This window comes from Paramormyrops kingsleyae, chromosome 4 (genome assembly GCF_048594095.1).
Source record: "Paramormyrops kingsleyae isolate MSU_618 chromosome 4, PKINGS_0.4, whole genome shotgun sequence".
Taxonomy (NCBI): Eukaryota; Metazoa; Chordata; class Actinopteri; order Osteoglossiformes; family Mormyridae; genus Paramormyrops; species Paramormyrops kingsleyae.
In genome coordinates this window covers 41,115,584-41,221,450 of record NC_132800.1, presented here as the reverse complement: position 1 = coordinate 41,221,450, position 105,867 = coordinate 41,115,584, and the positions used below count along the sequence as shown (strand labels likewise).

Below are 105,867 nucleotides of genomic sequence, written 5' to 3'. Positions count from 1 at the left end.
TCTGTATATAGATATTGATCATTTGAGTGAATGTGACCTTTGCTTGCTTATGCATATTTAATAATATTTTGATTTGTCATTCAATCTTGAGAGTTATTTACGCAGTTGTGTAGGTGAGAAGTAGGTGAACATCAGTCACCTTCGAGAAATATGAAAAGTATTAAATGGAAGATATATATGGGTTTTATTTATATTTCGGTTTAAAATACACATGCAAAATAAAACAATACCTAATACAGCATTACAGGAACAAAACGCCGTTTCTTGGATTGTAAATATTTAAAAACGTGCGTAACGGAGGTAAGTGTATAAATTATTACTGAACAACAAAACTAGCTACAACCACAAGAGGCTGTCTCGCTTCAGTTGTCGCTTTCTTCAAGAAATAGACTGGATTTTTCCACCAGCACATCAGCTGAGCCCCCATCACGTGGTGCAATGTCGGAGGTCATGCTACCTCGACAATGGAGTTGTATTAATTTCTCCTGAAAGTGTGACGGTTTTCTGTGGATCGGCAACATTTTGATGTGGAAACCTTGGGTTTTTATCTTGGTGGTGTTTGATGTTTTAGGCTGCTCGTTGAGATCCACCTATTTGGTTTTGGGTAAGCGCCTAGCGAACGGATGTTTTTGTACATATTCAGTCACCTCGTGCGAAGTCTGGGTAAGGAAAGAAAGCGGGCCACCGTATGAGACCTTACAAGGAGAGCCTAGCCGTTGAATGCTGTCAAAAGTAAAATAGTAGCAGCGTAGTACATACTGATCAGCAGCGAATCTGTTTGATACTACTGAATGCCAGTCAATCCTGTAATAGAAACTGTAGACCCTAGTTCTTTGTCAGTCGTGAAATAATAAGAAGTGTTCGGTTTTTTTTAAGGAGATGTAGTTCATTTCTTGGTTTGGGGGTGTAGTTATCCGTATTAAATTAACGCGATGTTGATGCGGTGGCGTGAATCTCAAATGCAGACCGTTCGTTTTCTTTGTTTTCATAGTCAGCCTGTTCCCGGGTTGGGTGACGACGTCACAGTCCTGTCGACAACGTGAAAGCAACACACAACTAAACTATGCTTTCATATTAATTATTGATCACACGTTGTGACCTATGGCATTGTAATTGTGTTAGTTTTATTGCTCTGTAGATTTTTTATTAAAGGATTTTGATTATCGTGAAATAAAAAACTGGGTAATTTGGGGTTTGGGATTCTCATTTGTTCAAAATGTATTTGTTTTATAAGAGCAACACACACCTACAAGCACACATTATGGTGAAAATATAAATAAAGTTATTTTTAAAAAGTAATTTAATAAAAAATATTTAGTATATACAGATGGACAGTATTTATGTGTACACATCATTCTCCTTATATTAGCTCTGTATAAATAATACTGTGTCCTCGTGCAGCCCGTTAAGTTGAAGAGATGTACAATGTGTTCAGTGTTGGGAGAAAAAAAAATCCCTGCTATTCTAAGACCTGACAGCTGAGTTTGAAATACATGGAAATGAACAGGATTTTCCAAGGACAAGCCAATAATCATTGACATTCTTTTTGTTGCTTGTTGTTCTATCCTGCAAAGATCTATAAAGTTAGAATTGACACTGCTGAGATGTTTGTTATTATTGTTGACAATGCTGTTCATTAGCATAAGAAATATTGGCATGATGATAAAGAGATTAAATAGGCATGACACTGTCTGTTGTAGCTGTAGTTTTCACACATCGTATGTCCTGGCCACAGTGTCCACTAGTTTCCAGTCTCCTCACGCAGCTAAGCTCTGCACTGAACTAAGCATCATCCCAATTAGACAGATAGGCCTTCTCACACAGTGCTAAGTGTGTTAGTGGTTTAAAAGCTTCTGAACATCTGAAGATGCTGTAGTTAGCCAGGTTTAAAACAGGGCATGTTATGTCTTTATATGTATGTGATATTAGGCTCCATCCAACTTTAATCGTATTATATATACATAATGAGTCTAAATAAATTCTTTAGAAATACATGAAATATATTATGTTGGTTGATTATAGTTGAATGTTAAAGACCTGGACACAAGACAATACAATGGAGGTATTTTGTCAATATGTTTGCCATGCATGAATTAACATGATGCCACATAATAATAATAAGGATTGACTGTAGCAAAGATTAATATAATAATAATTATTATTATTATAGCGCTGTGTTTTTAAATGACATTATTAGCAACTGACCCAACCGCAGCTGTTGCTTGCTTAAAGGTCATTGGAATCCTTTGATTCTTTTTATTTGATAATGACATAACTTCCATTTTGGTTTAACTCCTTTCTTGAAGGTGTAAAGCTTCATGCTGGGAGATGCTGAACAGGCATTTTTGTCAATGCTGATGACTTTTTCCTGTACTGTAAGTCCCAGTGTGTTTCGCTCATGGGTGTATCTTTCAGGATTGCCATTTTCTAGCCTCATTGTACGTGTGTCTCTTCTACAGAAAACAAAATGAACTCATGAAAAGCCTTTTGTAAGGGTGAGTTTTATGTGTAAGGATTGACTGTAGCAAAGATTAATAGTTAAAATCAATTAAATATTGTTGAAGTACCTTATTCACATATGGCGATAACAATAATGACATTGATAATTGTACATCATACAGTCATATTCTGAAAAATAAAATATTAAATATTTATTGTTTTGTACTTTTTACATTAAGTATAGTAATATCAATGTATGCCTGTTATGTCAGCTCAGTACAAACCTTAATGCTGCTGTTCATAATTCTGTGATTGACATTTTGCTTCAATAAAGTTTTTCCAAATCATTCTGTCTCATTAGTTTTAGTTCATATCAAGAAAGGAATAGAATTTCATGGATAATTAAATATGTTCTCTAGCAGAATAACTCCTGACAGAAAAAAATGAATAATACCCTTGATTTATGTGAAACCAGCTGGCTGTAGGGCTTATATGTAATGAAATAGAAACATTTATTTGCGTTGAATTTAGAAAAATATGTCATAAGATTAAACATGCATTAACAAATGTTAATCATGTAAAAATAGTTGATAAGTTCATTCCATTTCTATTAAATCATTGATTATCCACTAATGTTGTACCTTTGGGCCTAAGGTTTTGAATGTACTTTTAATAAAACTTGAATTATCATATGAATCCAAGTTGGTTTAAGACTTAAAAATTGAACGAAGTAATCATTTTGTTTGTCGTCATTTCACCTGCCGACCTAGCAGTATAACTCTTCTGTACTCTTGCTGAACAAGCGCATGTATAGGGAGGGCGGTATATGTATACGGAGCCGCACAGCGCTGTGTAACATCTACAGGTTACGTTCATTTCGTCAGAAGATACGGCCGTCGCCTCTAAATTTACAAAGACCCTTAAATAACTTGCCGTTACATGACCCTCAAAACATTTCGGACACTTACAAGCCACTTAAAAAAACAAGACGTTTCACCTACTTCCAACATAGTCTTATTTTGAGTTTGGAAAAACAGCTCCGCAAAATACACCATCACCGTTGAAGGAAATGTTTAATCAATAAAAATATGTGCTTCAATAATGCTTATAAATAAAATCCTGTAGGCCTATGTTACTGTGTACATTTAGAATACTTATAATATTGTGTGGTTATTTTCAATAACCATACTACTTTTTTCTTACATATTATATCTGAAAGATTTTATTTGAAAAAAAAAGCTTCCTACATTCGTCATTTTCCATTTTCTGTCAGTATTAAAACTCAGTAATCACTAAATCGCTAAATTACCGCGTCAGTTGAATTCCTCATCCATGTGAAGAATTTGCTATAATAATAATCCACTATTACATTTATCACATAGCATTGCATAACAATTCTTGTAGAATAACATAAAAATGACACGCCTGATCTTAAATTTGTCTTTTATAATAAACAAAAATACTCTTGAAGTTGCGTTTATATAAGAAAAATATGCGATTTTGACACCATTTTTATGATTTAAATGACATTCCATTTTCTCCATGGACCCATTGAAACTACATAATTTACAATGGATTAAAGTTTGTTACAGCGGCTTATCGCTTTTAATATTTAGCCAGTTATTGGACGAAGTAATTATTTTGTTTGTCATTCAACACGAAAATCAGTCATGTTTTATGGTCTAGTTGAGGCACATGATTTATTCGTAAGCATCCAAGAATACTTCCAGTTTGTATTGTGAACGTTTTCATTGCTGCTGTTCGATGGTGTGAAGGTCAAAATGTAGGCCCGATGGCGCAAGAAACTCGAATACCTTTGATCGTTCATTTCTTTGACATGTTACCCCATTTACAAATGACACGCGCACACTTCGGAATGTCAAAGGCTTTCGTGACCTGACTTCAAATAGAGAGCGCATTTCAATTCTTGGTATTTCAAAGATTAGCTTCTCTTGATATATAACTATACGGTTAAAATACCTATCAAAAAGTATCGCATATACTCTGTTCAGATCTGTTGGGTGGCAATCATCCACGAGTCTTTCAATTTTTCATTGCCATGTTGCAACATATTCGAAATTTGTCGAACTATCTGTTCATGTTGCCTTCTTAGGGCAGAAGCTGATAAGACCAAAAAGTGGTGATCATCCTCCTGATTTTGACCAAGAAAGACGAACATTTTTAAACAAACGTTTAATCATTTTGACCATACTTCAGCAATTTCGATTAGTCGTGTCAAAATGTACTGTAAAGCTTTTCCTGGAATTACACTTAACACAGATGTTCAAACATCTTCAACATATATTTTGATATTTATAACACACTCATCGACTATTTTAGTGTTCTTTAAGGATCTGAACTGGCAGAAGAAATCCAGCATATAGCCAATAAAATACCACACAAATGTAAAGTCAGAATCCCCGCAGAAAATATTTTGCCCGTGACCCCTTGCACTGGAGCTGAACCGACAAGAAGTATCACTGGGTCACTTCTTAATGAATTCATTTTCCGACTTCAGGTTAAAGTGGTAATATAACAATAAGGAATACAAAGTTTAACATCGGACCTGAAAGAGCAATAAACCGCACAGAAAACCCCAAAACACCCCATTCGATAATTTTTTATTGTCGATGTTTATATGAATGTTTGTTTTACCTGGAAGTTCTGCGACATATTATTTAATGTTTTACTTCAAAGAATCTACCACGCGTTTATATTCTAAGTCATGTATAATTTGGAGTATTACTACATGGACGGCAGCACGTATCGTTTTTAAAGTTTGTCGCGCTTAAGTAAAAGCAACGGTGGAGTTTGTCCCGACGTTTGCGCTTGACGTCACATATAACGTTACACCCGCATCTTCAATAAGGTCTAAGTTAACCAAATGTAATAAAAAGGTTTACTTCGCATATTGACGAACCTACTTCTAACAGAAAAAATGTCCTGAAACTGGAAAACTTGAATAAATAATGGTTTACCCGTTTTATTAGGAACAGACAACCTGACAACTGCAGTAATAGGCTACTTTTTTATTTCCCGGTTTTAACTTAAGCTTTAGACTTCCGATTTATTTATTTAGTTAATGGCAGTTTCATATCCCTGGGAGTACGTTGTATTTATTGGATTTGCCGTTAAAGTATTTGTTTCAGGCGTCGAGAAGGAGATGGCTACAAATACAAGAACGTCCAAATTCCGTGACCCGTGAGACTAAATGGGCTTATGTTTATCCGGAGGCACAGATTCCGGTATAAAAATGTAGTCGAATGTGGCGGCATAGTCAGAATATGCGCAACAGGGCAGTGCAAGCGTAGACTAATGCAAGGTCGTTCGTGTACCTGTACCTATATTAAAAATTCACCGCACCACCTTTCCTCAGACATCACCCGTTTGTAGGCTAACTAGATTAAACTTCTTAGGCATGCATCGCTTCGGTTAAATCAAGAAAAAATTTATACTTGCAATACTATGCACGTGTTTTATATACTTATTGAAAATACACAAACCCTGTGGGGAATGTTTGAGTATTCTACCACTCCTGATAGGATACTGCGCGAAGCTGTGCTGCATTGTTGCAATATGAAACTCAGTCTCTACAAAATAGGCTACCTATTGTGACAAAAGCATAAACAGAGTGTAGCTTATATATGACTGACATAAAATAAAGATTCCTTCAAAATACAGGGGAACGGATTTCTAGTTTCTGATTACACCGACACTAATTCCCAGGCCACCCTTAAGGAATGAGACCACGTGATGAAGCGGGGCGGTCGAACTACAAGCCATTTTGGGGGACGGTGTCAGTTTCCACAGAACCATCAGCATTGCATTTTTCAAACAGACTTCAGAACGGCGATCGCGCAGTCCGATCACTAAAACAGTGCCGGCAAGGATCGGAATCTTTACACAATACATGCTTTTTAGTCGCATAGGTTTCCGGCACCAAAGAAAAGTGGAATTTGCGTAACTAGAATGCGCTCAGTGTTGCTACGCTAAGGCTATTGCAATTGACAGCGTCTGCAGCTTTTCCAAGATGGCCGCTTGGCTCGCATTCATTTTCTGCTGATCGACTTCTAACTTTCATTGTCTATCCACCCTATTCTCACCGACTGCTACCAGAGTTTCTGGGTACGTATTATTCACTATTTCATCTTACCAATGAATTAATTATGAGCGGATTTGTTGAATGTTTATGGTATTTTATTCCTTTAATGGAAGACGATGTCTACTCGGTGCAAGGTTCTGACTGTGGTTCACAGTAGCTTTACACCACACGGGCTTTAGTTACGCACAGTACTTTTAAATTCAGTTACATTCTCGACCGATGGTTATTGGTTTTCTTCAAAGACACGACTGTCTCATAGAAGAATATTATCACTTGGGATTTTTCTTTTGTGTATTTGAAAAGTATTTATTTTAATTGTTTAGACCTGCATTGAAGACGGGGTTCACATGCAATTTAGAAGCGAAATGGATCAGGTCTTCTTGATTGCAAGCATTCAAACCGATCTCTCTAGCAGTTCATCTCAAGATATTAACATTATTTTATAGAACTATGTTCTATACCGATTGGAGAATCTAATAAAACGATTATATTCTTGATTTACCTCTTGTCCTGGATTTTATTAACTTAAATTCCCCTGCAACTAATGTCTTGGCGCAGTAGGATAGTCAGACTGATAGATGTCAGAAAATCAATCATAGCGAGGCTATACCCAATATTATTTTTTATTTCTGGAGCCTTACACTATATATGCTTGTGCATGTTTTATCATTCATTTATTTTTTACTTTATGATTATTTTGCTTAATTAACCCATTGCTATGTCTGAGTCGCAGTGAATTATCGCAAATTTCATGAATTGGTCGGACACCGGAAGCTGTTGATGAACGCTGTGAATGTTTTAGTTATCTTGGCTTTTAAGATGAATTTCTCTCTAAATATATAAATAAAATAGTTTGGTTTTCGTGTGCTGTATTGAGGGTCTACCAGTGCAGGCGACCTACTGGCCTTGTCGCAAAGAGCAAGGTGTTTGTTGGTTTACACTTCTCTAATGTACAAAATAGGGTACTTTTTTGAACTAGGGCTGAGTAATTTGTGTAGGCCATTGTAATGTCTTAAGAATACTGACAAAGCTTATGCAGCAACGTTTTAAAAGATTTTTTCAGAGCTATTGGGGCACATAATAGTCAGATAAAAGTAAGAAGAGAATATGCGTGTTAGCGCAGATCGTGTTGACGTGAGCTGCCTTTGTATCGATCCCCGTTAATTATTGTATGATCTGGCAGCATAGTATACAAAAAAATCTTAGAAATGACCAAATAGTTTGCCTAATTGCTGCATGTCTAACTTAAAGTGTTTAAAAATGGCATTAGCCCCTTAATTTGTATAATACGCAGTGTAGTCCAAGTATGTCCTTCATTTTCTTTTCATGTTGGATTATGAGCATTTTTATTTGATGGAAGCTATAATTTAAAATAATATGGTGATGCTATCGCCCTGACTTCTTTGGGACTTGTCATTGAATGGGGCCTTTCTGTTGTGCACTCTACAGCTGGATAGTAATGAAAAGGACATATATATTAATGTATTATCGCTTCAGTCGTCTATGGTACATGTAAGTACCCGAAAGTATGGAGTGCATTAGTACAGACTGATCAGCTGTTTTTTTTTGGATATTTGCTGGAGTTTAGTGGGGGCTTCATTTGTAAGCTGAACTGATTTGATACAAAAACTTTAGAAATGCAACGTAAGGTGGCAGCGGTGCTCCGGCGGGTCCCCGCATTTAGGAAGGTTTTTAGTGTACATGCTCCTTAGACACAGATCTACATCGGTCGTGGAATGCACGTGCACGACTTCAATTGGCATAATCCTAGACATTAAGAGCTAGAGAAGCCTTTGATAATGAGCACTGTTGGAGTATTGCATCAAATGTAATCACGTTGATAATGTCATATGACTATAACATTATTGTAAGACTCCCGTATACATACGGTAAATATTTCATTGGCGAAACTAATCGTATTTAGCTCTCCCTTAATAAAGAATGCTTTAGCTGGAACCTTGGCACGTTCTAATCAAGAATTGACCGAAAATATTAAGCCCAGGGTGCTCAAACAAGCCCGCATTGTGAAGTCTAGCGTTATGAACACCCGTCCACGCTGTATTGCGTTGCACTTTTTATGGAAGATGAATGCTGTAAGCTGTGCTGTGACAATTGAACTTTCCCCTCTTGCTAAAATGAACAGCGTATGTGTTATGTCGAAGGGAAAGCATATTGTAGTGGCTGTCGCTTTCACCTTTCACGCGGTGGTTTTTTAGGGAAATCCTTGTCTGCTCGTGAGAGAATGAGAGCGAAAAACAACCCTGTGCGAAGTATGGACTTGTCTTCACGGGATTCCTTTTATGATTTAAAACGGTAATTCGGATCGTTAGTCGGACTGTAGACTCTCCATTTGTCGCATTTTGTATTAGGTTGTCTTCTTGTACGGATCTTTGGACCATTTCCCGTTAAGGTAGGGTACCGTGAAAAGGTCTTGCTTTCTTTAGCTTCAGATGGGTTGTAGACGACGAAAAAATATTTTAAGATAATTTAAAGCTTAAACCTTTGTTGTTTTAAACAATACGAGAAACCGAAGTGAAATCTGCAATAAATGTTACTAATGTTAATGTAATCAGCATTGGTTTTTGACGGGGAACAGGCTGATGCCGAACCGCACTGAAAGCATTGCAGATGAATAGTGGCTCTCTTCTCCGAACAGATTGGGTTTATATGTAGGATTCTTCTGCGAAATGGCAGTCGCTAGCCTGGTAAAATCGGTAACGGCTTTAATCGCTGCTGGTTTGAGTGTGGCTTGTCTAGTTATGGATTTGTTTTTCCGTCACATCTGCACGAGCTGCAGTTCCCCCTTGTAGCAGGGCTCTATTTTCATTGGCAAAATGCCAAGTGTAACCTAAGTTGTTGCTATAGCAACAATAAGAGTTATCGTGTTTGGCACTAGATACCACTCCCCATCGTCAAACGTGGAAATAAGACAATTTAAAGGCTTAAGTTAGGTTATAATGTGCTTTGTAATGACAAAAGGCAGTTGCGTTGCAGCCAGACGTTGCCCAGTCAACACAACCAACCGGGAATGCGTTGAGAAACCTATGATTCGTCTGTTGGATCAATATCCTATCCCTCGGAAAATGATTTAACACTATTGTACTTTCAATCGGAAGAAAATACTAACTTAACATGTAAAATTCTTTAGTGGCACATGCTCACCTAAGACGACAACGTTGTTGACGCTGCTCTGGAATGATGCGTAATTATCAATTACCCCCTTCCCCACAAATGGGAAGTGCTTCGGCTTAGTGTAAATGTAAAAAGGGAAAGTTCAGTCGTGTTTAAAACGGCTTTGGACGACATTCGTGAAAATTGAATTAATTCATTTAAATTAAGAAATGATAACTAATTTAGAATTTGACATTAATATTTCCCATGTAGGTATTTGCCTTCCATGACGATGCACCGAACAACCAGAATTAAGATAACGGAGCTAAATCCACATTTGATGTGTGCGTTGTGCGGTGGATATTTCATCGACGCTACGACCATCGTGGAATGTTTGCACTCCTGTAAGTAGCGCCAGCGGTCGCTTCCATTGCATGTTTACAAACCGCCACAGTCTGCGCTATTTGCATGCAACACAAATGTTTTCTTGCTGCTTCATATGAGTTAAATAATTGTCTAAATTCTTCTTCTACAGTCTGTAAAATGTGCATCGTGCGTTATCTTGAGACCAGCAAATACTGCCCAATTTGCGATGTTCAGGTACACAAAACAAAGCCTCTTCTAAATATCAGGTAAGTCATATTTTAGACCCGAAAAACATAGTGATAGTTTTATAAGCTACCTATCTTAGGACAGGGCTTGACTTTTTCTGTGGAAATATTTGCCCTTAAGTATTAAATAGTTTTTAGGCATCCTTACTAACATCTTACAGGAATGTAACTTTAAAGTTAAAAAACTTTAATTGTTTTGCTAGAGGAATGAAAGAAGCAGAGGTTAAACTGTATTCAAAATGTACAAGTAATACTATATTTGAATTAGATTTCACAATTTGAATCGCTTAATTGTCATTTTGGTTGTAACTTTTAATGGGTATTGTAAAAATGTTAACTGTTATGCTGTTAACTGTAGGTCTGATAAGACTCTTCAAGACATCGTATATAAGTTGGTTCCCGGTTTGTTTAAAAGTAAGTAATTTACATGTACAAGACCTTGCTGATGGATTTTCCTAGATGAGAATTGTTAGGTTTAACACCTCCCTCCTTTTCCTCTACAGATGAAATGAAACGAAGACGGGATTTCTATGCTGAACACCCATCAGTTGATGGTTGGTTTGTTTAATTTTTCCCTTCCCTATGAAACCAGATGGCATACAGAGCAGTTCTCTCTATAGAAATACAATCCTCGATGTACTTCAGGTTGCATTATTAAGAATCGACTTGACTTCCACATTTGCAGAGAGAGGGTAACAAGTCCTTTCTGTCTCTTATCTTAAGCTGCCAATGGATCAAATGAAGACCGTGGAGAGGTGGCCGACGAGGACAAGAGAATAATTACAGATGATGAGATAATCAGCTTGTCCATAGAATTCTTTGACCCCAGCAGGTACAACTCATAATGAAAAATGTGAACTTATGGATCTGATGGTGACTTTGAGCATGAGTTGATGCCATAACATTTGTCTGTAGCAAACTAGTACATTTAAAAAATATTGAAGTTTTCATTTTATTAAAAAAGCTACATATTAAATCATCAGTACTCTCTTCGATTACTAACACATTCACTCCTTAATTGTATACTTTGTACACATATATACACTAATTTTATTTGAATGTGGGTTTTTTTAAATAATCTATTTAGAGACTTGGTAATTCCTGTGATTTCTTCAGTAATTAAAAATTTGAAGTATACTATGTAAATTTAGAGTGTATTCTTTGGTTTGACTTGGCATTTTGCTTTATTCTGGCTGAGTTAGCAACTACTTACTTATTGAACATTTGAAATTACTGAAATGTTTTGTGTAGTGTTTTCTACTTAAAAAGTCAGTAATGGGTAATGGCTTAGGCTTTGATTCAGTGTATTTTGTTCCTGATAAAATCTTCCTTGTTCATGCTCAGCCTTTCCTGGTATGGGTATATTAAACTCAGCATTGAGTCATACCGTGAATTTCAGCCAGTAACCTTTGTACTGTGTTTTCAGGGTTGAAACGCAAGGAAATGGGGAAAAGGAGAAGTCAAAGGAGGAGGTTGCTATCTATATTTACCTTTTTTTACTTTTTATTTATACTGTAGTTGTTTATAAAATGCTAGACAGAAAATGATTGAGTGACTTATTATTCTAAACATAATATGAACCCCCCCCCCCCCCAGCAGATAATTGACAAACGATATCTGCAGTGCCCAGCTGCTATGACTGTCATGCATCTGAGAAAATTTCTCAGAAGCAAAATGGATATTCCGTGTACCTTCCAGGTGAGTCAAGCTTATCCCTGATGATACTGTTTTGCCATTTATTCTGTATTTTTGTGGTTTTATGGTCTGATGCGTAGATGCATTCTTGTAGTTAATGGAAAATTTTGTGTGATTATATTTTGTATTTTTTTGTAGAATTTTATTATGTCTTGCAAAATGGTTATGACTGAGTTTGTTCATTGCTAATTTGTTAGCATAAAGTTTTGTTCCCTGGAAATAAAAAATAGCCACACCATTATTTCTTTGTATATTATGCAGATCGAAGTAATGTATGAAGATGAACCTTTGAAAGATTACTACACATTAATGGACATTGCTTACATCTATACCTGGAGAAGGGTAAGACTATCAATTTATGTGAATTTAATATACACAAAGGCACTCAAACTTAAAATATGTAGTTTCCTGTCACCTCACACAGTGTATTGTATTCATTTATATAGATTTGTGAATGTAGAGTTTTAATTGAAAATAACCCACAATAAATTTCTATTGTAATCTGTGGTGAATGCATCTTGGTATACAATTAGCCACTTAAAATAACTGATGTAAGCACAGTGTAGTAAATGGGAAACTTTTAGCTAATAGCTTCTCATTTACAGCTTGGTTGCCACTGATTATATTAATTTCCCCATAACTCTTAACTTGCTGTTAAATATATATTTGATTGTGAATTCAAAACCCCTTGTTTTGCTGATGCATAGCGAATTAACATGTTTGATCCTGGTCTGCTGTCTGTATCTAGCCATTCCTTCATGAGAGCTGGAAGTATAGAGCTGTTTCTTTTGCAGAATGGCCCCTTACCATTGAAGTACCGAGTTCGACCCAGCTGCAAGAAGATGAAGCTTATTCAGCCACCAGAGGGGTTAAACAGTGCCAACCGGTCTGAGATGGAGAGTGACTCTGGCAGCGATAAGGCCAACAGCCCCGCTGGTGTGCCATCCACTTCCTCATCGCTGCCCAGTCCTGGCACCCCTGTCCAGTCTCCACATCCTCACTTCCCACATATCTCCAGTGCCGTCAATGGCACCACCGCCAATCCGAGCCCAAACCGCCAGCCGCCATTCTGCAACAAGGCGCGGAAAGCCTCGCTTAATGGCTCGTCTGCATCTTCTGGATGACTGTTACGAGGGTGTGGTGCCAGAGTCTGATTACCTGGATCCTCCCATGCTGACTTAGTGCTGTTGTAGTTGCTTTCTTTAAAAAAAGAAAAAGGAAAAAAAACATTATTGCCATTTGTCTTTATATCTTTCATGTGAAATTTATAGTGGAAGTTGCATTTCAGTAGAAAATAGGGGATATCGGCTGATTTCAGTGTTTAAAGCCGGCGTTGGAGAAAGGAAATCAAGCACATAAAGTGTAATGCTGGCAAAGGCTGTTTTTACAGGGAACGCTTGGATAGGCATGGAAGTACCTCTCCAGAATTCGATGGGGTTTCATTTGTACAGTTCATTTTCCTTTCACTATTTGCCTTTTTTAATAAGTGAATGCGTGACATGAATCTCATCAGTGTCAAACCGAAGGCTTACAGTTTATATTCATTATAATAAGGGTTGTATATCTAAGCTTTCACGAAGCAGCTGTCATTTGGGGGGAGACTGCAACAAAGTGACAAATATTATGTACAGCTCTACTTATCTGCAACATGCAACTGCAAGATGTACCAGAGGTAGAGAAATGAAAATGAAGAAACTGAGCTGCATGGTGTGTGCGTGCGTGTGTGTGGGTGGATGGATGGATGGACAGGTGGGGCGTGTGTGAAGATAAGGGGGCCTACAATGCTGGAGTAGACTATGCTATCTGTATCCCAACTGGCAGCAGTATTATATTTTATAAAGTGTTGGGCTAGTAAGAATGGGAACAGCAGGGAAACATCCCAGTGTTGTTGGAAGTAAAGCTTGTATTGGTTTTCTAAAAATAAGCTCTTCTCTTTTTGCTGTCATTTCAGTCTTTTGATTGCTCTAAGTTCGGATTGACTGCCGTAAAGCAGCAAACCATGCTCTAGATAAAGAATCCTGTATATATGATCACTTAGCTGAACCATAGAGGTGTAATAAACTAACAGGTCCTACGTGTCTGCCAGACGCTTATTTCTCTTACCTATATAAGTCTTCGTTTCTTTGTTTCAAGTGTTTTGTGGTGTCTATTCCACAGTGTTCTAAATCCTGTATTTGGTCGACTGTATGTAAAACTATTGTATTGTTACTGTTGCACAGTATAAAACGTCTATCTAAATAAACATTTTACATTTTTATTACTTAATTACAACCTGTTTCTGCCTTTTTTTCTGTCAGCACGTATGTTTCTCTTCTGAACAACATTGCTCCGGCAAATATACCACAAATAGCGATGCATAAGTGAGTAATCGCTTCCACATCTGTACAAGTCAGTAGTTTGAAGAAAAAAAAAAACTTGTTACGCCTAGACGTTTGTATTTGAAAGTAAATATTTCCACTTTGATTTTTTTAAGTTAGTCTTAAAATATGTCTAAATGGTAAGACTGCATAATGTCACTTTAGAAAATAAAGATTTATTTCAGCAACAAGAAACTTCTTGCTCTATGCAGTAATATATTAACTTCAAGTGAAATTTTGTAGATCATTTTATCATTGTGAAGCATAATGTCCTTTAATGACTAATCTTAGAGTAACCACTTTTTATGGTGTCTTGGGATTAAACTCACCGGGCTATCACGTGTTACTGTTTCATTTTTCTATAAAAAGCACATACTATGTGTCAAATTCAGATATGTTACCGTCTCAAACACTGAAAGAAAAAAAGTCACACGCACCCCCTGCAGAAGGGTAACTAATGGGATCAGTATCAATCAATCAATCAGCAAACTAAACAATTATTCTTTCGTTCCGTTACTGTTACTTAAAAAAATGCAAACTTCATAATTTTATTTTCACAATTTTTTTTTTAAGATCATATACATTTGTTTATTGAAGATAAGATACGCTATTGAGGGTATGCATTTAAATATTTAGAGAAAAAATACTGATATTTAAATATATTGTTTAAAAAATAGATTATAATTGGTTTTGCCACATATTGCCATAGATATATAATATGACGTATGAATGCTCTAAACAACAAAACTGACAGTTTGAGTTTGGTGTTAAAAATTAATGGCATATATTATACAATAAATAAAAAATAAATTGCGTCGGTGTCCTCGCCAGCAATTTTCAACTAAAACACCGATACAAAAGATTGCATGCTTTAAATTATTCTATAATTGATTAATCTTTTTTAAAAGGAATGAAAATATAGGCGCCGCTTTGCTTATATTCGCATTTATAATAAATAATAAATTAACATAACAGGAAGGCTACATATTGTATAGTGGGTTGTCAATATACTCGCAGCTTGATTATTTTTCCCGATTTACTTGCAATGTATTTTAACATGATATTTTAGTAAAACACATCAATATCCTCATTTATTTGCTTAATTTATTAGGTGATGCTTGTTATCCAAAGCGACTTAGAACTTCATTGGGTACACTACTGATTGATATTCGCTAAGCTGTTTTAAAGTGGGTTTCAGTCAATCGGTTTGGTAAACTAATATGTTAGTCGTTCTTCAAAGCGCGTGAGTAACATACCACATACCATAGACTTTAAGTTAAACTTCTAAAATTCGTGGTAAGACAACAAACGCATTTAAAAACGGCACACATAACGGATTACTTTAAGATGTCACAATACAACGAATTTTATATCGTTATTAACGTTTATATACAACTCATATAAGATTTATGACAAGAGAAATAATGACTTGCTAATGATAATTAGTATTAAAGTAAACTGATGTATAGCCTACCTACGTACTGGTACTAATAGTTAAAAATAAAAGTTAAATTTTTCCATACACATAGTAGCTTCTTCAAAAAACTATTTGTAAATTAGATATAAACGTTGAAAGATAGGCTATATAAAACGTTGAACGTGAGGGGAAACATACATACTGTGCATATTTTAGTGTACTACATAAAAGTAACCTAATCTGTTCCTTCGACAATTAAAACATACAGTTTAACAGTTTTTTCATTATAAAACTGGAAATGAAGTTCTTGAGCTTAAATACTTTTTTCAGGTAAAGCTAATTAATTAGTGTACATTACTGAAAATCCAGTTCTTAAAAAAATTTGAGGCATGGGTTGGCATTTGTTATTAATCTCAAACTATGATGAAGTCGCTTCATTTCTGTAGCATCATATTTACAGTATTCCTTCGAAAGTGCTTACGGCGGATATTAAGGTACCCTTAATTGCTTCCGTCGATCAGCATACTCATCAGTGTAATAAACTTATATGCATTATTTTAGATATTCCCCTTGGGACGTCGTGCATAGAGATCGCTAGTAGTGATACTTCTGGCATTTTGATTTAACTATAGCTGGACTCACGTCAACGGTAACACCATCGTGTAACTCAATAAGCTACAGGGAAGACTCAGTCCAGAAGTGCGATGATTCGGGAACGTCGCCATACTACTCCTCGCTAACACTGCGGGCACATCACGAATAACAAGGTTAACCGCAGTGATTATCGATAAGGATTAAAGTTTTTCTCGTCTTCCATTACTTACACAGTCTATTAATTTTATAGCTTCAATGGGTAAAACGTGACGTGGGTTAGTTACGACACTATTTTCATTATGTCGCACTTAAATACTCTCATTATCAGTGTTATTTCAGGTTTCAGCCGCTCGTAAACACAGACAACCATTTCATGCGGAAGGACATGTTTATGTCTCGTAGCAGCACAGTGAACTGGAAATAACAGATTGACTATAAATACAGGTTACGCCGAAGCCACATGATTATCCAGAACATCACCTAGTAACCGGAACATCATCCCTGTACCATGATTTAGCGGGAGGGGGGGGGGGGGCTCTTACTTCAGCATCCATCAATAAAAGTAACGTTTATCGCCATGTCAAATATCATTTTAAAAACGTAATCATTATCTTCCATAAAACTGGCGGTATTATATTTCCAATATATCACACGTTAGTTTACCTTAAAATGTTTCCCTGACAGCAAATCTGACAGAATATTATACAAACTGTGGCAAATTGAGTCATAATAGAAGCTAAAATAAAATAGCACAACACCTGCGTACCCTAGATTTGCCTAAGGCTTAAATGATTTTAATCCCATTGAAATGTAACTTACTTTGAGGAAGAGCAAGTACATCTAAAAGTTTTCGAGAATTTGAACAGAAATTTTAGACAATCTTGCTCAAATTCGAAAATGTCTCGAGAGAGCTAGATACCTAAAAAAAGCAGTGTCGAGAATATAATATTAATATAAGTCGAACAAGAACGGGCTCCAATATTTTGGCAGAAGTAAGGTAAAGTTTAACTTAACAAATTTGAATTTAATCAATTAAATTGCTTAAAAGTAAATGACTTTCCTCTAACTTTATGCCATTACAGGTGAAACGAGAAGGCTGAACTATAAAATTCCTAAAAATATTCAACAAAATATATTATTTCTAAAGTCACGGCACAAACTTAAAAACTCGTATTACTTGTGTACCATTATGATACAGTTAAAGCCTTTATAAATTCGCACCATTGCGCCTCGGCAGGGGGACTGTCGTCGTTTTACGCAGCTGGCAACATTCCCGCCTGCAGTCATTGCACTCGCGCCCGCAGCCGCGAGACAAGAAAAATGCCTGCGCTTTTACTTCCGGTTTGTTTCCAGAACAACCGCCAGCTACACTGTTGCCGCGCGCAGTGTTGCTATGGGCGGCTCACGCCCGACTGCAAGTTGGTGGTCGCCGCTCTGCAGCACCGTGCTGCAGTATTTGCACGGTGCTGCGTGCATTTAATCTTTTTTTTTAGATTATATGATGTAATTGCAGCCCTTCAAAAGTTAACTTTTTCTTAATTCTTTCCTAATCTTCCTTTAATACAAAATGTAACATTTAATTAGTTCCATATTAATTAATACAGATTAAACCTTTATCTTGGGAATTTTTTTTTCTAGTCTAGCTAAAGTACCTAAAACCGCATATGACTTAAAAACAGAAGACGGCTTTGATGAGGCTCAAATATGGTTTTGCGTTGACGTCAGCAATGTTGTAGATGGACTATTTGTGCTGTGGATGCTAGTTAAATGTTCACTAAAGCATGAAGTATTGCAAGTGAGTTAACTCTAACGCTAACTGGTGTCTCTGTAACCTGTGTGCATGTATGTCCTGTGCTGGACTGGTATCCTGTTTAAGATGTACCCACAATCCTGTCTGGGAAATGTGACTGGAAAGTGAAAGAATTCAACAGGATCAAACCTTACCTTATACATTTACAGTTATATATCCAGCTGTCTCATAAATCTGTCATTAAATATCTTTAATACACATTAAAGTAACACAAGTAAATACACATGCTGTGAAATTTTAAAACACATCCATCTTGTCATGAATGTAAGAGGGCCTGTTCAAGCCTGCACAAGGCTGGGTTACACCCTGGAAAAGATAGCAGTCCATCGCAGGACACATGTACTATGGGCAATTGATTGAAGCCAATTTCCCTAACTACAGGAGGAAATAAAGTGGAAGATGCAAACTTCACACACATAGAACAGAGTTATAGGACTCAAGCCAGCCATCCATTGGGTCACCTTTCCATCCTAAATTTTTAAAATATGAGTAAAATATACATCAAAGATATACATATTTCTAGCAGCATTCACCCTTTTCACACATCAACTTACCTTAACTTTGAAATGATTAGTATATGATAGTGATTAAAAAACTGCCTTTCATTAATCTATTCTCTTTGTTTCACTAAATACTGTTTGTTTCATTAAGTCCTGGAGAGGATCCTGCTGCTGCTGAATTAAAAATATAGAGACTATTGCACCATATTTTTTCACCATGTATGAATGTGGGTGTGTATGTGTCTCAGATACCACGTTAAAATACCCAGCCTCAGTATAAAAGTTCTTTTCATATTCCAAACATATTTCAGGCAGCTTTTAGGGACTCTCACCTTTTTAATTCCTTTTGTTCTATGAGGCTTAATTTGGATGAGAATGCTTTATTTTTTGGTTTTCTATCCCAGCTGGTGACAGCGCTTCCAGGGAAAATAGGACCTAGTGGACCCCCTCTGACCCCCACCAACCCACAGAATAGGCAACTCATTATACAGCCTAATGAAGGGACATTCAGTCAGATGGCTGGAGATTGTCATTATTATTGCAAGGACCCTACCCTCAGAGGACCTTGGCCAGACACATAATGCTCTAAAATGATATTTCTACACCATGCACGTTAAGCAATCAACGGGATTGCATACAAATAATCAGTAAACGAATATGCACATGGACCAATAGAAAAGCACAGTTGCATACTGTGAGTTGAATGTACAGAAGTGGAGTCACAGGTATACGTGCATATGCAGACTTGCAGCGCCATAATCCCACACACAGATAGCCACAGAGAGTGTTATATGTAGAGAGAAGATGGTAATGGGACCCAGGCACTGACCTGTGTCCTCAACAGCTGACAGGTCCCATGTGCTGCGCACAGCTTCACCAAGCTCATTTGAAATGCAGATGTGGGGGGGGGGGAAGTCGTTTTCCTTACTCAGTCTTTTGGCCACTCTACCCCCTACATTTATACACTTTGCTTGCTTCCTTTTCCACCATTTTCACCCCTGCCCCCAGTTTCAACATGTGTGAGAGTGAAGGATGATTTTGCATAGGGGTCACACTATCCTACCCACCCCCCCTTCCCAGTGTCCCTTGTCAACCCTTCCCTTTGGATTTGATGGTGGATGCTGAGAGACCTACATCCAGACCCATGAGGTGACCTTTTGAGTGATGCTGTGCAGCCCACCCACACCCCCCCCACCCAACACCCAGTGACATCATCATCCCAAGTTGACCTTGGCTGAGCAGAATACTGATGGGACTGCTCACAGGGTGGATATGAGACACTAAACTGGTGATAGGAAGGGCAAAGAAGATTGTTGGGACTTCCCACTGTTGATGCCAAGAAACGCTAGGGAGACTTACAGCCCTGCCAAACTATAAGATAATGGAAACCAGAGAGACATGTAGCCTACTAATTAACATGCATTCTTAGATAAGAATAGTCAGTTTTGCAGCCAGGGGCGATCCAAGGTTACTCTTGGTCAGTGTTGGGTCTAGGTCTAGAAATCAAAAGGACAGCACCAGGACCCTTGACACTATAAGACAGGAGAGGCCCAGCACCTTGAAGCAAAGATCCTGCTCAGTTTGGGCTCAGTGGTCAGCAATCTTGCATAATAAACAACCTGGACAATTAAGAAGCAAAATAGGCCTTTCCTACATTCCTGGACAATTAAGAGAAAAAAAGGCATATCTTCATACCTGACCAGGAGGTACCTGCACACTATTCTCCACTATTTTATTATCAAGCAGTCTTCAATTCATCCACATTCCCATAGCAGGTACCCCCTACAGTGGATACCCAGTCAGGGGTCTAGGAGGAAGTCAGTTTCCTAGTCTCTTAGTCAGTAGAACATGAATAACTATAACAAAAGAAATCATAGGTAATCCTGAGAAACACTGAGGAAACAATCTGTACAAGATCCCATGGTATTCTGTCAGCCTCCATAGCTTCTCAAGCACACCTCGCTTTGATCTCGGTAAGCATATTGACATTGGTAGTGTGGATTAGACCCCAGTGTGTCTGCTTGCCTGTGTCTGCTACTGTACTTAAATAAATTTGCATGTCAATCGCAAGCATCAGTACCTCAGCAGTGCAGTCCTCTTCTGCAGTCCATTCTGGGGTAGCAGTTTTACAGAAAATGTGTCTTGAGGAACCAGACCGGGGTCTGAAGAAATTTGAGGAGAATCAGGGGTTAAATAGCATATGGATGAGCCAGTGCAATGTTGGAGTCCTGATAACCATACCATGAGATTTCATTCTTCCTTACTGCCACCACATTTCTGGTACTGTGTTCACCTGTAGGGAAAGCTGTTCTGTTATCTAAGCACGCTCCACGTGTTCTCACAGAGGAACCTCATCCCAGTAGCACTATGACTCCTGCCTACCTGTTGACTTGATAAATATCCCTTCCCAGTTGTCCTCCATGGTCCTGGGGGCTCTCACCGTAGGACACGTTTGGACACATTTTGAAGTTCTTGGGGACCCCCAGACACTTCATGTTTTTTGTTCCCTCTCAGCTCCCGCAAAAACATGCACTGTCTGGGGGTTCCCGCGGACCAGGTTGGAAAACACTGGCATACAACCTGCTGCTCCACCACGTACAGTGATATCTGCAATGAGGAGTCATCTGATTGGACTTGTTCCTCACATGACTTGAAGGAGTTGTTTGAGTGCCGCCTTGATAGCACTTAACTTGTAACTGCATATAACTCCCATCCCACAGCATATATTCTTAGACTCATCCTCATTCATCAACTTCACATTTTGAATGTTCTTAGTGTGTGTGATTTAGCACGCCACACAGATGTAGATCCATTTTATTAATGATACAGCCCTGCTTCCCAAAGGGGGAATTTGCCCAGTGGGAATAATTTGGCAAAAAATTGGCATCATAAATCCAGAATGTCACTTTAGGTCCTATCAGCTCTTAACGGGGATAGAGTTTGCACCTAACTTATTAACCAACTTGCAGGCATTACGGCATATGCAGAGAGTGTTTTGGTGTAGTTCTGTTTCAAAGCCAACCAACCCAAGATTGACAGCAATATTCTTGTGACATGTTGGTGGAAGCAGGAGCTTCAGATCCCAGTTCTTCCCAGGGAGCTGTACAATTGGGCATCCAGAGACTCAACACCAAAGGTATTCTACCATTCATCTAAGGTTTATTATTTATACATTATATGGGCTATTTAATGTGCTTGCTTAAGATAAACCTCCAATGCAATTGTTAAAAAGGAAATCCCAGAAAACCCTAAAAAATAATACATAATAGCAAACTCCTTTAAAACTCCAGGCGAACGCACTGCTGAAGGTCGCACAGAATGATGCGGGAAGTGGCAGCCCCGACGCCCAGTGTGCCGCACATGGGATATCCGCATGTCGATGGGACCCTGGTAGCCCTTCCCTGCCCTTGTGGGAGGGGCCTCTGGGCACGATGCCATCCCAGCAGCTGCTCCTAACCGCCGGGGGACCACTCAACATCCCACTGGCGAAAATCTAAAGCCCCTGTTAAGAAACATGCCACACTATTGTGTTTGTTTATTTTCGCACCCCTTGGCATGGCTAACGCCATTCCCTGCCCGGATGAATAATTGGAGTGACTGCTTTAACAAGATCACACTCCATTTGGAGCTCTTTATCTTATCATTAATAAGCTGCCTTTCCCCTCTCTGCTTCCCTTACAAAATGCCTGAGTAAATTAGCCATTCATGCACAACAGAAACAATAGAACCTATAGAGGACTATCCTACAGTGTAGTTCCAAAAAATCATTTGCAAAAAAAAATTCCTATTAACATTTTGGGTTATTGTTGTTGCAATGGTTTAATCTCTCTTTAAATGCTGGATGTAATTGTAACAGCAATGCCTCATCTATACATATTTGAACCTAATTATATAAGTTGTATGCCTTTGTGTCTGGGGAACACACACACACACACACACACACACACAGATGTACTCATATCTTTGTGGGGACCGTCCATTGATTTCTCCGGGCAAAGCCCTAATCCCAACAGTGACAACCTTAACCCCTACCCAGCCCTAACCTTAACCATAAGAAACCAAACAAAATACAAGTCTTTTGGAATTTTTGGTTTTTTGATTGCAGTCACAAATTTTTATAAAATTAAATTTTCCCTTGTGGGGACCAAAAAAATGGTCCCCGCAATGTCAAAATAACAGGTCTTTATGATATTGTCAGGACATTTGGTCCCCACAATGTAATGTATACCTGGACCACACACACACACACACACACACACACACATGTCCATGTGCTGGTTACTTTATGTTAAGGAATTTGATAAGAAAAATGAGGGGAAAACTTAAATAAATAATTAATCAATATAAATAAATAAATAAATAAAAATAAAAACGTATGTATATACATGTAGTTGGTGTAACTGGAAAAAAAAATTCTAGGGTAATTCCTGCATTATGGATGATATTTGGACTTAGATACTCATAGGATAGGTCAAGAAAAATGCCCCAATGCATGGACAAGCTAATAATCAATTAGTAAATTTGCACATTATGTAACCTCTTGCATATAGATACATCTACAAAATTCATATATTAGCTAACAGGTTAGAAACGCACAGCATTTTATCAGCATTATGGATGTGACAGCAAACGGACCCTAGCAGGGAATTACCCTCAAGCATTTGCTTTCGTTTCATGGAAAGCTAAGGTGGCTACATTAACAGTCCAGGCACAAGAACACAGTATCAACAGAATGCTAGAAAGTCGCCTCTTTCCATATTGACGGTATTATCTGATATGAGGCCGGTCTTTTCACAGTCAATAAAATTTTCCTCACCCCTGTATGTTCCCATTCACAGACCCTCTGAGAGTTTACATTATATGGTTCCATTCAAAAGAATTTCATGCTGTATTGGTCATGCTGCAATTGTCCCTTTCACTGTCCAGATCAGGTCTGGGACTTATATATGATTGTTCAGTGGACGGTCAGAGAACTGGCCCCTGATAGGAATCTCTGTCATGGAAATTCATAACGGTGAAGCTCCAGAATGCTCGCAATCAGGATATTTCCGCGGCAAGCCTCATCTGGGGAGAGGAAACGTGCGTCTTTCCTTCTGTCAGCACTGTATCCGGTCTGACGTGCGCAGATTTTTCAGGTCGATGATAAACGTGAGCCTCGTGGCCGCGAGTGACTGGCAAGACCTCGCGCATCGCGTTCCCGCCCGCAGATGTGAAGCTGTCGACCTGCGGCCAGGGTGTCCCTGCTGCTCTCTGCAGTCTTTCACCGTCGCAGCTAGTGCCGTTCTCAACGAGATCTGAAGGATAATGGCATTCTTGTAACGTGAGCCCTCTTGTCGAGGTCTCTCTTATAGGTGACTGTGAACAAGCTCCCTCATATGGCAGCCAGGCAGGTTGGGGGGGGGGGGGGGGGGGGGGGGGGGGGGGCGGGGGAGAGAGAGAGAGAGAGAGAGAGAGTGAGAGAGAGAGCCGTAGTGCGATCATAGAGATCAGAAGCAATTAGGAAGGTGACAGTACTGTACGGATGCTGCATGAAAATCTGAAGGAAGACGGTGCATTTGATCCAAAAGAAAAACAACCATACAGACCCTCTACACTCAACAAGCTTGACATGTTTTACTTTAAGCTCTCAAAGCAACGTATCCCGCTTTAACAGTCGACAAAACGTGGGAGGGACGTAGCGACTCCGCGACGTTTCAGTCGACCATCCCTGCCGCTTGCGGCGAGGAACTCGCGATCAATTTAATTAACACCGTGGGCGACCGTAAAGTAACCGTGGGGTTTACCTGATTATGTTATGACTGCGATTTGATCGGAGCTTGCGGGTTTTATTTCAAGTGCAAAGTGCTAAACAATTTTAGGTCAACTGTAACAAAAAAATATGTATGTTATAGTTATAAAAATCAAATTGCTACTCATGACAGGTCCCATTTTTTTCGTTTCATAGTCTTTTGTCTTCCCTCTCCCGCTTGGCCACTCTCATTCTCTCTTCAATATCCTGTAATATCTTCTCCCATCTACTCCCCCCTTCCAGCTGGAGAACCACATCAAATCTGCCGCTGCCTGGGTCATTTCAGAAGAGTCGGGGGTGGGGGAGGGAGCAGAACACTGACCGCGGCTTCTTAGCAGTGGTGCGTCCCCGACTGCTAGTATCCTTGATGGATTGAAGGTCCACCTCGCATGGGACCCATCAGCATCCTACTGGACCTCACCCAAAACGCTTCATTTTTATTTGGTGGATTAATGCAAACAGTTTGGCATATCAGAAAAAGAATCGCTACTATCCTAAGTCAATCAAGGTTTAATTAAAGACAACTTATACTTATATGACATAAACATTTTAAGAAATAGACTAATTTTGCAGTATTAACATAAAATTTTTGAGCATTGATTTTATTTTATTTTTAGCTATTTTTAATGAGGCCACGGATGACATCTATTATCTCGTTCAGTTGGGCTCAAAATAAAATAAAATAAACAAAGGAAGACATGCTTTCGATGTACCAGGACCTACTGTGTGGAAGTAAAGAAAACATTTAAATGAATTATCAGACTTTTCAATCTATCAAAGACTGAGACCCTGGTGAACCAACGCAAGTCGCTCAGAGCTTATTCCACTGGTACCAGGACATCGAAGCCACCTTGTATAGCACAGCGCTTTCCCGTCAACGCATAATCTGCCAGCTTCACAAGGTCAGGGCGCAGGCCAGATTCTCAGTCAGGCTATAGCCAGGCCGAAGAGAAAAACAAAAAAGCATTATACTTTTGTAGTATTTGTCCTCTGGCCTCTCCCGCCCACGCTGGAGATTTCCTACGAAAGCCTATACCTCATTTCGTAAAAAGATTACAACTGCGTCTCGCCAGTGAAGCCCAGTGTAAAGTGCAGCAAGGCAGCCAGGTTTATTGTATGGCGAGCAGATGCCCGTGCAGGCGTATGGTTTGATTTTATCTACTCTTATCAAACCCTGTTCTCCAGGGTTCTGTGAGCAGTGGCTGGAAGCGGCAGGGGGACAACAATAAATTTAGGAATTATGACAGATGTTATTTTATACACAATATTTTTGTGACAGTTTGGACGGCAGTACCAGTAAGAAGCGTAATTCTGCGGTTACTGACTGTGAGACGCACGGTATATTCTGTATTATTTCATTTTCGCCAAGGTCCACAAAATAAATTTATCGGCAGATGAAATGTATTTTATTAACACGTACTTGCCAAAATCTTTGTCAGTCAGACAAGCACAAATAAATCAATCCATTAATTGTGATTGTGCTGAATACCAAGATGATTTCCCATTAAAGCTAACGTATCTTTGAGATATGTGACAGCTGACAGTGAATATAACTAATCTGTCATGGTAACTATAAATATGTACCCTATTGCAAAAATCAGAAAAATCAGAGACAACTGCTCCTGCAAAACCAAAAACGTGCACAGGCCCATGTTCTATTTGTTAAGTACTTGCAACACCATCGCCATAATTTAATACGGTATCTTTATTGGTGTATTAGTTGTTTGACATTCAGTTAAGTCCTGAATTTCTTCACAAATCCTGTCGGCGAAGATTGGACACAAATGAACAAGAGAAGCTGCCATTCCATTAAAGACACACTGCAGTTTGAATATTGTCGGTTAATTAAAATGCAAAAATACAGATTTTTTAAAGAACTATTTTTTAGCATGTGTTGTTTGCATTGTTAGCTACCATTCATCGCCTTTGTTCACAGTAAAATTAGATCGGAAGCTTTTGCCAACACTTCCGTTAACAAAGAACCGATTGCTTTTCTTCTGCATTATTTGCTATGCTAGTGCACATGAAAATATTAGCGCAAAACTTTTCTTTGGCGGGGCGAAAGATTTAACAATTACATACCAGCCGAATAGAGTTTGACACATGGAATTTCCCCCTTAACCAGACTGGAAATTGTCCTTATTAGTAAAATGATGAAATCCAGCTTATAAATACGCTTGTCTCGCAGCGCTGGTTTAAGTTAAACATTAGCTGCGGAATAGAGACTGAAAAGACAAATGATCATTCTTACAAGTGCGCTCCCCGGGCCGCGTGATAAATCTGCCCGAGCCTGCGGAAGGGCTGATCCTTAAGAAAAATGAAGGCGACCAGCACGCATTTCCAATATAAAACGGCAGTTTACAACGTATTTCGGACACGCACAGTGATGGCATAGTGGTTTAGGCTGTTCCGCGTGCGTTGTAGTATTAAATTACGCTGTGTACAAAATAAATAAGTTTACATTACGGTCAACTTCTCTACAATTTATCTCCTCTCTCCGAACAGCTGCGGACAGCAGGTGTGTGTACGGGAAAGGATTAACAGACGAAACAGGAGCCCATTTTTGTCCTCTTTCTGGCGAAGGAGAAATCATTCAAGGAAATAGAGAAATCGTATGAATGTATATCGGCTCAAGACTTAACGCAATACAACACAGGGCGATTGTTTTATGTAGGATAATTGCGGAGCACAGGTAGCTGTAAGTATGCCTGTGTTCAGTAGCCTACAGTGAACAGGGTCTCCGGCTGCGTTTCTGTTGTTCCCCTTAACTGAGAATAAAGAAACGTAAGACTAATCTTTTGTGTTTTTTCACCATCAACTTAATAACTTAGACTGGAAAATAATACATCGTACGTATTCCATTTCAGTAGGAGGTCGATTGTATGTCACCACATCGTTGCAGAATACCTTCAAAAATGGCTTTGCTCATTTGAAAATATACATAATTTAAACTACGCTGGGCAAATATTAAAACGTAAAGGTAGCTGTAGATAAATTTGTCATTGACAGAGAAGAGAAGGACTCTAATATTTACAAAGAAGATCAGATGCCGTTAATTAAAAAATGCGACGTCGTAAGTGGCATTTCTCCATATTTTTGTTCGCGTTTCCATAGATACATCATGCTCGAGCTCCATCATCTTTTGTTCGGACCCAGACAGAAAGGAATCTGGAGTGGGGGATAAGCGGTTCTCTGTCGCCCTCTGCCGGCAGTGTGTAAACATTTCCTTAGCATAAGAGTGTGGGACTGTCCCAGACACACCGTGCAATCCATCTATTGCCCCCACTTACTTATTTTCTTAAGTGTTTTCGGGGATTTGGACTACGTGTACTACGTCACTGGGTACATCCCTTTAATCTAATGTATTAAGCAGATATTTCGTTATTGTCGTTATTGTTGCTTATCTTTCGTTTTTACTGTGATTTTTTATGTTAAGACTCACCCTACACAGGCATTTACGATCGAAATGTTTAATCTGTCATTGTTTTTTTTTCCATGATCAGTGACTGTTTCAAAGCGTGACGTGGCCTATTATGGATGCCGCACTAAGTACCTGAAGCATTATAAATAGGCTATATATAACGCAATTAAATTTCACTTCTAGAGCAATTGAACTGAATTATAATTACGTTACATTTTGTCGTCGCTGCTGCTTATTATTATTGTTATTTTAGGCATGCATCGTCTTAGTCATTACATTTTTGCTGCTAAAATAAAATCGATGGAATAAATCTTGATAAGTATTTATGTGATATGTTAAAATTACGAATTACTCGGCAACGGACTTTTATTGACCATTTTAAAATTTACTGAAACATTTGAGTCCTTGCCAAATATATCGACGTCTATACCGATGACACGCTCGTTTAAGTAGAAGCTGGGAGTTTAAAGGTCAAATTACTGGCGGTGTTAATTTGACAAGTTCTCTCTACAAATAACTTTACGGTGAATAAGTATAGAATACTATAGAGTACACGTTGCAATAAAGAGATGGAGTGTACGTATGTTGAACATAATAGAACAGACGTGTAGTAAGGAGACCATCCGAAGCACCGAAGGGCACATAGGTGGGGTGATAGTCGATGACCGGGCACAACACGCACACGCACACACACACACACACACACACAATCATCATTACAGGCAACATAAAGCCAGTCAGCCCTATTGCATGTCAGGACGATGGAATGAAACCCACGGTAACATGGGGAGCACATGCAAAATATTAATAATAGAAACAATATGAAACATGAAAAATGTTTCGTAAAATTGATCAATTTTACGCTCGCACAGGTCACAGAGCTTCCGTAAAAAATGATGGAAAAGCGTGACCGTATCTGTGCTTGTAGGATCGCATCAGAATCTTTGGGTCAGTGGAGGTGGACTTCCTCTACTTCCAGATCTCAAGCGGATAAACGCGGAGTGCGCCCCACATGCCTATCCTCTGTGAGAACCTTTGCAAAACGAAGGAAATTACCTTTAATGACAGAAAAGTACACGGGGACAGCACATGCGCACATACGCGCGCAAGCAGACACGCACACACAAAAGGCATGTTAAACAAGCTTCACGTGCACAAACCAAAAGACGTACAACTGTCAAAACATGCACATTTGTGTATATGCAATTAGTCAAATAGATAAGAATACTGGTGGTTAACATTTACATTATTTGAATAAATGTAAACAACCATATGGTTTACTTTTGCACGCGCTGCTCTCCTCCATTGAGTGGATTATTAATTATACCACTTGTCAATTAACAATAGAAACCTTTATATATTATGCACGGGATGATGGGCATGCTTTACTGCACGCTTTAAAGACTTATCGCAACATAATTATTAACATGTTTTTCATCCAGATGTTTACTAGAGAATGGAACTTCATCCAAGAAAAATAAAAGCTAAGTAGAGATAATTACCCTTTCCACAAACAGTAAAATTTGACCTCGGGGTGTTTATTTTTTTGAAGCGTTCAGTTATTTACACAGTTATTTGCCAGGAGTGAAATTTTACTTCTCACCAGATACATAACTCATTTTTTATGTATTACACGGTTTTACCAGAAGTGTTCCAGAGGAACAGACATTCATCTCTGTAAAGACACGTGCAAGAGTTTAACATAAGGCACGAATATTTAATTGTCTCAAGATGGACAGTTCAGATGGAGACTTCATTTTCCGAGAAGCTATTTATTACCGAAAATAATCCTGTTGGTAACTAAAGTTGCCAGATAGCGTTAAAGTGGAGGAAAACGTGCACGATAATGAAAGCCCACATCGGTACCACAAAGGTTCAGAAATAGCCTGAACGATTCCGCGTTTGCGGAGTCAGCCGTTTCTGCTTCCGGCAGCAGTCGTAGGATACAACCAGCGAAAACCAGTAATCTCAATCCCATTACTGCCCTTAAAGGTACCTGATTACTCTATACAAGGCTTTTTACTGCAAGTTCAGTCAGGCTTAGCGGGGAGGCTGTTTTTCAAAAATAAACGTAATTGAATTCAACTTGTAAAAATATACTCATACTTAATGCACTCCTGATTAGCAGAACTGCAGCGGACACAACCAACCAGATATGGGAAAAACCATCACATATAGCAGTCAGGGGAAAGTGTGTGTAGGTTTGACAAAGCTGCTGTATGGAACAGAGCCCACGCCTGAAAGAACGTGACAAAACAAACAGTCAAACATCACTATGGAGACCAGGCAGAGCAGACAAAGTGCTTTAGTTTATTGAGCAATGCTTATGGGGTGGAGTGGGTTAAACAATTATTACATCATACAATACGAGGCAGCCCTCACCCTCCACAGTTTATTCACAAAGACAGCTTGCAGACAATGGTTCATGAGCATTATTATCATGAATAGTAAATTATCATCATCAATAACTTTCAAAGCATATAACATACAGCATACAAGCCACATTTGAGGATATTTCCAGATCTTTAATGAAAACATTGAAGTCACATGAACCACTAAACTGTGGCAAATGTTATATAGATTTTTCCCAAAAAAAAAAGGCCAGAACTGTTTTTGTGTCTGCAAAATTCTGAATATACTGAACATTACTGAGCTTTTGTGATCATTGCACTCAACAAAAAATGTAATGCAACATAACATAGTGAACCGCAAACATGAGCTCAGGCTGTGGTTGCTTTTTGGCAAAAGGGAAATGCAGATGGACGTGTAAAACCAACTCAAAACCACCGGGGGGAACAAGTCAGGCACTCTGACCATGCAGTGACTTTTTTTTTTATTTTTTAAATCTTTTGTTTTTACAAAGTACTTTAAAGCTGTGTGACACAATCTCCTTGTGAGTTTAACACTACACATTTGTTGAAGCTGGTTACTCTTGTTAGGGGCCCACAGACAACCATCTTGTGGACAAATTCTTTTGCAGTTCATAGTCCATCTGACCTGAGTTTAAACCACAAATCAAAATAACTTTTTTCATCAAAGTAACATCATACGACATTTGGAAGTGTCATAAAACCCTCATGCATTAAACAATATAAAAAAAAAAGTCTGGACTAACAACATTATAGTGGACGAGTTTTGAGATGTCACAGCATCCAATAAGAGGTGGTAATTCGGAGGAAGGGGACTGCTACTTGAGTGTTCCGCACATTGATGGGGAAGCGTGAGCACAATGACATCACAGTCGGACTAGACACCACTCTACACTATCAAAGTCACGACACACGCCTCTGTCTGAACAGAACTGAGGTCAGCGATGCAGACATTCAAAATCACATTGGAAAAGATAGATGGCCATTTTTTCTTGTTTTTTTTTTAAGTCGTGTAGTCTTATGTCACTATATATATTTGTACACCTACACAGAAAAAAGTGGAGTAGCCTCAGAACTAATTTCAACCTCCGTTTTTAGAAAATAACCTTTTTACCCTTGTTTTTTTTTAAAAAAAATTAAAAATACAAAATTAAATAATTTGGAATAAAAAGGCACACCTCTCGCACAGTGAATACATTGAAAACAGCATAAAGCATGTTTAGGATTATTTCGCAAACTATATTCTGGAGAAAGAACATGTAACTGTACCAGAATAGGTAATACTATAGGTTACCGGAACCAGACGAAACAAAAAAGTAATTTAGGCAACATGCTCTTTTTTGTTTTTACACTGTCTAAGTTTTGTACACGTTTTAAACAATAACATCCTTCATATATCAGAATACGTACACTCATTCTGGGTGGTTTTTTAAAATACTTACAAAGATGTGTCGACTAAAATGGAATGTAAAAATAGATCATTCATTTATCCAAACAAAAAAAACTAAATGTGATTTTTGCATGGGTTCAAAAAATAACAATATTAAGTCAATATAGAAGAATAATTATTTAGCTTGTGATGTTTGTTACCTAAAATTTTACCACACAGGCTACAATTCACATAATTGGTGTCAGTATTGCATTTCCTTTGAAAAGATCATGGTAACCATAGAGAATAAACACACAAGCATTTTGGTGAGTTTTGTCATGCGTAAAAACACTGTTTTTATTTGTTTGGAGTTAGTTTATATGTAATTTCCTTGTATGTGACCAAGTTTTAATGTACAGCTGAATGGCGTCACACAGCCCACTAGGAGAAACTGACAAGGTCAATACGGTTGGCAAGGTGGGTGACATTTAAAACAAACTTTCATAACAGACCACTTCTTTGAACTTCCTGCCAAACAGAGAAAACAGAAAAAAAAAATCTGATCTATGTCGATGTGATACCACGGCAGCTAAACTGGAGTTTTCCTGGCAATAACATTTGAAACCTGACCAAGAGGCGATAGAATCGGCAAAAGTTAATATTCTCTGGAACAGAGGAGAAAAACATCGAACAGAAGCAAAAAAATAAAATAAATCAGTAACAGCACGAATGTGTCGTATTTGTGCCAGTCAGCAAGTGAAGGAGGGGAGGAAGAAGAAAGAGACAGAGGGCGGAGGGTGACAGCTTGAGAGGCTGTGGTACTGTCAGATGCTGATACCGGTCTCCTTGGGAGACAGGAGTATGAGGATGAGTGTGGAGCAGTTGTCAAAAGGGGGCGCTACAGGCAGTGACAGGTGAAGCCGACATCAGCTCAGCGATGGGCACGATGCTCGCTGCAGTTTTGTGGAAGACTGCTCCGCTGCAGTGCTAAGCGGGAGCTAGCCGTGAGGTGGCCAGGCCTGCACTTCCTGCCGCTCCCTCTCTATGCCTGTTGGCCCTGCCCACTGCGGACACAGCCTATAAAATGCTAAAATTACTTCCATTAAAAAATAATAATAAAAAAAAAAACAAACAAACAAACGAACAAAAAAAACCAACATATATTTTCAAAGTCCAGTGGGAGGGATGTCCATCAAATTTTCAGTCTCCTCTGGGAAGGGAACACGTTGCCCCCCCCCCCACCCCACCCCAAGTTCCCAGTTTAATTTCTCACTTAAAAGAACAACGGAAACACTATGACAAACAGGTAACTTGAGAATGCTGGGAGAAATAACATATATTACAAATGAAGAACGGCCAAATTCCCACATGCTACCAGCTTGAAGGTACTTCCTTTTCTCCTTTACCACCCTTCCAGTCCTATGGAACGAGTCGAAAAAACAAAATGTAACATAAATGTAAACAAACGATGAACGCAGCTGCTGAGGGCGTCCTCCGAGGCTGAATGTGAGCGCGCCTGCCGTCCTACTGCCGGGGTCCCTCTCCGTCCCCTGGGGTTCCAACTTATCCATGCCACCATATGAACCCCAGGCTACGACAGAATGGTGGTGATGAAGTCGTAGAACCTCTTGGAGTACTGCTCAGGGTTCACCGTGGAGATCTCTGCTCCCGCCTGCGAGACAGGGGACAAGTTGATAAATGGATGACGTTGAGGCAAGGACAGGAGACCCCGAAGCTGGAGAGGATCTCACTCACCCCGTGCTTCACGGTCTTGGCTGCATGGGCGGCCTTCTTCTTAGCATCATAATGGGTCAGGATGTCTATCACCGCCATGAAGTAGACCTCCTTTCTTGGCGAATCTTTGGCAGGAGGGAGGAAAGGTAAAGTAAGATGAAATTCCATGAGAGGTTATCAACTGAACTTTGACGCCAAAATGCGCAAAACTATAAAGAGCAGGGCCATCAAGCTCCAAAGCTCTATGACGTCTAGGACTCCGATTGAAGCGGCCTACCCTCCCACTTACTGTCATGGCTCTTGATTGCATAAACGTCAATGGTTGGGTCAAACTCCCCAGGTCCCAATGGCTTAGTGCTGTCCAAGGTGTTGCTGGGACTGTCAGGGGGGGTACCCACGGCTCCGCCGTCACTCTCCCCCTCGTCCTCGCCGTCGTTGTCCTCACTCTCTACCTCCTCCTGCTCGGCCCGCTCCACGTCATGGATCCCGACCAGCAGGCTATAGTCCATCAGTTTCATCTGGGCCAAGAACTGGTGAGAAATATGGGTTAGATATGGAGAAGAGGAAGTAACACCAACCAACAAGGATTGGAGGTTCGAATCCCATCCCTGCTGTTTGCAGGTTCCCCCTGTGTCATGCAGGCTTCCTTCCACAGTTCAAAGATGAACAGCTAGGCTCACTGCTAATTTGTGTGATTTTCTGTGAGAACCTGCCCTGTGCTGGACTGGCATCCCGTCCAGGATGCTCCCCCACCTTATGGCCCCGCATCGAACAAGCAGTTGGAAGATGGATGTATGATTGCTCAATGATGTGATATGGAGAAGTCCTGAAGATGCAGGCTGTTTGAACAGGACATGCAGGAGACCAGGTGGGCCTTGGCTCCATGCTTACCTCAACGTCTTTCTTGAGCTTGTCTAGGAACATCTTCTTGTTGTCCTCGTCAATGAATATCTTCTGGCCGTCATTGATGAAGTCATTATCTTTGTACGTAGGTAGCTCCTTGGTCTGATGACATTGGGAAAGAGGCAGCCATAAGAAGGTTCACGTGGGTCGCTCTGGAAAGGACCTACTAGAGCAGGCATGCTGGGGACTGAAACTGTGAGCTGAAGTACAAGCCCCTCCCCCTTCCTTTTTCCCCTAATCTCATTTGTTTTCCTGTATGAAAAACAAAACAGTTTCCTTTTACAGAAGTCCTGCCCAACACATCATGCTAATGGCAACAAGTGACCAAAGAGGGTGCTCTTGAGCTTCCTAAGAGCAGCTACACCTGTACCTATACCTGCGGTTGACGATTACCGCCTAAGGACGAACAACAATGCACCAACAATGCAACAAGGTCAGTCCAAGAAGTTCCAGTGAGCCTCGATGATATCCCTTTGCTTACCAGCTATCTCATTCCACAGGAGGGCAGCACACACATGGTCATGCTGGCTCAGAGCTTCACAAACGCTGCCCAGACCCCAGCTACCACAGAATGCAATGCAAGAACAGCAAATATACAATGAAGGACCTGGCCCCAGCTATGCCTGGTCATAACGGCACTGGTCTGTTCTTGGGTTAAATGTAATCGCCACAGGAAAATGCAGCTAAAATGCCAACAACTCACTCATTCACTAAACCATTACAGAAATACAACATACATATAAAACAACAACTTACCTTTCAAAACTTATATTTGAACAGCAGAAACAGCCATAGCCAAACCACTGCTTAATCTGCCTAAAATTATATTACAGTGACGTACACTGCAGTAAGTCAAAAAACACAGAAAAAATGAATCAGAGGGAATGAACTGGACGGCCTGATCGCAAACACTTCACTAAACGAAGTGCGTATCGTATGTGCCTTGCATTAGGACTGAACATCCTCTACACGGTCTCCTATGAGGGACTACACAGTACAGCTATTTTGTTGTTACGACGCCCCTCCAAACCGACATCGCGGTGTGTGTGTGTAAGAGGAGCGTCATCAAAGGAGCGTCCTGCTAAACCCATCCATTCACAGAACACCACGTGCCACAGCTGGCAGCCTTTTCCTACTCGGAACGCCAGACAACAGGCATCAGGCTCAGCCAGAGATGCTAATTACATCCACACAAAAAAAAACAAAAAAAAAAAAACGATAAAACAGTCATCGCTCCTAATGCAATTTCCACGAGCTCTGGGACAGACAGCGGCAGGGAGACATCAGCCTGTCTGCAAAGCTTCATGTGGATTTTACTCACTTTAATCTACACAAACCACCTCCCTCCCCCACAAAAAAAACTAAATTTGGCATGGTATATATTTAAAATAGACACAGCCCTGACTGAGAAAAGAATTGGGTAAATGACACCTGTAAAAATAAAGAAAATAAAGGTATCTCAAAAATACCTGCAATTTGAAAGGGAAAGGGGACATTCTTACTCTCCTAACCCAGAACACATAAATCACTCAACACAGAGGCCTTTTCAGCCTTCAAAGTCACGCTAAAAAATAAGTGAGAAATATTCCAGCAAAGGAGAACCAGACTTTATGGTGACTGTTAGATACCCAACACAAAAGGGAAAAAGAGTGACTGAAGATCTAACTGCTGCTTCTCTTACCTGCTTCTCCCTGACAACTGAAGGGTTAGTACTTATGGGGCCTGATTTACGGAGAGCACCCAGAATAGGACTATAAACTGCATACTGAAAAACATCATTTCTGCAGAGTCCATGCAATTAGTTACATGCCATTGACCTTGACAAGTGCTGCTGGCTCACCCTTCACGTCAAGTCTACTGAAAACGGCAGATACAGTCTGCATCGTGATGACTGAAAACAAGGTAAAATATTGTGACCATATCTAGACCCAAATGGCTGAGAAGTGAGCGTGGCCTCATACAGAAAAGCAGGTACATCTCCCCCGCCCAAAAAAGGCTTAAGTTTCACTTTAAGCTGTAAGTGACCCGAACAGGAGATCCGAGAAACATCGATTCAGAATTTGGGTCATCAGAAGAGAGCAAAGTGCACAAAGCAGGGAAAAAGACCTCCAGATTCGCACAAACGGAACAATTTCCGCAAGGGATGGGGGCATGTGGTAGTGGAGACCTTCCCAGCTCAAGATAGTGCTGATGTCAAGTTTAAGTTAGTCCGTCTCAAAAGAGATCAAACACTGAAGGGAAATAAACACTGCAGCAATTTAAGCCAGATTTCAGGAGATGACATCTACTGCCGGGATCAGGAGCAACATGAGATGGGTGTCCACTGCAGCAAGAGAACAGCCTTAAAAAAGAAAGGAAAAAAAAACACATCTACTTGCGTCACATTCAGGGGCTTCGCAGCCTTTAAAAAAGTGCTCTGAAAAGGCCTCATAAGGGGCAGCTCACAGCACGTTAGCTATCCTGCGTTATTTCCTGTCGCATTGCCCCAGGTAAACAAACCGCAGCTGGAGAGCATGGTGTGAGCTGGCCTCCATCAACAACGTCACACAGGGCAGAGCATCCAGATCTCAGCTCTGCGTGACACTGGGATAAGTCCAGATTACCAGCACTGGAAAAATATACTAAAAACTACAGCAAATGTGTAACCTGTTTTTTTCCTGGTTTACAATTAGTTGCAAATTTGTCAAGTCTATATATTATTTGTCCAATAAAAAAGGAGAATTTAATGTTAGGCATAAGTTACTTGGGTATCTGAAGCACGCTGATTTTTATTTTCATGTTGCACGGCATTCTGGGTATTCACTTTCATAGAGGCAGCCCTGATGAGACAGTCCATCATACCTCTACATGCCAACGCGCGGTCCGGCGGCGGGGAGGTAACAGGGAGCGGCCGAGCAGGCTAAGTGAATGGGGGCGCCAGCAAGCGCCCGCTCTCTTCGCGGTCTCTTACGTGTTTGATGGCGCAGTAAAAACGCGTGGCGATCCTGATCGTTTGCAGCTTTTGGCTCATGCGCGATTTGGCGGGCGCTGCCTCCTCGGGCGGGCGCGGCGGCTAAAGACATGGAAGGAGAGGTACATTTTTCAGGTGGCTTCAGGGGCGACAGCAGCACGTCACCGTCAGCTGGGCCAGTGCTTCCTGGGATCTGAAAGAGCCACTCGTGCAGAAATGCAGTGCTGGGCAGGCAATGCAACAGCATCTCCCGCCGTTAGAAGACCTATTCGTCCTCCGGAAAGGCCAACCTTTTCAAAGATGCAGTATAACATTTAAATTCAGTCGAAGCAACAGAAAAAAAATAGTAAACAAAAAAATTTAGGAAAATTAAAACCAATTTTGATTTCAAGGCAGAGCAGCGAACTGGAAATTTCACCTTTATTCTGTATAGTCAATGTTAAAACACAATATACAAAATAAAGATCAAACCTCCTTCCCCATGCATGGAAATCAAAATCAGTTGTTTGAATCGATAATGAATAAATCAATAATGATAAATAGATAATGAGGTAGATGTTGGAATGGTGAGAAATATTTCTATATTCATATACCATTAAACTTTTTCATAGCTTATTCTGCAGATATGTGAATGCCCTAGTGTCTGTACTAGAATGCCAACTGCCTTAAATGTACTATCAATTCCCAATCTCACTTCTGCTCTTTGAGGTGCCAATCATAGCAGCCAGTCGCTCATTTGCTGATCTCACTCCCAGAGAACATTGGCCCCTCTTACTGCCTTCCACAGTAAATGCTCAGGATCTGCAAACTTCAGCTTTCTGCAATAACCACTAGGCTGCTGCTAAAATTCATAACAGGCAGAGTAGGAGCGTGGTAGCTTCTGTGAGCATTCACAGACGTATCTTTCCTGTTGCCTCCAGCAACAGCATGCACTAGTCTGGCTGTGGAGCAGGTGACTGTGGGGTGATGTCAGAGATGAACATGTCCCAAACTCAACCGGTGGGCCCAATGCCAGGATGAAACGACAGGAAACAAAAGCATACAAGTAAAATAAAATAAAATAAAAAAAAACTGGCTGCAGTAATTGAGTAGGTTCAATTACATCCACAGGAGGCTGCCATTGAGCCTTTAAAAATTACAAAACAGGTAAATTATTGGGCCATACTGCCTCCCATAGAATCTACAGGACCGATGTATGACAGTGGAACTGGCCAAAACAAACGTGCAGGCAAACCCAGGTATGTATGAAGGCACATCTCACGCACGGCAGATCCGTCCATCTCGGGTGCGGGTCCGTCTGCAGCTGCACACTGCAGCTCTGCTGCGTTGGCCGCCGTGCAATCCCTCGGCCCGCGCCGGGGCGAACAGATGGGCGCATGCGTTTGCACTCATACATACGGACGGACGAGAGAGGGACCCCTTGGCAGGCTGACTTTGCTTCGTGAGGGAGAGAAAGGGGCTGCATCGTCGCGGAAATGGCACACCTCACACCCACCAACCTGGAACTGAGGCTATGGCTCCAAGGGTGACCGGCAACTAAATGAAGCCCATCCAACTCCACCTATGATGCGGTCCGATTATACGAGTTCCTTAAGATGAAAAGTTGAGCGAGCGCCAACTATCAATACAAGTAAATTAACCCGACAGTGGTAAAGCTGAAATCAGAAGCAGCCATATCTAACGGCGTCAAAGCGGTTGTTACGGTAACAAGGGTCTACCAAGCCCAGAGCCTGTAATGCACTGGTGAAATCCCACCATGTGGTCGTTACAGGAATGGCCACGCATGTCCGCGGAGAAGTGGCGCCAGCTACAAACATCACGCCGTGATGTAATCAGTGAAGTCACGTCTCCCTGCCAACACGCCGTGGCTCGACTACGTGCCACCACTCTGTTGCTCCTTCCCGAAATACCATTGGCTGGCATCAAATTATGAGTCCCGATAATTAATAAACGAATCAAGTTCATGAAATAAACCATTCACTGTGCATCAAAAAAAGTAAAAAAAGAAAGCAAAAATGGCACCAGTACACAATACACGTAATTCAGGTATCCTGACCGCTGTGCACACTACCAACAGTGTGATCTTTATACACTTCTTTTATGGCTTGTTTGGACATCCACTCATCAAGTGGCAGAAGGCTCTTCCCAGACAATGACGATGATGGAGATGGGTCAGCGATACTGACGCTAATGCACACACAGTAAGAACGTAGCTTCCAGTAGGAGGAGGAGGAGGACAAGGCCCTGCAGCAGACGCAAGAAATCGGCGTCCAGGTTGTGCGATTGCCTTGGTCCCTACACTGCACCGTAAAAATTGAGCCATGGGCGATATTCGAGCTCACACTGCACCACAGAGGCTGCGGTCACTCGGGGGTCATGTGACGTTTTGAGAGCCGTGTCTGAGCCTGTCCTCTGATCTCTAATTCGCCGCAGTAGGGGGTTGAGTGTCCTGGGACGGGGAGGGTGAACCTGCCCCGGATTAAGCAGCGCCAGAATGGAGCCGGAGCGATCAGCTTCTGCTACACAACAGGATTAGCAGGTGGCCTTCTCACCTCCCACCGCCTGCTGCAACCCTGGCCTGCAGCCCCCAGGCTGCTCCGGCATGCCCAGAAGGCGCCCTGCTTTTAGCCTTGGGCCTCTTCAATGCATCTCACCCTGAACCACTGTTTCCCAACCTAGCCCTCAGGGACCCCCAGACACTCCACCTTTTTGGTCCCTCCCAGCTCCATGCCAAAGAGGGGAGTTGGGTGGGGGGGGTCCCTGAGGACCGGGTTGGGAAATGCTGCCCTAGAAGACCATTAGACTTGTGAAGGACACAATGCTGACGGAGCCAAGCTAACAGGAGAAGCGCCAACGACAACAAGGGCTACCGCGGATGACGCTTTAACGGGTAAAGTGACACAGCCAACAAAGTATTCTTCTTTAATGGCCCCATGCCGGAATGGAAGTAACATGGATCTAACATGGAGTTGGGGTAGGCTACACATCAAAGCCACATCCAGCAGACAGCGCAGAATCAAGGGAGAGGTCACTGCTCTCACATGAATTGAGTAGCCGGCCCCCAACGTACCTTTTAATTTATTCTCATTTCCTTCTCTATTTTACACCTACAAGAGCTTCCGATTGAACAGCTGCCGTGAGGAAACCCCCATCATACTGTCTAACGATTGTCATTCAGACAGTGAAAACAATTAAGCACCAGATCGATATACCGGGGCGTAAGGAAGACATTGGGAAAGAGTGAAGATTCTAAAGGCATTTTTAACACAGACACTCACACACAACCAGCAGCATCTCAGCTGATTTTAAACCTGCTGGAAAAAAACACAGATGGCCCTTCCTCTTTACTCCATTTATAGAATCTGCTATAACTGCTGGGCTACTTTTACTACCATGACCCCATAATATCCAGGGTCCCACCATTTGGAAGTGCTGCAGGTTTAGACTAGTCCTTCTAAATTTATAAATATAGTCAGAAAGGACAAGCAGCACTTGGCAAACATCCCACAACACTACCTGAAAGACACGCTCTCTGAAAAGCTGGACAAAAAACCCCCAAGAAAACAGGGACAAGACGCTACTCTCATCATACCGGCGACCATATTCCCCGCTCGCCTTTTCCTCCCTGCTCCGACAAGCTCGGGCTCCTCAGCAGGCTGATGAGCAAATATGGAGCAGCTCACACACAAACTCACACGCAAGCATGAGGTGGGCAGAGAGACTAAGGCCTACGTCTGGAGACGAGGAGCAAGACGGGCTTCCCACACTCAGAAGCAAGAAGGGTCAAAACGTAACCAAAGGGGGGAAAAAAAACATGGATGACAGCAAACAAAACATGAACCAACGCAAAAACTGAAATGGACATGGCAGGAGAATATGATCTATTGTTCCTATTCCCCACCCATCTCATTGGTGACGACCAACGGGCAACAAACTTGAGCTCATTGACTCTAACACCCCTGCAAAATTTCGGTGCCCAACCCTGAACACACAAGTTTTCCCCACCAGATTTCAAAGAAAATAAAAGTTGTGACCTAAAATCTTCACAGATTAAATGTCGACATGCTTTGTCACTAACTCACCAAAGGCACACTGGCTAAAACACCACTGAAACGTACAAGCAAATTCAAGCAGAATGGTTTACCTTTTCCTTGTCACTTGCCTCCCTGGCCACTGTAGAGCCCTGAAACAGTGAATCAAAAAAGCACTCCGTCATTCAACTTATTTCTACATGAAATGAACAAACAAACACTTCACGAACAGATCCGCCCAACAAGAGAGTATTAGGTGTGGGAGGCAGCCTACCGAAAGGACAAACGGACACTCACCTTGAGGTCGTACTTCTTGTAGACGGACAGCCGGTGGCTGAAAATGTTGCGCGTGACTATCATGTAGGTCTCATCTCCATCAACCGTGAGACGGTACATGCCAAGGAACTGGGGAAGCAATGTGTTGCCATGGCACTCCACAATGAACTGCAACAGGGACACCAAAGGCGAGTATTAAGGCGAGGAACCCTCAAAGTCCCACAAACCCCACCTCATTGTCTTGACTCCCCGCCACACCTGGTGATACTTCTTCAAGATGTTGTGCATTTCGGCGACGTCCTCGCTGGTGATGATCTTGATGACGTACCTCTTGTCATAAGAGGTATGGAACCTTGCCCCGCTGCGTCCCTGTGCGTCACTAGGAATGGGGGCGCTCCGAGTGAGAGAGTTCTGTTGGGGGAGGGACGTGTAAAGTAGGGGGGTTCATGCCATCAAAGTGGATTAAGACTCATGTCTTGGGCTTTCAACCATCAAGGGTTCTAATTTCAGATTTCGATAACTCGAAAGCCTAGCCTAAGACTGATAGTTTGAAGCAGATTGATATCTTGGTTGATAATGGAAAAACCCATAAGAGTTCTGCTGAGAAACAAAACACAAAACAGGCAAACTTCATTATGCCAAATTCAAACCCTCCACCCAAGCTCCAAACTCAACAGAACTCTACCTTAAACGAAATGGCAGATTCAACCATATAATTCCAAACATCCATCCATCTTTTATCCACGATATCTGGTTCAGGGGCCTGCAGCTAACTCAGACAGCATAGGGCACAATGCTGGGATACACTCCGGATAGTATACCAGATAATCCATAACGTTGTTTACTGAAAATAATAGCCCAACTGTGAAATTAGTAGAGAGCATTTCATGTAATTACAAAGCCGTTTTTACGTACATTATCTAAAAAAAAAGAATGCAAATAAATGAGCCAATCTAATCAACTTTGATTTGAAAGATTGAAAGAAAAAAAAAAACAAACATTTTCCACATGAGGGAGCATGGTATGAAAACTACTAATAAAGAAGGCTTTTTGTTGTGTTCATCGAACCAACAACATGGAGTGGTTTCTCCATCAGCGAGCTCCACCCTAACTTAGTAATTACTGTATGCTCCAGAATCAGACCTACTCACGCTCAAGCCCAGACATGCTGATGAACAACCTGGCCAGTTCTCAAGAGAGTCATGGGGACTACAGTCCAAAAAAAACTGGCTATGGGAAGAGACATTGATCACCTTGCCTGCCTCCAAGTACTTTTTCTTATGTCAGGAACCCTCCAACACACTATCAGCACTGCGCAATCAGATTCATCTGCTACCAGTGAGGCCATATCTGCCAACTGTATACAGCACCAAGGCATCCCGGGAAAGAAGCCAACATTTGCATGGCTGGAGACTGAAGCTGGCAGCAACTGTTGACGTGAATTTACGAGGGCCACATCCTGCTTTGGTTGTGGGCTACAAATTCAATAAAAGCCCTTGAAAGTAAAGTTTTCAACATCTCGTATAATGTTTGCATTAAAATAAATGGTGTGATGTTTGAAATCCACTTCAAGAAGGTCACCGTAAGAATAGATTACTGGCCATGCCTTGGCTGCATCCTGCTGCAAACTGGATCATGTTAATGATTCAGCGCTTTATTCAAGCTCATGTCAGGACCCCAACTTGGCCTAGAAGAGAATGATCACTCACTGGTGACACATGACGTGCTGTGATATGCTGAGGCCACAGACGGCGATTAGGAGCTTATTGCTCCGCATGTGGACTCTTTACCATTCCCCGCTAAACATGCTGTGTGTCGAACTCTGGATACACAGCAAGGGCCAATAAGAAAGATTGCTGCTTCTGCTGCTATGCTATGTCAGCAGCCATGAGGTACCCAGGAGTCCTGCTGTGTGATAGGAGTCCCACGTACAGAACAGAAAAACCTGCTAATGATCACTCCCATTGTTAAAGAAGTCATTCCACAGAACGGCATTGCTAATATCAAAGTCATGGCAGTGGACATGAGAAATACTGAGCTGGTTATCATACAGATGAGTTCATCCTTCTGTGGCTTTGCAGAACATGGAGGGATGCTGAAGAGTCATCTTCGGAAAAGTTGCTTCTGTGTTAAGCAAAGCGAATCAAGGAAATGCTGACCAAGCGTACTGGAACTTGTGAATAATTAAACATAGAAATTGCTCACAGTTGAACCAGGAGCACGGATCTAATCATGTTTTAATATGAACGAATACACCGATGATGTATTGTGGCCATTAGCTGGTCAGTGGGACAAATAGAAACCGACACAAGAACCACCAACATCAAAATTCCCAGGGTGAAGGTGGCCACTGTCTGTTGTGTGAACAGTGGGTTGTGCAAAGCACTATGTACAGATGACTGAGAGGAAGTGAGGGACAGAAAAAAAAAAAGTTACTGAACTTAGAGTTTCAGAGAAACAATAACAACAACAACAACGACAGGAGTACTGGGACACTACGACCCAGGATTCTGGGGGTTCTGGGTGACTGAAGTAACTTGATGACATTTCGTGTGCATCTGCTAATTAGGAAACATCTCATCACTGAGCAGGAATGCCTGCGGTTTCTGACTGAGGGAACACATGGTCCGGGGAGAGATCAGAGACAGCCACGGAGCGCGAAGCTGTGGATCCTCAGAGGAGGAAGCGCCTTGTCAAAGACGGAGAGTGGGAGAAATGTCTGGGTGGATCTCTGGCCGCGTGGGTTACCCTGATTAGCACAGGAATCGAGCCCATTAACCGCAGCGGCTGTGCCCCCGGGGAGCCGACACACACAGCTCCTCAACCTTTAATGCAGCTGTTGCCAAAGGTCTTATTTCTGATACAACAAACAACCCACAAAAAAACACAGTGACCCTTTTCTGTACTTATTTACATACACAGCACTGGGTAGGCTTGGAATCAAAATGGAATGATTCCCAGGGTGCTGGTGGAATGTACCAAAAGGATGCGTGGGGGGGGGGCACTGATTATTAAAGATGGGGCAAGGTCAGGTACAGGCCCATTTTACCTGCAGTCAATTACTAATGGCACAAAAAGTGTATATTGAGCCCCTCGGCCCTAGATTTTATCATCCTTTCCCAAATTTTGCTTTCCCGACTTGCTTGTAAAACCTCTCTCTCCCTAAATAAATAAATAAATAAAGTCCTTCAACACCCCCCCCCCCCCAAGGGTCATGTGGATTGGTCCGTAGCCGCTCACAGCATAGCCTTGGCTGCACCTCAGTATGACGACCTGCTAGTCTCAGCGCTGACTTACATAATGCATCCTGGCGAGATTTACAGGCAGACGGGCCGAGACTGACAGTAATACGGCGTCTCACTCGTAGTTTTACAGTTGCTACATACTTAGGTTACAGTGCCTCGTCACTCAGGGTGGTGCACACTAAAGGCCGGCAGCCTTTTACGTTCTGCCGCTGGAAGAGGCCATCGGCGGTGGGGGAGTCTGAGCAGGAGCCGCTTTACTCAATGTGCTGACTCAGAGTTTACACAGCGATGGGCACGTCAGATCCCCCTCCCCTCTTCCCCCCCCTGAGAGCATGATACCCCCATGCATCACAAGAGACCTTTGAAACGAGTTAATAAAACCTCGTTTCACCTGCGAGAAGCCCAGCACTAAATCGTTTCATTGTTATTCTTCAAATTTCTGTGCTGGATGGTTGCTGATAAGCTTGCGTACATTTTAAACGCTACAATGAACTATATATAGGTCGAAAATGCATTGTTTCCATAAATAAATGTGCAGGATTCATAAAAGGTACCCCCGAGGCCTCTCAGGGATGTTTCAGCCTAAGTGGGGGCCGTCAAAATGTGTTGGTCCTCCACGATCCGCTACTGCCAAACACACTGAGTTTTTCTGCAGCTGAGATGTTCTTTATGTCCCTGCATCATCTCTCGAAGCCCCTAATTACATCAGCTAATCCTCCCCCACCGCTGGCGCGATTCCTGACAGCCACTGCCGTCAGCCGAGCCGCTTTCCTTTCCTGCCTCTTCTGAGATAAAAACAAAAATAAGCAGATGAATCACATTTCCAGAGCAGTTAGAGACGGCTCCTCTGCCCTCAAGGCACCTTCCCGCGCGGGGCCTGAAGCTGTGCGCCCCAAGACTTGGAGCGTGTGGCAGCGTCCCGCTTGGGGGCCGGGGGCGACAGCAAGGCCACATCCCGGACTTCAAAGATCGCCCACGACGCGGGCGTAATCCACAGGAAACAGCTGGTGAGGTCGGTGGGAGAGGCAGAAGGCCAGAAAGCATAGAGAGTGCCTCACAAGAGGGGGAGCCAGGAATTAACCCTGTTCAAACTTGGCTTTCACGTCGGAAGGGCGTCTCGTGACCACGAAGAGTGAGGGTATTGCAGAGATTCTCTGATGCAAAAAAAAAAACAAACTAACATTTAAAAATCCTCCTTCTGACAGTGAGAGGAGAACATGGCACAGTGGCGGAAAATATTTAGCAAGGGGTAATATTACCTCTCCTCAAAAAAGCCAATAACACTAGGAATCAACAACAGAAAATATTTTTCAGCAAGTCTAGGAAGATTTATAAACCCATGGCATATGCAGGTCAGCTGACCAGTGTTTACAAACTCTCATATTAAATGCACTTCCCGATTTGTTTTGACACATTGTTTTTTTCAGACGCTGATATGAGTTGTGCATTTTAAGACCTGAATTCATGAATAACTGCCCGACTTTAACCACGGCCTCAGGCACATAGCACATTCCCAACACTATGGCCTCTGGTGAAAATGAGCTGCAGGACACACTGGTTTTGGGGGAAAAACTAAGTAACCTCTTATCCACTTTGAATATTAGGTAAATAGAGTGTTGGCTCAAAACAGGAATAAAATGAGTCAGAATGGACATTTCAATGTCAATGTTTTTGCTTTTGCTTTATTAAATTCTGTCCTTAGTTGTACACACAAGTCTGGTTGCGGCTGTGAGTATTGTGTATAATAAGGATTTATGTTTGGAAAAAGTACCCTAATGACTTTGCTACAGCATAGACTTACCTGAAAGTCTTGATCATCGATAGAGAACCTCTCTCTTAAGTTCCGGAAGACAAGAGGGCAGTATTCCTTAAATTTGAAATGACTTGGCATGTTTTCCCTGTAAAACATCCAAAACTGCGTCACAAACGTTTGACACAATACGCACCGACACAAGACCTTATGTGAAGGTTCACAGATACACGTTTAACACGGTGTCGTGCAAACCATGCCGAGGTTTGGCAAGTCGTGCTACTCACTTGTTGAAGAGGTGGTTGTCCACCTTGATCTTGGAGTAGGCTTTAAAGTCATCTGGCATAAGCATGATGGGAATCTGAATATGGCTCAGCTCATTGATCTAAGGAAAGAAGGGGCAGAGTGGGGGGGGGGGTCAGGTAGTGATGTAACACCGACATCACCTTTCCGTCTCAATATGGGCCTGTCCTGCATGAAAACATAATCACACGGCCACCACACCAGCGCCCCAGACCCCTAAATCTCAGCCAATCACAGGCGACTGGACAGGCAGCCTCAATCACACGCAGTACTCCACACCAGGGGGTGATGCGCGGGTTACGCTGTAACTGAGTCTCTCGAGATACGCATGTCTGTCCTCTGGCTGAGCCCTGCCATGTCAGTCATGAGGTGACCTGTGCTATCGACTCCGAGTTGGACCGCAAAGCTCTAAAGCACAAGTTGATTGCGTTCTTGGCCCATTACATGGTGCTGCACTGATATGGAAAGACTAGTAAGAACTTTGCAGAAAGATGTAATACGATTTTTTATCCTGTGGAATATGAGAAATCAATCTACAGGGCAGATTAAATAATGAATTGGAAACAAGTTGCGGGCCGTATAAAACTACCGCGGGCCAGTGCTGTGAGACCTCTTCTAAGTACAGTTGCCGTCTGTCCCAAATTTTATGGATAGTCCCAAATCGTAAAATAGAATGCTGAGTCCTGTTTTTTTACCAGTACGGGGCATGATCTGTCCCATATTTTTAGACCTGGTGATCGATCCTCTCACTCGCTGCCCTCACTCGGACCCTGTCTCGGGGAGTCAGAGGGCAGATCACAAGGTCCAAACACTGTGTTCCTTATTTCATCTGACTGAATAGGGAAAGCAGTGAATGAGCTAATGAAATCCCTCATCTTCAATTGCGAAAAATGGCTGACTGTTCAATACAATCATCATCATTGTTTTAGCAGTTGCATCTTGATTTTTAATGCATATTGACCAGGGCTGTGGAGTCGGTAGATAAATGCTCCGACTCCGACTCCTCAGTTTCTAAATCTTCCGACTCCGACTCCCCGACTCCTCTGTATGTATATACTATGCTAATGTATTTTCTACATCCATTGAAGGAAAGGAAGGCAACATACATGTCATTTCACCACAGAACTACTGGCTAGGAAGCCAACACTCTACTCTACTTGAGCAAACGGATCACCCGTTCTCTTGCTTGGGATACGGTGTGGCCATGACAGAGGGTGCAAGCTCAGATTGACCACAGATTTTGGGGAGGGGGTGCTGTAGGTGTGTCCCTAACCTCTCCCTGCCCTGTGGGCTCGCAGCCCTCCGAGCAATGCAGTGTCTGTCCCTGTCACGGCAAAACACACAGTCACCTGACACATGGCCGATTTTGCCACCGACCGATGTGCGTGTACAATCGCGGCAATTGATTGGCGGCCGCAGATTGCGGGTGTCCACATGGACGGGCAGATCCAGCTTGCCGAAAATCTCGACCACCGCCCCCATCCAAAGTAATGTGATGCCTCTGTCTGCTGCAGTGGCTGTCTCCTCTGTCAGCCAGCCGGAAGTTTAGTGCATTGTGTCACTCACCGGCCAGCTGATCAGCAGAACGAGCCTCTGCTGGAGACAGGTAGGGAGATCTGTGTTCTCGGCTCCTTCGGCCCCCTTCACTAGCGCATAGCGAAGGGGTGCCGACGGAGCTGAGAACACACCAGATGATTTTTCAGGCGTTTAACGCGCGATGACTCGTTGAACGGCCGAAAAATCGGCAGTGCATCTGTAAATGTATGGGGGGCTTTAGGCTAGGTTCACAGTTCCCTGTAACAGTGGAACACGACACAATGGAAAGCGGTGCCGCACCTTACCTGTGCATTACATCCTATATAGTGACGCATACAGTCAATGAAAAGCATGCTTCATGGTTACTTGACATGTTCGTTTTGTGGTAACATTATGCACTGCATGCATTGGGCTTTATTCTTACAGCAGAGAAGTAGTTCATTATGACTGTTTGTGAATTGGAAAATTTCAACTTACTTTTTTAATTCCCATTTAAATTTAGTAGGAGTCGGAGTCGGTTAACTTTTTGCCGACTCCGACTCCGACTCCAGGTACCCAAAATTGTCTCCGACTCCTCAGCCCTGATATTGACCAATATTGATATGTTAACTGATATACTGTGCATCTCTACTGCTATGCTTTTCAAGGTGCAGAATGACAGGGCATTACATCAACTCTGCAGCCCCTTGCTCTGGCATCCTTTGGTCTGATATTAAATAACGAAAAATCAACAATGTAGAACATATCTGCAGGTAGCAGTAATGTACAATCCTGGTTTAAAAATCACGGGGAAGAAAAGTTAAGAATTTAAGTAAAAAAAAAAAGAACTTTTTCCACCAAATTGTAAGAATCCATTCATCAATTATCCAATACAGGGTGATGGTGAGTCTGGATCCAAGAAGCACAGGATGTGCGACAGGGGATACCAGGGATGGGATATTAGTCCATCGCAGGGCACATACATACACTGTACAGTTATTAATTCATTCAACTGCATGTTTTTGGACTGGGGGAGGCATGATCAAAGGAAACCCTCAAACTGAAACACACACACACACACACACACACACTGAAGGTGGGAACTGTGAGGCTACAGCACAGGCCAATGAGCTACACAGTCAAACTCCATTTGTAGCGCTTCCTGAGAATACGGACTTGTTTTCAAACTGGTGATACTGGTGCCAGGGCTCCTTCAAAGGGCGATGTCATTAAACAGTCACATGAGCAGCATCCACCGGCTCTTTGACAGTGGACACAATGCCTGTGTGACTGATGCATTGTGGGGCTCCCGGCAGCGACGTCCCCGCTGCACAAAGTGCTCTTTTAAAGGTATGTCCTCCAGCCACAGAGACAACATCCCTCCCTGATACATGTGCCCCCCCCCCCCACTTTGTGCATCACGTACACAGAAAAAGCAGCGGCAGCCATCAAAGATTAATCTTCACTCTGCACGTCTGCTCAGTGACCTAAGATAAACTAATTCTAGATATTTATGCTTTTTGGAAAGTGATGCTCCAGGGATCGGGGAGATTGTTTTGATAAAATCATCAATGTCGGGTTGTTAAATGTCAAGCTGCAGGACACCAGTGTGATGCTAGCATTTAAACAAAGTTGCTTAAATTGCAGGCCATGTGATGAAAGGGGATTGGGGGAATTCGTCAGATGTGACAGTGATGGGGGTAATGTGACAGAGCTGTTTGTATTAAAGGGAAACAAAAATGTATGAGAACAGGGGCCACTAAGTGAAAGACATCGATCCATTGACCTTCTTAGCCTGACGCCTGTGAAGCAGCCCAGGAAACAGCCACAAGTTCAGCTCACAGGTGGGAGACACTTCCTCGGGGTGGGTCAGGTCTGAAAACGATGCACTTTGATCAACAGGCTTAGACTCGCACTGCTCCTAAGGGTGGTATTTCTGGGTCGCCCATCTCAGAACCACCTGACTCATGAATGTGGAAATGGAGGGAAAAACAAACACACGGTGAATACGATTTACTACCCTCATGCACACAGCGGGATGCAGCATCCGATCATTCAAGGATCTATCATGGCTGCGTAAATCGAGGATGGCGTTCCTGAAGAGGGCTAGTAACTTTCAGCTTCATTCTAAGCTCTGTGTCTTACAGGACAGATAAGGACGAGTTATTGACATGTCTCTTTGAAACTACATTATTGGAAATGTTGCTAGAACTCAGGACCTCATTGGACAGCATCAAAGTCAAACTGTCTTGTCTACAAATGATCAGAGCAGCAGGCCAACGGTGAAGAACTCAAGCAGCTCTTTGCCCTTTGGCAGATAATTACAGTGCAGGCTAATTAAATTCCTGCTACATGCAACTCCAGAATTAAAGACATCTTTTTCCCCACATAGAATTAATCTATAGAATTAATCGGAACAGGTCTTGTTCATAGATCTTCCAAGAAGTCGAATTTCTACATAAAAAGAGAAGTTCCTGCATCCATCAGGTTTCATGCAATTTTTGACAGCATTGCTGAAGGTAATCTATAAACCCTTTTCCGAGGAGCAGACATTGTATATCTGCTTACGTACTTCGTTATTGGAAAACGGCTGCAGCTCTCCACGGTGGCTTCACCTTGACCTCTGACTGCCCTGAGGCACAGGCTGGGAGCGAGAGCCAGAATTCGCTTAGCCAGCCTGAGATCCTCATTCAGAAAAGGGGGATTCTTCATCTACATTCATCTGTAAAGCACTACCTTAAAGCGCTGCTTCATGGTACATCTTGGGGGGTGGGGGTGGCAGGGCCATGCTTGAGCGCTGGAATGTACTATTTGATTCTGAAACGGAATCCTGCTCCTCATTTGCCGTCCCTCATTTTCACAGCACATATTCCCTACTCCCTGTGGACAGCCAAAACAAACTGAAAACATTTGTGCTTTGACGAGGGCACGATCTTGCAGAACACGCTGCATGGAAGTGGTCTGGTTGAGGGCATGGTTGTTGTTACCGTAAACATCTAATCTGAACAGAGTGAGTGCTTACAGCCAGACGCTGCTCAGTGCATCTGTACATCACCCCCTCCCCTCCACTGTTTTTATTTGCCTCCCGTGTGCCGCTGACCCCAGAGCCCTTTGCCCTTGACTGAAGCCTCCTCCGCAACTCCTCGCTGGAACTCCCTCCTTGATCATGTGTCTCCTTCCACCCCGATGGGCCTGCGGGTGCGCTGACACATTTACGTGTGGTTCTATTTTGGCGTGTCTTCCCGTGGCTTCCATCTGTCTCCGCTGCCATCGGGGGGGCCAGCCCTCTCTCCCATGCCGGTGTTCGGCAGAAAGCGTCTTTCGACACAGCACCTGAGCCACAGGCCCCCCGACCCCATGAAGCGTTCGAAGACGAGAAGAGAGCGCTCATCACATTTCTTGTATCTGAGTGCTACTGAATACTATCCTCTGCTACTACGGTGCAGCAACACGGCGCATTATGGAGCATGGGAAAGGACTGCTCCCACGTACCGGCTAAGAAGAACTTTTCCCCTAGAAGCAGCTGCTAAACATAAAACGTAACGCAAACGGAAATAAGCGACTTCAATTTTGAGGACTGGTATTTCCTACTAATTCATAAACTTGTTGTCATGCTGTCATTTGACAGAGGAACATTCCAGCGGTTTATAATTTTTTTGCCTCATCAGTATGAGTATCTTTGTAGTACAAGCGGCACACCTGTGGTACAAATTCCCCTAAGCAGCCTTAGGGAATGGAATTCAGCAACTAAAAAGCTCCCCTTCGGGGTCTGGCAAGTGGTACAGTATGCTGTGTTGACACAACAATGACCCATTCCAACAGGAAATCAGTGCAAAGGGCTAACTGTGGATGAACTTCAGCTTTCCAGCAAGACCAGTAGCACATTTTACATACCAGCTTTTAAACCTGTAAGTGCCTCTGGTCATTCTGATCCAAATCATAACCACATTGACACGTTTTTGACAGAACTAGCAAACTGCAGTGACCCGGGAGTCATATCACTTTTAAACTGACTCTCCAACTTGAATCTTTCTTCTAAACAGAATTTAGTTGAAGCAGGGAGAATATCTGCATGACCAAAGTGTTGATTCTCTCAAAACTCCTGATTCTGTTTTGGCACCCAATTAAAATCAACCTGCCATCATTACTAGTAAATACATTGTAACAAAAATAAACATTATACACAAATCAATACGCTTAGTTTACAACATTCTTTACCACAAAATAAACACCCACATTTCATTAATGCTCATGCTACCAGTTACTCATCAACAAAATCAAAGAGCACTACCCTGCCTTGATGTTCTAGCATGCCACATCCCTTTGCTCAAACCGGGAATGATGCGGTTATTGTCCAGTGACAACCTATCCCTCCAAATTGAAGCCTAGGACAGCATCTTTTGGTCAGAAGTTAAGATTCCCAAGATGAAGTTACATGCTGAGGTTTTGACTGCAAATCTCTTATGTCTGCTCAACAGTGCAAACTGTGATTGAACCCTTTTATGTGTGGTTCTCCCCATTCACTGAAAAAATACCCCATTAAGGCAAACGCTAATTAGCAACTTCATAATTAATGCAGCAAAAAGGAAAAACTCTAAATACAATTCAAAACCCTGTGCCATATTCTGCACAGGGTTACTCTGCAAGAACTATCAAACTGAAAGCAAAAAATAACTAGGACATAAACTGTTAATATGAAGTTTATTGGTCCAAAAATAATCCCGCAGTGAAATAAATCTAAATAAAGACCTTTATTTACAGTTCTTTAATGCTGCCTTGCTTTGACCTTGCGCATATTATACATGTACTTTGATCTAAAGCATCATCTATTTGTTCAAGGAAACTTGAGACAAAATTGCCTATCCATTAGTTTTAGAGAAATTACTGGACCATTTGATTGACATTTAAGATGTGATACTTAAAAATAGCTCATTAAATATGCAGGATACGTACATATAGGTCAGCTTCAGAGAAAACTGCTAACTCATTTGAAGTTAAAACTTTCCAGGAAACACTACATCAAACTAACAGGGGCATTTGATAGTCTACTACCGAAACACCCTGACATTTGGGTCTCTTACGACTTTTGGTCGCGAATGTTGACTAAACCAAATATTCTACTTTGCTTTGCAGGACTTTATGCTATGCCAGAAACGTTGAAATCAGGCATCAAAACTGACTTAATGAACTCTGAATAATGTATGATGCAGACTAATGTAAGAACAGGCAGAAATTGACATTAAAACGAGAGACCAATTTTAAAGGTGCCTGTGTGAAAGCGTGACTGAATGGAAGAGGACACCCGAATCCCAACGGCCGAATCACTGGCATCATGCAGGATGGAAAAATGAGCCCTTCATCACACACATGGAAATACCATGTCAAGAACGGAGATGCCAATGCACTACAGTATGTAAAAATTAAGTGGAAGAAAATGCCCAAAAGCACAGTACCCACTGTGCCCTCTTGACTCACCGACAGAGAATCAAAAACAAGATTTGCGGAAAAGGCATTTTAAGAAATGCATCTAATTCAAAAAGAATATGCTCTTACTACCTGTCATTGTTGATCAAACTGGCTCCCTAGGTTGTATTTTAACAAAACACAAAGCTTTGTCTAGCCTCCAGTTTCAGGGCCCGTGTGATTCGTTTGGAATTTCAACCCCCATCATGCGTGAGCCAATCCCTGGGTTCGCTATGTCAAACTCACTGATGCAACCCCCATCAGTCATGCAGAGGCTCATGGGAAATCCACGGGCCTACACGCTACAGGCTCGTCCCGCTGGTAACGGCAGTGAGGTCAAAGACCTTGCGGTCCAAGTCTGAAATTCCAGCTGCAGAATGAAGACACGCAACACTGCGACGACACATGCAGTGACAACCACGCTGACTGCACTGACAACCTCACACCCTGGACGCCGATCAACCATCCATCCAAGCATCTTCAGTAACACTTATCCAGTACAGGGTTACAGTGAGCCTGGAGCACACCGCAGAATACACTAGGGTGCCAGTCAAGTAATGCATTATTACTTGACTGATGATGCACCTTAAAAAAGCAAAGATGCACCTTAAAAAAGTTCCAGAGGGTGTGCTGCCAACATCCTGGCTACAGGCTGGCGATGGGGTAACACCTTCCCTGTGATGTAGCTGTAGCACTGTGGCCCAAAATGCCACCCCATTACCCTCGAGTCTAAGGGAGCGGGTGACGTCAGATCAAGGACCACCTGGCCTGGCGGGACTAGGAACAGTGCCAGCGGGCCCCAAGGACACGGCACTGACGCCCGGTCCCTATTCCCTCAGGATACACCGGATGGCACCACGCAGACCAAAGTGCACCACGCACACACACACACGCCGAGACCAATACAAAACAGGGAGAGTGCACCGCTAGCCAACATTAACACGGTACAGCTGACACGCTCGCCCAGCGCCTGGGCTGGCACATTCCACTGCTTCCTCGCTGAGCCGCCTTGCGGCAGCGGGGGAGGGGCAGGGGGGTGCATCGAAATCAGGTTATCGTGTTATACTATGGATCGTTTCCCAGCCTGTATGAACCCATTTTTACGATGGAAACAATCACGACTGTCAGGTGATTTCATTAAAAATAATAAGACAATGGAAAAAGCTGTAATTTAAAGACAAAAAAGGTGCAGCTTAAGGATGCCCAGGTCCTGTTCGGGCGGCGGTAGCATCTCCACAAAAGCACCCGCCATCCTGACCGAGGGGGTGAGAGACACAGACACCGCAGATGCGGCGGAGGGGGGGTGGGGGCGAGGGGCCTGTGCATGTTCAGGACAGCAAGTGCATGTAGAAACACCTAGGAAGATTTCTAACACCTCACCCTTTCTGTCTCTCTCCTTCAGCTGTTTTCGGGGCATTTTTTATTTTTTTTAGCATTTCAGTGAAGTGTTCCTCAGAGTGCCGATGTTTCCCACCAGCTGGTGGGGATGGGGGGGAGGGGTGTACAGGCATCATTCCTGCAAATGGGGCCATCATTCCAGGCCTTCAGGGCGACGTCTGGTGAATCCCAGCCTTAGGGGAAGCCCGTCGTACAGAAAACATGGGTTTACGGCACTGAGAGACCGACCGATCACCATCCTGAAGGGATGACCTCCAAAATCAAAGTTCTGTATTTGTCATGTGCAATATTAACGTATTCAGTCATGCCCTGTAATGCTTATGGCAAGGCTTACATAAACATTACCCACACAGACACACAAAGAAACATGACAATATAAAAAGGCTGATATATGCCTCAACAAATATACAGTTATTGTACACTAAGTGACAAAAAAAGTTACCCAGACAAAGTGGTGGAAATGAATCTGCACGTGGTGAAAGGTCATCTGACTGCATCACAATGATTATAATATCAGAACAGACAGACAACAGAGTTGGCAGTATGGACACACTGCTGGTCTCATGTCAACGCCACTCGTCATCAGTCCATGCCTCCTGGTTACGGCACCACTCCGAACGTAGCTGTGTCTGCACTCGTGGTAACGGCAGCCTACACATGGGACAGTGAACCTGCAGTCTGGCTGATGACAGTCGTCGAGACACGGTGTGGGATGACACGGGATGCTGTAGCAAGTACAATACCTGTGTCTGGATGGCAGGCGCAGATGTCATGGGGTTCTGTAATTTATGCAACACAATTTGATGATCCTCCTGTCTTGGGCGACCGGAACCTTCACGATGTGTGTGGGTGCCCACTGGTCCCAACATTGGGAGACTGTGACATCTGCATGCCCCACATACCGGGCAACAGCACGATACAACCACCCGGCCTCATGCAAACCCACAATGCGACCCCTATCAAACTCCATCAAGTGCTGGTAGTGCTGTCTAATGCGTCTACGAGGCATCCTATGTGTCTGGTGACTAGACGTGCCAGCTCCTTGCACACTGAATTATTTACATACACATCAATGGTCTGCACGTGGACCAAATTACATCCAAATCGTACCATTACTTCTGGGTGCTTATCTTTTTTTTGTCACCTAGTGTATATATATCAAGCTACAAGCGTAACTTTCTCAGAGTCAATTTCTCATGAGTTTGGAAGCCAACCAGGATCAACGGAGCAGGAATACACAAAGAAGCACTGCCACCGCTTCATCTCTTCTGTCTCCTATGTTCCTTTCCCAGGCAATTATTTCCACATGTGTTACACCATGGGTCAGAAGGAGCACTAGTATGTGTGTGTGTGTGTGTGTGTGTGTGTGTGTGTGTGTGTGTGGGGCAGGGTGGGGGGGGGGCAGCAGGAGAGACTTAGTACTGCAGGAACTGTTGAAGAGAGGGGGGTTTTGACCTGGAAGAGCTGCTGTAAACTGATGCCTACAGGCTACAGACCTCATCTTGCACACCTGCTGAGTCCGTCTCTCATCACTTTCACCTTGTTCTCCAGCCAGCCACCCCATCACCCCCCCTGACCTGTCCAGCCTTCGGTTTTTACCCCCCTCCCCCCGGCTCCCAGCTGGGCTTGACTTGGGCCTCTGCCTCCTGCACACAGGATGGGTTCAGTGCGATTCCCTCGTCCCAGAAGATTCGAACATTGGGCTCGCTGCCAGGTTTGCTTTGGTCAGCGTATAACGCACCAAACTGTCCTTCCCCCCCAGCGGCTATCTCTGAGCTTGTCACTCATCTCATTTGGCGCTTTCTGTCATCACTGTGACGACAAGATTAGGGTTTACATTGTAAATAGAGCAGAGCAAGGGCACTTTCAGGACAGGAAGTGCATCTCGGTGACTCAGCGTGTCCTTGGTCCCCAGGAAGGTGCATTCACGGTCTGTTTAGGCCGGAGATTTCTCAGGTCCAGAATGGAAATTGAAGATCTGTCACATGTTTTGGTCATACTGCACACAGTCAGATTTTTGATCTATTATTTTCAAAACCCTAGCAAAGGTGAACAGTATGACCTTAGAACCATGTGCTGAGGTTTCCATTTTTGGAACTCCTGCTCATGCTAATGAATTCACTCAAAAACAATTAAAAGTGATCGCATTTACAACACTGATAGCCCGTAGGGGGATATTGGTGGACTGGAAATCGGAAAACCCAGCAATTAGCTCAAGGGTTTCAAGAACTAATGCAATTTCTCAAAAACAGTCAAAGGCTTAAACAAATTTTGCTCAGTCTGGCAACCAATGCTGTCATACCATGTAAACTTGGAGTCCCTGCCCCCTTAATAAAACACCTATGAAATACCTACAGTACCCTCCCTCACACCAATTTCTACACACACTTGCAAATGAGAATCCTCAGATTCAGATTAATAGACTTTTGTTTGTTTTATTCATTCATTCATTCATTCATTCTGCCCCATTGATAGCCAGGAAGTTTGTTTGAGGGTGGGGGCATGAGGTTTTGAATTGTTTGTGCAAGTGTGCAAGGCCCAAGAGGCAGAGTGCAACTCCAGTTTACTGGCAACCACGTTTAAATGAGCAGTTCTCACAGAAACCATTTCCTTCTGCTCCATAAATGTGCTTCTTGCGCGATGGTAAGAACTTAGTTAAGGAAGCAGGAAAGCGAAGCAATATCACTCAAAACTAATCAATTGAAACTAAGCACTGCGATACCTAGACGCTATTGAATAACCAAAGAAACAGAAAACAAAAGACAATAGAGCTTGGAGGGCTCACAGCTTAAAGTCAATATTTGGAGATAAAATCAGATATTAAACAAAAAAAAAATGATTAAAAACCAGACCCAGCGGTGAAACGAAGTGCGGACCTGCTAAGCTGCAGGCCGCGGGACAATCTGCCACTCACAACATCCTCTCTCGCTTCCCATTCCTTGACAGATGCCTTCATCCAGTCCGAACTCCCGATACCCGCCACCCCCGACTGAGTTTGTAAACACTTTAGCCCTCCAGCACGCTTCTACAGCACACTGCGGACAAACATCTTTTAAAGGCCGTAGAGAAAAAAAAAAAAAAGCTTGATAGTATTTTTTCAAAATACCATATTATAAACTCAATAACAGTCATAACTCCCAGTAAGACAACACCCCCACTTTTATAAGGACAAGCTGTGCTTTTATGACATCAGCGACGCGCCCATCATGTCTCGCATGGAGCCAACTCCTCTGATCGCTGAACAGTTCATATCCATATTCTGCTACCCTTCAGCAGCCCCCTCCCCCCATACCAACCATGCAAAGCAACCACCACCTGAATTACCCTCCAGTAAATGCTGCAGAGTCAGAGAAATCGTCTGTTTCCCCACCTGCAGCGAAACAGCGAGGCTACACCCTGATTACATGGCTCAGACTCGCTGTATCATTGCTGTCGATGCTTGCCGGGGTTCCCATCCCATAATTACCCACTATATTGTCTGCCTCGCTTCTGCCTTAGTCAGACTCTTGGATGGCATTCCGGAGAGGCCCTCAGCAAAGCCGGCAAAGGCCCCAGGGAGTTGCCTCCGCCTTGCGCCACAGAGCAGGGAGAACAGCCGGACGGGGTAGCAACAAGACAGCCCGCCCAACACGCCGCGCGTACAGAATGCTACAGGGTATTCTCCCTGCCCAGATATACAAACAGTACGGAATTCCCCACTTCAATCACACCAGGACGACGCTACATCCAGCTGCTACAGACATTTGGCACTGAAGATTTGAGCTTGTCGCTTGCTGCCCTTAATAAATTACCCATGATAGGGCATAGATGTAGAACATTTACCGCGTGGTTGCGCTCGTTGGTCACTGGTGGTCAGAATTTCATTCACCCGAGGTTTATAATGCGCACAGAATTAAAGAATATTATCGCCACTTTGATAAAGGAGACCGATAAAAATGGCGTGCCTGTTCACCTACTGCCACATGAAGGCTCACGGCTATTTTTAGAAGTCCCTTACCCAAGCCATTGCAGAGTGGAGGCCAGTAAGAGAAAAACGGAGGGAGTGAGAGAGCAGCAGAGAGAAAAAAGGAGATAAATTCTTTCTGGGTGAAACTTTCGAGGTTAAGAACGAAACCAGTGTAATTTTGCTGAGAGCTTCCGGTCTTCAGCTAAGCTATGGATAAAGAGCAGCATGCATGTAACACAGGCGAGCAGATGACTATCCAGGGTGTGAGTACTGCAAGTTCTACTGCTAAAGCAACTACTCACAGTGGTGGACGCAGCCAATGCTTTCCAGAGCCCTGCCCCCCACCCCCGAGAAGCCACATAACCTGTTCAAAAACATTTCACTTTATGAACCAACTCGGCACCCCATTTCCATCCCCTCCATCAGCAGCATTACAAAAGAACAAAAGGAGCCCAAGATGGCGACCAACAGCTTGCTCCTTTGCATAATGAGTGGGCACTTCATAGGCTACAGAGGAATATGGGTCCAGGAGTGGAGGCGGGTGGGGGGTTTCCCTGAACAGGCTCTGGGGAACTCCGAAGCAGCAAGCATCCCTGTACTAGGCAGCTAGCAGATAGATCCAACGAAGTACAGTTAACCAAATCTACCAGAACTCTGCAAGCTTTGGGTCTTTGTAGAAGATTTACACTTTAGGGTGCATAATAGAAATCAAAGGACGCCCGGTAGCACAAATTTTTATTTTCTCTACATAATCAAACAAAACTAAAAGGACCAAAATCTAGAAGACATGGGAAAGAAAAATGTATATTAAATCTAATATCTAATACCGCTGTAGCATCTAATATCTAATACGTCTGTCCAAGTGAATGCATGTTGCAAAAGGCATCCATGTTTAAGCTTAGATTAGAAAAAAAGTTTCCGTTGTGGGAATGCAGCTAATTGTTTGCAGCACCATGCGGAGAGTGCCTAATTAATGACACACAGCTGGCTCTGAGTGGACTAAGACTAAATTAAGAGCCAGCTGGTCTGAAAGAAGGGCATTCGGAGGGAAAAAAAAAAAAGAATCCCCATAACCTGTAATCATCCTTCTGAGCAACCCTATATGGCAACGTGTTCTGTCCCACCTGCTATGAGTCATACATAAATATCTGTAAAAAGGTAAAAATACACGGCTACCATTTAGTGGCACTCCCTCATGATGTTATCCTCACCCAAGTAGATGCAAATGTAAATAAAAATTGTAATCCATTTGTAACCATCTATTTTGTGTATATAAATATATAACCAAGCTGAGATTTTATAAGAACATAAGAACTATACAAACGAGAGGAGGCCATTCGGCCCATCGAGCTCGCTTGGGGAGAACTTAACTAATAGCTCAGAGTTGTTAAAATCTTATCTAGCTCTGATTTAAAGGAACCCAAGGATTCAGCTTGCACTACGTTATCAGGAAGACTATTCCATACTCTGACTACACGCTGTGTAAAGAAGTGCTTCCTTAAATCCAGTTTGAAATGTTCTCCCGCTAATTTCCACCTATGGCCACGAGTTCTTGTATTGGAACTAATGCTGAAGTAACTATTCGGTTGAACAGCATCCAAACCTGTTAGAATCTTATAGACCTGGATCATGTCCCCCCCTCAGTCTCCTTTGCTTGAGGCTGAACAGATTTAGCTCAAATAACCTTTCCTCGTATGACATTCCTCTAAGACCAGGAATCATTCTTGTGGCCCTACGCTGCACCTTTTCTAAGGCCGCTATGTCCTTTTTAAGATATGGTGACCAAACCTGTACACAATATTCTAGGTGAGGTCTCACCAAGGAATTGTATAATCTTAGCATTACCTCCCTTGACTTAAACTCCACACACCTGGAGATATACCCCAACATCCTATTGGCCTTTTTTATTGCTTCCCCGCACTGGCGAGAATGAGACATGGAAGCATCAACATACACAAAAAGGTCTTTCTCATAATCAGCTACCTTTATTTCAGTAGGTCCCATAAAATACCTGTACTTTATATTTCTGCTCCCTACATGGAGTACCTTACATTTGTCTATGTTAAATTTCATCTGCCAGGTGTCAGCCCAGTCACTAATTAAATTAAGATCCCGCTGTAGCTGCTGAGCCGCTTTTTATATGAAAATCATCTACACATTAAATAATATCATATAAGAAGAAGATTAATATGGCACATGTTGTTTTTGGGTGCTCTCGGCTTTCGCTTTTACTTTTCCCCAATGACTCGTTGACCTCCTGATAACGGCTCAATGGTTCAATTTCTCATCAGGCTACATTTCTGTTTTTTCACCTCAAGAATGATGTCAAAACACTATCAGTCTTCGAGAAGGACTGTCAATGCTGGTATGAAACGTCCATGAAGAGCATCAAGGCACAGAAGCACGACAGCTAATGAAGGCAAACAAAGCCAACTGCCTCCATCACAATACCGCTTTAATCTTTATAATTTTTCTGTGCGATCAACTAATTTTGCCAATGCATCATTCTGAATGCAGGCCACATTTTCTCATACAAGTGTTTCTAGTGTTCCACAAAGCGCTTCATAATCTCAAAGATTTTACTTTCAGGAAAGTTAATGCTTCGGAAAATGGACTGAACACCAATTATTGTCTTTTTTATAAGCCATTATTTACTGGGCGCCATAATCATTCACTTCCTGTAACAACACGGATGCACGGATTTAGCGGCTGCAGAAGCTGACCGTCACATCTCCCACACTATCTAGCAAACATGGACACCGACGTCCATCTGACACGGATTAGTGGCATGGTATTTAGGTTGGAGCCGGAACCTGATTTTGTAAATGACCATTCATATCGTCAGAAGCAGGACCGTGATGTTCATTTGGGCTCCCTTCCAGGCAGAGCCCTGTGATAACCATGGTTGGTATCTGAAAAAAATATGACCAATGAGGCCAGACAAGTAACACAAGGGCCACAATACCTAGAGTTGTATTTTACTGCTTGTGGGTCAGCTGCAAATCCCCCCACAGCCGTCTTAACTGACACAGTGAATCACACTGCCCTGCCACAGCTACATTCACATGCTGTAATAACAGACCTGTTTTACAAACACTTGTTTTTAAATTGATTCTTTGCGGCTGAAAATTGTTCTGACCTACTCCAGGTGTTTTTTTTTTTTTTTTTTTTTCCTCGACTCTGCAATCTGCATCATCATAAGTAGATGTGCCTTGAACCCAGTCCACTCTGGGAGAGGATCGAGGGGTGACCTACACGGGGCTAACGAGAGCCCTCAAAGCTGATCAGATGGAGCACGGGACCTCCCCTGTATTGGCAGGGGACTGCCTGGCACTCATTGTTTAAGAGTCTGACCTCACCCTGAGACAAGCGCTGCTTACATGATTCATGAGGGCAGTTGCCTGCGTTGTCATAGGGCACTGATAGCCAGGACCGGCGGTAAGAATTCCCATTCAACTACAGACGCTCTTCTGGTAATGCCAGGTTTGCTCCTATGTGGAGCTAAATCCTAAAGATCCACAATAGACTTTGACACGTGTGAAAGCCCCCAAAACGCAAAAACATCATGAGCCTACTTTAGACACCTACCAAGCAGCCTGGCCCAGTCTATGAAGTACGCTGCTCCTTATACTTTGTGCCTGAAGTCCAAAAACGTTGCGTCTGCTAATTGGGAAGGAGTAATTCCCAAGGCATTTCAGGCGGGTGACTAAGTAGGGCTCCTAATAGAGCAACTTAAAAACGCTTCCTGAATGTGTAGCATTTTTATGTTACCCAGGGTAATAGCATCACCTAAGTGGACAAAATTTAAATGTACGGAGAGCTTTCATTTTTTTTTTTTTAACAGACTAAACAAGCGTTCAGCCAGATTCGCGAGAACAAAAAAAAATGTAAAAAAATCATAAGAATTAAATGCATTTAAAAATCTACACAGCTTCTACAGTAAATCTCTTTTCAGAACAACTAAGCTCAGACCCAGCCTGTCCTGAACCTTCATCAAGTGTTCAAACGCCGCCTTCGATTCTGAGCAAAACGGCAGTCGTCACATACAAGTTAAAAAATTAGAATTACAGCAAGTTGCAAATGGAGGAACACAGTTCTCCAGGAAGCAGCTGGAAATCTGGCAATTGATGAGGTCACCAAAGATAAGGAAAGCTCTGTGCTGTTTCAGCCCCCGGCATTTTTCTTTGCATTCTTTCCTCCCCCTCTCCCCATAAATTTTATCCATGCATGGTATCTATATGACCTCTGCAGCAACCTGGACAGTCAAACAAAGAGCAGTCAAACAAAGAACAGTCAAAGAGTATGTGGGTGTTGCTGGATTCTGACTTTAAACATTCTTAAATAACTTAAATTTAATTATGGTTCCCTTTGAGCTCTTGGTTCATTGCTTTATTAATGAAAGAATCATTGTGCATAACAGTGCCTGGGGCTGTGTAACTCACAACTAAAACGCCGTATAACAAATCGCAGAATTAAACAGTTTCAGAGTCCAAACAGATCAACGGCTCGAAATTCATCTTTCATAAGGGCAGCCATTTTGTTCACAGCATGCTCAGTTCAGTTCGGTTGAGGGACATGTGCTCATTGATTGTGGAACTCATACGTGCCTTATTTTCTGGAGACATGATGTAGGCCAACACTGTCACACTTGTTTTATTAAATGTCCAATACACCATAACCTGGGTCTCCATGTTAGCATTCAGTTCAAATGATCGTTACTTGGACCGAAGAACTTGACCTGCTTGAATACGGCACTCTGGAAAACGTGCCATGCCACAGAGACAGCCGAAGAAGTACCGTGTGTGGCAAACATCATCGTAATCACACAGTTTCTCCTGGTCAGGGTCTTGACAGCAGAAGTCAGAAGAAACAAACAAGCCACCACTTTGGCCAGCCATCCACACATCGGTACCTAAAGCTAGTAATAAGAAACCATGCAAGATATAAATAGGAAACAGAGTGTAAAACAGGAAGCGCCGAGGTTTGTTATTGCTCTAGACAATGTGTGGAACTGAGCAGTGCGTGGCGGATGCTACGGCGTGCAGTTACCGCCACCATGCACACCCCCATATGCAGGTGGAGGTGGAAGTGAGTGCAGAGGACACTCCGGCAAGGAGTACAAATGCTTTTACTGAGGTCACTGGGGCACTAATATCTTAAATCAAATCTCATTCACAAAAAATGCCACATTTATGAAATGCAGCAACTGGCCTGACACCAGGGGTATCGTATATAGGTGCAGCCTTGAACAGAGAGAATGGACAGGAATACCGAAGAAGGGCCCCCTGGAATCTAATGGGGGGGGGGGTGGATTCCGTTTATTTACCATTATAATCTGTAACCCCGGGGATCAACATTTTTATTAAATCATCCTTTATAAATAAAAATAAAATAAATCAGCCTCAACCTTAACTTGTCTCTTTCTCAAAGTACCTAAAATATAAGAGCAGATGTGGAAGTAGATTCTGAGGCACACTCTTACAGGCTCCGGGAAATGTAAACCATGCAGAGGATCTCCACCCAGGCACTAACTCTGAACGGCATCATCTGCTCGCGGTTGACGGGCCGCAAGGAGGTGCAGCAGGTCGACGCTTGTCTGTCATCGCAATAAGTGCATCCTTGAACAGATGGACCCGAAGAGCTGCTGATGACTACAAAGTGTTAGCACTGCTTGATAAATGGAGAAACGCCATGGACAGCAGGCATGGTTGACTAACCCACTAAGCCGGGACTATTTGGGTGGTTTCTAGGGGTAAATGAAAAAAGGGATCTTTAGACAGATCTTGCAAGTTTGTGCTGCGAATGAAGACTTACTAGTACAATAATAAAACATAGACAGCTAAAACCTCCTCTCGGTTATGACAAACCACGGCAATTCCGTCACCTCTATGAACCAGATATCCTAAACACTTTTTTTGAAAACACTTTCAATTATAATGTTAGTTTAAATCTGTGCAGAACCCTAGTGACTTTGAAACTCTTCTGTAACCCACAATATCAGGTGTGTCTTGATGTCTCTATAAGATCTGACACCCAACATTTCTTCCCTTTGAAGAAGTGTGTTGTTCCTATCCCGCAGCAAAGACCTGCCTATATGATTTTGAACAATCTTTTCTTCTCTACCAGGGGTACCCAATGCATTTGCTTTGCATTATTCTACTTTAACCACCGTCTATTTAAAAGTCGCAGAAGAGCAGGGGCGCATGAAGAACTTCACTTCCAGAAGCAGCCCAGTTGGGCCCTCGGATTGGCTAGTGTGCAGGCAGGTCTTGGGCTGAGCCGTCTGCCTGCTCTGGGGTGGAGAATGACTCAGCCACCTGTAATCCTTTCCAGATCCCGCTGTCCAAAAAGAACATCAAACTGGCTTAAGAAAACAGAAGGGGACACAAATAAAGAAGCAAACTGTATGCTTGATGGAAAAGAGAGCTATTTTAATACGCTGAAACTGATACCCTGAAAAATAAAATAAAAATCTGAGGCTCAGAATTGGCACCCTCCACAAATAGCTGGGGAGGCTTCACTCACTACGGTCAATCAGTCATGCGGTCTTCCTCTACACACTTTTAAATAGCACTAATAAATGTTTTTATCATGCCCTGTGATGGGCCGGCATCCCATACTTGTTGTTCTCTCTTTTGTGCCCTATACCTTCATGGATAGACCCCAGGCTCACTGCGACTCTGCACTGGATATGTCGCTGGAAAATGCAAGATATTTTTTTTTTTGATTGGATATTTAAGTACCTTATTTCCAAGACAACTTACTAATTTTTCACCTATTTACATAGTTAACTGGAGAACATAGAGAGTAAAACCAGCCCCTTTCCAAAGAGAACAAGTGCAAAAGACCTCCCAAAGAAACCGCCATTACCGTATGACCTGCTAACAGCTAACCCTTGTTATTTCATCATCTGGGTGAGAGCTGTATCAAAAATGAAGGAAAAGTGGAGAATTGTGAATAGCATCTATTCTGTGCAAAACTACAGTTACTGGGCCATTCATAAAAGCAATACCTAATGATAAAATGAACTAACTCAAGCTCCAAAATCAGCACACTTACACAGAGTGCTTACCCTAAATACATAGCTGGTACTGCAGGATATAAATGTACAAGCAAAAAAAAAAAAGAAAAAAAAAAAACAGCATCAACAAACTCTTAGCTGAACATAAGGACTGTCAAATTTCAGCATTCGCAGTGAGAAATGCCAAGTTAATTTGAATTTGACATTTTCTTATGCAGAGAATTTAAAAATCTCTCTCTGGGGAGAGAATTCTGCACTGAGGTGCTCAGAATAAAACTTTCATACTTTCCAACCTGTTACTCTACTACTGGTATATCTATATTTATCTAAAAAGTGAATGCAGATTAAGTGGGTCATTGTGTGGGAAACAGATTATAAAGATGGCCCTTCGGTACTTTTCACAAAGCAGACGAGTACAAATTCAGAAACACGAATGCACAGCTCGGCTTCTCAAGTCCTGTGACAGAATGAGTCACCGGTGTTACTTCCCGTCTGTGCAGATGCAGTGGAATTTCAGATACTGCAAAACAAAGAGCAAGAAAAAGCATCTCACGTCACACTGAAAATTGGGTGCCCATAATGCCATTTTCACATAAATGTTATGATAATCCTGGCTGGTCTTCCGCAAACAAACCACAGATGATTTCATGCAAAGACCCTCCAGATTGTGCAAGGCCATCTTACGCTGAAGGAGGTCTCATAAGTAAATCAAATCCCCCTTGGCCCAATTAAGCGCCACAAACAAAGAGCAATTAGCGATTAGCTCTGTTTACACCTGCATCATTAGGTGGAGGAGATCAGGATTAACGTAGTCCTCTGAATGGGAAAATGAGAGCTCAGGGAGAGCGTTTTGTCCAATTATAGAATGTGGTTCTTTATCGCGGGCCAAAAAAAACAAAGAAAGATGCTTTTTTTCTAAACACATTTTAATAAGCATTTAAAAGAAGATGCATAATTATGTTAGAGGTCAGTATTTCCATACAAATTTAGCTCTGGCAACCTGAATGTAATTACTCTGAAATACATTTACTATTACTGAATTGACTAGGTAAAGTCCCAAATTACTTTTTGTAACACAACTACTTATGCTGTCTGATTGAATTTGTGATTTTTTTTGTGTTTTGGAAACTTGCTGACCAGCATTTTTTTTTGCCAAGTACTACCTGGTGAAAACTCATTTATGAAGTTTATTTATTAGGGTCTACTGGATGTGGATTTGAAATCCATTCCTGACATGAAGAATTTGCCTCATTTTAACATCCATCCATCATTTAACTGCTTATCCTGATCAAGGTTGTAGGGAGCATACCGTCTCAGAAAAAGGGTATATATTTGTACCTTCGCTTGTCACTGGGGCTGTACCCTTGTAATTGCATCTTTTAAGGTACAGAAATTGACTCTGAAGAACATCCCAAAGGTACAAACAGCATTAATGTAGCATCGATGATATAGAAATGTTCCTCACAGTCCATTTCTGTACCTTAAAAGGTATAATTATCTTTAGCTAAGGGTATGATTGGCAGACCCTTGAGGGTACAGCCCTAGTGACAAGCAACGGTACAAATTTTTTGCCCTTTTTTCTGAGAGTGTAGAGGTAGGGGTACCCCCTGGATGGGATACCAATCCATAACAAGACAAGCATGCACGCACACATGCACTCTCTCACACAGTCATACTCTTTGGGCAATTCAGGCACTAGTTAGGCCTAACTGCATGTTTTTGGAGTTTGGTAAGAAACAGGAATACCTAGAGGAAACCCACAGAAGAAGGAGAGAATAAAACTGGCCACACAAAGAGCGAAGATGGAACTCAAATCTCTGACACTGGATGTGTGAGATTACAGCACTACCCACTATGCCTCACCACCTTTTAATAATTTTTTTTTTTTTTTTTTTTTTTTTAAAGATTGTGGTACTATCTACCAATTAAAACTTGTATGTTAAATATTGATGAATGACATTACCATGCCCAGAGCTAGCAACGCATTTCCTGGATTGCAGCTCATAAAAGTGAAATTAAAACAAATGGAATGGAGCTTTAAAGACAGCATGTGAATTATTTAAATGTTAAACAAATTATGCACAAGTCTTCCAGATATCAGAAATTGCTGTCCATCTCAGAAGTTGCTCACTGGCCACCAATGTACTGTCTATATGTTGGTAGCAGCCTGATCAAATGAGAGCACTTTCATTGGACTCGTAGATGTCTTTCCCCCCCATCCCCCCTACCCCACACAAAATTATCTTAGGTTCTGCATATCACAGAGAAGTACACTAGTGCAATGAATAAACCGCTAAAAACAGTGTTTCCCCATACAGATCATCTACAAAATAAACATTGCAGTGGTCAAGAATAACAACATTTAAAGAGACCCAACCCTGCAGTTAGAAACCATACATTTTTTTCTAAAGGAGCATGCAGATGATTGAACAAAAAAAGTTACAGAAACACAAGTAAATGTTCTGTATGCATTTTAAGTACTAATATTTTAGTATTAAAGATATTTCAGAAACTAATGATAATAGACATGTTGTGAAGCGTTCTGGTGGTGTTCGCTTCGGCACTCAATGCACAACTTTCTGTAAAAGTAGCAGTCTGCTCATACAAAGATAATATACATAATATACTTCTCCCACCCTTTAAATTACACTAAAGACCATTAAAAGGCAGCAAATAGCACTCATTTATAGGTTAATGCATCTCATCCAGGTGGATGAAACTTCCAGACAGTGAAGTCCATCTTAAGGTACAACAGCTTCTTTCTGAATAATGCGTAATGAACCAGATACATGACGTACGGATTCTATAATAGACCCAAGACAGACGGTATGTGTATGCCTGAAGGCTTGATCTTTGAGCAAGTTGGTGCCATGCACCAAGCCTTTTACTTATCCAATTTTTCCACTTATTTCAGGCGTCAGGTGTCGCTTAGCAGTAAACACATGCCAGCACATAAATCGTATATTAACTTGGCAGCTGAGTCAACCATGAAGGAACCGACATGCGTTTGCCAAAATGAAAATTGTTTTCCTCAAAGATGTCAAATTCATGAGTGGGGTACCATCCTTTACTATACATGAACTTATTACATTGGCCTTCCTGCCAGTTTTTCCATTTTTCTCATGCAACAAAATTCCTACAGACCAAACACTACTTAATCAAGATTTATTTAGAAAGATTTATTTGAGAAACATTAGCTTACAGTTTGTACATGTTACGCATCTTGAACTGAAATTATTTGTATACACACTATACACAGAGCGCATGTATGACCTCAACATTTCCCTGAGGTCAATTCTATAGTGTGTCATATGTAATACATGGACACTGACAGTAGACACACTTGTACACAAGGTACATCACCTTGGCAATGGCAACGTTTCAACACGACCCGTTAGACGTTAGTCTAAAGCACCCAAAAGGCAGAGCACTGTGCTATCAATGTGCCACCGAGGTCCCACCAGCACTGCGTCATCGTCCGTGTCACACGCCATCTCGTCCCCCCTTGTCGTGTGTGTCCCTGAATGACACATACGTGTCCTTGAATATGCTGGATGACTTGTGCAAACATGTTGCCATTTGTCAGAACTAGTTAGAAAAACAAGAAAAACTGAAACTACAGAACTGCAACACTCTTTTCAAACACGCTGTATTTTTAGCTCTAATCGGGACTGTCGCGATAACAGATAGCATGTATAGGTTTTTGAATTGATTAATCGACAAGATAAATAAAATATTTAAAAAATTGACAGATGTAATACAGCGATATAATTACACATTACACGTAGAAAAAACCGCCAGAGATGGCAAAAAAAAAACCTTGGACTAGCATCCAATTACCTCAGCATCCGAAAAAGCAAGACGCCCCCCCCCCCCCCCCAGTATCGCGACATGACGTCGTCGTACATTCAATTCACCGAGTACACGCGTAATGTCAGCTAACAGGCGGTGTCGCGACATTCCTGCGCTTTCCATCAAAGTGTCGATTCGATTCGGGTTTGACTGCACCACGGGGCCGGCGTCCGACGCCCCTGGCCGGCTCCACATAACCCCCCTGGAGCCGCTTTACTCACCGAGTGGTTGACTCCCCACATAAGGACGCTGAGCAGCGGGTCGCTGGCGCGAAACAGCTTCACTTTCTGGGCCACGAAGTGTTTCTTCTTCGTCTTGGTTTTGCTGGCGATAGATGCGGCGATGCTGCTGGCCGAGGCCATGTTTAGTAAAGCTGACTAGCTAGGTTAACTAGCTAGCTAAGTCGGTTTGGTCGAATTGTGGGCGGCGGGGAGTGAAGGGAGGGGGGACAGCTCGCGCTGCTGTTGCTAAATCGCCGCGCGCTTCTCCAGCTCAGAAGCCTCCCCCCAAAAAAGGGATAAAGCGAAATAAACTGGTTATCTGTGCTTGTCCTTCCGTCGCCACCTAAGCCCCCGTCCCCCTCGGCATGCCGTGCAGATATCGGGTTAGCCGTGCATGAAGCGCCGGATCGATATGCCAGCTCCTTCTCTTTTCGGCAGTCCCCTGCTAGCTGGCTAACGAGCAGCCGCCAGCGCTAGCACGCCCGGCTCCACAGACAGCAGTCACCCCTCTCCCTTCAACGCCAGGAGCTGAGCTGCAATTAAGCTAGCGATCCATCGGCTCCGCCGGGCCCATCTTTGAGACGAAAAGCACGCCCAAATGATAAAATCTGGCCACGCTGAGATACAAAAGCGCTAAAGCTGACGGATCTAGCTCATCAGTAGGGCTTCCAAACCAGCCCGAATCCGAGCAGAACAGCCCACTGCGCAGAAACAGCACTGGTACGTGCAACGCAACGAGTCTCCTTCTTTTTGCAGGTCCCCAGTGATGACAACGGAGAAAAGCGGCTTGATTACTCCATGCGACAGAAATAACAGGCTGCAACCGCCCAAAAGTGTATTCTGAACGAGTGAAAATCTGCAGCTATCCTCCACTGCTTCCGGCCGGGTGCTATTCTGCTGACTGACAGCTGAAGGAAGGAGGAGACCAGCGCTCCGACATGCTGACAGATTATGTCTATGTTTCTCATTACACGTCGTCACAGCGATGCCTCTGCTCGGGAGGGCGCAATGCCATACGTGCAAATTAATGTCATGTGCTAGTTTTCTTCAAGACATGTACATGAATTGACACGTTATACAATTTTTTAGGTATATTACATTATAAACCACGACCCAGACCAGCATAAGCGGCCAGAAAGTGAATGGATTCAATATTATAATATTTGAAATTACTTTGAACTGGCGCAGCACACTTGCATGTATATTATACCTGAAATGGCAGTATATCCATAAACACATTCCACCATCAGTATTGACTTAGTGAATTTTAGAGCAAAATAGTTCCTATAATTTTACAGTCGTTTAAACGCAGCGCGAGCATATTTATAGATGAATGCAATCGTCTTCCGTGCAGATCGTCGACGACTCAACAAAATAATAAGCTGCATGGGTACCAAAACAACGTTAAGTGTTGAAATTTCTAAACTATACCAGATTTGGCTGCAGTTTGTCACTCCAGTTCGTTATATTTTACATATTCCATGTGTTTAATTGTAAAATGAAAGTGTGTTCTGTAGTTCCTGTGTCCAACGAGAAGACATTCATGCCAAAAATGTCTTCATTAATTTTTTTTTTAATCTCCACCTCTTTATATAATGTTGTACTTTTCCGGTGTGTGGGTGTACCTGTGTTTGGTTTGATTGCAGTAATTATACATTTGTAATGTATAGCTTTCACCGTGGATCTAGTTAAGCACTGCCAATAAGGTGGAGAGGCTGAGGAAGCTGACGATCACTGTATTACTGCTGACTAATCTGATCAGCCATCTTTTTAGGCATTAAAAAAGAAAATCTACATAAGTCTAGCACCAAAAATGCTGAGTTTTGTTGGAATAATGTTTTGAACTCTGAGTTTTTCTTAATTGCACCCTCTTGGTTGGGAAAACTACTATCTACAGCTGCAGATCACATTGTATGACTCACTCGCCCGACATGACGGGATCCTCCAAGCCAAATTAAGGCCCTCTTAAAGTTACAGTCTGGAGAGGAAATTCAACACGTTGCATGCAGGATCTGGAAGGAATACAGAGAGGAGGAAGTCCAGGCATGCTTATGTAATATGCTATCATTTAAATCCTTACTGGTTTCAGCACACATGCCAGTAGGGCTACAGAGCTGCAATCAAGCCTGGAAACCAAATACTGTGACAGTTGTAATCGGTCTTTGATAGAACATGTGAGGTGTTTTAGGAGTTTTGCTGAACAAAAGATCTTGTATTGGAACAAGACACGCTCAGGGATGGACTGTCAGTATCTACAAGGCCTGTGAGGCCTGCAGTTAAATGGCCACCTAGTAGTCACCTGCAAATGTTTACCCCACAAAGCCAAACAGTAACTTTATTAGGCCTAATGAATTAGAATGTAATGGACCTCCTAGGTCATCCCTACTATACGTGAAACTTTGAAAAGACACATGAAACCACAGCTGTGTCTGGCTTAGAATTTCTTGTGCTGCGTTTCTGATATGATCGAGAGCCACTGGAGCTGTGAGACAAGTTTGCCTGCCAACCAGTTGGTTTCTTCTTACATATTGCTTGACTCTGTGTATGCTGGACCACTAGTGATTAGTGAGGGGATATCTACACTATTCAGTATTATTGCAAACCGTCAGCCAATTACAATCCATATCAGACTGCATTTAATAACCACTGTCGTTATTGTTTTTTTGTAGCGTATATCTATTCTTTATTTTCAAAATATTCCATCCCAAATGCCTTTTCCTAACGCAAAAGGTTCAAAACTTTGTTCTCTCGCCAGACAGATTGTTGCTTCATTCTTAAGCATTGCCCTGCTTATGATCTTGTGGGCTGTTTGTTGCCTCCACTATTTGAGGGAAATTTCTGAAGCTGAACTAATTGCTGATGCTTTGGCTGACCTGGGCGTAAACCTCATAAGTGAAAGCTGTTTGCTTTTAAACATCATCGACCAGATGGAAAAGCTTTTCATGAAAGGATTCATGCTCTGACCCCATGTCCCAACCCATACATGCCTTGTGGAAACTAAAGTCTTTCTCCAAAAAAAAGAAATGGGAAGTTAAACTTCTGCAATGGAGAGTCAGAGCTGTGCTGCATGATGTTTCCAGCTTCACCCCTGTTTCTGGCCTTTTTGACCTTTTCAAGCAGAATGTCTTGTGCCAGCAAAACTGAGTCACCACTGGAAAACAGAACCTGATCCGAACCTTGTAATTTAACACAGTTGGGTCCTTCAATCAGGAACTTTGTTAGCATGCAAGTGATATGGATGGACATAAATCTTGCAAAGAAACTAAATAATCACACAAATAATAAAGTTAGTATTAAACATCCTAAGACCCATCTTGTATAGGCTGCTATCCAAACTGTCCAAGCTGTCTAATATAAATCTCCAACAGCCTGTTGTAGTTTTTCCTGGTGGATGCATTTTTAATTTACTTTACCCTCCCCTGGTAAACCTTACCACCAATAGACGTCAGACTATAGTTCAGTTATATTTGCTCTCAAGTACATTTTCTAGCCATGATATAACAGAATGACATTTACCGTGTACTCGTTCAGAAAGCAGCAGATTTGCACAAGATAGTATGTTTATCTTATAATTATCTCAGTCACTTAAAATAATATTTTTTCCCTGTTTTTGTCCTTATGACTGCAATTCTTTGTGGAAAAATGAATGTTACATGATTATTATTTTAAATTGAACCCCATTGTGACATGTTGTATATATAGTATGGATAAACAGTGGTTTAACTGCATGGGATAAATTTCCATCGCTTCACTGTTACTTTTTCCTGACTGGACCGGTATGTTCCTGATTATAAGCAAAGCTGAGCTATGCAAAACATATCCTAGTGTTATCAGTTTGCAAATACCACGTGCCATGTTGCACCCATAAGCAGATGCAAAATACTTATGCAAATGCAATTCAAAACTCTGTTCCATGTGTTGTGACTGATGACCCTGATGTAGGTGCCTGCATAGAGCTTTCATCTGAATGTGGCCAACACTGCAGTTATGAAGAAGATATATCCATCCATTCATTCATTCATTTTCCAACCCACTTATCCTACTGGGTCGCAGGGTGTCCAGAGCCTATCCCGGAAGCAATGGGAATGAGGCAGGGAACAACCCTGGACAGGGGGCCAGCCCATCGCAGGGCACACTCACACACCATTCACACCTACGGGCAATTTAGCAATTCCAATTAGCCTCAGCATGTCCTTGGACTGTGGGGGGAAACTGGAGTGCCTGGAGGAAACCCCACGACGACACAGGAAGAACATGCAAACTCCACACACATGTGACCCAGGCAGAGACTTGGACCCAGGTCCCAGGCAACAGTGCTAACGACTGCACCACCATGTTGCCCCCGAAGAAGATATATGCAAAACATTATTCTGTCATGTGTAGGGTGACCAGATAATCCATGTCAGGGAGGACACTCTGAGCTAGGACAGGAATTGTAAATTACCATTTCAATTAAACGGACCTGGATTTCACTTGAGCACTGAGTTCTTGCTGTGTGCTGATTGGTCAGTCTCCTATAATCATGCATGTGCTACTAATGCTAATGTGAAACAGCTGGATGAGTCTTTCAGTCAAGGAAACAAACCAGTCAAAGCACAAGAAGAGCTGAACTATTTAGCCGAGCACATGAGCCTTTCAATTTGAAAATAGTTTGTAAAACCCGAAGTAGCTCAAAGTGTCCTCCCTGACATGGATTGTCTGGTCACCCTAGTCATGTGTATGTATTATGTCTATCTATCAAAAAGGAATGTCGAAAGGAAGATCGCATTGGAGGCTAAGGATGACGTTAAAAGTTTCTTCCAGTATTTTAACTCTAAAAGAGCTCTAAAAGCTGAAATTACTAATCTGCAGGATAGTAAGGGTCTTATAATTGAAAACGACATTGATATAGTAAATGAGTTCAATGATAGTTTTGCACGGGTATTCACTGTTGAGGACACTAGTAACTTACCAGTTCTTATTACTAATCCAACATCGTCTATAACTAGTATATATATAACTGAAGCTGATGTTTTGCATAGCCTAGCTAAGCTCAAAATAAATAAATCACAGGGCCCTGATGGCATCTTACCTATAGTGTTAAAAGAGATGAGGGATATTATTTGCCGACCCTTAACTTTACTGTTTCAAAAATCCTTATCTGAAGGTGTGGTACCTTCTGATTGGAAGCATGCCAACATAACGCCCATTTTCAAAAAAGGGGATAGAAGTAATTTGTCAAACTATAGGCCAATCAGTCTAACTTGTATAACTGGTAAAGTTATGGAGGCTATAATCAAAGAGAAAATGGTAGATTACCTGGACTCAAATAACATTTTGAGGGATAGCCAGCATGGATTTAGGAGAGGTAGATCCTGTTTAACAAATCTGTTGGAGTTTTTTGAGGAAGCTACTCAGGAAGTTGATGATAAGAAGGCCTATGATGTCATCTACTTAGATTTCCAAAAGGCTTTTGATGTTGTCCCCCACAAGAGGCTCTCACTTAAACTCAAAGCGACAGGTATTTTAGGAACTGTAGCAACCTGGATTGATAACTGGTTAACGGATAGGAAGCAGCGAGTAGTTATAAGAGGCACAATGTCACAGTGGGCCTGCATTCATAGTGGGGTACCGCAGGGTTCAATTTTAGGACCACTATTGTTCCTAATTTACATAAATGATATAGACACCAATATATACAGTAAACTGGTGAAATTTGCAGATGACACCAAGGTGGGTGGTGTAGCAGATACTGAACTAGCGGCTCAGCAGCTACAGCGGGATCTTAATTTAATTAGTGACTGGGCTGACACCTGGCAGATGAAATTTAACATAGACAAATGTAAGGTACTCCATGTAGAGAGCCGAAATATAAAGTACAGGTATTTTATGGGACCTACTGAAATAAAGGTAGCTGATTATGAGAAAGACCTTGGTGTGTATGTTGATGCTTCCATGTGTCATTCTCGCCAGTGCGGGGAAGCAATAAAAAAGGCCAATAGGATGTTGGGGTATATCTCCAGGTGTGTGGAGTTTAAGTCAAGGGAGGTAATGCTAAGATTATACAATTCCTTGGTGAGACCTCACCTAGAATATTGTGTGCAGGTTTGGTCACCATATCTTAAAAAGGACATTGCGGCCTTAGAGAAGGTGCAGCGTAGGGCCACAAGAATGATTCCTGGTCTTAGAGGAATGTCATACGTGGAAAGGTTAGTTGAGCTAAATCTGTTCAGCCTCAAGCAAAGGAGACTGAGGGGGGACATGATCCAGGTTTATAAGATTCTAACAGGTTTGGATGCTGTTCAACCAAATAGTTACTTCAGCATTAGTTCAAATACAAGAACTTGTGGCCATAGGTGGAAATTAGCGGGAGAATATTTCAAACTGGATTTAAGGAAGCACTTCTTTACACAGCGTGTAGTCAGAGTATGGAATAGTCTTCCTGATAACGTAGTGCAAGCTGAATCCTTGGGTTCCTTTAAATCAGAGCTAGATAAGATTTTAACAGCTCTGAGCTATTAGTTAAGTTCTCCCCAAGCGAGCTCGATGGGCCGAATGGCCTCCTCTCATTTGTATAGTTCTTATGTTCTTATGTTCTTATGTTCTTATCACGTGGAGGCATATGCAGGCATCAGCTGTATCATTAGCGTTAGATGATTAAATATTTCCTGTCATCATGTCGTCAACTGACTTGGTCTTTTCCTCTGCCTTTGAGAGATCCTTAAAACAAAGTCTGAGGTCTTCCGTTTTCCGGCACATCAAGCCTTAAGCATGCAGTGAAGACAATGGCCATTGCAGACTCATTGAATACCACAGACTCACAGTCTAGGAATAGCCCACTGAATATGCGATAACAGCCACGTGGCAAGTTGTAAATATGACATGGGGAAGAGAATACATAACGGAAGAAAGGCTCATATGGGAAACCTGCAGAAGCAAAAGGGACCATAATATCACTCAGTAAACAATAAACCTGTATACAGAATCCCTGTAGAAAATAAAATCAAGGTCCAGGGCAAGGGCAAACACGGAAACTTGGTTAAAATGCATTTGTATTTAAGAGTCAAGAGTTGACTTGTACAGAGTTCTATTTGCATAGGCAAATCTTCAGGAGATATGCATGACCTTGGCATGGAGTGCCTTGTTACTTCCTGGAGAGGCCGGATATAGTGCTCCCTAGTTGGTCATGACTGACATCTTCTAAAACTGCTGCCATGCAGCCAAGGTGTCTGTGCTTAAATTTCTGCTGAACTTCACACTTCTCATCACTGAGAGAGTACTCGGCTTACGGGAATTTATAATTATTTTGTGTGCTTTCCATTTCAGTGGCTATCTATGTCTTACCTACATAAATTGCTTGGCATGTGCAGTCCAGTTATGCCTGATCGAGTCATGTCCGATCACATTTACGTCTGAGGTCCATAGTAAATAACATGCACTTATTGAGAGATGCCTGAAAGCGGACATAGTAGGACATTAGTGGGTGTATCGCTTAGTGCAACAAGTGCAGGAGACTGGGAAGCACTGCCAATCCTTTAATGACCCGCTGTCCGTATCTAACCTATAATGCAGTAAGCATGCAGTAATGTACATGTGACGGACAGCTATAATACTGAGATACGCCCAAATTGACTTGCATCCGGTGGTGCTGGTTCCAAATGCGAATCAAGTCCACTTAACGCTGCATCAATATCTGTATGAGATAATATACCCACATTTTTACCTCTAGAGGGCCCTATATATTAAGGTATGGTCTCTTCTCTGTTTTATTTCTAGAGAGCCCTATATCTTTAGGTTATAATGCTCATTCTTCTTATGTCTCCAAGTCTTTGAACTAAAATGTACAGCGTTATGCATTCCAGAAAATATGTTAACTAACATGCTAATGTGTCAAGATTGGGTTAACGCGTTATGGTTTTATTGTGGGTCTTTACTATGTCTTTACTATCTTTACAATGATTACTTGTGACCGAAAATATGTGGTGAAGTGTCTGCTAAGCACAGAGGACTGGTATGTGAGAGTGTGTCTTGTTAGTGGCTCAGTCGGTTGTACGTGAGCAGGCTTGTACACGTCTCGCTTTAGGATTAGTCTCTGGAAACCCTTTTCCCTACTTCTTCTGCCTCTGGTTGCATATTTCTTCCATGTTGTATGGTTTTTCTCTGGCCAATTACGTTTCCTCCTGCAGTCCAAAGACATGCACTTTGGTGAATTTATGTCTCAGAATTACCCATAGCACAACTGTGTATGTCGTGTGAACTAGCATCCCATCTAGAATATTCCCTTGCCTCCAATCCCACCACCACTCAACTACGTACTGGGTATGTGGTTGGAAGGGGGGTAAATGGATGGATATCACTCAGCTTAGAGGTGTGATGACCAATCCTGGATTTCATACAATCCTAGAGGTCTTAATAGAGAGCCCTTCTCACTAGGGTGACTCCCTACTCCATGTCAGGGGGGACACAATGGGCCAGGACAGGGTTTGTAAACTACCATTTCAATTAAAGAGACCCGGATTTCACTTAAGCACTTTGTTCTTGCTGTGTGCTGATTGGTCAGTCTCCTATAATCATGCATGTGTCATTAATGTTAATGTGACACAACTAGAGTCTTTCAGTCAAGGAAACAAACCAGTCACAGTACAAGAAGAATTGAAATAATTAGCCTTTCAGTTTTAAAGTAGTTTGTAAAACTTAGAGTAGCTCATAGTGTCCCCCCGATATGGATTAGGTGGGCACCCTACTTCTCACAGGTCTACTCCACTGTCAGCATGACTGCCTTTCATGGTTAGTAGCGTTCATTGCCAAACATTTCTCATTGCACTGGCAATCCTCAGATACACCACTAGATGACAGTAGTAACCCAAATCGCAAATAGGGTCCCACAATATTCTGCTCTGTTGACCCAGCTAGGCTTCATTCCTTTGCGCTTCATTTGACGTTGGTTTATTTAACAAACAGCAGTGCTGAACACAGTCTCCAAGACTCCTTCCTCCTTTTCATATTCTGCCTAGCAACAGGCGCTTTTTCTCTACCAGGTTCAACACAACCTTAATGACCCGGGGCAGGTGGTTAATGTGTAACACTGTTCTTTACAATACAGCATGCGATAAGAAGAATCTCAGCCTTCTTTGACTCTGACCTTTACCCAGCGTTCGTGTTCGACTGACGAACCAGTGGTTGCTGGGTTCTTGTGCTAGATGACCTCTTCTAATGGTCAATGTGCAGCAGAGCTTACAGTCTCTTAGGTACAGGAGAATCTCATATGCTACAAGTACGTGGCCTGTTGATTATGGTTATAAGTTATTAGATGTTTGGTTTTATTTCACACCTCTTACTCAAACCAACACACAATGAAGCACATGCATTTTTCACATTTGTTTAACAAATTTTTATTTCCATTGGCTCTGCCTCATATGCGCCTGCGTCTGTACCTCGGTCATAGTCAATAACTGTAAGGATTGCTTCTCTATAAAAAGTGGCACATAGGTCAAAGCAATCCTAACATGGAGAACAGGGTTCAGGGAACACAAATTGGCCTGTGTTCTGATGGGTAGATTTGACAGCCAGGTCCTTTTCCCTGTCTTGGCTGCGCAGGGGCGCTTAGCCGAGCACCTCCAGAACCGTGGGTGGAATTAAGCGAATCGCGTTCTCCTCCAAGTGACTTATGTCAGTTGATGATCAGCAGAATGAAAAGAACCGTGAAAATTAACACTTTATATCACTTTATATCAGTGTTTGGCTTCCTGTGCTGGTGTCATGGTGTTAAAAGGGGAACCTGCCAGAAACTAGATTATTATTGAATGAATGAATGAATGTTACACACACATATATATATAGTGCTTTTCACCCAATGCACTTTACATTATTGACCTGACAATGGAATAAACTCTTCACATTAACATGGAACTGCGTGTCATGTCCTTAAAAAAAAATGAAAATAACATACAATGCAATAAGTGCTGAAAGAAAATTTTAGTGAGACTGAAGTATAGAACCTCAGCCCCACCACAAGTTTATTCCAGAAAGGGTCGGTGTGGTTTCTGAAAGTATGTGAAGTCTGAAAGGAGCTGCCAGTTTTTACAGGGCCTACGCCACCTTCCTAATCAGCGACAGACAGATGCGGTCAGCCTTTGTGAACAATTTACTGCCTTTATAAAGCTGTCTTCATGAGTTTTGAACATATTTTTCTCTTACTTTAAAAATTTTAGGGCTGAACTTAAAACTAAGGTGAGGTATCTCATCCTGAGGCTCACTATGACATGTTCTACAAAGGCCAGATCCATCTCCTGCAGGAAGCTAATAGTAATCACATTATACTACTGAAGAAAACAGCTATATCATGTGTATGGGAACTGACAGTTGATTTAATCATATAGGTAACTTAACTGTAAATTCAACATCATACTGTCTTAATACTGCATGCACACCAGTTGAATAGTAATGACCTGAACTTCTCTGTTATACATAAGAAAAAGAAATAACTAGTTGGTGGTTAGCACTGTTGCCTCACATGTCTAGAACCAGGGTTCAAGTCTCATCCCTGGATCTTTATGGTGGAGTTTGCCTGTTCTCTTGTCTGCCCCAGTCCAAAGACATGCTAAGGTGAACTGGAGTTGCCAAATTGTCCATTGGTGTGAATGTGTGTGTGAATGATGCCTGTGCCCTGTGATGGGTTGGCATTCTGCTCTGAGTTATTCCCTGCTTTGTGCCCATAGCTTCTGGGATAGACTCTGCAACCCTGGGTATAAAAAATGGATGGCTGATTTAACTACAAAATACCTAAACAATGACAAAACGTCATCATTAGCAGCAATAAGAAAAACTGTAAAAAAATAAAATCAAATGAATTAATTCAACATCAAAATGATAATTAACATTATTACTTTAATCACATGGGATATTGCATTAATAAAATTCTGGGTTAGCTTATACTACAAAGTAGGAGTGTCAGGTTAATGCACTGTGACCTATGTCCTGTGGTCTCTACCAGTAACTCGCAGTTGGTTTGGCAATACTGAGCTCCCAACCCTATACTACATGGGAGGGGAGTAAAAAATTGGTCTCTTCCAGTCCATTAACCTGCATTGCTGGTGGAAAAATGGCACGTTCTTTCATTCGCTGTCTCAGACTTGTATTTTATAAAGTGCCATTTGGGGTAACTCTGTCCAGGAACTGTGTGCAAATAGTTCGTCCAGTTTGCATGACTTCAGGTATGCATCTTATTTCTGCCTCAGAGAAGAAAATTTGCTTAAATGGAAAACTGAAGTAGTTTCATCCATGTTAATAATATGTCTTTTTTGTTTGTCCAATACTGTAGAGATGGGTGTTAACATGCTACATTTACCCCATTGCATTTACTCTAGTTACTTTAAAAAAAAAAGAAAAAGAAAAATTATTTTTGCTCATGTTTTCGCTGTTGTTGTTTTGCTATTGCTGTGTGTGCAGCCATTATTGTATTGTATAGAATATGTCTGTATTGTAAAGTATCCTTGAGTGTGAGAAAGGCACTATATAAATATATTATTCCATGACAAACCTAAAATTAGCTACATCAAAAGCATTGCAAGGTAATAAAACTGTTACATATATGTAAATGCATGTGCATGTGTGTGCAGACTTGTTTTCAATGTCTAGTGTGAGATCAAATACATATGTGATAGAACGCCTTTTTTGGTAGGCAAAATGTTTTTTTTTTCCACAATCAGGATGAAATATAACATGAAATCTACAGAAACGCTTTGCGCAAAGTTGCAATTTTTGCGGACATTTTTCATCTGACTATTTTTGTTTTATGTATTTAAATGTGTGGGGGTGGTACAAGCAGCAAATCTTGTGGCAGCAGAGTAGTGCATAGAACCATGCATATACCGATCAGGACCTATAGTGAATGTTCACATCAAAAAACAAAATTGGGAACAAATGTGATCTCAGTAATTTTGATCATTGATAGTTGGTTCCAGGCAGGCTGATGCACACCAGTTCCTAGAGTTTACTCAGAAAAGTGTGAAAAAATACATCCAGAGAGCAGCAGGTTTGTGGAAGGAAATGCCTTGTTGATGTGACAGATAAGACAAAAATGGCCAGAGGTGACAGAAAAATGGTTCAAGGTGACAGAAAGGTTGTGGTAACTCAGATAACTTCTCTGTATAACTGTGGAGAGCAGGAAAGCATCTCAGAATGAACAGGATGTTAAAGCTTGAGGCAAATGGGCTGCTACAGCAGAAAGCCATGTCGGGTTTCACTCTTTCGGTCATAAACAGAAAGCCGAGGCTGCAGTCACCAAACTAGATACTTGACTTGAAAAATGTAGCCTGATCTGATGACTCTCAATTTCTGCTGAAGCACATGAATCCATGGACCAAACTTATCTTGTCTCAGTAGTCCAGGCTAGTGGTGGTGGTGTAAAATGGTGTAGGGAATGTTTTCTTGTCACACTTTAGGCCTGTAAATATCAATTGATTGTCACTTGAATGCCATAGCCTATTTGATTATCATTGCTGATCATGTGCACCCCTTCATGCCCACAATTCATTCATCTTCTAATGGTTTCTTCCAGCAAAATAATGCACCTTGTCACAAAGCAAAAGTTGCCTCAAACTGGTTTCATGAACATGACTGAGTTCCGTGTTCTTCAGTGGCCTTTCTCCCTGCAGGCCCCTGGAGGATGGGCTCCCCCTTTGAGTCTGGTCCCTCCCAAGGTTTCTTCCTTTTCGGGAGTTTTTCCTTGCCACTGTCGCCTTTGGCTTACTCACTGGGGGATTTGGGTGGGGATGCTGTAAAGCGCTTTGAGACGATGTAATGTTGTGATAATACGCTATACAAAAATAAAATTGTTTGTTGTTCTTGTTGTTCTCATTAACTCAGTCTAAATTCAGTAGAAGACCTTTAGAGTGTGGTGGAACGGCAGATTCGCAGCACAGATATGCAGCTGAAAAATCTGCAGAAATTGTGATGCAGTCATATTGTTACGTGCTGAATGGGCACGGAGTGGAGACAGAGGAGTGGGAGTCCAGGAAGTCAGGGAAGCGAAGGATTTATTGGGGAAACAAGGGTTTTATGGGGGAGACAGTCGGGCACACGGGACAAACAGGCAGTAAACGTCAATGATAGGACTGGGGGAAGACGAACAGCGAGGTACTTAAATACACCAGACTACATTGAACGAAACTAGACACAGCTGGTGATTCCACACAGAACAGTGAGGGAGGGGGCGTGGCACACGGGGATCAGACGAGCGGGGCATGACACATATCAGAATGGAACAGAATATGAAATGGATGTTTCCATCATCTAGTGGAATCCATCCCATGAAAAAGTGAAGCTGTTTTCAGAGCAAATAGAGGTCCGACCCAGTATTAGTATAATGTTTCTATAATATAGTGCTCAAGGAGTGTATATTAGGTATAGTTTATATAACAATGTTTTTTCTCTTGTCCTTGGTAACAGAAAATTAGTGCTAACATTGTCTAACAGTGCTAAAGGATCAATCTAATGAGTCAATGATCTGAAGATATGATATTTGTGTAATGTATAGAATAATACAGTCCTTATTAAATTATTATGTTTTTAAACCACTTTTGGCCCTATAGGATTGCAGTCTCTGACACGATACGATGATACACAAGTAACCGTAGACTGGAAGAAGAAGCTGACCCCAGAACAGTATGTGGTAACAAGGGAGAAGGGCACAGAGATGGTAAGTCCAAGTCTTTCACTGAACCAGTGTGTCATGATCTGTCTCCGTCTGTCCTGTTCCCTGTTCTGCCATATGGTTTCCAGATGTCTGTGTTGGCCATCCTGTGTCTTCCTCTTGTTTTCAGTTCCCCATTACATGTGTTCCCTAATGGTTAGTCACTTGTTATGACCCACACTTAGCCCTCGTTATTAGCGAATATATGTTCCTGCCTGTGCTTTACCTCTTGGCCCAGCCATTGTAGATGTACATTGTACAATAGCTACAATATTAGCTATTGTAGTGGTGAGTGTTGGTGATGTTCTGTTTCCCCTTGTACACTAGTAGCCAAAATTGTGGAAACACCTAGCATTTTGGCATTCAAAGAATGTTACAAATATCATACATTGAAAGAATAAATAAGTATCTGGAGCAACAGTTGAATCAAGTTCTGCAATCTCTAAAAACTGGAAGTGTTTCTACAGTTTTCGACACTAGTGTAGTTAGTGTGTCATTTGTTTAGTTTCCCTGAACCTTGCCCTGGTGTTAGAGTAGCCCTTTATTCCTCTTGTTATACCTGCTTCCTGTTTTGACTCCTTGCAGTCCTTTTGTTTCTGTTTAGTTGTGCTTCCTTATTCTAATAAACCCCTTCAGTTCTCCCTGAAGGCTGCGTCTTGGTTCTCCCTCCTTTTGTGATGATACAGTGCAGGACACTAACATAGTTCAGGTCCTCAGAGGGTTATGGCTAAAGCTCAAGGTAGGACTAGAATTTTTTTTTTTTATGAGGCAGAAGAGTATGAAAATATGACACAGAACCATAACCCACAAGTGAATACTCATCTCTGCCCTAAGCTAGTGCTTCTCAAACTGGTCCTCTGGGTCCCCAGACGGTCCATAGTTTTGCAAAAAACTGGACTGTCTGTTGGTTCCCAAGGACTGGGGTGAAAAACATTGCCATAAGCTTTCCAGGGTCCTCTTGAATCTGCCCAGCTGGCCTTAATGGGATTGATTGCCCTGGTTTGGACAAGCAAGGGCTTTTGAAACACATTTAAATCTCTCACTACCCGCTTCTCTGCCCAGCCATTTAGTGGGATCTATTTGAACCACACTGAGGAAGGCATGTACCACTGTATCTGCTGTGACATCCCGCTCTTCAGGTAAAGATCTCTTAGTCAAACTCTGCTGCTACTCTTGTGTTCAGAAATTCAGTGCTTTACCATTACTGCAAATAACAACAATAATAATCATTTTAATTGACTCTGTATTTCTCATCCAATACGCAATATCCTTGATGAGCACAGACGTTTCATGCTAAATAATTGATTATGAAAAGCGTGTCAGTAAATCCTTATTATTTTTATAGCAGCCTGAGTTTACGGTTATGATGGACAAAATCTTTATATTCATTATATAGTCAAAAAGTACTTCTGCATTTGCTGGGACTTTCATTGTATTAGTATTTGCTAATCTCGACATTGTCTTACAGATTAAAGCAACTGCAGAACTATGCCATTAGTGCCTGTTAATCGTAGATTAGCTTTCAAATAGATTAGCCATTTGCCACCTGGTGGTAGGTTCAAGTTATGCAAGCTGATTTTCAGTATTGATATCTCATATGGGGTCTTTAACCTGATCTCACGTCCCTTTTCAGCTCCAAGTCCAAGTATGACTCTGGGACAGGCTGGCCATCATTCACCCAGGCCCATGGGACATGGGAAAATGACGAGAATCATGCCAACATTTTGCGAAGACCTGACAACTCGCTAGGTAGTGAGGCGACAGAGGTGATATGCAAACAGGTATGCTATATTGCAAATTATTGTCGTATCATGCCGAAGGAGAAGTTTTAGTTTGACCTTGGTTTGATTTTGATGCTAGGCTAAATGAGTAGTTATGAAAAATGGATGGATGGATCTATGCATGTTTCACTCTGATTATGACTGCAATGTGTTTTTCATAGTGAATGGAAACATTTTCACAAAGTATTATGTGCTAGTTCATAGCAAAATCAAGATAGATTTGCCAGCATCTTTTTTGCACAATTATCACATTTGCTGGTTCCATCATTAGCTTTTTCCTATTCTGTACAGGTAAGTTCAACACTTGTGGCACTTTTCCACTGCCACCAAGAACTGAGTTGCACCCAAGCTGAACCAGAAAGAGACGATTTTCCATTGTAAATCATGCGAAATGCAGGGAGGCATATAAAAGCTGGTAATCTGCAACAATATGCATGCATTAGTAGTATCGTGTATCATGATGCATTAATAAATTCCTGATAATTCGGAACTTGAAAATTTCCAATCTCTGATTGGAAGTAATATAGAATGGCTAAATGGAATGGATTTGAAATGTAAATTTACGCAAGCAAATTGTAATTCTGCTGGCGATTGATGCTAACATAACATGCCAATTCTCACAGACGTGTTAGTGGAAATTAGCACGATAAAACATAATGTACAGTTGAGCAACCGTGATTGACGTAGGCGATGACATCAATGCTGAAAATGCATTGACATCAATATTTTAAATTGAGTCATCTTTTTTTCTCATTATGGTAACTCTTTACTTGATAGGCAAAAATACTTAGTAATAACTCAGTTATTATTGAAGTACAAATCTTGAACAAATCATGAACAAATACAGTCGCTACTATACCCATTAATTATGAACAAACATCCATATTTCACTTGTGTTATTCATTCTTGTTCCTTTAGTAGTTCACAAAGGTTTACAGAATTAACAGATATAGTAAAAAAATATAGTAACTGCTTGGGATAAAAGTTGCATCATGATTCATTAATGATGAACCAACTCGAGATCAGTATGTAACTAAGACTTAGTTTGTGGTTAATTAATACATAAGTAATAGCATAATACTATATTTTTGTACCCCATCAAGTAAAATGCTACCTAAATGATTTTAATGAAACTACCTTTTTGATTTCTAAAATGCTTCAATACATTATAACAAATAATTTCCTTTGATATCACTACATAATTATGTGAGTAGTTAAAATTATCGCAAAAGAAAAAAGGTGGTTTGTACACTGTATAAAGTTTCGATGGCAAACCACAGCGGCACTAGCAGTATGCACGATCACCTGAAGAGGAAACACCTATTCAGGATGATGGACCACCAGAAGAGGCAAAAGCCTAAGTGTTATCTATTCATGTATATTTAATTACCATTAGTATAGAGAGCTTTTGCGTATTGCAGCACTGATGAGATCTGGTAGCCCTAGTGTTGTTGTTGCTGTTGTAGATTATAGTTGTATTTCTCTATTGTCATGCCTGTGTCTTGTGTGTAGCCTGTCCGATCCTCGCATACTCTTAGCTTGTATAAGTCTCCCACCATGTATGCACCTTACAGTTCGGGGTTTGACCACCTCGTGTTTCCCTGTTATACTTCGGTTCGGTGCTTGTTAGGTGCTGGTTACAGTCCTGTTAAGGACTATAATAAAGATTGTGTTCTGTCCCGGCAAGCAAGTCTCCTCGTTCTTTGCTGCTATCGCGATGCCTCGGTCTGCCTGGCGCTACAATATGTTTTGTCCTTGTAGTTGCTAAATACATTCATTATTAAAGCCATAAATTTGTCTTTCTGTTACCTTAGGATTTCCATTGAATAAGTGTTTGAAAAAATGTTTTGGCTGGAATCTAGGATTATTCTACATTCATTGATAGTACCAGCAATGCCTTTACCAAGTTGACCCTTCTGTAGTGAATAACTGAGGTGAGCTGGAACCGTGCTGGAAACGTTCTGTAACTAGTGTCTCTTTGTGGTTCTGGTCGGGTATGGCCTAGTTCCTTGTGCCAGTGGTAAGTGGTCTATTTTGCAAACAATATATGTGAAGGGAGAACTTAATCAAACTGAGTGAGATACGGTGATGGTGTCCATTGTTGACACAGCCCTGTTGCCTTGTTTTTACAGTGCGATGCACACCTAGGTCACGTGTTTGATGATGGACCGGACCCCACGGGCCAACGATTCTGCATCAACAGCTTGGCCCTGAATTTCAAACCCAAAGTTAAGTAGTGTGATTGCAGAAAAGGAAATTCCACTGAAAGACACCGGTGTTTACCCTATTCCTCACCTGAAAACCTACACTTACATGTCACAAAGTTTTCATATAGATCCCTGCTCACCATCGTTGCTTTTAGTGCATGACAAATATTTAGTAATAGCATTACAAGTCGATTTGGAGCTTTGTTTCTTGCTTTTAGTGCATGACAAATATTTAGTAATAGCATTACAAGTTGATTTGGAGCTTGGTTTCTTGCTCCCCTCCCCCCCCCACCCCGTACCTCTCCACATTTCATTTACGCATTTCCTGAGGTTTTCACACAATACTCTAATAAATAAGAACAACATGTTACAAGTGGACTGAAGTCAGAAATTGTATTGTTCATTTTACATTACAGGCATTTTATCAACATCAGTCGTCTCCTAAGTTTTGTTTTACTATTTGTTTAAAACAAAGTTAAAAAAACTGAGTAATGTGCAAGATAGTTTAAAGGTAATAAGCAATTCACCATGTGACACAGATAGCACTAAAAATACACAACGCTGTGGTTAAGTTCAGCCCAGTAGCAACTGTTAGTTGCATTTTGCAGAAATGGCTTTGAGTTGTCAACATTTTCAATCCTTCCAAGAGCATGCAAAATATTTTCCATAACATGCAAAATATAATCACTGATGCATCAATAATAATAATAATAATACCACAATTGTATCACACTTTTCTTTGCATTATGACATCATCATCAATGATACTGTACATGCACCATGAAGATAAATTAAAATCTGATTTGCTATATGATCAGCGATCATCACTCTTTCTGTATTAGACATGATCAACATGCAGCTAATAGCAATTTATTATTATTGATTAAATCAAGCCCAGCTTTGAGTAAGAAGTTTCCAAAGTGATTGTAGAAATAGGCTCTCGGTTCACCACAAGCCTACCCTGGGTGAGTAGCTGGAAGGTGCCTGAATGCTTTGGGAAGGATGGCTCTCTCAGATCAACGCTGGATTCAATCACATCCTGCGGCTTTTAGCTTGGTGGCCCCACTGTGACCCACAAAACTGTTCTTTCTCATTGCTCACTAGCCAATCATCTTGCTCCAGCCTGATCTTAATCTGTTGTATTTCTATACTTAAATGTGTTATCAAAAATATCAAAGCAATATCTAAGACCCAGACCCCAAACAGAAAATAGCGATACCATTCACCAATATACCCTGTCAAGAAAGAAAGTAATTTTACTGTTAACAATATTCATGTGAATAGAACAGTTTATGCACCTTACGTTAACTATGTAAGCATCACCATGGCTATTTTTATGTTTAATTTCTGCATTTATTTAAAGTGGTTGCTTGTAACACCACCATGTAAATCGACAAACTACAAAATTTTCATCAAAAATTTGAAATATGGAAGTATGTACTTACATAGCTCGGGACAAGAACAATCTCCACTGCATAAAAAAAGTAAACAGACTTTTAAAATGGCTAAACCTCAAAGCGTTTGATGTTGACCTAGGTGGTAGTAATGTTTCTTACCTTTCATGGGTCATTTCTTGAAGTTGAGAACAGGACTAAGCACTAAAGCTTACAATTTACATGTGTACCACAGCCGGGTCATACTGGCAGAGAATAAATTGTGTTCATGTGAAATAGGAATGCAATACATGGGCGGAGCATCACAATCTTGCTAAGTTACAAGGCACAAGTGTGGCAGTGTGCGTGTGCATGGGCATAAGTTACAGGGGGGTCGTAACCCCAGGTTTGGGTGTGTGGAGTTTGCATGTTCTCTCAGGGTTTGTGTGGTTTGTGAGCTAACCACCTGGTTTGTGATAAAAGCTTGAAACCTAGTGTAGCGAGTGGCAATGGGATACTGCCGGATGGTACCAAACAATGGTACTAATGGCCACAATTCAGCTCGACTACGCCACCCCAGGTGTTACACCCAGAGAAAGCTTGGTCGTCCTACCCCCAGGCCAAGGCACACTGGTCCGTTTACCATAAGAGCGGAGAGACATTGTTCCAAACACACAAATTTTATTAAAGCTAAAACCATAAGAAGAGTAGTCAATCAGAACACCATAGGACTAAAGTACAGCCCGGATACCAGCAGCCACTTCTTGCTGGTCTAAGACTGGGCGCTGAAACCTAAGACAGCACAGAAGAACCCAAAGGATTCAGGCAATCACACGGGTGTAATCACACCAAACCCACAAAAAAAGGAAAAGCACTGCAGTTTAAACAAACAAAAATTAACCAAACAAATAAAATACATGGCAACATAACCTTCAACAAAACGATTTACATTAATGGACACAATAAAAACACATTTTGCCCATCCAAAACCTGAAACAGAATATACCAACCAAAAGTAAACGTAATACAATTAAAACAACAAAAGAAACAAACCTTTGAAAAACGGGGGACCAATCAGCCCCTCTGACACCCCGTCTTACGCATGCAGACGCACCCCCCCAGCCAAATAGCTCCCCAGCTAAGGACCCACTGATGAAATCGGCCGGCTACAGGCTGGACGGAGTACAACAAGGCAAACCGGAAGCGCTCAAAGCGCGAAACAGTGCAAACAGTGGCCGGAGGCAGAGCAGAGCCGCCGCCACACCACAGCACATGGGACCCTGTGGTAATAGAATATTAAGGTAAGGGGCTGATTAATTATAATGTAACGCTATCTGCCCCATACCTGTCAAGTTTAGGATTTGAAAATAAGGGAAATTTTCCAGCACCCACCGCGAGCCATCCCACCACCCCAGCCAAGCTCCAGTATCCCTTACATTTTAAGACAGGTGTACAAGAAATCTAAAATAACCACTTGTCATTTACATTTTGTTTTCATTACACATTTTCTTTTAATTTCTCATGTTCACTCATGTGGCTCTCTGGCATTCACCAATGACTTATTATACAGATTTGTGCAGACTTTGTATCCTTGTTGAAGTCGTCACAGAAGGTGAAAGTAACATTGTTTTTGGCACACAGCATTGCCATTTTAACCTCCGCATTTATGACCTGGTTAATGTTGTAAATGACCTGCAGACTACTGCAGGTGGCTACTGACAGTTCAGTTTGGAGAGGCAGAGGAATTTCTTTAAATGATATTATAATATGGGAGATTTACGGGAAAATACTAATACTGGAGGACGGCGGGAAAGAGGGGTAAAATATGGTAGTTTTCCGGCCAAAACAGGAGACTTGACAGCTATGATCTGCCCACATACAAACCAGGCAAAACATTTAACTCACACCTTGGGAGAAGCCCAGCCGTATTATTCCCAGCGTCAGGCGTCCTATCGCAGCTTGTAACATTTACACCGCTCAGGGGCTAAACACAACGGTGCAAGATGTCCCGACCACTAATCCGCAAAAGAACTGGGAGTCCAACAATTGAAATGACCGCCGAAAAGTAGTGTAGTGCGTCTGTGCCGGGGTAACCCCGTAACCCTTATAGTCTGAGCGCCCTCTCCTGTTGGCTACCCAACCCCAGGACTTAATAGCGCACACACCTCGTTTTCTCCTACTGCTACACTAGAACTCAATGACAATATAATGGTTTTGCTGTTGCTGGGGGAATGGCTTTAGATCAGGGGTGGCCAATCTTATCCACAAAGGGCCAGTATGTGCGTACGCAAGTTTTTGGGATGACCTTTAGGTCAGCTGTTCAAACTCATGGTATGAAACCCATGGTGAAGAAAAGGCGGCAAATAAAAGTCTCACATGAGATTTTGGTTTCTCTAGATGCTTATATGTTCTGTCAAGGATGAAGAGTTTCACATCTTTCACACCTGCCAGCTTGATAAGCAAACTGTAGTGGGTCTAATTTGCCATCAATGAGAGACAACTTTAGCTTTTAAAAGTTTCCCAATAATTTTCATCAAGAAGGATGTAAGTGGAACAGATCTGCACTCATTTCCTTGGGGCTTTTTGGTTTGGGATTGGGTATTATGGTGGATGTTTTCCATAAAGTATGTGTCTGACCACTCTTGGCACACATCTGGAAGATTTAGGGGCACCATCAATGTTAGTGTTAACATGGTTTTCTCCTCTGATGGTGTGAGAGACACTACTGGTTTTAGATTTGCCTGATTAACGTGAATAGATTCTGACAGACGTGTGCAGTTCCTTCAGTGCTGTCCTGGCACAAACTGAAACACAAACTCTGGTGAGGCAGACAAAATGCACTTTGCCTCCTGAGACACATACACTGACCTTTCAGCATTGCAGACTTTAACTGGGACGTACCGTGGTGACATGCTACGGTGGCTTTGTTAATCCCTGCTCCTCCTCCATTATTCTCGTGTGTAGTAAAAGTGTAGTATAACAATGTAGATAGCTGTGGTCTTTCTGGAAATAGAACAGCAACCATGTTTTAGCCAGAAAGTCGCAGAGCTGCAGCATCGGTAATGTTAACATACATACAGCAAAATTCTAAAAACCATATAAGCATTAAAATTTGTTTACTTTTTTGCATGAAATCACAGAAATCTATAATGTTGCAGCATTAGTCAGCTTTGGTGCTGCTTTGGCCTGTGAGCGAGGCCCTAAACCCCAATCGCCCCAGGGACTGTCTGACCCTATTCTCTCAGAAGATACTTCGTAGAGTGGTGCAGACGACGGAGAACATCATCGGGTCATCGCTCCCATCTGTTCAAGAACTATACCACTCACGTTGCCATAGCAGATCCATTAAGATCATAAAAGATCCTACACACCCAGCACATGGACTGTTTGAACTTCTGCCGTCTGGAAAACACCACCGCAGCATACACTGCAGAACAGCCAGATTTAACAGGAGTTTCTACCCCCAGGCCATCAGAATACTAAACTCTGTTAAATAACCTTTTGACCTTTTACTCTCCTACCTATTGTGCACTTTATAATCACTGATAGGTCTCAAGTTTTCAATCTACTTATATAGTGCAATAACTAATTCACTGTAATTTTTCATAGTATATATCACCCACTGAATATTTTCGTGTATATATATTTATTGTTTGTACTTTGCTGCTTTTTGTTGCCATGCTGTGTTAACTACCTCTGTAAAGTGAAATGTCTGCATGTTGTATGTCTGTTGTCTTGAGTGCACTTGTCCCTTATGTCTGCACATTGAGCCTTGGAGAAACGCAATTTCGTTCTGCCTGCATCTGTCTTTGTACTGTTGTATGGTGTGAATGACAATAAACTTTCACTTCCCTTCACTTCACTTCAGTTGTATTTTGCTTTGGATGAAAGCTTCTGCTAAATGAATTAATAAATAAAGACTAATGTGCAAATGTGCAGTATGTTTAAGGGTGTGCACAGTTTGGTGTGACAGTAATTCAGTTGTTGAACCTCAGTGTACATGAAAACAACGTGCACTCCCTCTTCAGTACCTTAATCCAGGTATGCTCTGCTGCATTCACATAAATCAATATTAATTAAAGTGCTCATGCAAAGAGTGAAGATGTTTTCCGTGGTGAGTCACAATTTAAGAAGTGTCTGGGTGCAGATCTCATCCATGAAAGAGGTCGCACTGTAACCATTATCGCCTTCTATTGTTCTGGGGTGGTATTGCAAAAAAAAATTAAAATCTAACGTACATCGAGAAATTGACACTGCAATGTCCAGGGTGTTCAACTATTTTCTTTCTTCTGTCTCTATGTAAGACCACCATCCTTCTACTGAGGAAGCTTGAGGGTTTCAACAGACATGAGACAGAGTTTTTGTGGACCATGTGACCATTGAATAACTGAAATCTGAATGTTAATAAAGACAATAGCATAAGAATCCATTTTTAAATTATTATTATTATTATTATTATTATTATTATTACATCAAAAAGTGATTTTGCAACTTTTGCTAACAAATGCTTTTACTGCCAACACTGCATTCACACCCACTCATCACAAGTCATTACGCAAATCTGCGTTGATTGTTTTGGTTTCCAAATATGTAGGGTCCGAACCTTATGAATTCCCAATTGTTTGGGATGTGGACCCCAGTATATTTGCTCTGCAAATCTTATTAAAATATTCATAAATTAACTAATCAGTAATCAATGCATATGTAACTAGTGTTCGATTCATATAACTGAGCATCCCAGCCCAGTGTCAGTCCAGTACAGATTTGCATAAAGACATAAAGACCCAATAACCCCCAGGCTGAAAGACACACATCTGGCACTTAGACATTGTCCCTCATTACAATGCTGGTGCAGTAGTGGTTTAGACAAAACCTTCCATAGACATACTGACCGCCTCATTGACTTAAACCCATCTCTTATAAATCTTGTCTATCTATGTGCATCATTTCTAGGAAAAAGTCATCATTTAGCGTACTAGAGCTTTTGAAACACAATTTATAAAGAAGCGTGATTTGAATATGGTGATTGTGTTCTTCACATATAAAGATACGGGTGAAGCAGCACTCAACATATGACAATATGGAACACAAAACGCTTTGAATCACTCTGAATCAGTTTGCAACAGATCGCTAATTTTGTGTCCATTCAGATACAATCATGTGTTTTCCGTACAATGACGTTGTTTCCTGCACTCAGGATGGAGGTGGGTTTCATGCAGGTTGGAAATGGACTGACATCAGGTGAGATCTACGCTGGAAACTGTTGCACTATTTTACTGATTACATACGATTAACATTAGTGCTGATGTGACATGTAACTCTCAGCATGGAGTAAATGTACTACCCAGACTGTTTGAAGGCCTTTCAGGTTTGGGGGTGGTGCTCATGATCAGAAGTTTGCCAGTTCAAATGGAAAAGGTGAAAATCTCTCCATAGGATTCTGTAAAGTATGTCTATTCCATTCCCACTAAATCAGAAAATATCAGGCATTTGGAGCATTTTTTTATTTAGAACTTTTTAAGTGAAAATTTCAAGTGTCATTAATAAGCGAGGTTTATTGGATGAATGATGTTGCAGCAGTACTGATGGACAAGATGGGCAGTGGCGACACCTACTGGGCACCAAAGGAACCTTTTTTCTCCAGTAATTATTATTTTTTCCCCAGTATATATCGGAAAAATTTCAGATCCTTTTTACTGCAACAGACAATTAGCCATGTTGTACAGCTCGGTGTGAGTGTAAGTGTGTCATAAGCTAATTAAAAAGGCTCAATCAGAGAGACAGGCTGGAGGTGGTGGAGAAAGGGAGAAAGACTATCATTGTTTCAACGATACACTTTTTTTGGAGCACCATCAGGCAGTGATTCATATCACCACAGGGCAGCAAGAAGAGTTTCAGTGGCTCCTTTTTACCAACTAACATCTACTCCGTCTATCCATCTTATAAACTTTGCTTATTAATGACCCTTGTAACTCTTTATCTGACCTCAGATTGGTTCTACATATTTTTGCACATCAAGTCAAAAGTAGTAACTTAGTGGCCATTTATTGGGACTGTAAAAGAACCATTTTTCAAACACAAAGAGATCAAGAAGGGTTTAAATGGTACCTCTAACACCTCAGATCAACTTGGAACCTAACAAACCCAAGTAGTTTTTATAACAGCTTATTCAGTCCAATAAACTTCTAGTCTTTTTTCCATATCAAGTGTATGTTTTTTAAGCTTCAAATCCCATTTTGGGTAAGTTGATAGATATTAATAAACAGTACAGAGTACAGTCTACAAAGAATCTGCAGTATTTAATGTCTTCAATCGATTAGACTATGACTGATTAAATCAATGTAATCCTTGCCGATCGTACACTCTATAATTTACTGCTTGTTTTATATTTTGCAATTTACAAACACAAGGTTCATCAATGAATTTTTTAAACCGTCTTAAAAACTATATAAAAGGCTGAATATTTATATTGAAAGTAATTCTACTTTCAATGTAACGTTTTGGACATGTTTTGACACATTAGCTCGATTTACAAATTAAACGGAGGACAGTCAAGCAACCTGGATGTTTAAAATGCATGATGCATTTTAGCATCGGTCTTTCGTTGTGCTTTTTATGGCTGTCATTTACGGAGGCGATGCGTTGACAGAGTGTGGGACGGAGCTTCGACGCTTTGGCGACATCTGCAGCACATTTCAGCAGCTTCTGAAGTTTAGCACGACGGCCAAAACCGCCGTCGTAAGCTGAACAGCAACTGGGCGGTCCTCACACTCCTGCAGAAGGGAAAGACGCTCAGACTCAGAAATCGGCCTACCGATAAACGCGACCTGGGCAAAAACAAATCGCTATATATGCACTAAAGCTATTTATTTTGTTTTTCTTGCCCTGTGCTTTAAGCGATGAGTTATTTTGTTCTTCCTTAATTATAGTATATGTGAAATAAAAGGTTTTTGTGATTGTTAAAAAAATATAATAATTAATAAAACCAATTAATGGTGAGTGCCGGAAGTTTAAAAATCAACATTTGTGTGGGTATAGTTGAATTCAGAAGACTCAACATAATTTATATGTTGTTATAAATGTATTTTTTTAAATGTTATAAATAATTTGTTCACTCTAATCAGGTTTTTCAAATTGTGAATTAAATTAATGAATTAAACAATTCTGTGAAGATAGCTGGCCACTCAGTAGCGTTTGATTCAAAGACAGGACAGAATTATGCTGTCAACATTATAAACGAGTATTAGTAATAAAAGTATATTGATATAAATGATATCGTGTCATCCTATATTTCGTTTTGAAAATATATTGTTACCATAAAAATTCAATATACCACCCAGGCCTACTGGAAACTGATCTTGAGCCATATATGAACCGAATACTTCTATGTATATTCAGATAAGCCTTCTCGGCAGGTGATTTCTGATACTAAGGTAAACTTCTCTGTTTGCTTTAAGTGCATCACAATCCATAAAATAACAGGAAAGACAAAAAAACATGAGTCCTATAGGTAATAACGTGAGACTTGACACCTATGCTAAGGGCACCGGTGCAAAAACAGAGATGCTATAGACAGAGGCGATTCTAGAGACTCTGGGGCCCCAGGCAAAAACTCCATGGGGCCCCCCAACTTCCCCTCCCCCAGCATGGTAACATTTATTACCATTATTTTACTTTGAAGTGTAAATGAATAATATCAACAAAGAGACAGAATTATGCTGTCAACATCATCAATGACTGTTAATGCTGTTAAATTTAATTTTTCAAAATTTTGGACAAGAAATTTTGGTGAGTGATGATTAAAGTTAAATGTTATTAGAACTTTATACAAGATATAATTAAAATCTTTTACAAATAATTTTAAGATGAGAACCCCTTATTTAATAAAACCATTTGCACCTTGAATTAAATATATTTCCTGTACCCTATCCTGTCTTCATTTGAGGTCTACCAGCTTCAGATTTTATGTGATTATTCAATGAAAATTCAAACATGACAGACAGATTATCCCAAATAATTTCGCAAGCGCTTTGCCTCATACACAGTGAAGGACACTGACTTTTAACAGAAACTTGGCCCACAGTCAACATTTGAATCATTTTGTTTATTTTTGTCATTTATTTGTATCTCTGTATGATTTAACAGTAGGTTTTTAGCATAGGAACTATTTTAGTCAGAGCTAAAATCAGGGTACCTATACCCAGAGGAATTGGCACAGAAGTGTCTTGTAGAGCCGGTGTAACAAATTCAAAATAGAGTAATAGAATAGAATGCTACAATAGTAGAACAGCAATAGGATAATACAATAACAAAGAGAATAAAGAGTACATGCAAAACGTTATATAAAATGGGCAATGTGGTATATCTTCTGGTATGACAGTGCAAGTATGTAGGTGGAGGGTTCAAGGTTGATTTTCAAAGTGCTAAGGCTGGGCGATATGGAGCAAAAACCATATCTCTGCATTTTCAGGCACAATATTGATACATGATTCATATCTCAGTATTTTTTATGAAGTGGACTAAATATTGTGCTTTAAGCTGTAGCACATGTAAGATATCACAAACACTTTTTATTAAAATGGTGTGGTCAAAACGAAATCAAGATACAGGACTTTCTTACATGTTTCCAAATACACAACTATAACTGTTCAGTCAGACAAAAATTATACCAATATCTCTGTCACGCCCAGCTCCGTCCGATCCTCGTGTGTGCCACGCCCACCTCGTTACCTCATGTTAATCCCTGATTGTGATCACCTGTGTCCTGTTATTTCTGGCTAGTCTTCAGTTTTTAGTCCGTGTCTCAGTCAGTATTCCCCAGTTCTGTCATTGTAGTGTCTGTGATGTCATGTTCTGTTTGGTGCTTGTCGCCACACTGCCCTAAATAAACCCCCTTAACCTGTAAGCTTGGCTCCACTCACCTGCTTCCCAGCTCGTCTGCTCCTGACGTCTGACAATCTCCGTTACATGGGTCAAAAAAACAGCTACGACGTACCATAAAACCATATCAAATCTAAAATTTATTTGGCAATGGAAAGGCCTTCATTTTGAGCTATTAACCTTCAAGAAAGCAAAACAAATATTGAAAATTTGTGATATTTTTAAAACAATGTTTTAAAACGAAATGAACCGAGTAACAATGATTCTTCACCTTACGCCTCCACCAGCTTCCCCAAGAGACGCCAAATGAATGGTTTGATTTTTGCTGTGAATTCTGTACAACATCACGGCTGAAGCTCTGGCATTGTTTACAACCCAGTTGTAAGGTCTCTATAAAAAAAATCAATATAGAACTAATTTTACTGCACAATAAAAGTATATTGATATAAATGGTATTGTGTCATCCTATATTTCGTTTTGAAAATATATTGTTACCATAAAAATTCGATATACCACCCAAGCCTACTGGAAACTGATCTTGAGATGTATGGGAACTGAATACTTCTATGTATATTCAGATAAGCCTTCTCAGCAGCTGATTTCTGATACTAAGGCAAACTTCTCTGTTTGCTTTAAGTGCATCACAATCCATAAAATAACAGGAAAGACAAAAAAACACGAGTCCTATAGGTAATAACGTGAGACTTGACACCTATGCTAAATGCACCAGTGCAAAAACAGAGATGCTATAGACAGAGGCGATTCTAGAGACTCTGGGGCCCCAGGCAAAAACTCCATGGGGCCCCCCAACTCCCCCTCCCCCGGCATGGTAACATTTATTACCATTATTTTACTGTGAAGTGTAAATTAATATCAAAAAAGAGAATTTAATACACACAAAACCTTTATTTTTTACTTTTTTGAAAAACAGAAGATGCAAATAAAGCAGATTTGTCATTGCAATCTACTATGTAATCGGCTCCCCCCGAGCTTGGGGCCCCAAGCCATTGCCTGCCCTGTCGCTGCCTTTGGCTATAGATATAAGTGTAGGTATAGTCTCTGACCCCTTGCAATAATTTTCACTGGGGACCTTTATGTGTCTATATCCGAATACTATTAATATCCTCTAGAGGGCATCGGTTGTTAAGTTACTATGACTTATATTTTAGCGCTGATCTATCTATCTATCTATCTATCTATCTATCTATCTATCTATCTATCTATCTATCTATCTATCTAAGTCATGCCAACTTCACATTTTATGGGAACGCCTTTACTTAAACTGCAAAAAACCTACACTAAACTATTCTAAAATATTTTCATGCCCTCTGTTTTGATCTCATCTACAAGGTGTATCCTGTCTTTCCCCCCATGGATCAGTGCATAAATGTGAAATATTAGAGATCTAGCTGACTGTTATGAAATGTTTACTACGTGTAAAAGTGGCTGTGACGTAGTCCCCCAAAACCCCTCCCACCCGCTATGTTATGAAAGAAACTTTGGACGCTTAACTCTAAACTACTGTGAACCATCCGTAAGAGGAAAACCATCACATACTTATTAGGAATGTTTGCTGTTAAAGATAATTTTTACGCAGAAGACATTCTGCTGTTCTCTCTCTATAAACCAATCGTAAATATGTGACTATGTAAAATATGTAAACAAACAATGATGCACTAGATAGCTGTTTCAATTATGTAAGGCAGGGACGGATTATGGGTTGTGTGGGCCCCTGGGCAAAACGTTCGCGAGGCCCCCCCCCTCAAAAAAACAAAAAACGCCAGCATTGTCTGGGATGGCTAGTTGCTACGTCATCATGCCACTTGTGGGTCCAAACTAGTGCAGCGTACCGTGTTGTAAAAGCAGAATGATGTTGACAGAACTATCTTTTGCCGCTTTTTACCTCGGAAAAAGTGAAAAGAAGGTGGCTTAAGTTGATACAGTAAGTTGTATCTCAAATTATAATCAGTACAGCCTAATGCCATTACCTCACATTAATGTTAGCACCAGGTTACCCATCTCTGTTTATAGAGACAGGTAGCAACGTAGCACAACCAGATCATACCATAACAAACATTATTTGTTTGAATAATCCAGACAGAGGTGGGTAAACCGTGTTTACTTGCATTTAGCCTCCACTATAGCCCTGGGAGTGATTACACTGGTCAAACTCTTACACTGCTACACTGGTCTGGGGGCCACTCAGCGGGCAGGTTAACCGCCTCCATCCCACCATGCTACCGCTCCCTAGTCAGAGGGCCTTCTGTAAGGCTGTTAACACGCCTCCCTCCCCTCCCCCCAGAAGCCAGGGGCCCCATGGTAGGGGCCCTTGTAATCAGATGGCCCTCTAAAGGTACACTACACCCTCCTCCCTAGGGCCTCCTAGTAGGGCCCTCATAATCAGAGGGCCCTCTAAAAGCCCCCAAAGCCCCCATCCTCCCTAGGACCCCCTGGTAGCCAGAAGCCAGGACCATAATAGGAGGGCCTAAGAGGGCCTTCTAAAAGTAGGCTCCCATGCACCCATTTCCCTTTAAAGTTCCTATAGCAGGGCCGGGGGCCCCCTGAAAGCACCACCACCACCACCACCACCACAATTCAAGGGCCCTTGGCAGCCAAACGCCCTCCCTCCTTGTTTCCATCAGAGGCCCTATAGGGTCAGGGGCCCTTGTAGGCAGAGGATCAAAGAATGTAGGCCCTCTAAAATAGACAAACGAAAATACATTGTTGATAAGCGTTGCAAATTGTTTTGGGCTAGGGGCCCCACAGGCCCCCTGCACCCCAAGGGACCCTGAGCAGCGGCCCTGCTGGCCTGGTCCGTAATCCGTCCCTGATGTAAGGTTTATATGTCTATACGCGATTTAAAAGCATGATAAAAGCAAGTCTTTGTGAAGATTACGCAAACCTCTAGATAGCTTTTAGTGTGATGGTCACTGATAAATACTTCATAGAAAATAGTTACAATTGGTAAAACCGCAATTTTAAAGAACATTTCTGGAGAATAAATCTGGTTTTAACAAGTTGAACAATAACCGACTTCACTGATCTGGTTTAAATTATGCTGTTTGAAAAACATGTCTTATTTTCTTAGTGTTTAGTTTTGTTCTGTTTTGTTGTAGGTTATTATAATGGGAGAACACAGCCCTCTCCATATAATGGTCATTGCGGCATCCGTGCTTTTTTTTCTGGTAACTATAATATTTAACGGCCTCGCTGGCTCTGGCAGCAGAAGAGCTAGTATATGTCACTTTCCATGTCGAGACATCACATCCGGAAACGCAACTATCCTGAGAAATAAGACAAGAACAATTAGGCCTATTTACTTTTGGAAAACTGAAACCATTTTCTTGTTCTCTTGTCAAACAACACACAAAACTTATAAGCAATTCAGTGATTCCAGATTAAATCCAAGCTTCAATAATCATATGTTCAGATAAACAGTTTTGCCTTGCTGCTGATAATACATCTTGCATCTCCCTGTATTTCCCGCAGGGCCCTTTTCACAAAGTACAGGCAACGTGTCGGCTCAATATGACACGGAAATTACTCCGGCGGGATGGACTTTTTCTATCTGGGGCGTTATCTACGCTTGGCTGTCTGCAATGCTCATTTACATCTTGACTGGTTTTTGCAGAAGGTGTGTGGGTTTTCAGCTGCCTCTCATTACAAGATTTCACTGTATTAATATTATTAAAATTTAACAGTAGGGCAGATAGTCTTACATTTTATAATATTAGTCACTAGTTATTACTAGTGCACTTGGTTATTTTTATTTAGTTATTACTAACTATTAAGAGCAATGTGATTGAATTTTTTCCCTTAGGACTTCTTATGATTGGATGTACTGTAGTCCTGCAGTCTTGCCGTATGCCTTCTTCCTGTCATGTATGCTGAACATGAGTCTGAACGTCACATGGCTGTTCCTCTGGGACAGAGAGTAAGTGGCGTCCCATGTGTCAGGAAAAGATGCTTGTCGATATCAGCAGGCATGTTGCGACTGTCAGACTAATCAAAACAGGTGTTTTTTTCTTCTGAATTATCCATCAACCAACGTACAGTCTCAGGAGTGATTCGGGGCTAGATTTCACTGCATGGTGTTCATGTATCACTCTGCACGTGACAAATAAACTTCTTGAATCTTGAAACTTCCTGTTATTTGTGATATACACTACCCGGGCAAAAAAAAAAAAGTCGCCATTTGAATTTATATCAGCAAATACTTAAAAGCCAATGACTGGATCATTATTACAGCTCAGCTACATTATGCAGCAATAAAGTGAAGTCAGCTGAGTACCTGAATCTACTGAATGGCCAGGTTACACCTCCATCCATCAACAATGGATTTTTTTCTTCCCTGTTGGCATGGGCATATTCCAGGACAAGAATGCCAAGATTCATTGGGTTCGAATTGTCAAAGAGTGGTTCAGGAAGCATGAGGAATCATTTTCACGCATGACTTGCTCACCACAGAGTTGTGACCTTAACTTCATTGAAAGTCTTTGGGATGTGCTGAAGGAGGCTTTACGGAGTGGTTCAACTCACTTGTCAATACAGGATCTCGGTGAGAAATTAATGCAAATATGGATTAAAATAAAGGGTGAGATGTTGCTTAAGCCTGTGGAAACAATGCCATGACAAATGTGCACCATAATCAAAGCTAAAGGTGGTCCAATGAAAAATTCAAATGCCGACTTTTTTTTTGGCCGGGCAGTGTACATTCTAGTTAACATCCTATAACATAAATGAACGATCACTGTTGAAATCCTGGAATAATGTGTAGTATTTATATATTTTTTCTCTCAAAGGCAGATGATTGCTGCAGTAATAGTCCTGGCACTGATTGCTTTCACCAGCTATCTGATGATTCTCTTTTCCTGCCATGTCCTGTATTTGTACGGGGCCTGGCTTCACCTCCAGCACCCAGCGGACCTCTGGCTTGTTCGTGTGCTGGTTAGTATCGCCTATCCCACCATGAACCCGCAGCACCAGCAAGCTGACAAAATCACACAATCTGCTACGTTTATTCATGGGAGTTATCAACATAAATTTGAGATGAAAGTTAAATCCGTTTGGGCAAACGGAGGTACAATCCACGCTTTTTTTTTTATTCTAGTGGCAGTCATTAACTTCCATCCACTTATTTATTACAAAAAGCATCTCTGGTGGTCAGGCAGACAGGCATATGAATTAGCATGAAGTCTGTTTGGCATGACTTGCATTGGCTTTTTTACCCTCACTGGATTTCACAGCAGGTGGTTATCGCATTTTGCAGGTCCAGAATGGCATTGGTTTATATGCGACATGGACTACAGTAGCCACGCTGCTCAACTTCACTGTCGCATTACAGCACAACGCAGGCGTGTCTAAGTACGATGCAGCCACTGTGGCTCTGGTCCAACTCCTAGTAGAGGTCATCCTGTGGTAAGGGACGTGCTGTGAATATGTGTCTGGCCACTAGGGGGTTCCTGCTTTCTTTAGCCCCCGATCCCTGACATTTAAATTCATGCTGTGTTCCAGTGGGATGTTTAACAATGGCAAGGAATTGAGTTTGGGCACACTGTATTGTTACCATGGCAATTGATTTTCAAGTCCCGATACTAAAGCCGTTTCAGTTAATGAAACTCAGCTGGCCCTGATTGGGCTACTAAACTCATTAAAGGAGGTCTTAAGGAGGTCTTGGGAAGTCTCATATAAGCTCAGTTATATCCATTATGATATTTCACAATCACAATTTTTCCCTTTTTAGATCGGTTTTCATTTTTATCTTAGGCTGTTTGTATTTTACTTTCCTTAAGGGGCTCTTCCTCCTTGTGTTATATTTTTAAAAATTGTTAATAAATGTCAGCTATGCTATTTGTCACATTTCCTCCATGACGCAATATAAATCTTTCTTTTATTATTTTATTTATTTATTTTATTCATTATTTTATCATGCATTTAATTTTGTTGCCACACAATATATATACTTTCCCGGATGTGAACTAACACAGATTAATACAGTAGGTATCACTCTTTGCTAGTTTCGGGGCATTCTTGATGGGGACTTTGGTGTGACCGTGTCTAGCTTGAGAGGCCTACCATCATGGGGACTTTGGTGTGACCGTGTCCAGCTTGAGAGGCCTGCTATCATGGGGACTTTGGTGTGACCGTGTGCAGTTTGAGAGGCCTGCCATCATGTTTCCTACTGCAGGGTGGTCTTGGAGAACAAACAAACAACAAACAAATTTATTTTTGTATAGCGCATTATCACAACATTACATTGTCTCAAAGCGCTTTACAGCATCCCCACCCAAAGCCCCCAGTGAGTAAGCCATAGGCGAACCTCGTGCTAGAGACGCACCTACGATATCTCCTTATCATCTACCCCGTGGTTATCTTGGCTCTGATTGGCAGTCTGACCAAGGACTATGACGTGGTGTCTCCCAGCCGGAATAACATATTTACAGGTGAGCGTAACACTGAACTTAGACTGACATCTCAGATGTGTTTGTCTGAATTGTTTCTGTAATTTTATCTTGAAGATCATTTAACAACAAAAATCAAATGTGGTTGGAAATGTGAGTTGATGATTGATGCAGTAGAGTCCCTATAACTCAAACCAGATGAAATACGGTTATTAATATTGTTATTATGGAATCAATTTCTCTCTGACATAAAAAGTTTCCTCTTTGATATTTAGTGAGTAGTCATGTTCTATTTGTCCTTCCTCCTAGCGGCCCTGTTGGCCTTTGCCTGTGTGCTGTTTATTGTCCGAATCGGGCTGGTCGTCCGAGACATCAAAAGCAGCCCCTTTACCAAGGTGCCAACACAGAGGCTCCGATGTCACCAATGGATGTTGCCTGTGCACAAAAAATGCTCTTTATTTAAATACCAAATGTGGTTTCCCCCGTATCACGTGTTTTTGTTAAAACTCATGTCTACTGTTTTATGTTTCATAAAAACAAAACTTACCGTAACATCTAATCCCATGTCAGTGTACACAGGACTGTTGGCTGTTTCTCAGTGTCTATATAAATTTCTGTATGAATCTTATGGTGTGTTTAATGGAGTTTACATAATACACTAAAAGATAACCACTACAATAAAGCATTCCATATAATATGCATAATTTCAACCTTTGTAATGTTGATTTAAATGTTTATGTTATGAGTACATCGTATTTCATATCTTATTTTTGACTTCCAGCTAATTTGAACTATCAAAGAGAATATTGTGTAAGATTATTGAAGTTATCACTATCCTTTGTAAATAAATGCACAATTTATTAATATATGCATTATTGTAAGATATGGCCTTTCATAATTTGTACACCAAATTAAAAGTGGTTAAGTGGCTAAATCCATTTAATGTATCTGTCAATGACACTGGTTACATAAGCTGTGCATACAGTGTTCTATATTTCAATATGAAGATATCTGACCTTTATGTTTACTGCAGGGCTTACAGCTGTTTCTGTCATATATATTTGTGGCACCTGATATATTTGTGGCATATTTGAATATTTAAAGTGTGTCAAAATTAGATGATTTATTTATTTATTTATTAAAAATCTCTGAGTGAGTATTGAAAATGGGACAGGAAACCTTTGTGTTTCAGAAAGACAGGGGTGATATTAAAGCAGCTGTGTGTTGAAGTGCTTCGATTAAGGAGACTCCCTCTTTGTTAATAACAAAATACCCTAGGAAGTGCTTAGTGACTAGTATGAATGCTGTGATGAGTGAAACTGATAAAATTTTAAATACAGACTCTCCCCGGGTTACAATGCT

General features: G+C 41.5%; 4 protein-coding genes and 2 long non-coding RNA genes across 9 annotated transcripts; 4 read left to right on the top strand and 2 right to left on the bottom strand.

The window, feature by feature from the left end:
- The first annotated feature begins 429 nt into the window (after nt 1–429).
- LOC111858958 (uncharacterized) lies at nt 430–1,299 on the top strand. Its single transcript, XR_002841712.2, has 2 exons — nt 430–663; nt 992–1,299. It is a non-coding gene; the product is annotated as an uncharacterized lncRNA (long non-coding RNA).
- Nucleotides 1,300–6,193: 4,894 nt separating this feature from the next.
- Nucleotides 6,194–14,223, top strand: LOC111858971 (polycomb complex protein BMI-1-like). 2 transcript variants are annotated; one of them, XM_023841232.2, is made up of 10 exons: nt 6,194–6,564; nt 9,926–10,056; nt 10,188–10,284; nt 10,622–10,677; nt 10,767–10,817; nt 10,987–11,095; nt 11,690–11,735; nt 11,863–11,961; nt 12,220–12,300; nt 12,753–14,223. In XM_023841232.2, the coding sequence occupies exons 2-10, from the start codon at nt 9,939–9,941 to the stop codon at nt 13,080–13,082; spliced, it is 987 nt and encodes a 328-aa protein (XP_023697000.1). In that variant the 5' UTR covers nt 6,194–6,564; nt 9,926–9,938; the 3' UTR covers nt 13,083–14,223. The 2 variants fall into 2 exon arrangements, with proteins under 2 accessions (XP_023697000.1, XP_023696998.1); XM_023841230.2 differs by having other exon boundaries at nt 11,860–11,961.
- A 15,909-nt stretch (nt 14,224–30,132) lies between these two features.
- Nucleotides 30,133–71,141, bottom strand: pip4k2ab (phosphatidylinositol-5-phosphate 4-kinase, type II, alpha b). Of its 3 annotated transcripts, none has more exons than XM_023841203.2 (11): nt 70,192–71,141; nt 46,760–46,857; nt 46,524–46,620; nt 41,736–41,888; nt 41,499–41,645; nt 41,315–41,353; nt 37,171–37,272; nt 34,209–34,322; nt 33,607–33,847; nt 33,339–33,442; nt 30,133–33,255 (listed from the first exon to the last, which is right to left on the bottom strand). In XM_023841203.2, the coding sequence occupies exons 1-11, from the start codon at nt 70,330–70,332 to the stop codon at nt 33,175–33,177; spliced, it is 1,317 nt and encodes a 438-aa protein (XP_023696971.2). In that variant the 5' UTR covers nt 70,333–71,141; the 3' UTR covers nt 30,133–33,174. The 3 variants fall into 3 exon arrangements, with proteins under 3 accessions (XP_023696971.2, XP_023696973.2, XP_023696972.2); XM_023841205.2 differs by lacking the exon at nt 70,192–71,141 and adding an exon at nt 59,400–59,418; XM_023841204.2 differs by lacking the exon at nt 37,171–37,272 and having other exon boundaries at nt 70,192–71,138.
- A 10,053-nt stretch (nt 71,142–81,194) lies between these two features.
- Nucleotides 81,195–88,284, top strand: LOC111858955 (methionine-R-sulfoxide reductase B2, mitochondrial-like). The gene is made up of 5 exons (XM_023841197.2): nt 81,195–81,383; nt 83,763–83,869; nt 84,926–85,002; nt 85,497–85,644; nt 87,777–88,284. The coding sequence occupies exons 1-5, from the start codon at nt 81,272–81,274 to the stop codon at nt 87,879–87,881; spliced, it is 549 nt and encodes a 182-aa protein (XP_023696965.2). The 5' UTR covers nt 81,195–81,271; the 3' UTR covers nt 87,882–88,284.
- LOC140588854 (uncharacterized) lies at nt 88,226–89,559 on the bottom strand. The gene is made up of 3 exons (XR_011990063.1): nt 89,408–89,559; nt 89,297–89,322; nt 88,226–89,086 (listed from the first exon to the last, which is right to left on the bottom strand). It is a non-coding gene; the product is annotated as an uncharacterized lncRNA (long non-coding RNA).
- An 11,697-nt stretch (nt 89,560–101,256) lies between these two features.
- On the top strand, nt 101,257–105,295 carry LOC111858954 (uncharacterized). The gene is made up of 9 exons (XM_023841196.2): nt 101,257–101,327; nt 101,592–101,738; nt 101,925–102,038; nt 102,907–103,051; nt 103,374–103,522; nt 104,166–104,241; nt 104,418–104,547; nt 104,815–104,900; nt 105,287–105,295. Exons 1-9 carry the CDS (start codon nt 101,257–101,259, stop codon nt 105,293–105,295), a joined length of 927 nt encoding a protein of 308 aa, XP_023696964.2.
- The last annotated feature ends 572 nt before the right edge of the window (nt 105,296–105,867 follow it).

What these genes read in the sequence shown, in the direction of transcription:
- LOC111858971 (XM_023841230.2), top strand. Translation starts at nt 9,939, where the DNA reads ATGACGATGCACCGAACAACCAGAATTAAGATAACGGAGCTAAATCCA. An exon ending in AGGAGAAGTCAAAGGAGGAG is followed by an intron (nt 11,736 to 11,859) that starts GTTGCTATCTAT and finishes CCCCCCCCCCAG; the next exon opens with CAGATAATTGACAAACGATA. An exon ending in ATATTCCGTGTACCTTCCAG is followed by an intron (nt 11,962 to 12,219) that starts GTGAGTCAAGCT and finishes TATATTATGCAG; the next exon opens with ATCGAAGTAATGTATGAAGA.
- pip4k2ab (XM_023841203.2), bottom strand. Translation starts at nt 70,332, where the DNA reads ATGGCCTCGGCCAGCAGCATCGCCGCATCTATCGCCAGCAAAACCAAG. An exon ending in TGTGGGGAGTCAACCACTCG is followed by an intron (nt 46,858 to 70,191) that starts GTGAGTAAAGCG and finishes TTCTTTCCTTAG; the next exon opens with ATCAATGAGCTGAGCCATAT. An exon ending in CCAAGACCGTGAAGCACGGG is followed by an intron (nt 33,256 to 33,338) that starts GTGAGTGAGATC and finishes CCTGTCTCGCAG; the next exon opens with GCGGGAGCAGAGATCTCCAC.
- LOC111858955 (XM_023841197.2), top strand. Translation starts at nt 81,272, where the DNA reads ATGGCACGTTCTTTCATTCGCTGTCTCAGACTTGTATTTTATAAAGTG. An exon ending in GGGAGAAGGGCACAGAGATG is followed by an intron (nt 83,870 to 84,925) that starts GTAAGTCCAAGT and finishes TTCTCTGCCCAG; the next exon opens with CCATTTAGTGGGATCTATTT. An exon ending in CAGAGGTGATATGCAAACAG is followed by an intron (nt 85,645 to 87,776) that starts GTATGCTATATT and finishes TTGTTTTTACAG; the next exon opens with TGCGATGCACACCTAGGTCA.
- LOC111858954 (XM_023841196.2), top strand. Translation starts at nt 101,257, where the DNA reads ATGGTCATTGCGGCATCCGTGCTTTTTTTTCTGGTAACTATAATATTT. An exon ending in TTGACTGGTTTTTGCAGAAG is followed by an intron (nt 101,739 to 101,924) that starts GTGTGTGGGTTT and finishes TTTTTCCCTTAG; the next exon opens with GACTTCTTATGATTGGATGT. An exon ending in CTAGTAGAGGTCATCCTGTG is followed by an intron (nt 103,523 to 104,165) that starts GTAAGGGACGTG and finishes GACCGTGTCTAG; the next exon opens with CTTGAGAGGCCTACCATCAT.